The sequence below is a fragment of the Amblyraja radiata genome, chromosome 12 (assembly GCF_010909765.2).
Source record: "Amblyraja radiata isolate CabotCenter1 chromosome 12, sAmbRad1.1.pri, whole genome shotgun sequence".
Classification (NCBI taxonomy): Eukaryota; Metazoa; Chordata; class Chondrichthyes; order Rajiformes; family Rajidae; genus Amblyraja; species Amblyraja radiata.
In genome coordinates this window covers 10,670,546-10,800,232 of record NC_045967.1, presented here as the reverse complement: position 1 = coordinate 10,800,232, position 129,687 = coordinate 10,670,546, and the positions used below count along the sequence as shown (strand labels likewise).

At 44.0% G+C, this 129,687-nt stretch overlaps 3 protein-coding genes across 7 annotated transcripts; 2 read left to right on the top strand and 1 right to left on the bottom strand.

The window, feature by feature from the left end:
• Positions 1-19,463: 19,463 nt before the first annotated feature.
• akap14 (A-kinase anchoring protein 14) lies at positions 19,464-31,083 on the top strand. 4 transcript variants are annotated; one of them, XM_033030219.1, is made up of 6 exons: positions 19,464-19,618; positions 20,046-20,166; positions 21,475-21,569; positions 24,519-24,701; positions 27,494-27,546; positions 30,752-31,083. In XM_033030219.1, the coding sequence occupies exons 2-6, from the start codon at positions 20,055-20,057 to the stop codon at positions 30,834-30,836; spliced, it is 528 nt and encodes a 175-aa protein (XP_032886110.1). In that variant the 5' UTR covers positions 19,464-19,618; positions 20,046-20,054; the 3' UTR covers positions 30,837-31,083. The 4 variants fall into 4 exon arrangements, with proteins under 4 accessions (XP_032886110.1, XP_032886111.1, XP_032886113.1 ...); XM_033030220.1 differs by having other exon boundaries at positions 19,481-19,618; positions 20,049-20,166; XM_033030222.1 differs by having other exon boundaries at positions 19,481-19,712; positions 20,049-20,166; positions 24,522-24,701.
• A 717-nt stretch (positions 31,084-31,800) lies between these two features.
• Positions 31,801-57,744, bottom strand: LOC116978923 (NFKB activating protein). Of its 2 annotated transcripts, none has more exons than XM_033030216.1 (10): positions 57,617-57,744; positions 54,772-55,179; positions 48,945-49,025; positions 48,129-48,199; positions 46,756-46,875; positions 44,187-44,229; positions 43,257-43,363; positions 37,595-37,673; positions 35,679-35,828; positions 31,801-32,304 (listed from the first exon to the last, which is right to left on the bottom strand). In XM_033030216.1, exons 2-10 carry the CDS (start codon positions 55,128-55,130, stop codon positions 32,130-32,132), a joined length of 1,185 nt encoding a protein of 394 aa, XP_032886107.1. In that variant the 5' UTR covers positions 55,131-55,179; positions 57,617-57,744; the 3' UTR covers positions 31,801-32,129. The 2 variants fall into 2 exon arrangements, with proteins under 2 accessions (XP_032886107.1, XP_032886108.1); XM_033030217.1 differs by having other exon boundaries at positions 31,810-32,304; positions 57,613-57,728.
• An 879-nt stretch (positions 57,745-58,623) lies between these two features.
• zbtb33 (zinc finger and BTB domain containing 33) lies at positions 58,624-127,132 on the top strand. The gene is made up of 5 exons (XM_033030215.1): positions 58,624-58,745; positions 107,742-107,783; positions 115,969-116,128; positions 116,292-116,468; positions 123,539-127,132. The coding sequence occupies exons 3-5, from the start codon at positions 116,068-116,070 to the stop codon at positions 125,392-125,394; spliced, it is 2,094 nt and encodes a 697-aa protein (XP_032886106.1). The 5' UTR covers positions 58,624-58,745; positions 107,742-107,783; positions 115,969-116,067; the 3' UTR covers positions 125,395-127,132.
• The last annotated feature ends 2,555 nt before the right edge of the window (positions 127,133-129,687 follow it).

Sequence of the window (129,687 nt, the reverse complement as noted above, 5' to 3'; positions counted from 1 at the left end):
TATTAGTGCAAGTTGACCACCATGCTCCTTTCATAACTACGTGAACTACACATCCAAGGTACGTTGTAAAGGGGTTTTAGAAGGTTCCTTTTAGAACACCTTTATTGCGCTGGTTCCCAATCTCCAGCCCTGTCCCAAAATTGGGCCGCAAAGGATTGAAACTGGAACGTGAAGGGGAACTACAAAATCTTTATTTCATATAGCAGTCTGAGAAGGGTCCTGTCCCGAAACATCACCAATCCTTTTTCTCCAGAGATGCTGCCTGACCCGCTGAGTTACTCCAGCACTTTGTGTCTATCTTTGGTATAAACCAACATCTGCAGTTCCTTTCTACAGTAAACCAACATCTGCAGTCCCACTGCGGCAATTTAATCTGCGAGTTTAGAAGAGTTTGCTGCTCGCACATCCTAAAGGTGTGGTGGCCTGTTGACTTCTGTTGACCTATTTGACCACTGGATTTCCCATGTCGCTCTTTTTTTTGGTTCCAGATTCCAGTGCCTCCAGCCTCTAGTGGTTGGAACCCCATTTGCCTGCATTAGGTCCTTGCCCAGTCAAATGCCAGTCCAAGTGTATTTTGAACATAGTGATTGCATCTGACCCTACCACCTCCTCTGCCAACCAGTTCTGGAATCAACCACGTCAGAATATACAAGGAGGAAAGACACAAAATGCTGGAGTAACTCAGTGGGTCAGGCAGCATCTCTGGAGAAAAGGAATAGGTGACTTTCCAGTCGAGACTCTTCTTCAGACTGAGAATCAGGGAGGAGGGAAACTAGAGGTATGTAAAGGTACAGAACAAATCAGAGCCGGCACGAATGGTCAAGGAGCTAATGACTTGGATACTTGTTCCTCCTTTGTATCCAGTACAGAATTTCCCCTTAAATCCCCAACAAAACCTTTCCTGCTCACCTTAAGCCGTTCAATGGTTCTTTATTGCCACAGCAATGCCTGCACAGCATAGTGAGATTCTTTTGCACAACCCACAAACGCGCAGTCACCATATTTTGGCGCCATTTACAAAGAAAAAGAAAAAAGTCCAATGTCCCTCATGTATTTGATACACCCTTTAGCCCTTGCTCTCAAATAAAGGTAACAGCCCTTAAGGTGGGGAGATCAGACAACTGCTCAGTTAGCAAAGTTGCCAAACATGTCAACTCCCATTCCAACACTGACCTTTCTGTCCTGGGCCTCCTCCATTGACAGAGTGAGGCCCAGCACAAATTGGAAGAACAGCACCTCATATTTAGCTTGGGCATCTTATACCCCAGCGGTATGAACATTGACTTCCCTAACTTCAAGTAACCCTTGCTTTCCTTCTCTCTCCATCCCTCCCTCCCCCATCCTAGTTCTCCAACCAGTCTGACTGTCCCTCTGATTAAATTTTATCTTTGTATGCTTCGTTGGCTGGCTGGCAAACAGGAAGCAAAGAGTAGGAGTAAACTGGTCCTTTTCACAATGGCAGGCAGTGACTAGTGGGGTACCGCAAGGCTCAGTGCTGGGACCCCAGCTATTTACAATATATATTAATGATCTGGATGAGGGAATTGAAGGCAATATCTCCAAGTTTGCGGATGACACTAAGCTGGGGGGCAGTGTTAGCTGTGAGGAGGATGCTAGGAGACTGCAAGGTGACTTGGATAGGCTGGGTGAGTGGGCAAATGTTTGGCAGATGCAGTATAATGTGGATAAATGTGAGGTTATCCATTTTGGTGGCAAAAACAGGAAAGCAGACTATTATCTAAATGGTGGCCGACTAGGAAAAGGGGAGATGCAGCGAGACCTGGGTGTCATGGTACACCAGTCATTGAAAGTGGGCATGCAGGTGCAGCAGGCAGGTGAAGAAAGCGAATGGTATGTTAGCTTTCATAGCAAAAGGATTTGAGTATAGGAGCAGGGAGGTTCTACTGCAGTTGTACAGGGTCTTGATGAGACCACACCTGGAGTATTGCGTACAATTTTGGTCTCCAAATCTGAGGAAGGACATTATTGCCATAGAGGGAGTGCAGAGAAGGTTCACCAGACTGATTCCTGGGATGTCAGGACTGTCTTATGAAGAAAGACTGGATAGACTTGGTTTATACTCTCTAGAATTTAGGAGATTGAGAGGGGATCTTATAGAGACTTACCAAATTCTTAAGGGGTTGGACAGGCTAGATGCAGGAAGATTGCTCCCGATGTTGGGGAAGTCCAGGACAAGGGGTCACAGCTTAAGGATAAGGGGGAAATCCTTTAAAACCGAGATGAGAAGAACTTTTTTCACACAGAGAGTGGTGAATCTCTGGAACTCCCTGCCACAGAGGGTAGTCGAGGCCAGTTCATTGGCTATATTTAAGAGGAAGTTAGATGTGGTCCTTGTGGCTAAGGGGATGAGAGGGTATGGAGAGAAGGCAGGTACGGGATACTGAGTTGGATGATCAGCCATGATCATATTGAATGGCGGTGCAGGCTCGAAGGGCCGAATGGCCTACTCCTGCACCTAATTTCTATGTTTCTATGTTGTTAGCTTCCCCAAGCTAACAATGAACTATTTTACATTATCCTTGAAACATATCCCCTTTGATGTCTCGTTTTCACACCTTACCCTTACTTATCTCTGTGTCTCCCTCTCCCCTGACTCTCAGTCTGAAGAAAGGTCTTGACCCGAAACATCACCCATTCCTTAAACGCGTGGAGTTCCGCTCCACAGCTTCACTCCACAATGAAGCCAGTTACGATCTCTCAGTAGGTCCAAGGCTTCGGCATTCCTTGCAATGTCGCCGTTTAGCGGCTAAATCTAGACATTTTCCCGCAAGTTCCAGACCATTTTGTGGGGCAATAGCGGTCTATGGGATATAATGGTGCATAGATTGTGGTTTGTAGATGGGAGCTGCTAAATGCGTTAATCTCAAAAGACATACTTTGGTCCGATGTAGCTGGCAGAGTTATGGAGCCGTACAGTAACGGGCCCTTCGGCCCACCACATCGTGTCAAGCCGAGTTCATTGCGCGATACAGATACAGGGCGGCACGATGGCGCAGTGGTAGAGCTGCTGCCTTACAGGCCCGGGTTCGATACTGACAACGGGTGCTGTCTGTACGGAGTTTGTATGTTCTCCCCGTGACCTGTGTGGGTTTTCTCCGGGATCTTCAATTTTGAACATCTGCCTTACAGCCATTCATAACATGGTGCCTTCCACATAATGCTCGGATCTGCATGAATGAAGGAATATAGAGAGAGCAAAAGAAAAGAAAAGAAAAGAAAAGTAAATTAGTTTTCTGTGGTCTCCAATAATAATTAAACACTGAAGAAAAATAATTCATAATTGTAAAAGTTAATTCAGAGAGAGAGATGGAATTTAACTGTAACAGGACAAAAATACTTAAATTCTAACCTTTGTCGATGAAGTTAATTCATATCTATGATATTGATATAGAAATGTATTTTAATGCTGAAATAATCCTAATAATACAGCTTCTGGAGGAGCAGAGCATATTGAATAAGAACGTCCTGATTTTTGTACACAACCGATTGATGAGAGGTTTCTTCATCACATAGAAAACAAGAAAACACTGAATGGACTGAAAGGCCGAGGATAATTCCAAGATTCATTCATTCATTCATCATCGTTGAAAACATAGGCGACGCAGTGGTGCTGGTTTCAACGGGAACAGTGACGGACGCACCACACATCTCTGTCCTCCAGTTCCTGCGGACTTCTGCCGATGGAAGTATAGGATTTTGGTGTGTGTGTGTGCTTTATCATCATTCCTTACAATGCTATGTACGACAGTGATCGCAACTTCTACTGAAGTGTGGATGGCTGTTGGCTCGCTAGGAGTTCATCCGCCCTTTGGCAGGTCTTGCTTTTGGTCCTGCTGGGGGTCCACAGCCCCCTCCTCACCTGGCAAACCAGGTGGGGGAGGCTGTTTAGTCGCCGACTATCCGACCATGGAGCAGGTAGCACGGGATTACCAGGTACCCGTGGCGGGGGGAACTCCCCCCGACCTGACCAAGATCAAACAAGTTTACCCAACAAGAGATTTTAAAGGATCTTTCTGGGTGGATAAATTCAGACAGGATAAATAACTTTCTCACCCCCTGATTACTTTAGACTAATTTGGGCCTCTCTACAGGGTCAACAAACTGAGCTGATGGGCCGAGTTTCATAGCATCGAGTGCAATTCCCCGCATGTTCAACCCAGACATTATAAACATCAGGGATGTTACCACAGTTATCAAATCATTCTTCCATCTCTCCCTTTGGAAATTGAAAGGGAAAAACATTGAAGCAAAACCTTTTTATTTCTACAGCACCCTTCACAGCCTGAGGGGAACTTTGCAGTGAGTGAAGTACATTTGAAGTGTCGTCGCATTTGAAATGCCAAAAATGCAGCAATCGGTTTGTAGCCAGCACGCTGCCCCACAAGAGTATTGTGATAATTGCTAAGCCATCTGTGATGTTGTCAGAGAGATAAAAATTGCCCGGGCAAAATTCCTCTGTGTTCCTTTGAATTATTGCCTGCGAGGGATATATCTATCTCCACTTGAGAGGTCAGCTCAAGGTCTTGTTTGAAGGGCAGCATCTTCAACAGTGCTGTATTCCCTCAGGACCACGGTGAAGTGTCAGATCAGATCTTTGTGCTCGACGGAGGTCAGACATTCGACCCGAAGACAAGAAAGCTACCATCTGAGCTACGCTACATACCGTTAATCAGATGGGTGGGTGATCCTACCAGAGTATAAAATATAACTCTGATTCCTGTCGACAGTTACACAACTGAGAGATATCCATCATGGTCGAACTTGGAACAACACAGCACAGGAACAGGCCCTTCAGCCAACAACGCGACATTTCAGTGAGAATCATTGTTAAAGAACATCACACAAACCAAAAATAGATGCAAAAAGCTGGAGTTAAAGGGCCTGCCCCACGAGCATGCGACTCCATGTGGCAAGCGCGACCTAACGTGGTCGCTTGAGCCGTACGGCCTCGCGGGGCTGGTCCCACTTCGATCGCCGGAGCCGTATGGAGTTGTGCGGAACTGGTCCCGACATCGCGCGGGGCTCCGAAAAACTGACCGTTCAAAAATTCTGTGCAGCAACGGCCTGCCGGCCCGCAGCCGCCTCGACGCTTTACGCACCGCCTCGACGCCGTACATCACGCGCGAACTTCCCGCGGACTTCGCTCGAACTTCATGTCACTCACTCGACCTCCGCGCGGCCCCCGCTTCTGGTTTGGTCGCACTTGTCGAATGCTCGTGGGACAGGCCCTTAATTCAGCCTGACAGGCAGCATCTCTAGTTAGAAGGAATGGGTGACGTTTTGGGTCGAGACCCTTCTTCAGAAAAAACACAAACCAACCTCCCTTCCATTGACTCCATCTACACTTTACACTGCCTCGATAAGACCACCAGCATAATCAAGGACCCGTCTCACCCCAGTCACTCCCTCTTCTCCTCTATCTCATCAGGCAAGGAATACAGAAGTGTGAAAACGCACACCCCCCAGATTCAGGGACAATTTCTTCCCAGCTCTGTCGAGCAACTGAAGCATCCTATCAATAACTAGAAAGCGGTCCTGAGCTACTATCTACCTCATTGGAGACCCTCGGACTATAATTAAACAGTATATGAGTATCATTGTACAGGCACCTGCCCATGAGCAAGGAGGGAACTTGAGAAGAATTCACCCCATGCTATTTGTTTACAGAGACGGATTTTGGAAGACAATCACAAAATAAAATATCCCCAGCTCTTGAAGGGAATGGAGATTATGGATAGGGTTAGTGTGGTACAGATTCCATACCTAAACTCAGAGAGAATTACAGGGAGAAATACAGCACAGTAACAAGCCCTTCGGCCCATTGAGTCTACAACTAACATCCATCACCCACTTACACTAATCTTACTTTAAGTCTCCCTACTCCCTAGTCATCAACTCCTCTCCAATTCTCCCACTCCCCTACACACTAGAGACAATTTACAGTGGCCAGGTGACCTAACATTCACACTTCATTTGGGAAGTGGGAGGAAACTGGAGCACCTCAAGGAACCCACAGAGAGCTGCTGCCTCACAGTGCCAGAGACCTGGGTTTGATCCTGAAGAAGGGTTTCTATCCAAAATGTCACTCATTCCTTTCCTCCAGAGATTCTGCATGTCCAGCTGAGTTACTCCAACATTTTGTGTCCATCATCAGCTGAAGTGTATGATTTTATAGAATATGACTTTTTTCGGTCAGTTGGTTTTGATGACAATCAAACAATGCAAGACTGTTAGATCTTCAATCTCGGGGCAGTAACTACAGAAGCATCAGACAATGTTCTGCCCTGTAGACTAAAGTGCCTTTCATTTAAAATGGAGATGTATTAATTCTTTGCCTTGGACATTCCTTCCACGTTTAGCTGGTAGATGCGCAGAGATTTCCCTATGCTGCGGGTGTTTTGGCCCTGGTAAAGGCTGTATGGGTTACGAGTCACTAGCGGCATGGTCAAATGGGTGTCTACCCTTGATCTACAACTTGAGGCTGTGCACGCCATACACAAGAAGAAGAAGATTTAAAATGGATATTCCCATGCAATGGACTCACAAAAATATTGCAGATTGAGCATTTACAATTAAAATAACTTCTCATTTTTGACAGGTGGACATTCTGAATTATTTATATTATGGTTCATGTTGACAGTTTGGATAAATCTACAGATAAGATAGACTATTCAATTTTAAGTTATTTATCCAAAATGATGCCCATTAATTTCTCTTTACAGCATACAATTGTGAATAAGAGCGTCAAAAATTTGTTATTGTCATATGTTCCAGACAGAACAATGACATTCTGTTTGTTTTTATTTCTGCAGAGATCTGATCTATCACTTAGACATTGTGTAAAAAAGTACATTAATCCAAAATTCTCTTTATTACTTTGAAAATGTGTTCTTTCACGTGACTCTTGCAATTTAGGTTAAAATCTTTCCTCTTTATTTATCCTTTGACTGTCATGTGCCCTCTGCCCATCTAAAACTCACCATCTCTGAGTCAATCTTAAAGCTAAAAAGATAAGTAATCCAGTGAAATGTCTTTCATTCAGTCTTTGTGGCAGATTTCAATCTTTCTGAACAATCCCATTGCTTGACTACCAATATTTCAGTGAACAGTGAATAAGTAGTGATGAAGTCTATGTGATCAGAACAGTCTGCACTTTGCGTATGGTATCATCTGATTTGTATTCTGCCTTCCTGCTCACATCATTTAGCATTGTTAATGAGTTTATTTGGACATGCCTTAATTTATTTTGTAACTTCACGACTCTCGATGGAGTAGGTTTAGGTTTATTATTGCCACATGTACCGGGTAGAGTGAAAAGCTTTTCTTTTAGAGACATATTAGATTTTAGGCTCACCGAGTCTGCACCAACCAGCGATCCCCTCACACTAACACTACCCTACACACACTAGGGACAATCTTTTACATTTACACCAGGGCAATTAATTTACCAACCTGTACGTCTTTGGAGTGTGGGAGAAACCAAAGATATCGGAGAAAACCCACGCGGGTCACAGGGAGAACATACAAACTCCGTACAGACATAGTCAGGATCAAACCCGGGTCACTGGCGCTGTAAGGCAGTGGCACACCTTGCCGCCCCTAATCTGTTTGAATAACATGCAAAACAAAGCTTTTCACTGTACCTCAGCACGTGACAATAACCTTCTTCTTGCGTATGGCGTGCACAGCCTAAAGTTGTAGGTCAACTTGTTCTATTTGATCTATTTGTTTATGCACGTCGGGTTGATTGCATTAGTCGAAACAGGGTGGACCATGTGAAGGTTGCAATCTCCCACCCCCAATAATGTAACTAAATTTAAACCTACAACAGGTATCAAAGATATCAAAGGTATTTTATTGGTCACATTCACATACACCTAGGTGTAGTGAAGTGAAATGCTTCTTGCCATTTTGCAGTACATAAAAAAGGAATACAGACATAACATTAATAAGAGTTTTAAACATAAAGAACATCCCCCCACAATGGTTCCCATTATGAGGGAAGGCACAAAGTCCAGTCCCCAACCCCAGTTCACCCATAGTCGGGCTTATTGAGGCCTCCACAGTTGCCTCTACGGAGGCCCGATGTTCCAGGCCGTTCTCACCGGGTGATGTTGCTCCGGCGTCGGGAGAGTCCTCTCAGCGGCTTGGGAACCCTGGAACGGCCGCTTCCGTACTGGAGGCCGCGGCTTCCGAAGCCAACAAGGCCGCGCCGGTTGGAGCTCCACAACTGGCGATCTCATCTAGAGATACCAGGCTCCCGGTGTAAAGTTCAGCGCCGCCGCCCGCAGCTGGTTGCTCCACAGTCCCGCAGCTCTGCGATGTTTTCCTCAGCGAACTTCAGCTCACTGGAGCTCCAGCGCGGCGACCCGGGCAAGGCATCGCCCACTCCGCGATAGCGCTCCAGCGCTGTGCCGCCGCCGAAGCCGAGGTTCTGGGCGGTCCCCGACAGGAAACGCCGCTCCAGGCCCGCTGGTAGGCCGCGAGGACGGGTCGAAGCTGCAGCCCGGAGAAAAGCTGCCTCTCCGACCAGGTAGGGACCCTGAAAGGTAGTTTCCCCCTCCCCCCCCCCCCCCCCCACCCCCCACATAAAAAAGTCTAGACCTCCAAACAAAACACTTTAACTAACTAAAATAAAAATAAAAAGATGAAAAGACAGACAGCTGCTGGCTGGGCAGCCATGCACAGGACAGCGCCCCCTAGGTAGAGTGAAGAGAAGAATACAAGAGGGCAGATATAGTTTCTCAGCATTGTAGTGTAAATGTCCGAGAAAAAAAATCCATTGTCTGCAATGAGGTCATTTGGAAAATCGGTCTGCATCTACCTTGCGGAAGGACCATCTAACGGTCCGATAACAGAGGGGTAAGAATCTGTTCCTGAGTCTGTCATGCACTTTCAATCGTTTGTATCTTCTGCCTGACCAGTCTAGGCTGGAAAAGGTAATTGATTATGTTGTCTGGTTTCCCGAGGCAGCGTGAAGTGTAGATGGAGTCAACGGCGGGGAGTCTGTGTGTAGCTTCTCCTTCTTCCTATGTGCTGTGCAGTACATTTATCCTGCATTTTATTTCTTCCATTAAATTACATTTTTTGTGCTTCCTGAGTTGCCTACACAATATCAACTGGCCACACAGTCTTATTCCCCAATTGGTAAAGTATACAAATATAACCAATGTCCATTGAGAGTTGGAATCTGACCCATTGATGTAAAGGAGCAGCTTTTTTAGTTTCGAGATACATCATGGAAACAGGTTCTTTGGCCCACCAAGTTCGCACGGACTAACAATACAACCAGTACACTGGTTCTACCCTACACACTAGTCTAGCATTTTGCGTCAATCTTCAGAAATGATCACATCCGAATCGAACTTTACAACCAAAATTCAAGCTGAGATAAACTATTTGCTTTAATATTTTAATAAATCCTGAACATGTCGTTGAAGCCAAAGGGAAAAATCAAAGGAAGCATATTCCGCAGTTGCCACGGAGATTTAAACAAGCTACCTGAGCATCTAAGCTTTAGTTTCAATGCTCTCAGTGTAGAAAACAAAATCCATTTGCAGTTCTTTCAGGTACGACACAGCTACATCCAGAATAATCAAATGGATTCTTGTTCAATGGCGGTATTGTTCTTTCATCCTTTGAAGTTACTTAATTAATCGTGGGTTAATTACTAATAGAATTATTCTCCAGTTTCATTAAAACCAATTCAGCATTTGGTGTCACACTTATGCAACTTTCAGAAACATTTTCTATTAATCTGGAATTTTAAATAGTCTCTCCTTGGACTGGACCACGTACTCAATGGACAATCGTCCTCCTGTTATGTCAAGCATGATGAAGTAGACAATAGAAATTCAGGAAGATATTTAATGGAGATATTAAATTGGTCTGAATTGTCTCGGCCCCATATTTCACACTCTCTTCTGAATCACCAAGACACAGATGCTCTCTTCTGATTTGCATGGACTTGGTTCCTCTGTGCCCTTTCATTCAATGGGACCCTGGGCCTCATGATCCATATCACTCACTGGGTCCCAAGCTCCTGTCCCATTCCCCTGGGCTCTGGGTGAGATTTTCCTTTGCAGCTTGCTTGCACCTCAGTTCCACGCTCTGCATAAGCTGACTAGTGTCCTGTTTCCCTTAGTTTACTGGGAAAAATGTATTAAAATTCTGTTTAACTTTGAGAAAAAGTGGATTAAAGAGTAGATACAAGGAACTGCAGATGCTGGTTACACGAAAAGACACCAAATTCTGGAGTAACTCAGCAGGTCAGACAACATCTCTGGAGTACAGGTGACATTTAGGGTTGGGACTGAAACGTCACCTTTCCATGTTCGGGACCCCTCTTTAAGGGACAAAAGTTTAGGGGTAACATGAGGGGGAACTTCTTTACTCAGAGAGTGGTAGCTCTCTGAGTGGAAGTGGTGGAGGCAGGTTCGATTTTATCATTTAAAAATAAATTGGATGGGAAAGGAATGGAGAGTTATGGTCTGAGTGCAGGTAGATGGGACTAGGTGAGAGTAAGTGTTCGGCATAGAAGGGCCGAGATGGCCTGTTTCCGTGCTGTAATTGATATATGGTTATCTGGTTTATCACTCTGAAAAAAGGGCCCGACCCAAAATATCACCTATCCAAGTTCTTCAGGGATGCTGCCTGACCCGCTGAGTTACTCCAACATAGTGTTGGGGTATTAATATTAAATAACATTCAATACTCTAGAAAATCTGTGAGTCTATGATCACCAAAAATCCAGAGCATTCCTTATGACGGGGTTGCAATAACAGTGAACGTTAACAAGTGTACGGTTCTTGTTAAGTTTGAATGTTCATGGTTGGTGTTGAGAAATATATAAGATAAGCTATGTTCATGATTATGTTCAGTTATAGAAACACTTCAGTACAGTATGTGATATCCAGTGGAGAAGAAATGAATTGGGTTTATCTGCTTCATGTCTCCATATTAAGGTTATATTTTGCATCATGGTTGAGAGATTTGAAAATAAATTGATTTATTAAATTTGTAGTTATTGATTATGTAAACATGCATCTTCCAATAGAACATAGAACAGTACAGACAGGAACTGGCCCTTCGGCCCACATTGTTGGTTCCAAACATGATGCTAGGTTAAACTGATATCATCTGCCTGTACATGATCGATGTCCCTCTATTCCCAGCACTTCCATGTGCCTATGTAAAAGCCTCTTCAACACCACTATCATAGCTGCTGCCACCACCACCCCTGGCAAAGCGTTCCAGGCCCCCACCCCTCTTGGTGTAAAATAACTTGTCCTGCGTATCTCCATTAATTCTTTCCCCTCTCACCTTATAACTATGCCCTCTAGTGTTGGGCAATTTCACCCTGGGAACAATAATATTATTAGTGTTATTTTTTGTTTAAATACATTAGCTTATTAAATGAGTCATTTAATACATGGAAATAATTATTCCAATGATTTTACAACTTTCTTTATAAAGGAAAACCTGCTGTTTGTTAGGTGCTTTGCACAATCTGTCTTGGCCGATGTGATCTTCCAATTGCCACTTTAACTCCCCCCCCCCCCCCCCCCCCCCCCCCATTCCCACACTGACCTTTCTGTCCTGGGCCTCCTCCATTGTCAGAGAGAGGCCCAATGCAAATTGGAGGAACAGCACCTCATATTCTGCTTTTCACCCAGAGAGTTGTGAATCTGTGGAATTCTCTGCCACAGAAAGGCAGTGGAGGCCAATTCACTGGATGTTTTCAAGAGAGAGTTAGATTTAGCTCTAAAGGAATCAAGGGATATGGGGATAAAGCAGGAACGGGGTACTAATTTTAGATGATCAGCCATGATCATATTGTCTGGCGGTGCAGGCTCGGAGGGCCAAATGGCGTACTCCTGTACCTATTTTTTCTATGATTGGGCAGTTTACAACGCAGCGGTATGAATATTGATTTCTTCAAGTAACGCTTGCTTTCCCTCTCTCCCCATCCCTCCCCCACACTAGTTCTAGTTTTCCTGTCCTCCTGATTAATGTTCCTGTTTGTATGGTGCATTGTCATCTTCCGCACAGCCAACAATGAACCATTCTACATTGAGCATTGTCTGCTATGATCTGTGCTTTTCACACCTTACATGCTCTATGTACCCTTCCATATCTCTCGCTTCCCTCTCCCCTGACTCATTCTGAAGAAGGGTCTCGACCGAAAATGTCGCCCACTCCTCCTCTCCAGAGATGCTGCCTGTCCCACTGAGTTACTCTAGCATTTTGTGTCAATCTTTGTTTGTTAGGTTAAGTTGGGTTTATCTTTAGGAATTGTGTCTCCCGTGGCATGACATCTAATACATGGATGTGTCGGCCACCACAACACAATTGGCTGTGTTGTTCCCCATCGATAAACAATGTGTGTCAAAGCTACACCCGTTGTATATATTAGACCTCCTATCCATGCAGCAGAAAGACAAAACATGATTACATTCGATCCATTTAGAATGTATAGATAGATACATGATAAGGGAATAACATTTGGTACAAGGTAAAGCCAGCCAAGTTCGAACAAGGAGAGTCCGAGGGTCACCAAAGAGGTAGATAGTAGTTCAGCACTGCTCTCTGGTTGCGGTGGGATGATTAAGCTGCCTGATAACAGCTGGATAGAAACTGTCCCTGAATCTGGAGGTGTGAGTTTTCCCGATGGGAGAGGGGTGCAGAGGGAGTAGCCGGGTGCGACTCATCCTTGATTATGTTACTGGCCTTGCCGAGGCAGCTTGAGGTATAAATGGAGTCAATAGAAGGAAGGTTAGTTTGTGTGATGGTCTGGGCCAAAGATCATAGAGGAGCAAGATAGACCACTCCTCGAAAAACGCGTAGTATCACGTGTGTGATTGTCGACGCAATTTTATTGAGCATTTTTTTGGGCTTCCCCCACACTGTCATGGCGTCCTCATGTAAATCTTCATCTCACTGCTCCGCTATCAATTGTTCTAATCGTAAATCTAAACGACCAGACCTGTCATTCTTTAGGTTCCCCGATAAAAAAGAAAGGTAAGAAAATATTATTATTATTTTTTGTCGATATTCTGTGGTGAAAATGTTATTTTCTGTTCTCCCATCAATGGCCATTGGGAAACTAGGTTTGTCGGTACATTAGAAAGTTAGTAGACTTATTTTTAATAGATCTTTACTTACCACTATAATAAAGACAATTTTAACACTTCTGTACGTTTTTGGTTTTGTTCTTGTAAGGGATTGGTCTCCAAAATATGGCCCGCGGGACACATTAGGCCCAGTGACCAGGAGATTTTTCGAGCTCAGATTCAAGTCCGAGAACGCGGCGGCTGTTACCCGTTATATTCCTCGAATTGTCAAGACATCACAAGCAAAGATCACAAGCCCACCATGAAGAAGGGTGCAATCAAAGATTATACAACTCTGCTCTAGCATCTTTGGGTGCAATGGTGGGCCGGGGCGTTCGGCGGTGGCGGCCGCAATCAAAGGTACGATGAGGAGCTCTGCCTATAATCTTTGGTCGAATGGGACGGCTGCTGCACGTTATAATGTGCTATCGTTCAACTCCCTCTCCCCATATTCCTCATAGAAAACCCCTTCAAGGCTCACACCCGCCAAACCCGTGGACACTTTCCCACTTAGCACCCACCGGGCTCCCTTCCCCCCTTCTACATCTACCCCCTTGTCCCTTTCCCGCAACAGAGCGATCACCATTCCCCCCTTTTCCCCTCTCCGCTCCCCCCCTCCCTCTCCCCCCTTCTCTCTCTTCTCGATCTCTCCTCCCCCTCTTCTCTCGATCTCTCTCTCTCCTCTCCCTCTCTTCTCTCGATTCTCTATCTCTCGCCCTCTCTTTCTCGATTCTCCCTCCCTTCCTCCTCTCACCTGCCCTTCCCTCTCTCCCTCCCTTACCTCTTCGTGAGAGTTGGCAGCTCTGCTATGCCTTGGGTCCAAAAGAGGATAGAAAGAAAATACTTAATGGTCTTTGTAAGAAGATTTTAATAAGCTCTTCTACATTTAAGGTAAATTGACATAATAGAGGCAAAAAGCATCTTCAATATTATGGTCTCTCCACACAACTGAAAACAATTGCATTTAAGTGATATATCATCCATTGTTCAGGCATGTAGTTATGATCATCTTTTTTCTTATTAGTTAATCCTAAATGATATCTCCTGTAATTTCAGATGTCAACAGTGGGTCCAGAATACTCGTCGACAAGATCTCCTGCACCGAACTGCAGAGTATTTGTCAAATAACTGCCGTCTTATGTACATTGTGTGAAATTGTGATTTGTTAACTGCACAAAACTAATGCAAATGGCGATATATTTATTATTGTATCTACGTTGGACATTTTGCTCTTTGGTGTCAGAACGCGGGGTGGGAGATTGCAACCTTCACGTGGTCCGCCCTGTTTCGACAAATGCAATCAACCCGGTGTGCACAGTCAAATAAGATCAAATAGAACAAGTTGTCCTACAACTTTAGGCTGTGCACGCCATACGCAAGAAGAAGAAGAAGAAGAAGAAGTGTCAGAACGCAGTCTGAAGAAGGCTTCCGACCTGCAACGTCACCTATTCCTTTTCTCCAGAGATGCTGCCTGACCCACTGAGTTACTCCAGCATTTTGTGTCTATCTCTGTTTAGATTGGACTCGTGGGTGGAGATTGTGGCTGGTCTGGTGATCTAGAACGAGGGCCAAAGTCTCAGAATATGGGTAATGATATTTAGTAATGAGACAAGGAGCAGTTTCTTCACTCAAGGGCTGGGAATCTTGGAATTCTTGATCGCGTGAGATGGTGGAAGTCGAGTCCTTGAAAGGAGAGATATTTTTTTCAAATACGAAAAGGATGAAGGATAATGGAGAGAATGTGGGAATAAGGTGTTGAGGTGCAGGATCAACAATTATCTTACTGATGGTGGTGTGAACTTAGATGGCTTATCCTTGCTTTTATTTCTTACAGAGATACAGCGCGGATCCCCACACACTAACACCATCCTACACACACTAGGGACAATTTACACTTATACCAAGCCTACAAACCAGTATGTCTTTGGAGTGTGGGAGGAAACCGAAGATCTCGGAGAACACCCATTCAGTCATGGAGAGAACCTACGAACTCCGTACAGATAGCACCCACTGTAAGGCAGCAACTTTACCGCAGCACCACCATGCCGCCCTTAATCCACTAGGGCACTAGGTTACAATAAACTTCCTACATATTCCAGGAATGCATCTCATAAAAATGGGAGAGGTTTAAATGCATTGTAAAATCTGCTGTCAGTTTCCTAGATCGGTATTGCTCTAATGGCCTCTTTGTATCATTTTCTTTGATTTAAACCATCCATTGTTCTGCATTTAGATTTTATTTTTTCCCCTGTGGATCACAAGGCACTGTTTGTTTCAGGGGTGACTCTAATCTCCAGCGTAATTTGACAAGACAGCCAAGAGGGCAAACACAGGCAGTTCAGATCTGCTGCCTGTATCGCATGAGAGAACAAGAATGAGACCAACTTGTTTTTTGCAGATCATCAACCCGACTGATGTTATCAATGCCGATGGTGACTCAAGGAGACTCAACCAGGTGGTGGTTTACAAAGGTCCATGCCCATTGTTCCTCATGGCATACCACCAGCCTCAACAGATCACCTAGTCATAGAGTCTCACAGCTTAGAAGCAGGCCCTTCAGCTCAACTTGCCCACGCTGGCCAACATGTCCCATCTACACTAGTCCCACATGCCTGCATTTGGCCCATACCCCTCTAAACCTGTCCTAACCATCAAATAACCTAACAGAACTGTCATATGAGGAAAGATTTAAAAGACTAGGCTTGTATTCACTGGAGTTTAGAAGGATGAGGGGGATCTTATCATATTGTCTACAGTGTACTATGTTTACAGATTCTGTTGTGCTGCTGAAAGTAAGAATTTAATTGTTCTATCTGGGACAAGCTAGATGCAGGAAATTGTTCTACATGACAATAAAACACTCTTGTTAGATGCAAGGGGAACTTATAGAAACATATAAATGAATAAAAGGACTGAACAAGCTAGATACAGGAAAAATGTTCCCAATGTTGGGCGAGTCCAGAACCAGGGGCCACAGTCTTAGAACAAAGGGGAGGCCATTTAAGACTGAGGTGAGAGAAAAACTTTTTCACCCAGAGAGTTGTGAATTTGTGGAATTCCCTGCCACAGAGAGCAGTGGAGGCCAAATCACTGGGTGGATTTAAGAGTTAGATAGATCTCTAGGGGCTAGTGGAATCAAGGGATATGGGGAGAAGGCAGGCACGGGTTATCGATTGGGGCTGATCAGCCATGATCACAATGAATGGCGGTGCTGGCTCGAAGGGCCAAATGGCCTCCTCCTGCACCTATTTTCTATGTTTCTAGAACACTCATCCAGCAATCCTCGAGCCCACCAGCTCATCCCGTAGTCAATTCATCAGCTTTTCCATAAGAACTTCCATCAGTTTTTCCAAAAGAATGACAATCAGACAATCTCGATAACCCTCAGCCCATCAAGCAGCCCCTTAATTCACCCAGAAGTCTGAACTATTGAATGCTCACTGCATCTCTTTCCATGTCGGCAAGTTAATATCCAGCTGCATGAACCATGTGAAAAGGGAATAAATAGATGCATGTGGTGCAGTGATTTGTGCAGCACTATAGGCCTGGAGACCAAGAGGAGTTCACCATTGAACGGAGTTTGAACGGGGGGCTTGAGGCCCCCGACCGAGGAAGAACAAAAGGAAGGGACTTGAACTTTATTTCGCCTTCCATCACAGTGAGGAATGTGTAGGAGTCACTGTGGTGAATGTCCGTATTAAAATGTGTTTTTGAGTGCTGTTGCTTTTAATTGTATGACTGACCTGGCCAATGAAATTCCTCGTATGTTGCAAAACATGGCAAATAAAATCTGATTATGATTCTGAAAAGCCTTTCCCTTCCATACTCTTTCCTCTCTGATCTTTTTGCAGTTGACTGCCTTTCTGTACTTGTTGCAAGAGATTGTCGTGGCATCCAGCATCCTCGGAGAATGTAGAATTAAAGGCAGAGGCAATGCCAGTTTTAAAGATGGTTATTTGCCTCAAGATTGGATTATTGTATCTCCAGAACCTCCCCAGAGGCTCTGGGAGACACAAGGTTCAAGAGGGAACACAAAAAGCCTAATTAGGAAGAATATTAAGAGTAAGATTTTCAATTAAAATACTGTAATTGATGGAACCTTGCCTTTAAATTGGTTTTTGGATGAAACCCTGATGGTTCTCACATTGTCTTTAAATTTACTCTCTTTTCACACTTGCATTAAAACACACAGCCACCGCCATTCACAGTGATACTGCCCGGCAGTCTCATAATTACAGTCAACACAGCCACCTTGACAGCCACACAAAATGATGTAAATAAAAATTGTTTTCCTTGTTTAAGAAGTTCAATTTACAATTATTTGAAATTGTGGGGGTTCGTACAAAATACTGCTGACCCACAAATGTGTTGCTATGTGTTTCACATTTAAAAAATCCATGTCTCAAAAAAAGCAAGAAGGTGCCCATGTTATTTGACCAACTTATCAGATGAATTTAAATATGTAGGTATGTATGCATTAGTTTTGCTCCTAATTCCCTTTCCAAATCATTAATATATATGGTAAACAGTTGCGGCCCCAACACCAAGCCTTGCGGCAAAAAAATCCAGAAGATTAGTCAAACATGATTTCCCTTTCATAAATCCATGTTGACTTGGACTAATTCTTTTACTGCTATCCAAATGCCCCATTATTACATCTTTAATAATTGACTCCAGCATCTTTCACACCACCAAAGTCGGGCTAACTGGTCTGTAATTCCCCGTTTTCTCTCACGCTCCTTTCTTGAAAAGTGGGATAGCATTAGCTATCCTCCAATCCACAGGAACTGATCGTAAATCTATTGATCGTTGGAAAATGATCATGTGTATAAATATATATGTATGTGTATATATGCATGTATGTGTATAGATGCATGTATATGTATATGTGTGTATATATGTATGTATATATATGTTTATATATGTGTGTATGTATGCATATAAATGTATCCATATGTATGTGTGCATTTGTATGTGTATACGTGTGTGTGTATGTATGTATGTGTGTATATATATGTATGTGTATAAATATATATATATGCATATATTTATTATTACTATATAATTATATATATAATTGCCTTTATGGTTTATGCACATCATCTTACAAGACAAATGAATTAATAGTGATTATTTAAATCAAAGTTGCTTCTGATCCATGAGAATAAACTTAATATCTCTAACTTGCCTCTCACACACAGACACATTCATATAAATATATAAAATATATATACGTTAAATTTAATTTTGTGCAGTGTGTGTTAAAGGGAAACTGTACAATACAATGCAAGGGAAACTACGCAAAGGAGGGGGCTGTTCCCGCTACAAGATACTCGAGGATCTTTGCTTTGGATCAAAGATTATAGAGGAGCTCTATAATCTTTGCTTTGGATCACAGCGGGTGGCATACCGGAAGTCGCGTGTCGCTTAAAGAAATGGCGGCCGTGACGTTCCGTCACGTACTACACGTCAGTCCATTGGATTTCGGAGGAGTGGTCTATCTTGCTCCTCTATGATCTTTGGTCTGGGCTGCGTCCACAATTCGCTGCAATTTCTTGTGGTCTTGGATGGAGCTGGTGCCAAACCAAGCTGTGATGCATCCTGATAAAATGTTTTCTATGATGCATCTGTAGAAGTTGGTGAGAGTTGTTGGGGAAACGCTGAACTTCCTAAGCTGAGGCTCCCTCCCATTCCACTCCTCTTCTCTCCTTGTCTGACACCCTTTTGTCTCCTTTTCATGTTTAGCCTCTGTATTACCCATCTGCCATTCCACCCATCACTTGCCAGGCTACAATCCCAGTTGTGGATACAAGAAAATGCAGATGCAGGTTGACAAACAAAAGACAAAGTGCAAGAGTAAATCAGCTACAATTCCAGCTTTCTCCCCCAGTCTACATTCAGTCTGAAGAAGGGTCCCAACCCGAAACGTTGCCTGTCCATTCCCTCCACAGATGCTGCCTGACCCTCTGAGTTACTCCAGCACTTTGTGTTTTGCTCAAAATGCCAGCATCTGCAGTTCCTTGTGTCTCTAGACTCATCGACCTACAGTCATACAGTTTACATTATATTTAAGAAAGAACTGCAGATGCTGGAAAAAGCGAAGGAAAAGACCCTGTGTCTCGACCCGAAACGTCGCCTATTCCTTCGCTCCATTGATGCTGCCTCACCCGCTGAGTTTCTCCAGCTTTTTTAAAACATCTAGTCTACATTACACTTAAAAAAAAAAAGATAGTTCGAATTGATTGTTTAAACTTGCTAACTCCCCATTGCCTAATCTTATCCGAACACTCACTGGTTGGTCAATGCCATTGGTTCCGATTCAACATTGTTACATTGGAGACGTGTAGACTGGCGTCGCCCTGGTGACTCTTGTGACTCTGTGTAACCTGGAGACGCCGGGTCGCTGCAGTAGCCGGCCGGGGAATGGAGCGCTAACCGCGGCAGCGCCAACAAGCTAGCAATCGGCCGGGTAGCTCCGTGAAGCGGTAAACCAAAAAACATTCATCATATGCTTCCAAATTAGCGTTTGCATTTAGTTTTTAATTTAACTTGAATATATGCAACGCGTTGAAGTTTCTGGTTCGAAGATCTGTCATTATAACTGCAGGATCTGATTTAGTATAGACAATCGATCTTGACTAATAATAATAAATAATAAATAATAACAAAATAATAATAATAATCGGCTATTAATCTCATCACAGCGTAAATGTTTTATCATTCTGATGCCAAGTATTAGCAGCATGTTGAGCATTTGTCCAACATTTTTTATATATACTTTATAATTTTATAGTGGATTTAAAATGTAACTAAAGAGGTGGGATCTCTCGAGCATTTTTAGCAGCAAAAACAAACCAACCATCATGAACTCTCGTTTGGTTAAATGTAATCAAGTAAAGGGTTTTCTTTTAGCAGGGCACCATGGACGACGATGAATATTACAACCTAATGTTGAAAAAGCAGGCTAAAGCTATAATAAAACAGGTATTGGAGAATGCCAAGAGATACGTTGAACAACTGTTGATAAAAGAGGGTAAGGAAAAGGCTCTTGCAAGTTCGAATCATTCAGCGGTTGCATTTCTATAGGTCCTTGTCGTATCTTGATAAATTGGCCCTAAATTGACAGACCCGCGCATTTACTGACCTCTAGAAATGCTCACTAACGTTTTGAGGAGTACCAGGGAGGTTTGACGACTGAGTGCGTTAATCTTTTGCAAAGGCCTGGGGAAGGTTGCACTTCGCAGTGCACGAGTTTGCAAAGTGGAGCAATGCAGAGACAAGCATACACTCTCCTTCCCCTTTGACTTCTTCCTCACCCACTCTCCCTTTTCCCACCCCCCCCCCTTCGCCGTCTCCCCTTCTCTTCTCCCCCTTCCTCCCTCCTCGGTTCAAGTTCTACTTCACCCAACACTCCTCCCCCTTTTCCTCCTCACCCCCTACCCAAACCCTCCCCCCTTCGCCCCGTGTCCCCACCTAATAACCTGGTGACAATACGTACAGGACTGCCTGGTAACATTCTGTGGAAGTGGCAGGACTGGTAGATCAGGGGATTAAAGCAGCATATTTCTATCATTGTCTGTTATATGTCTGTCATATATATATCTGTTATGTCTGTCAAAGCTGCCACAGCCAGACATAAGAACAGCTTTTTTTCCACGAGTAGTAGCTCTACTCAATAACCAAAAATCTGTAGCCTCCTTTTGCTCTGGTATTTTATATAATTCACGTTTAATCAATAACGTTTTATGTATCATTCTTAACTGTCATCTTGTCACTTGTGGGCGGAGCACCAAGGCAAATTCCTTGTATGTGAATACTTGGCCAATAAACTTATTCATTCATTCATTCATTCATTCATTCATTCATTCATTATATGTAATACCAGCGCACAGCTGGAATACTCTCACAATTCAGATCACCACAATACAGGAAGTCTGCAGTAGCATTAGAGAGGTTGTAAGGGAGATTTAAAGGGGTATTTCTGAGGCTGTAGCATTTCAGTGTTGTGGCGCCCCCTAGCCTGTTGTTGCAGAATAGTTCTTATGTTTGGCATATACTTATTCCAATTTTAACCAAAATGTATAAAAATAGCCTTTATTAAAATCTGACAATGTGCATTTTAACCACATGTGATATTTTCAATTACAAATCGCAAATTGTGGAGTACAGAGGCAAATAAATAAATTATGTGTCCCATACATTATAGAGGGCACTATATCTGTAAAATGGATCAATGTGATAAGCTTTGTATTTAAATGCAACCATTTAAATTTTAATAAATGAGCATTCTGTGTCACTCTTGTCTTCAGGCAATATTATATTATTTTTATCTTTTTAACAGGGAAAGGCGAATATAAGATCCCTAACATCGAGTGGGTTACATGCAAGGACTTCACTGTTACCATTGGGGCAAAGCAAATAGAAGAATATGTCTCAGTAAGTTTATTCTATGTAGAGTATGAGTTTCTGGTTTCCTTTGTGCTGTGATTTTCTTTTGGCTTTCATCATCCAATCACTTTTTATCAGTGGTCCCTTGTCCCAAAAATACTTTGACGGCATTAAGATTTCAATGACTTGCATTGCTTTGTCATTCTGTGGTCAGTCTCTCAAAAGTACGCCACCATCGTATCTGCCTCAACCACTGCCCTCAGCAGCACGTTCTAGGCACTCGCCATCTTGGTGCAAAATACACATCTCCTTTCAATTTTGCCCCTCTCACCGTAAAGCTACATCCTCTAGTAATTGGTGTCTTTCTATCCTGGGAAAAAGGTTCTGAGTCTCTACCGTATCTAGGCCTCTCATAATTTTATATACTTTAAGCAGGTCTCCCTGCAACCTCTGACATGTCAGGGAAAATAATCTTAAGTGTCCAGCTTCTCCTCTTGGCTAATAACCCTAATCCACGCATCATTACAGGTTACAGGTTACAGGTTTCCTTTATTGTCATTCAGACCGAAGTCTGAACGAAATTTCGTGCCTGCAGTCATACATACAATACAATTAAAAAAATCAGCAATAAACACATATTAACATCCACCACAGCGAGTCCACCTAGCACCTCCTCACTGTGATGGAGGCAAAAGTCTTAGGGCTGCAGTCTCTTCCCTCCTCTTCTCCCTCTGCGCTGAGGCGATACCCCACCGGGCGATGTTAAAAACAGTCCCGCGGCTCAATCACCGCGGCCCGGGGTGGTCGAAGCTGCCGTCCACCAGTCCCGCCGACGCAGCCGCTGGCCCGCGGTCGAACCCCGGACTCAGGCCACCGCCACCAGAACTGCCGTCCCAGCCACCGGAGCATCGTTCCAGCCCCGAGCCGGATCGCCCTCACGTGAGTGCCGTTACCGTCTCAGCCTCGCGCCAGGCCGCCCCGACTGGGCGCCGCTCCTCCCTCGGGCTGGGCCGCCCCGACTGGGCACCGCTCCTCCCTCGGGCTGGGCCGCCCCGACTGGGCACCGCTTCTCCCTCGGGCTGGGCCGCCCCGACTGGGCACCGCTCCTCCCTCGGGCTGGGCCGCCCCGACTGGGCACCGCTTCTCCCTCGGGCTGGGCCGCCCCGACTGGGCGCCGCTCCTCCCTCGGGCTAGGAGCACCGTTCCTTCCACGGGCCGGCCGTCCTCACGGGAGCGTCACAGCCCCTCACGGAAGCCCTGTTCCAGCCCCGAGCCGGACCGTCGTCACGTCAGCGAGCTCAGGGCGAGTCCTGGCGGGCTCTGTCGCCAGCTCCGCCATTAGGCCTCAGCGCAGACGGAGGCAGAGAAGGGGAATACGACAAAAAGGTCGCATTCCCCCGCAGGGATAGACAGCAAGCCCCGTTTCAACCCCCCCCCCCCCAAACACAAACTAAAAAAACAAAAAACTAGGCTAACCAAAACGAAAAAAACAACACAAAAAGCAAAAACAGACGGACTGCAGGTGAGCCGCTGCTGCCAGGGCAGCGCCGCCACTTCCGGTAATTCTGGTAAAGCTTGCTTTTAAATACTGAGGGGTAGCAGTAGGCAGGTATTAATCTCTGCTCTATTGTACATATGACTGAAGTCCAACATAAATAGAAACATAGCAAAATAAGGTGCAGGCGTAGGTCATTTGGCCCTTTGAGCCAGCACCGCCATTCAATATGATCATGGCTGATCATCTAAAATCAGTACTCCGTTCCTGCTTTTTTCCTATATCCCTTGATTCCTTTAGGCCCAAGAGCTAAATCTAACTAATCGTATGTAAACTGAGATAACTTGCTCCACTTATCCCCCCCATCTACTCGAGATAGTACTGTACAGGGAGAGGGCAGCCTGGAGGAATGTGGACAGAATATGTCTGAAGGAACTGCAATGCTATTACACTGAAGATAGACACATAGAGCTGGAGTAACTCAGCCGGACAGGCAGCATCTCTTTAGGGAAAGGATGGGTGACATTTTAGGTCGAGACCCTTCTTCAGACTGAGAGTCAGGGGAGAGGGAGACATGGAGATATGGAAGGGTAAGGTGTGAAAATGAGAGCTCAAAAGGGATCCAGTCCAAGGAAAATGTAGAATGGATCATTGTTAGCTGAGGAGAAGGTGACAACGAGGCACACAATCAGTGAAATTTAACCAGGAGGACAGTGAAACCAGTCGGAGAACTAGGGTGGGGGAGGTGTGGATTTGTGTGTAAGTGCTGCCTAACCCTAACTGATGCGCAAGTTAATAGAATAGGAGGCACAAGGAATTTCAAATGCTGGAAACTTGTGCAAAACGCAAAATGGGGTCAGGCATCATCTGTGGAAGGAATGGACTTCTTATATTGCCAGAGTGAGGCCACGTAAACTGAAGGAACAGCAGCTCATATTCCACTTGGGTAGCTTACAACCTCACGGGATGAACATTGAATTCTCCAATTTTAAATAACACCCCACCTTCCATTTCCCTCTTTCCTATGCATATACTCTGATAAAAAATGTTATTATTTTTGCAATTTCAGTTTCTTTAGTGAATGATACTGAAGCTCCTGAAGCTTTGGGATTATTTCAGGAACAGGGACATAGGGTTTATTCTGTGCCAATGAAAGAATAAATGAAGAATTCTGAGTGCCCCTCAGCTCGACTGGAAACTGCTCATTGGTGGATAACATGAGGCACATCTAGGCTTGAATGTAATGCTTGATTGCTTTTGGAAACTCCTGCCGGTGGCATAGTGGGTCTGCGATGGGGTGAGTTTGGAGGGGCAACATGCTTGCTAATAAGATCAGAAGGAGCAGAATTAGGCCATTCGGCCCATCAAGTTTACTCTGCCATTCAATCATGGTTGCTCTGTCTCTCCATCCTAACCCCATTCTCCTGCCTTCTCCCCATAACCTCTGACACTTAATCCTGGCAATAATTATATCCTAATGTTAACAATTGCCCCATATTCAGCAGACCTGGGAGTTTAAGGATTGCTGGCTTCACTGTCTGGATTACCTGAGTAAGGAAGAACTGGAATACCAAATCCATCACCATTATCGAGTTCGCTGGAGTATCCCAACACGAAGGAAGCCCATACCACGAGCAACAGCCTCGAGTTATTTTATTATTGAAATCTCTAAAGTGAAACCACCTGTGAGTACAAGCACCTGTGAGAACATCCGCAACCTTGTTGAGCTGAGTTAACAGTTAGTTGTTCAGGGTTTGCGTTTAGCAACCTGGAATTGTCGTGGAAGGTTGCCTGTGGGACTGTGGGGGTGAACGGGCTTCAATTTAGTTTGCTGTCCCTTAAAGCAATGGACTCAACAGAACTAGAGTTTGTCAGGAAGGGACAGGAGAGGACATGTGCACCCCCCTTCTAGTAACTCCATTCATACATCACGCTGCCTCGGCAAATCCAGCAGCATAATCAAAGACGAGTCGCACCCTGGCCACTCAATCAATATCAATCAATCAATCAATCAATATTTATTACATGTCATTTGAACCTCAGTGAGGCTCAAACAAAACTCCGTTTCCACAGCCATACAAACAAAGACAATTTCCTACAGACATACACACAATTCAATTTACAGAAGTCTTTTCTCTCCCCTGTTCTCCATTTTTCTCCCAATGTTGAAGCCCCAGGCGGGCGATGGTGAGTCCCACGACCATTTTAGGCCGCGCCGGGCGATGTACGGCCCCGCTCCCGGTCTAAAATTCACGAAGTTGGAGCCCCCGGCGGGCGCTGGAATGTCCCGCGGCCATTAAGCTGCGCCAGGCGATGTACGGCCCCGCTCCGGGTCGTTCCAACCCCGCGACACGGGCGGGAGAAGTCGCGTTGCGGGAGCTCCGGAAAGCGGTCTCCACCCGGACCCGCGAGCTCCCGATGTCCCGACAGTCCACCGGACCTGCGGCTGCAGCTGGAGCCTCCGAGCTACGTGGTCGGGCCGCAGCAGCGAGCCACCACCGCTCCCCACGCTCCGAGGCCGGCCAGCCCCACGATGGTAAGTCCGCAGCTCCGCAGGCTCCGTGACTGGAGCCCCCAGGTCGTTCCAGCTGGAGGCCGCTCCACGGTGCTAGGCCCCAACGACAACGGAGACCCGACAGGGAAAAGGCCGGGTCTCCAGTGCAGGGAAGAGATTTTTAAAAAGTTTCCCCCTTCCCCCCCCCCCCCCCCCCCCCCACCCCCCACCCCCCACATATACACAGTTAAAAACACTATTAAAAAACACGAACAACTACATTTAACTAGACAAAAAATAAAAAAAGACAGACAGGCTGTAGGGGCCGCTGCAACAGGTGAGTCACACCGCCACTCCCTCCCCTCCCCTCTCCCATCAGGCAAAAGGTATAGAAGTGTGGAATCTCACACCTCCAGATTCAGAAACAGTTTCTTCCCAGCTATTATCAGGCAACTGAATCATCCTACCACAACCAGAGATAAGTGCTGAACTATTATCTAACTCTTTGATGACACTCGGACTCTCCTTGATAAAGTCTTTGCTGGCTTTACCTTGCACTAAACGTTATTCCCTTATCATTTATCCATACACTGTAAATGGATTGATAGTAATCATGTATAGTCTTTCTGCTGACTGGTTAGCACGCAACAAAAGCTTTTCACTGTAGCTCGGTGCACTTGACAATAAACTAAGCGAATACTGAAACTGGAAACTGTTGATCTGTGATAGATACAGCACCAAGTACAAAGCTACTGCGGATTAACCAGAGACTTAGGAACAGTGCCTTGAGTCACAAAACTAACAGATACACATTATAGACCTGGGATCAGTGCATAAACCATTGAGGATTCAATAGAGAGCTGGAATCAGTGGCAAAACCTTTGGGAATCCAGTACAAGTACGGGAGCAGAGTCTCAACTTTTGTACAGAGATACAGGCAAAATGCCTAGGAATCAGCATAGACCTGGGATCAGTGCTTTAACTGTTGAACTGTTTTAATAATAATAATAATAATAATAAACTTTGTTACGGACTCGAGGTCCAGACAAGGGGCAACATTACATTTTTTTAAAATGCATTGCATATTAAAAAAAATATCATAAAGTACATATAAAATCTTAGTATATCACTTATAAAAGCATCATAAATTATATTTTAAAAAAAATGTTTTAATTCTTGCCAAGTACCTTTCCAATGAAGGTAATGTCAGACGTTGAAAGTCTATGTTTGCTGCCTGTGAGATGAAAATGATGTGTCCCTAGATGACTATTCCCATGATGGGTAAGATGTCTTCATGTTTTCTGTCAGTGGACCACTGGATGCTGTCTATTGAACATGATTAGGATTGGAAGGAGAGGGGGAGGTGTGGTTACAATTCAGCTGTTCACAAAGATATGACCTTTCAATGCTTAACACTGCAGCTGTTAGAGCCGCAGCCTCAGTGTCAGAGACCTGGGTTCGATCCTGATGGGTGGTTTGTGAGGAGTTAGCACATTTTCCCTGTAACCACGGGTTTCATCCGGGTGCTCTGGTTTCCTCCAACCTCAGAAAGGTTTGTAGGTTAATTGGCCTCTGTATTACTCCCCCAGTGTGTAGGGAGTGGGTGGAAAATTGGGATAACATAGAAATAATGTAAAAATAAGGGATTGAATGCTGGTGGGCCTGTTTCCATGATTGAATGACTTGGTGGGCCGGAGGGCCTGTTTCCATGCTGTATCTTTCAATTAAAAAATAAATCATAACACTCCCGTCAATGCATGATTGACTGTGCAGTGAGGCCTGCAAGTGGCAATACTCTGAATTACCTGAAAGTCTACATCTCGGCATTAATTTGTGAAGTATAAATATTACCACTGACCTGAGATTACTCTAGAGTAGTAACAAGTACACAAAAAATGTGAACCACTTAAAAAGTGGTCCTTGTGTATTTAAAAGTGATACATCAGTCATTGCACTAACATGGATGTCTGAATATTTTTTTAGATGTTTCCAGTTGAAGTTTACTTCTTTTTTGAATCAAACAGACTTCTGCACAGGTAGATAATTTACTTACAATGTTTCATTAATTTCATTTCCAGAATGTGATTGTTGGTGGTAAGCCCAGTATTTATCCTTTGGTGGTGGGCTACCTTTTGCTTGAAGAGGTTTATCCAATTTCCTGGTCCATTTGTGGGCTATTTGGTGAACACATGGGGATTGGATGCAGTACCTGACCAGGCAACAATTGCAGGTCAGATTCCATAAAGAACATAGAGTCAGATAGCTCGAAAACAGGCCCCTTGGCCCAACTTGTGCAATGCTAACCGAGACACGCCATCCAAGCTAGTCCCACTTGTCCACATTTGGCCTTTTCCCTCCAAACCGTTCCTATCCATGTACCCATCCAAGAATCTATTAAAGGGTGTTATTGTACCTGCCTCAATCACCCCCTCTGGCAGCTCGTTCCATACACCCAACAACATTCAGTTGCATTTTAATTACAATCAAACAATCTTCATACTGAAGAGTTATTTTAAAACGGATTTTGTGTTCTCAAATTGCTGAGACCGAATTGAATGCACAAGTGTCTGAATTCTTGGACTCGTGGTGCAGCTCGCACAGAGGAACCTTTGTTTCAGGTGGTTCCTATGTTGCTGGGGACAGTGGTAAGTTAGTCATGGGTATGGGTCATGAAGCAATTTGTCTGTTTTGAGGGGATGAGGTGAAGCTTAGAGCAGCTGCAATCTTTGGGATCTGTCACTGTGATGCTCCTGCCATAATTCTATTTATTTCTTCTGTGAGTTTTTATTTATTTATTGCTGAATATCAAATCAGAGTACCAAACCTTTTTTTTAGCATCAGCAATAGTAAACCAATGATGGTGAATTAAACTGTAGATGGAAGATAGACACAAAGTGCTGGGAGATTGACTCAAAGTAACTCAACGGGTCAGGCAGCATCCCCAGAGGAAAGGAATGGGTGATGTTTCGCATGCTATGCAAACAGATCAAATATATCATACACCAACACAATCAAGTCAAACTCGAGTACAATAGATAAAGCAAAGTGCAAGATACAGAGTGCAGTCAGTTGAGGGAAATTTGTTTATATTTTATGCAATGGCTAATGAAGGCAGGTATCCCATTCGCTGTGATGGCATTTCAGTCTCAGTCACAGAGACCGATGTCAGGAAATCCTTCAGAGGGGTGAACCCCCGAAAAGCACCTGGACCTGATGGTATACCCGGCCGTGTTCTAAAAACCTGTGCGGACCAACTGGCGGGAGTTTTTACGGACATTTTCAACCTCTCACTTCTGAGGTCTGAGGTCCCCACCTGCTTTAAAAGAAGAGTAAGGTGACGTGCCTCAATGACTATCGACCAGTAGCACTAACGCCGGTGGTGATGAAGTGCTTTGAGAGGTTGATCATGGAGCAAATCAACTCCTACATCGACAAAAACCTGGACCCACTGCAGTTCGCATACCGCCACAACAGATCAACGGTGGATGCGATCTCGCTGGCCCTCCACTCCGCACTGGACCACTTGGACAACAAAAACTCATATGTCAGGCTGTTATTCATTGATTACAGCTCGGCATTTAACACAATCATCCCCTCCAAACTGGTTACCAAACTCGCAGAACTGGGTCTCTGCGCATCCCTCTGCAACTGGATCCTCGACTTCCTCGTCCACAGACCACAGTCTGTTCGTATTGGTGGAAATGTGTCAGCCTCAATAACAATCAGCACGGGAGCACCTCAAGGCTGCGTGCTCAGCCCCCTGCTGTACTCACTCTATACCCATGACTGCGTAGCGAACCACAGTGCGAACTCCATCATCAAGTTCGCTGACGACACCACTATTGTGGGGCGTATCACTGATGGGGATGAGTCAGAGTACAGAAGAGAGATCGAGCAACTGTCCATATGGTGCCAGCGCAATAACCTGGCCCTCAACACCAGCAAAACCAAGGAACTGATTGTGGACTTTGGAAGGAGTAGGAGGGGGACCCACAGCCCCATTTATATCAACGGGTCGATGGTTGAAAGGGTCAAGAACTTCAAATTCCTGGGGGTGCACATCTCTGAAGATCTTTCCTGGTCCGAGAACACTAACGCAATTATCAAAAAAGCTCATCAGCGCCTCTACTTCCTGAGAAGATTACGGAGAGTCGGATTGTCCAGGAAGACTCTCTCTAACTTCTACAGGTGCACAGTCGAGAGCATGCTGACCGGTTGCATCGTGGCTTGGTTCGGAAATTTGAGCGCCCTGGAGAGGAAAAGACTACAAAAAGTCGTAAACACTGCCCAGTCCATCATCGGCTCTGACCTTCCTTCCATCGAGGGGATTTATCGCAGTCGCTGCCTCAAAAAGGCTGGCAGTATCATCAAAGACCCTCACCATCCTGGCCACACACTCATCTCCCTGCTACCTTCAGGTAGAAGGTACAGGAGCCTGAAGACTGCAACAACCAGGTTCAGGAATAGCTACTTCCCCTCAGCTGTCAGGCTATTAAACCTGGCTCGGACAAAACTCTGATTATTAGCAACCACTTTCTGTTATTTGCACTACCAGTTTATTTATTCATGTGTGTATATATTTATATCATGGTATATGGACACATTTATCTGTTTTGTAGTAAATGCCTACTATTTTCTGTGTGCTTAAGCAAAGCAAGAATTTCATTGTCCTATACAGGGACACATGACAATAAACTCACTTGAACTTGAACTTGAACTTGTGTTCCTCATGTTAAATACCTGCGCTGACACCTTTAGGGATCTTTGGCCGTGTACCCGGTTCCTCAATATAGACACAAAATGCTGGAGTAACTCAAGACAGGCAGCATCTCTGGAGAGAAGGAATGGGTGACATTTTGGGTCGAGACCCTTCTTCAGACATCCCTGTTCCTCAATATTCTCTTGGGATGTAACATTTGTGGACTTTATGTGCTTCTAATCTGCTGTAAACTCAAAAATAACCAGATGTCTTGGAATATTTGAAGTTAAAATCCAGTGGTAATATTGTAACACTTGAAACCAATGGAGAAGATTGCTTTGATTATGGTTTAAAAAAATTAATGTCTATTAGTACAAAGGTTTCTTCACATCTGCCGATGCACAATATTAAAGGCGGATGAAATTGATTAATTTTTTTCCAGAGATATTTTGATCGGTTGGGTATTTCACCCGGGGATGATGCTGAAACAGCTAGATTTTAAAAGCAAATAACTAATCAGTGCATTATTTATTTTTTTAAAGACCTGGCCAATCAAGATTCAAAGAGAAGTGGCTAAAGGACATCATTGAAAGCAAAATTCTATTGATGGAGGAAGTGAATTTTTAGGTTTAAGTGTATATATATTTGGCAGTAGCCAAACTATCCCTAATTGATTTATATTGGGTATCGATTTCAAACCCAGGGTTGGAAAATCTGGTTTTGTACAGTTAAGTAATAACCTGATAGTTTCTCTGATTGAGCCATCACGGACAAGTTTTTATAAAAATATACTGCATGATTTGCAACATTAATGTTGAATAAAATAATTTACGTTTCCATATCTTTGTGTTTAAATAAACCAGTTTCATATGAATACAGACTTCAGTACTGTTGTTTTAATCCACGATAGTCATAGAACACAGAAACAAGCCCTTCGTCCCAACTTGCCTATGTCAACCAAGATGGCCCATCTATGCTAGTCCCACCTGCCTGCGTTTGGCCTTTATACTTTTCCATCCACGTACCTGTCCAAATATCTTCTAAATTTTATAGTACCTGTGTCAACTGTCTCCTCTGACAGCTTGTTCCATATCCCACCACCCTTTGTGTGGGAAAAAAAGGTGCCCTTCAGGTCCCTAGTAAATATTTCCCCTCTCACCTTAACCCTATGTCCTCTGGTTCTTGATTCCTCTACTCTGGATAAAACACTCTGTGCACTCATCCTATCCATGATGTGACTGATGAAACTAATATCCACAGGAACAAATTAATTTCTAAATGAGCCTTTACTCAGGAAGTACTTTTGCTTTGGTTCAATCAGGTAGCATTAAATAATTCACTTATATGTCCTAAACCTTGAATACCAGCCGTTTCTATACAGTCCTATGAAGAGATGGCAAAACTAATCTTCCTCATTCAAAATGTACCTAGTTCTGAGCAGGCTTCCTTTTAATCAAAGGTGAACGTGAAGATTGTTTCGAAGTTGCCTAGGCATTTGATCCAGTAGAATCAAGCATTTGAAAATGACTTTTTTCTTTGCTTGACTAATGAATTTGATTGGAATACTAATGAAAAGTAACCCATCACACAGTAAACTATATTGGTAATTTTAATAACACAATTTTACATCAAATTATCACTGAATAGTTTTATATAAAACTAGAAAGATAGGAAATTGAGTTACGCATTCAATATTAACATCCTATTTGACCAACTATAGTGAAAACAATCTTAGAACATCTAGATTATATTACGAATTTAAACAAAGAACATTTTAAATGCTGAAAATTAAGATTTAAAAGTCTGAGAATGGCCAGCATTATAATTGCCCAGCTGAAAAACAAACTTTTATTTTAGATGATCGACCTCCTGTACATTTCCAGGTCTAGGAAAGAAGCTATTTAAAATAAAATCAGATCTCTATTTTTCCTCTTTGCCCTTGGTCTTCCTTTGCACCATCTCCCTGAAGCCAGACAGAATCTTGTTCTCCCTCTTCAGCCGTTCCTCTCTGTTAAACGAAGCCAGCGCTCGCTTCTCATCTGCACTGTATATCTGGTTCTCCTTACGCAGACGCACGGCCTCCATGCGTCGGTGTCTGAACAAACACAAAACAGGACTCAAGTCAGAGGCTGGACGGGAACAGTCACAATTATTCACACATCAAAAAATGGAATAATTTATTTAAGAAACAACTGCAGATGCTGGAAAAATCGAAGGCAGACAAAAAATGCAGGAGAAACTCAGCGGGTGAGGCAGCATCTATGGAGCGAAGGAGTAGCTGACATTTTGGGTCGAGACCCTTCTTCATACTGAAACGTCACCTACTCCTTCGCTCCATAGATGATGCCTCAAAAAAAGAATAACGTTATTACAGTCAATGGCAATCACAGCTGGATGTACATTAGAAACAAACTGGTCATTTGAGGGAAAAAAAGTGCTGAGTAACTCAGCGAGCCAGACTGCATCTCTGCAGAACATGGTCCCAACCCAAAACGTTACCTCACCCTTTTGATTTTGTAAACCAGCATCTGCAGTTTTTTCATTACGTATCCGAGAAGTTATTTTTATTTAAATTTTCACATTTCTACTCTTGTCTAATATTTATTTTTATGCTCAGCTGGTATTTTATGACTAAGTTGTTAAACAGACTTATGACAAGTTAATTCAGTGACATTTTTTACAACATTGCACTCCACATATTTGTTCACCATTTTAGAAAATACAAATAATAGACAAAGTTTCAAAAAAGACTACACAGCAGTATTTCTTTGTCCAAATTTATTGTCTAGGCTTCAAGAATACAGATGTGTATTTGCAAAGTCCGTCACTTTCATAATGTTTTCTCTTAAAATAATGTTTTCTCTTTCTCTTAATACCACGCGCGCGGAAGTGATCCTTCAGCCCACCAAATGCACACAATCATCAACCACCCATTTATGCTAATCCTACACTAATATAATGCAGTTTAACCCTCCCATATTCTCCTTACCCGCACCCCCTTCCAGGTTTTCCTACACGCTAGGGGGCAATTAAAGGCCAATTAACGTACAAACCCACTTATGTTTGGGATGTGGGAAGAAACCAGAGCACCCGGAAGAAACCCACGCGGCCACAGGGAGAACGTGCAAACTCCACACAATTAGTACACAAGGTTACGATTGAATCCAGGTGTCTGATGCTGAGGTAGCAGATATACTAGCTGCATCACTGTGACACCACATGCAGTTTGCATGCATATTTGCAATGCAAGTAGTTGAGTAGTTCTGATTTTATTTAACGAAGGGCATTTAAACTTGCAGCTTAATTTAATCAAAGATTACAATGACTCGAATAAATACAAGGTTGTATTTATCTGCGTATTTGGCAGGTGGGGTAGTGATGGAAATAAGTCTATAAGTTATAGGAGCAGAAGTAGGCCATTCAACCCATCGTCTACTCTGCCATTTAATCATGGCGGATCTATCTTTCCCACAACCCCATTCTCCTGCTTTCTCCCCGTAAACCTTGACACAATCTCTGCCTTAAAAATACCCAATGACTTGGCCTCCAAAGCCATCCGGGGTAGTAATGAATTCCACAGATTCACCACCCACTGACTAAAGAAATTCCTCCTACCCTTTCCATAGGTACATCCTTTTATTCTGAGGCTTGGCCCTCTGCTCCTAGCCTCTCCCACCTGTGGAAACATCCTTTCCGCATCCACTCTATTCAGGCCTTTCAATATTCAGTAAATGTCAATGAGAAATCCATAAACAAATTTAAATACATTCAACGGAAAGCTCTTGGCAAAGGAGTTAATCCCCGATGAGATTTACACAAAACCTACAGAAAAGATAATATTGCATTCTGCCATTCTCTCCTGCACTGCGGTACAATTCCCTGGGTACACAGCTGTTCCTGTCTCCTCCAACTGAGCATCAGAGCAGCAGCTGCAGCAGCAAGTCCCAACTGAGGGATGCCACAACCAACCCAATCCCCATCGCCCCCTACAGTTACCAATGCAACTCTCTCGGTGAATTACAATCAAGAACCCTGGAACAAATTTGCTTTCTGATTGAGGAGACCATTAGGCATAGGAGCAGAATGCGGCCATTCAGCCCATCGAGTCTGCTCCACCATTCAATCATGGCTGATCTATCTTTCCCTCTCAACCCCATTCTCCTGCCTTCTCCCCATAGCCTTTTTCGCCCCTCCTAATCAAGAACCTATGAATCTCCGCCTTTAAAATACCCAATGCCTTGATCTCCACTGCTGGCTGTGGCAATAAATTCCACAGATTCACTACCCTCTGGCTAAAGAAATTGCTCCTCATCTCCATTTTGAAGGCACATCTTTTTATTCTGAGGCTGTGCCCTCTAGTTCTACTTTCTCCTATTACTGGAAGTATTCTTCTACTCTATCCAGGGCTTTCTACTCTATCCAGGGCTTTCATTATCTGGTAGGTTTGAATGAGTTCCCCTCTCAGCGAGTTGCAGCCCAGAGCCTTCAAACACTGCAAAGGCAACCATAGTCCCTCTCCTATCACCATCATGGCCGAGATCTCCACTCGGGACTAGAGATCCAACACAGGACTTGGCCACGCCAGATGGGGAAGAAAGTCTTTTCCACAACTGGCTGTGTCATTGGCTTTCATTTACCAACTTAGTTACTCCACCGTTGTTACAAAGCACTCTAAACTGATGCCTTAGTTATAGAACAACTTACACACCAAAGTAGATCTTAAAATATATATTTTTTTGCTGTGATTTCATCAAAATATTAAAGCTGAGCAATTGACCCTCACCTGGAATACCATCAAGAAGAGCTTTATTCCTATTTTTTTAATGAAAATACGAAGGGCTTATTGACATCCTTGCATTAGACACCATAAGACATGGGAATAGAATTAGGCTACTTGGCCCATCGAGTCTGCTCCGCCATTTGATCATGACTGATCTATCTTTCCCTCTCAACCCCATTCTCCTATATTTGCCCCGCTCCTCCTCATGTTCATTCTAAAGGTACGTATTTTTATTCTGAGGCTGTGTCCTCTGTCTTTTTAATTTAGAGATAACAGGCCCTTTGGCCCATAGAGTCCAGGCCGGCCAACTATCACCTGTTCACACTAGTTCTATCCTACACACTAGGAACAATTTACAGAAGCCAATTAACCGACAAACCTGCACGTCTTTGGATTGTGTGTGGATACTAGAGCACCCGGAAATAACCCACGCAATCATAGGGAGAACGTACAAACTCTGTAGACAGCATCTGTAGTCAGGATTAAACCTGGGTGTCTGGCGTTGTGAGGCAGCAAGTCTACCGCTGGGCCTCTGCATCCCTAGACTCTCCCACTGCTGTCAATGTCCTTTCTAAGTCCACTCTAGACCTTTCATTATTCGACACATTTCCTTTTCCTTCCTTTCACCAAGTTTAGAAACATATGACATAGTTAAAACTCAAGCCACCGTGCGAGTGTAAGGTTCCTACCTGCTTCCACTCATTACGTAACCAGACTGTTCAAAGGAAGCGATCTGGTCGCTGGTCAGACCAATTTCACCTCTCCGTGGAATCCGCTTCCCGGCTTTCACATACTCAGCCATGGCAGCCCCTTCACCAGGAAGCAGAGCGTGACCGTAACTAGAAGACAAACATGGTCAAGTACATGGACAATTACCTTTATTTATTCACTTTGAGATCTGGGCAGCAGCATTGACAAGTCCAGCATTTATCACCCACCCATAACCACTCTTGAAAAAGACACAAAAAGCTGGAGTTAAAGCAGCATCTGCAGTTCCTCCATACACACCACTCTTGAGAAGGTGGACAACAAGGGCCATACCGTGGCACAGCGGTGGAATTGCCACCTTACATCGCCAGAGACGCAGGTTCTAGTGTGCGGGGATTGTTGATCGGTAGGCTGAAGGCCCTGTTTCTGCACTGTATCTCAAAACTAAATCTATACATATGGATTGGCTGGGACCTATTTTTATTGATAAGATGCATTAGGGAAACAGGCCCATGGGCCCACCGAATCTACACTGACCATCACAGTATTGAGTATTTCAGGTATTGGGTGCCTGTTACCAGTGGTGTTCCTCAGGGATTGCTGCTGGGACACTTAAGATATATATTTGTGCGCTAGTATTTTTTCCAGTTTTAGAGATACAGCATGGAACTAGGCTCTTTTGCCCACCGGGTTCACGCTGACCATCGATCACCCATTCACACGAGTTCTATACTACCCCACTTTTGCATTAGTTCCTTGCACACTCAGGGCAATTTAAAGGCCAATTAACGGCAAACCTGCATGTCTTTGGATCGTGGGAGGAAATCAGAGCACCCGGAGAAAACCCACGTGATCACAGGGAGAACATGCAAACTCTCCAAACAGCAACCGAGGACAGTGCCAGAACCTGGGTCTCTGGCGCTGTGAGGCAGTGGCTTCACCAGTTGTGTCACAGTGCCGACTCAAATCTTCCACTGAAACCGCACAGATCTGGCAATTGGTAAACCAGCGACTAGGCTGTTCCACTCGGCAAACTCCAGGATATCTGGTGGATTCCCAATATGAACGTGCAGATTTTCCAGCTCCCGTGTGGGGAAATCTGCCCAGATTCATTAATATAAATTGAAGAAGTTGGTTACAGGGAAAAGTAAAAGAAGCTCCTGAGCCTCAGGCTGTGCTTGTGCTTTGAAGGCTGGTGAGTCTGGGATGTAGAAACATAGACAATAGGTGCAAGAGTAGGCCATTTGGCCCTTCAAGCCATTCTATATGATCATGGCTGATCATCCAGAATCTGTACCCTATTCCTGCTTTCTCCCCATATCCCTTGATTCCGTTACCCCTAAGAGCTAAATCTCACTTGAATACACCCAGTGAATTGGCCTCCACTGCCTTCTGTGGCAGAGAATTCCAGAGATTCACAACTCTCTGGCTGAAAAAGTTTTTCCTCATCTCAGTCCTAAATGGCCTACTCCTTATTCTTAAACTGTGACCCCTGGTTCTGAACTCCCCCAACACCAGGAACATTTTTTCTGCATCTAGCCCATCCAATCCCTTAAGAATATGATATATTTCTATATATGTTTCTATGAGATCCAATACATCACACTGCCTGTCAAAGGTGTTCTGGGCCACAGGAATAAGCTGGGAGGTAGAATCTCAGAGAAAGACTGCATCTGAATCATGCTGGAAGGTGCAAGGTGACCAGCAATGCAGGAATTGGGAGATGATATGGCTTATTAAATACGAAGTGAGGATAACATGGACCCAGGGAAACTATCAGTATTATATATATCACATTGGGAAAAGGATCTATTCCAATACTAGGTACAATTTGAAAAACAGATCACGTGCTGAGATTTTATTTCAACTTTATTCCAAAGGCAATATGATCACTTACTTCAAAGGCTTGTCATCATCTTGAGCAGACTGCTCCATTGGAGCTTCCGGTCCATATGTGGTGTCATCCTCGCGTGCACCTTTAAAAGGGAAACGTTTACCAGTTCCTCAGGGAAGGTTTAATTAAACTGCACGTTTAACAACGGCATAAAGTTATTGAAACGATCGCATTAATTCTTCATTCAACTCCCACTGTCCTCAAAGTCCTGCACTATTCCAATGAACCCAAGCCCCTGGAATCACAGATGGGGACGAGTCAGAGTATAGAAGTGAGATCGACCGACTGACCAAATGGTGCCAGCACAACAACCTGGCTCTCAACATCAGTAAGACCAAGGAACTGATTGTGGACTTTGGTAGGGGAAGGATGAGGACCCACAATCCTGTTCACATCAATGGGACGATGGTGGAGAGGGTTAATAACTTCAAATGCCTGGGCGTGCATATTTCCGAAGATCTTTCCTGGACCCAGCACACCAATGCAATTATAAAGAAGGCACATCAGCGACTCTACTTCCTGACAAGATTACAGAGATTCGGCACGTCAAAGAGGATTCTCCTAAATTTCTAGAGGTACTCGGTAGTGAGCATTCTGACTGGTTGCATCGTGGCCTGGTTCAGCAACTTGAACGTCCAGGAGCGAAAAAGACTACAAAAAGTTGTGACCAATGCCCAGTCCATCACCGTCGAATGGATCTATCGTACTCGCTGCCCCAAAATGGCAGCCAAAATCATCAAAGACCCACACCATCCTGGCCACACACTCATCTCACCATTGCCATCAGGAAGAAAGTACAGGAGCCTGAAAGCTGTAACATCCAGGTTCAGGAACAGCTTCTTCCCTACAGCCATCAGGCTATTAAACACAACAACAAATAACCTCTGAGCTCTGAACTGCAAAAGACTATTATCATTGCACCATATTTGTTATTTATTGAACTTTATCTTTTTTTTTCTCTTCTCCCGTTATGTACAGTGTTTATATATTCACATATTTTGTTGTGCTACTGCAAGTAAGAATTTAATTGTCCCATCCGGCTCGTATGACAATAAAACACTCTTGACTTGACTCTTATCTTTCTGAATTCAACAATCTTAGGTAAGCGATTCTGTTATTCCCATTTGTAGCTCCTCTAGACTTTATCAAGGAAATGCAGATGCTGGAATCTTGAGCAAAACACAAAATCACTTTACTGAACTGTATCTAAATAAAGAATTTCATGGTACATTTGCACTTGTGCCAATAAAGCACCATTGAAGCGCTGGAGGAACTCAGCAGACGGGCAGCATCTGTGGAGAGACGGATAGGCAACATTTTGGGTCAGTATCCCACACAAAATGTGGTCTATCCATTCCCTCCACATATGCTGCACGACCTGCTGAGCTATTCCAGCGCTTTGGCTGGCTGATTGTCATTCCATTCTTCCTTCGACCATCTTTCTATCTCCCACCCCGTCCGAGACTTCCCATTTGTATCCCACTCCTTTTCTCCACACCTCAATTTATTTTGTTCCTTTTTTTCAATATACGATGAAACGTCATCAATCCACAACATTTTATGTAAGCAAGCCCCTTTGAAATATCACTCAGCACCGTGAAGACGCGAGGAGAAACATTGATGGTATTTGATTGTAATTATTTTACGCAACCCCTGCATTTTGGGCCATGACTCTTTCCCTAGAAAAGAGAAGGTTTTGCAATTTTCCGTAACAGAGCTGTGTCATTGCCACATGCGTCAAGAAATGAGTGTTACAAAAAAAACAAAACCTTTCTTCGCATAGATTTTGTAAGAGCGAATGTTAATTGTATCTCAGATTTTTTGGAAATAATTTGTGAATTCTGGAAGGGTGAAGTTCCTGAAATATATAAAGAGTGTTTAAAGAGACTGATACCAACAAAGCGTATGAAACATTCCTGATAATATTTAAATCATATGATGAACACTGTCCTTTGAAACAACACAACAAGAAGCAAAAATATATAGATAGGCCATGGATGACAAAAGGACTACAAAATGCATGCAAAAAAAAGAATATCTTGTATAAAGAATTCATAAAATTCAGAACTATAGAAGCAGAAAGTAAATACAAAAGATACAAAAACAAATTGACTAGTATTATGAGGATATGTAAGAAAGATTATTATAATAAAATATTAAACGATAATAAAAATAATATCAAGGGCATATGGAATGTGTTAAATAATATTATCAGGAATGGATCAATGAATATAAACTACCCTCAGTATTTTAAAGGCAATGATACAACTGTAAGCGATATGAATGATGTGGTTAATGGGTTTAACAAATTTTTTGTAAGTGTGGGACCAAAACTGGCAGAAGAAATCGATAATTCACAGTCAGAAGGAGAGGGGAAGGTTGTGGATTTGTTAGACAGCAACCCAAACTCAATGTTTTTGAAAGCAGCTGATGAAAAGGAGATTATTGACATTGTTAGTAATTGTAAGAATAAAAGTTCTACAGACTAGAATGACATTGATATGGCTTTAATCAAGTTAGTCATTGGTGAAATTGTAAAAACCTTAACTTATATTTGCAATTTATCTTTCAAAACTGGTGTATTTCCATGTAAAATGAAAACTGCCAAAGTCATCCCACTATACAAAGCTGGAGACAGAAATCAATTTACAAATTACAGGCCGGTGTCGTTACTCTCTCAGTTCTCAAAAATATTAGAAAAACTGTATGTAAGTAGATTAGATAACTTTATCAAGAAGCACGAATTGCTAGTTGATAGTCAATATGGATTCAGGTCAAACAGATCGACATCCATGGCATTAATGGAGTTAATTGAAGACATTACCAGTTCTATAGATAACAAGAAATATGCAGTGGGTGTATTTATAGATTTGAAAAAAGCATTCGATACAATTGATCATCATTTGCTAATCAAAAAACTGGAAAAGTATGGAATCAGAGGGGTTGTACTAGAGTGGATGAGAAGCTACATAAGTAAAAGACATCAGTTTGTGCAAATAGGGGACTGCAAATCAACATGCTTAGAAATAACTTGTGGAGTCCCACAGGGGTCGGTTTTGGGCCCCAAATTATTTATTTTGTATATTAATGATATATGTAGGGTGTCAAACCTCTTGAAATTTGTGTTATTTGCGGATGACACTAATATTTTCTGTGATGGGGACAATTTGCAGCAGCTTTTGGAGGTGGTCACAGCAGAAATGAGTAAACTAAAAACATGGTTTGATTTGAATAAATTATCATTAAATTTAAACAAAACCAAACTTATGCTGTTTGGAAACGCAAAATAAATACACAAGTAAAAGTAATGATAAATAATGTTGAAATAGAAAGAGTGTATGAAAATAAATTTCTGGGTGTGATTCTTGATCACAAAATCTGCTGGAAACCCCATATAAAACATGTGAGAGCAAAAGTAGCATGAAGTATTGGAATGATGGGGAAAGCAAGGCATGTTTTGAATGAGAGAGCACTGTATATTCTGTACAGCTCACTTATGTTACCGTATTTAGATTACTGTGTGGAAGTATGGGGCAACACCTACAAAACCACCTTACAATCACTAAGCACACTACAAAAAAGAGCTATTCGCATAGTAAACAATGTAGGATATCATGAACACACCAATATACTGTATTTAAAATTACACACCTTAAAGATTAAGGATCTGGTAGAATTTAAGACTGCACAAATAATTTATAGAGCAAAAACCAAACTGCTACCTGTAAACATACAAAAACTGTTCAAAAGACAGAGAGGGGGGTTATAACTTTAGAGGGAAACTAAACTTGAAACAGCATTATGCTCGGACCAATTTAAAAAGTATGTGTATTTCCATTTGTGGGGTGGTTTTGTGGAATGGTCTTGATGAAACGATTAAACAAAGTATGAATATAATGCAATTTAAAAAAATGTACAAAAGATATATCTTTGAAAAGTACAGTAATGAGGAAGGAGAATGTAAATCTCACAGATGTTAATGGTGCTTGTTCTTTTAGTTCTTTTCTTTTTTTGTTCTTTTTTTCTTAATGGCTTGATTGGAGTAGTTTTATTTGAATTGTCTGTTTAGTTTATTTTATTGAATTTTGCATTTGTTAATGGTGAAGAATGGGGGTAGGATTTGACAAGCATAGGCTTCTTCCTATCCCTTTTCGAACGAGTCTAATGTGTATTATGTTGAAATTGGCTTTTGATTTTTTAATTTATGTATGTACATATATGTTATGTATATGTGTATGTGTGTATATGTGTATATGTATGTATGTATATATGTACATGTATATGTATGTATGTGTGTGTATTTATGTATATATATAATTTTCCTTTTATTTATTCATTTTAATCTTTTCTTTTCTTCTTTTTTTTTTTTAAATCGTTCGAAATAAAGATATCATTCATTAACTGCTGTAACGCAAGGATCGCCTGTACAGACTAAAGACTGTCAAGACTAAAGACTTATCTATACTCCCAAGCCTTTCCTGACGTCCTCTGAGTGAGGGCTACATGTATATACATGTATATATCAGGAGGAGGAGCCATCTTGGTGAACGGCTGCTAGCAGCAGCCGTCCGTCTTAAATTCGTTTTTTTTCTAGTTTTTAGTGAGTCCTGTTTTTTTGTTTGTAGGGGATATGGTCTTTTAATGTGGGGGGGTAGGTGTTACTTTATTTATAGGTCCCTACCTGGTCGGTGTGGCAGCCTTTTTTCCGGGCTGCCCGTCGACCCGTCGTCGTAGCCTACCAGCGGGCTTGGAGCGCCGTTTCTTGGCGGGAACCACCCAGCACCTCGGCCTGCGTGGCGGCACAGCATTGGAGCGCTGGAGCGGAGCGGAGCGGGCGATGCCTTGCCTGGGTCGCCGCGCTGGAGCTCTGGCGAGCTGGACCGCCGTGAGCAACATCTCCGGGCTGCGGGTTTGCGGAGCGGAGAGGCGGCGTGCGTAGAGGCGGCAAGGCGGCAGTGAGGAGAGCGGTCGCCGACTTTTTCATCTGGAGCCTAGGAGCGCCAAACCGGCGCGGCCTTGTCGGCTTCGGCAGCCGCGGGCTCCAACCAAGAAGCGGCCGTTCCAAGTGGCCCAGCCGCCGAAAGGACTCTCCCGACGCCGGGGCAAGACCACCCGGTGAGAACGGCCAGGGACATCGGGCCTCCGTAGAGGCAATTGCGGTGGCCCCAATAGGCCTGACTTTGGGGTGAACATGGGGTGGGGACTGGACATTGTGCCTTCCTCCACAGTGCTATCCACTGTGGGGGGATGATTTTTTTTTGTCTAACTGTAGTCTTGTAGGTCTGTGTCCAAGATGGCTGCCGTGAAGAGAGAGTGGACGCTGGCACGAATTGGTTGCCGCTGCTCTCTCTTCACACTGTGTTTTTGATTTTCTGTTTTTGGATTGAATTCTGTTTTTAATTTGTGTCATTGTGATGTCTTTAATTACTTGTTTTACTCCGATTATATGTTTTTATTCCGATTACTATGTAAGGTGTCCTTGAGATTTTGTATGAAAGGCGCCCATTAAATATAAAATTTATTATTATTATTATTATTATATATGTATGTAGTTTGTTTTGTTGTGCTATTCTTATAACAAATGTAACGCACTTTGGCCAACGAGAGTTGTTTTTTAAATGTGCTGTATAAATAAATGTGACTTGACTTGACTTGACATGCTTACCTGTTTTTTCTACCCAGACAGCTTCATGTGCATTTTCCTCCTCAGACTCTTCACTACTAGATTCAGTCACATTCTTCTTGTTCTTTTTCATTTTCTTTGCCTTCTTCCTGTTGAATGAGTCCAGAAAAAAGGTTATTCTATAGCATTTAATTACTAATTACAACTTCCATCTTACGTCAACGCTAAAGCTGTCAAGAAAACAAGATAGCCTTATCAAGCAATTTATTTAGTACACTTTTGCCAATTATTTTATTACCTTGTAATTCATACATATATAATCCATAGGTCTGTTAAAAAATTCAAATTGTCGACCTGTCCAAAAATGTGCTGTTAGTTCAGTTTATTGACATGTGTACCGAGGTACAGTGAAAAGCTTTTTTATTGCGTACGATCTAGTCAGCAGAAAGACTATTCATGATTACAATCAAGCCGTCCACAGTGTACAGATAGTCCGAGGGTCTCCAATGTGGTAGATGATAGTGCAGGACTGTTCTCTAGTTGTTGATAAGATGATTCAGTTGCCTGACAACTGCTGGGAAGAAACTAAATCCATTCCAAACTGATAAGAAACTTATTCTACCCGTTATTTTCAACCGTTTTTAATGACAGCTTTAACGTTCCTCCATGATCGTGCTCCTCCCTGACTGTTACTTCAATCTGTCCAATAACAGAAGTAAAGCACAGTGGGAAATATGAACAAACAGTAAAAATAAGTGGAGATTCAAGAGATGACAGATGCGGGATTCTTGAACAAAATACAAATTGCTGGAGAAACAGAAGGCCAAGCAGCATCTGTGGAGGGAAATAAACAGATGCTGTTCGGGTTGGGATCCTTCGCCAGAGTTCTTCAGTAAAAATAAGTGCCCAAAAAAATTAATTTGCATTAGATGAAGCAGATTAAGATACTCAGATACAACATGAATGTCTTACTTTTTATGGGATTTCTTTTTCTTCTTTTTCTTTTTATCCTGATCTATGAACATGAAATAAATAAATTCAGTATACAATTAATGTACTGTAAAACTCAAAAATTGGCAAGCTTGTGACTCTGGTTGTGGTAAAATAACAGGATTTCAGACTCCTATTAATACGCAAACATACATTATGAAAAACATGTTGCTTAGTAGCTAACTCAAGGAATTTTCCACTGGACCCGGCTGAGTTTAAAGGGATTAGGATCTATACAAGCACTCTGAATGACTCTCGTAAACTGACCAAGGCCGAGACCAGACCCCTGGTGTTTTAGACCCCAACCTAGACTATGGATATTCACTCAGTGTACACTCCTGATCTCCTGCTCCTACCACACTCCCCACTTTTACCCGGAACGCTAGTCCTGCATTCTAGAATGATGATCGAATCAGGTGTCAAACCATCAGAATTGTATTTTGGACACAATGAACTGCAGCTGCAGGTTTATAAATAAAAAAAGACAAATTACCAGAGTAACTCAGCATCTCTGGTGGCCATGAAGTCTTAAGGGTCACGACCCAAAACATCGCCCATCTATGTTCTCCTAACGCACTGAGTTACTCCAGCACTTTATGTCTATTAAAAAGATTTTATTTTACTGTGTTACAGAATTTTGTGTAATTTGTTGTGTATTCATCTGAGTTGTTGAGCCTGTGATGCTGCTACAAACAAGATATTCATTGTATCTGCATACAACAATAATCTCGACTTGATTAGATTTCTGAATCTAACATAAAATGACCAGTTTTAAGTAACTACTTGCAAAAATAATGTTTAAGCAGCAGTCTTGCAATGATAACACTTCCCTCACTACAAACAGAATAAGTATGATTAAGTATTAAGTCCTCACCTTTCACCCCACCAGCCGTCACATACAACAAGTAATCCTCCGTCAGTTTCGCCACCTCCAACGTGACCCCACCACTCGCCACATCTTCCCATCTCCCATGTCTGCCTTCCGCAAAGACTGCTCCCTCCATAACTCCCTTGTCAATTCTTCCCTTCCCTCCCGTAATACCCCCTCCCCGGGCACTTTTCCTTGCAACCGCAAGAGATGCTACACTTGTCGCTTTACCTCCCCTCTCGACTCCATTCAAGGACCCATGCAGTCGTTCCAGATGCGACAGAGGTTCACCTGCATCTCCTCATCTATTGCATCCGCTGCTCTAGATGTCAGCTGATCTACATCGGTGAGACCAAGGCTTGGCGATCGTTTCGCCGAACACCTCCGCTCGGTCCGCATTAACCAACCTGACCTCCCGGTGGCTCAGCACTTCAACTCCCCCTCCCATTCCGTATCCGACCTCTCTGTCCTGGGTCTCCTCCAGGGCCAGAGTGAGCAACACCGGAAATTGGAGGAACAGCACCTCATATTCCGCTTGGGGAGTCTGCATCCTGGGGGCATGAACATTGAATTCTCCCAATTTTGTTAGCCCTTGCTGTCTCCTCCCCTTCCTATCTCTCCCTCAGCCCTCGGGCTCCTCCTCCTCCTTTTTCCTTTCTTCTCCCCACCCCCCATTAGTCTGAAGAAGGGTTTTGGCCCGAAACGTTGCCTATTTCCTTCGCTCCATAGACGCTGCTGCACCCGCTGAGTTTCTCCGGCATTTTTGTGTACCTAAGTATTTATCCCACTTTGGAGTGCCAGAATTCAAATCCATCACCTATTTTGAAGATAGACACAAAACGCTGGATTAACTCAGCGCGTCAGGGGAAAATCTATGGAGAAAAGGAATAGGTGACACTTTGGGTCTGCAACTTCTGAAGAAGGGTTCAGTCCTAAAACATCCATATTCCTTTTCTCTAGAGCCTGACCCACTGAGTTACACTGACCATATTTTGTGTCCATTTTCGGTATAAACCAGCATCTGCAGTTGCTTCCCACCCATTTCTAACACAGTTATACCACCTGACCGTACATCAGCCTCAGCTCTTCCCTTGCTGAAATCACAAGTACATTCAAATTCCCTTTAGCGTCGACTGCTCCATCTCATTTCAGGCCAACCTCCCTGCTTCTACTTTCTGAAAATTTGAGAGCTTTCCAAATGCTAAGGCCTGTATTATAACTCGTATCAAATCCCAGTCACCCAGAAGGGACCCGACCCAAAATGCCGTCTGTCCATTCCCTCCACAGATGCTGCCCAACCCACTGAGTTCCTCCAGCACTTTGTATTTTACTCAAGATTCCAGTATCTGCAGTCCCGTGTGTCCGGAGTCTCCCATTAAACTGTATTGGTTGACAAACATTAGCTCCCAGCAAACTATGCAATTTAAAAAATATATACTTTTTGTTTCCAATTTTCTCCATGGTCTCCTCTCTCTAATTCTTGCCATGAGCACTTCTCTGAATTTAATTGCTTGATCATCCGTGGCTGTGTGCACTGCTCTTAATGTACATTCCCTCCCTCTCTCCCAGACCACTGTCACACCCTCTCTGCAGCTGGTTTCTTTCCTTTCCAATCTGTGTGGCCCAAACACAGAGCACGAGTGAGTGGGTGAATGCATGTACATAGGAGGGACTGATTCTTACCGGTTAAGTCACTTTCACTGCCAGAGTCAGATTCACTTTCTTCTGAATGTTTATGCTTTTTCTTTTTTGATTTTTTCTTTTTATTCTTTTTCTTTTTTTTCTTTTTCTTCTTTTTCTCCTCTGTAGGAGAGATCAACAGTAACATTTTGTCAGATAATGAGGGATATAGGTTCAAGCACAGGCTAATGGGACTGGTTTAAATGGACATCTTGGTTGGCTTGGATGAGTTGTGCCTCAGGGCCTTTTTCTGTGATGTACGAGCTTTCGAGATGTTGTAGACCATGCAATATTACAGGGTGCATACTATATGTACACATGCTGAATAAATCTTTGCTTCATACAAAAAGGTTAAGTAAGTATATTGGCCAAGTATTCACATACAAGGTGCAGCTCCGCCCACAAGTAACAACATGACATACGGTGACAGTTACGAATGACTCAGAAAACACTACACATTAATAATAATAAAACATTAATGATAAAACACCATTGATCAAGCATGTGAACCAACACATACCAGATCAAAGGGATGGTACAGATTTTTGGCTGTTGAGTAGAGCAACTACTCATGGTTGAAAACTGTTTTGAACTCCTTCTAAAGATGGTATGCACTGATTGATAATGGTTATGGGTTTACTCTGATCTCCTGAATTTTACTTCAGTGAGTAGATGTACCAAACTGGCCAAACTGGTCTATTGTCGATTTCAGAGATGCACGTGGTAGCAGCAACACTACTGGTAATTCAGGAGGTCAGATAACAATGTGCATCCACTCCAGATAGCTGTTCTACTGAATGTATAGATTATAGGAGGGCAAAATCAGGCTCATGCAAGATATGATCACACAGATCACACTTTTACCATCAAAACTCGTAAGCAATGTTGAATTAAACTAAATATTAAAGAACTGTATCCTAGCAAGCAGTTAACACTTCTTGGCTGAGACAATTGCAAGAGGAGCAAGGCTGTGACAAAATCAATTTTAGATATGGTTGAAACACTGTAAAAACAAAAATTGCATATAAAATAAAATTTGAATATCAAATAATGTTGAAACAATCTATTTAATTAAGGAAAGTCTGAGTTTCCGTGACATTTGGATGAATCCAATTTCTCTCCTTGCTACCGCAGAATTAGAACGGATGCACCCAAACATGTTGATGTATATCTACAGAAACTGAAAATAAACACTAAGAAAGGGCCTTAGTAAGCTTGCATTGTGATCTTGGATTTTTGGCACTATTAGTGGCACTAGTTTGCCAACAGCCATGGGTGAATCTATACAAAAAAGCTTCTGACTGACAATTTCCATTATCCACCACCAGGGCTCCGCTGTAAATTCTTTTTTGAAATATAATTTTATAAATAGTTACCGTCTCCACTGGAATCAGCACTGCTGCTCTTTCCCCCATGCTCACCCTCCACTGGAGTATGCTCGTCCGAGCTGACAAACAGAAGAAAAGTTTCATGCTAAAATTTCCATTAACATAAGAATGTTAAAACAAGACTTTTAGAATTTAAAATATTAAATCCAGAAATGATGTCCTAATGGTAGGTACACAAAAAAGCTGGAGAAACTCAGCGGGTGCAGCAGCATCTATGGAGCGAAGGAAATAGGCAGCGTTTTGGGCCGAAACCCTTCTTCAGACTGATCGGGGGTGGGGGGGGCGGGGACAAGAAAGGAAAAAGGAGGAGCAGCCCGAAGGCTGGGGGATGGGAGGAGACAGCAGGGGGACTGAGGAAGGGGAGGAGACAGCAAGGACTAACAAAATTGGGAGAATTCGATGTTCATGCCCCCAGGATGCAGACTCCCCAAGCGGAATATGAGGTGCTGTTCCTCCAATTTCCGGTGTTGCTCGCTGTGGCCATGGAGGAGACCCAGGACAGAGAGGTCGGAGACGGAGTGGGAGGGGGAGTTGAAGTGCTGAGCCACCGGGAGGTCAGCTTGGTTATTGCGGACCGAGCGGAGGTGTTCGGCGAAACGATCGCCCAACCTCCGCTTGGTCTCACCGATATAGATCTGCTGACATCTAGAGCAGCGGATGCAATAGATGAGGTTGGAGGAGGTGCAGATTTCAATAAAAAGCTATACAAGAAAGATTATATCAAAAGGTGATATATAAATGAAAAGTTATTCTGCAAACTCTAAGCACAACTTTAAACTAGTTATATTGATAAAAATAACTTACTCTAGTTCTGGAAATTTTGGAGACAGTCCCCAAATTTCAGGTGCTCCCAGTTCCCCAATTCTTTCTCGCTCCTTTAAACGCCTGGAAGAAACGTGCATTAATCAATCACTTGTTAAGTTTTGTTGAGTAGATTGCTTCAAGCAAATATTGAGAATTTGAACTCCTTTAGATCCTGTTATCTATTAGTCATTGCCAACATCTTGAATGTGGCAAACTATGATTTCAGGCACAACACCTCATCAGAATGAATGAGTGTGGAATGTTAACTTACCACAGGTGCTGTTCATAAACAGCGCAGCAAGATTTCCCTGCAGGTCTTGGATATTGTTTTAAAGTAGAACATATTTTTGCGCTGATAATTTAGGTAATTAGAGAAAGTCATGCAAAATTGTACAGGGGTGTTGTTTGCACAGTAAAACATTGATAGTCCAGCATACTTGGCACTATGGATGTGTCAAACTGCCTAATCTCCAGGCTGTAGACCCAAAGTGCTGGAATAGGTCTGCGGGTCAGGCAGCATCTCTGGAGAAAAAGGATGGGTGGTGTCCTTCTTCAGACCCAAAAGGTCACCCATCCGTTTTCTCCAGAGATGCTCTCTGACCCACAGAGGTACTCCTGTATTTTGTGTCTATCTTCAGTATATCATCTGCAGTTCTGTTCTATACTAATTTTCCCAAATATTAAATAATATCCAATTAAAACACCAATACACTTTTCAGACACGTTTTCGATGTTATACAGTGCCCCAATACTTTCCAGATGTTTCAGTGGATGTGGGAGTTGGCACTCTGGTGTGTTAAAGGGACTGGCGAGTCTCCGCGCACGTCCGGTGCACAAGAGGGAGCACGCGAGTCAGAAGTGGAATCATTGGTATTTCTGAACAATCAGATGGTAGATAATTGAAGGGTTGATGCACAATATTTCAAGTTGCACTGCAATGTCTCAAGTAAGCTGTTTTATTTTACCCATCTACGCCACTCTATCAAACCTGACAATGCGGGAGATATCGGAGTCAATCCAGAGGATGAGAGGACCCTCACTGCATCGCTTTGTAAATTGTATCACTTTGTAAACTTGGAATGCTTGTCATCAATATAAAATAGAAAAAGACAAAAACAGAAAAATCTTCAAAGTTAGAGTAAAAAGAGCAACAATTCTCAGAACAATATAACTGAAGGGTCCTGCCCGACCTGTATGTATTCCCCCTACAGACGAGTTATTCCAGAACTTTGTCTTTTGAATTAAACAAAAAATGAACAAATAAGATGTGGACAATTGAGAACAATCATATGGAAGGCACACGTTTTTCTTTCTTTTTCATAGAACAGTACAGCATAGGAAAAGGCTTTCGGCTTACGATGTCTGTGCAGACCAAGACATCCATCTCTGACAGCTCAGGAAGTTCAGAGTAAGGTCTCATCTCATGCTCCGCTTCTATACAGCCATCATCGAAAGCATCCTCACTTCATCCATCACAGTCTGGTTCGGCAGTCTCGACTCACTCTCCCGGAAGAAATTACAGCGCATCATCAACAGAGCATCCAAAATTATTGGCTTACCCCTACCATCCCTTGAATCACTTTACCACAAACGGACACTACACAGAGCCCGCAAGATCATCTCTGATCCCACTCACCCTGCACACTATGCCTTTCAGCTACTGCCCTCTGGGAGGCGTTACAGGACAATTGCCTCCAAAACAAACCGCTTCAAAAACAGTTTCATTCCCACTGCAATTAACATTTTAAACTCTGTACGGTGAGGAATAAGAATAAGCATGGCCCTTATGTATTATGTAATGTGTCTTTCTGTATGTATATCTATGTTATATGTTTAATGTTTGATGAAATGTTGGAACCTGTACCGAGCTGTACTGATAACAAATTCCACCAGCCTGGCTGTGTGGTCATTAAAATACAATACAATACAATTTAAACTAATCCCCTCTGCCTGCACATGGTCCATGTCCCGCTTTTCCCTGCCTGTTCACATGCCTGTTGAAATACCTCTTAAATGCTGCTATCATTTCCTTTCATTTTTCCCATTGGAGTTCACTTGTCACAGTTTGATTTTCATGATGTTTTAGGAAAGAGATATTAGCTCTCAAACTGAACTATTTATGCAGTGCTTTATTTTAGAGAAGATATTCTGGACAGATCCTCACTCGACTATAATTCTGGCTGATAAAATTGAAAGACAAATAAACCCAAGTCTGTGGGCACACAAAAATGCTGGAGAAACTCAGCGGGTGCGGCAGCATCTATGGAGCGAAGGAAATAGGTAACGTTTCGGGCCGAAACGTCTGAAGAAGGGTGAACATACAAACTCCAAACAGACAGCATCTATAGTCAAGATCGAACCCGGGTCTTCGGCGCTATAAGGCAGCAACTCTACCACTGCACCATCACACAAAAAAAACCCACTGGCTATGAACAATGATATAGATTGGGATATGTCAAACACAGCAACTCCTGGGAAGATTTTCAAAAGTATCAGAATCTGCAGAAAGATTGATTCAAAAATCTATCCAAACTGTAACTTTCAAGGCAAACTAACTAGATATGACAGGTCCAGAAAAAGTTAACTTTGTTTCTGATTTTGTTTACACAGAAATAACAATGTGACAACTCAAGCACATGGTTTAGCCCGGACGTTGTTTGATTCTAATTTGTGCAATCTTCTGGTTTATGACTGGAGCCATATTTATAATAAATCACTGTTTATCCTTGACAGAGAATAGGTTTAACGCAAAAGCTTCCACTTTGAATTTATATCAAGAGCTGGATGTAATGATAGTCTTTTACTGATTTGGATCACCACATTCACAGTCAGAGAAGAGTCGGTTAGCTAGTGGAGCCCAGCGACTCTTGCTGTTGGGGTGAAAGATATACGCTTTCTTCCCTCAATTTACGAATGGAATACCATGCCTAATGCCACAGATTGGCAAATGAACCTCAAGAAAATGTCAAAACAAGGGACTGGAGATGCTGGTTTACATTAAAAAAAAGACAAAACGTGCTGGAGTGGCTCAGTTGATCTGGCAGCATCTCTGGAGAACATTCTCCATAAATGCTTAAGAAGGAACTGCAGATGCTGAAGGTACACAAAAATGCTGGAGAAACTCAGTGGGTGCAGCAGCATCTATGGAGCGAAGGAAATAGGCAACGTTTTGGGCCGAAACGTCTGAAGAAGAGTTTCGGCCCGAAACGTTGCCTATTTCCTTCGCTCCATAGATGCTGCTGCACCCGCTGAGTTTCTCCAGGATTTTTGTGTACATCCAGAGATGCTGTCTGCCGGGTGGGATACTCCAGCACTGTGTCTTTTTTTTCTCAAGCAAATGACTTCAGACCATTCAAGTGATTTATTCTACCCAACAAATATTTAGCACTAAACTTTATAATTTAGGTTAGTTTAGAGGTACAGCGCAGAAACATACCCTTCGGCCCAGAGTCCGCGACGACCAGCGATCCCTGTACACTAGCACTATCCTACCCACGAGGGACAATTTACAAATTTTACCAAAGCCAAATTAACCTACGTCTTTGGAATGTGGGCGAAAACCAGAGCACCCGGAGAAAACCCACGCGGTCACGGGAGGAATGTACAAAGGTCGTGAAGACAGCACCCCTAGTCAGGATTGAACCTGGGTGTCTGGTGCTGTAAGGCAGCAACTATACCCCTGTGCCACCCCTGCTGTTGTGCCTCCAAAGAGAATCTGAATAAGGAGTAACTTTGGAAACCACATTACAACTACACAAATGCAACTTTTTTTTTATCCCATTCTCTGATGAACGTATATGCACCAGCCATTACATTCCAAATCATATTCACTCAGAGGTTTTCCCTGTGGCAATTCAAGTCCTTTCATTGATACATAGACAATAGGTGCAGGAGTAGGCCATTCGGCCCTTCGAGCCAGCACCGCCATTTAATGTGATCATGGCTGATCATCCACAATCAGTACCCCGTTCCTTCCTTCTCCCCATACCCCTTGATTCCGCTAGCTCTAAGAGCTCTATCTAACTCTCCTTTGAATACATCCAGTGAATCGGCATCCAGTGCCTTCTGAGGCAGAGAATTCCACAAATTCACAACTCTCTGTGTGAAAAAGTTTTTCCTCTTCTCAGTTCTAAATGGCCTACCCCTTATTCTTAAACTGTGGCCCCTTGGTTCTGGACTTCCCCAACATCGGGAACATGTTTCCTGCATCTAGCGTGTCCAATCCCTTAATAATTATATATGTTTTTATAAGACCCCCTCTCATCGTTCTAAATTCCAGTGAATACAAGCCCAGTCGCTCCATTCTTTCATCATACGACAGTCCCGCCATCCTGGGAATGAACCTTATGAACCTATGCTGCACTCTCTCAATAGCAAGTACGCCCTTCCTCAAATTAGGAGACGAACACTGCACACAATACTCCAGGTGTGGTCTCACCAGGGTCCTGTACATCTGTAGAAGGACCTCTTTGCTCCCATGCTCAACTCCTCTCGTTATGAAGGCCAACATGCCATTAGCTTTCTTCACTGCCTGTTGTACCCGCATGCTTACTTTCGGTGACTGATGTACTAGGACACCCAGGTCTCATTGTACTTCCCCTTTTCCTAACCTGACACCATTCAGATAATTATCTGCCTTCCCGTTCTTGCCTCCAAAGTGGATAACCTCACATTTATCCACATTTTACTGCATCTGCCATGCATCTGCCCACTCATCCAACCTGTCCCAGTCACCTTGCATCCTCTTCACAGTTCACACTGCCACCCAGCTTTGTGTCATCTGAAAATTTGCTAATGTTACTTTTAATTCCTTCATCTAAAACATTAATGTATATTGTAAATAGCTGCGACCCCAGCACTGAGCCTTGCGGCACCCCACTAGTCATTGCTTGCCATTCTGAAAGGGACCAGTTATTCCCCACTCTTTGTTTCCTGTCTGCCAACAAATTTTCTATCCATGTCAATACCCTATACTCAATACCATGTGCTCTAATTTTGCCCACTAATCTCCTGTGTGAGACATTATCAAAGGCTTTCTGAAAGTCCAGGTACACTACATCTACTGGTTCTCCCTTTCCCATTTTACTTGTTACATCCTCAAAAAAGATTTGTCAAGCATGATTTCCCCTTCTTTAAATCCATGCTGACTTGGACCGATCCTGTTAGTGCTATCCAAATGCGCCGCTATTACATCTTTGATAATCTACTCCAGCAACTTCCCCACCACGGATGTCAGGCTAACTGGTCTATAATTCCCTGCTCGGATAGGCTTGGATAGAGTGGACGTGGCTAGGATGTTTCCATTAGTGGGAGAGTCTAGGACTAGAGGTCATAGCCTCAGAATTAAATAACATTCTTTTAGGAAGGAGATGGAGGTATTTCTTTAGTCAGAGGGTGGTGAATCTGTGGAATTCTTTGCCACAGAACACTGTGGAGGCAAAGTCAGTGGATATATTTAAGGCAGAGATAGATAGATTCTTGATTAGTACATGTGTCAGAGGTTATGGGGAGAAGGCAGGAGAATGGGGTTAGGAGGGAGAGATAGATCAGCCATGATTTAATGGCAGAGTAGACTTGATGGACCGAAAGGCCTAATTCTACTCCTATCACATATGATATGATAATTCCCACCAATAATCCCCAGATGCTGCCTGATCCACTGACTTCCTCCAGCAGTTTGTGTTTTGCATAAAGAAACATCTTGGGAGGGGCGATTTAGAATGTTTTGTGATGTTTAGAGAAACATTGTGCTTGGGAATAAAGAACGATATACATTTTGTGGACAGATCTACACATTGTCATCTTAAATATTTAGAACTTGCCTGACCTGGCAATAAAGGCATCATGTCTCTGTTGGAGTAAATCTTCTTGTTCTTTTCCATAGTTGGCCATATAAGGTTTGTTGTAGTGCCCATGATAGGAACGGGATGTCTGTTCTCTTGATCTTGACCTTGAATGATGCACACCATTTTCATGCTTGTGTGTGCTGGATCGCTCTCTCGACCTAGATCGGGATTTTTGAAGCTTTTTGTCAGCCATAGGTGATTTCATGAGCCCCAAGTGATGACTGGGACTTTTTATCGGAGGACTTCGTGACCTGCTGCCATCACTGTTGCTGTGCCGCTTCCTCTTAGGGCTGAAAGACGAGTCTGGACTGCCACTCCTTGACCGACGCACAGGAGGCATTGCTTATCATCAGGCTTAAACAATGCTGCTCATTTATGTTCTATATTATCTGTAAAGCAAAACAATGCAAGCATTGTGTAAAATAATAACTAATTTGATCCTTTTTTGTTCTGATAACAGATTGTCATTTTCTTGGTATTGTATTTACTTGGATTATTCAGGAAAAAACAATTCTCAATTATTTGTGCAGCAGAAAATACAAGGAACCGCAGATGCTGGTTTACAAAAATGGCAAAGTGCTGGAGTAATTCAGAGGGTCAGGCATCATCTCTGGAGAATATGGAGAGATGACATTTCACGTCGGGACCCTTCTTAGTTTTCTTCATAATAATTCAAGCACATTAATCGATATTAATGGAAATATGGAGCAAAAAATAATTTATAGGACTTGTTAATGAATTCTTTGCATGACTGACATCTCTTGAGGAAACCAACTCAAACACATTTCAAAAGAGGGTTGAATTGCATGTGATTATTCCTGTGGAACTGATTGTTTGCCTCACTCCATGTCTGAAATAAGTACCATTAACCAATGTATCTGCACCATATTGCTTGATTTGTTTATTAAGTTCCGTGAATAATGTGGTTAATTATGAAAAATCACTTACGTTAAAATTGTAGTTATTTAAATATATCTGCTTTGTTTATTTAAATATAAAATAATCAAAATTCATATTGGGAACAAGAATCATGGTTATTACTTTCTATGGCAACACCAGAGGTGTATTAGCTGAGGCTCACATTCTCACTATCCATGCAGATGATATAGGCAGATATTCACTGAAGTTACTAAATCATAAGGCCATCCTTCAAGAACTAGAAAGTAAGACAAGCCTAAATGCATCCATTTTGACCAGCACCTGCACAATGTGCCGTAATTATGCTTTAAGAGTAATTTGCCATGCATGGTTTGAGTCTTCCAAGCAAAGCCAAAAGGTTTGAGAAAATAAAGTTTCAGAGTACATACCCATCATTTTCTTTCTTTCCACACAAACATCCAAACTGAGAACAACCAAATCCAGACAATCAGTCTGAAGAAGGGTCCTGACCCAAAACATTACCTATCCATGATCTCCAGGGATGCTACCAGACCTGCTGAGATACTCCAACACGTCGCGTCCTTCTTTGTAAACCAGCATCTGCAGTTCCTAGTTTTTACACTGAGAACAACCCTACTGATGCAGGATCTCGTCCCGAACTGTTGACAATTCTTCCATACCACTTCCCCAGAACGGATACTGCTTGATCGGCTGAGTTTCTCCAGCATATTTTTTTCTTTCCTGGACCCAGCACACTGATGTAATCATAAAGAAGGCACATCAGCGCCTCTACTTCCCAAGAAGATTACAGAGTCGGTATGTCAAGGAGGATTCTCTTGAACTTCTACAGGTGCACAGTAGAGAGCATACTGACTGGTTGCATCATGGTCTGGTTTGGCAACTTGAATGTCCAGGAGCAGAAAAGACTTCAAAAAGCTGTGACCACTGCCCAGTCCATCACCGGTTCTGACCTCCCCACCATCGAAGGGATCTGTCGCAGTCGCTGCCTCAAAAAGGCGGCCAACATCATCAAAGACCACACACTCATTTCACCGTTGCCATCGGGAAGAAGGTACAGGAGCCTTCTGGAACTGTAACGACTAGGTTCAAGAACAACTTCTTCCCTTCAGCCATCAGGCTATTAAACACAACTGCAAATAAGCTCTGAACTATAACCGATTATTATTATTATTGCACTATATTTGTTTATTTATTGAGTATGTGTGAATGTGTATATATACAGTGAACTTTTTTTTCTCCCGTTATGTACTATGTTTACATATTCTGATGTGCTGCAGCAAGTAAGAATTTCATTGTCCTATCTGGGACATATGACAATAAAACACTCATGACTCTTCTTTAGGGGTACTAACCCCAAATGTCATCTGTTCATCCCCTCCACAGATGCTGCCTGACCTGTTGAGCTCATCCAGCACTCTTGGTTTTGGCACAAGATTCCGGCATGTGCAATTCCTTGTAGCTCAGTTCCATTGAGCATTGTGGATGTTGTGCATGTGTATCCTATTGAACAATGCATTTAGTTGCAACACAAAAGAAACGTGTAGCAATCAAACACTTTATTTTTGAAAATCCTACAGGGGAATTAGCATTTATTTACTTCCAGTCTGAAACTCTTGAATCCATAACCGCCATTGGCGTGTTTGTGTTTTTAACGCGGTTTCCTTGAAACGCAAATACCATTTAGCAGCGGAACCGCCGATGCTGGGAGAGAGGGGGCATCAGTAGACTGGGGGTGTGCAGTGAGTTGTCTGTAAGCGATGTCCCGGGCTGCCCCCACCCGCTCGCCGCCCCCTCTGCCCCGGGCTTCACCCCCCCCTCGGCGCCCCAGGCCTCAAGACCCCCCTTTACACCCCCTCCCCTCCCCTCCCCGGGCCTCAGCTCCGTTGCGTCCCAAGATTGGTCCGTGTGGGTTGTCCCCTCACCTACCTGTCTGTCTGCCGGCCCGGCCTTGCCTCCCCGCTCGGACGTCGTCGCCTCAGCAACTACCACCAAAGTTCCGCCATCGCCGCGGCGGCTGCGGTCAAACGTCACGGCGCAGCCACCCGGATGTCGCTCCTGATTGGCCTCCGTGCGCGGCGGCCGGACGCATGCGCAGTGGGCAGACTGAGCATCCTACCAAAGATCCTATAGCGAGCAAGGTAGACGCAGTACGGTCATGGGCAGATTCATGGCCCCATTTCCGTAACCGGCTTCACCAAAGATCCCATAGGATAATGGTGCGGAGACGGAAACCGGTTACGGAAACATCCTCGTAAAAATAAAAGTTATTTAGTAAAAATCTTCTCCTCATTTTCAGAATTATAATTTATTAACACAAACTATTCCCCCGCAACGTTGATTACACTGCGAGTCGGGTCGGGTTACGGAAATGGATGAAAAAAAGGCCCACGTTCCGTTCCGTACTACACGTCAGCCCATTGCATTTAGCAGGAGTGGTCTATCTCAAAGATCCTATAGCGGAGCTCCGCTATAGGATCTTTGGTCTATCTTGCTCCGCTATAGGATCTTTGGTCTATCTTACTCCGCTATAGGATCTTTGAAAAATACTAGAGGAGCTCGAGTATCTTTACTTATGCCCCAGGAAGGAAGTGCTTCCATTGCGCCCTCTGCAGGCTCGGAGTGTGGTTTCAGAGCCCTCTGCTGGCTGGGAGGACGGCGGCAGCGCCCCCTACAGGCAGGGAGGACGGCGGCAGCAAAGATCATAAAGCGGAGCTCCGCGCTATGATCTTTGGGCAGCAGCGCCCCCTGCAGGCTGGGAGGACGGCGCGTTCGCCCCCTGCAGGCTGGTAGGACGGCAGCAGCGCCCCCTGCAGCCTGGGAGGACGGCGGCAGCGCCCCCTGCAGGCTGGGAGGACGGCGGCAGCGCCCCCTACAGGCTGGGAGGACGGCAGCAGCGCCCCCTGCAGGCTGGGAGGACGGCGGCAGCGCCCCCTACAGGCTGGTAGGACGGCGGCAGCGCCCCCTACAGGCTGGGAGGGCGGCGCGGCCGACGAGCACGGGGGCCCTTTCTTCTTTTCCTTTCTTCTGCTCGCTTGTTAAAGGCCCGCGAGGAACCGTAAGTAGAGCCAGAGAGAGGGGAGAGCGAAACAAAATACCCGCGACTCCCCGCTGCTTCTGTGTCAGATGCGAGCGAGTGCAGGGAGAGCCGAGGCGGGCGGCGGGTAATGGAGGGAAGAGGGATGGAGGGAGGATGGGAGGGGAGAGGGAGGGGAGGCGGACGGTCGGCGCGGCGCTGCCCCCTGCTCTGAACCAGGAAGAGGGAAGCCTGTCACCCCCGCCATCACCGGCCCCTTGGCGTTTAATATAAACATTTACTTGAGGTACTTGGTTCCAGGAACTCTCAGGGCCGGAACTGCATCTTCAGTGGCCGTGGCCATGCCCCCTCCTCCCTCCCTCCCTCCCTTGTGTAGGTTTGGGGACCAGGTGTCGATGATCCAGGTACCAGATCTTGGTGATCCTGGCGCCAGATGTCGGTGATCCAGGTGCCAGATCTTGGTGATCCTGGTGTTGCTGATCCTGGCACCAGGTGTCGGTGATCCAGGCATCAGAGGTCAGTGATCCCAGCGCCAGAGGTTTATGATCCCAACACCAGGTCCAGCCTGATGTTGGTGATTCCAGACCAGGTCTTGGTGATCCAGCCGCCAGGTGATGGTGATCCAGCTGCCAAGATGTTGGTGATCCAGCCACCTAATGTTGGTTGGTGTCCAGATACCTGAAGAAAGTTCAGCCAGAAGATGATCCAACCACCAGTGCTGGTGTTCCAGCCCTCAGATGTTGCTGATCCAGGCATCAGATGCTGGTGATCCAGCTAGAGGTCTGCAATGTGCAGCCACAGTTTCCTCTCTGTGCATCATGCACATCAGGGGAGTGTTTTGGAGCTTCCTGGGCTTTGCACTGTCCTCTGGAGGGTTTAAATCTCTGGTCCTCTAATGATTCAGTGATACTTTATTGTCACATGTACCTAGGTACAGTGAAATGCTTTGATTTGCATACTACTCGGTTATAAACGTGTAGCAGACCTCACCTCCGCAGTACACAAGTGTTGCCACGTTTTGGCACATATGAAGTCACAAAGTTAAAACTGGCTGTTTAAGAAAGAACTGCAGATGCTGTAAAAATTGAAGGTAGACAAAAATGCTGGAGAAATTCAGCGGGTGAGGCAGCATCTATGGAGAGAAGGAATAGGCGACTTTTTGGGTCGCCTATTTCTTCTCTCCATAGATGCTGCCTCACCCGCTGAGTTTCTCCAGCATTTTTGTCTACCCAAGTTAAAGGGCGGTGGAGGCAGGTTCTCTGGATGCTTTCAAGAGAGAGCTAGATAGGGCTCTTAAAAATAGCAGTCAGGGGATATGGGGAGAAGGCAGGAATGGGGTACTGATTGGGGATGATCAGCCATGATCACATTGAATGGTGGTGCTGGCTCGAAGGGCCAAATGGCCTACTCCTGCACCTATTGTCTATTGTCTAAAACTGGCAATCACTTTTGTGTTCTTCTCTTGATTGTACAGTTTTCAGTGTTTTCCTTTGCAAGTTGGTTTCTTTTAATATATATTTTCAGTGCACTTTACACATCATCCTTTCATAGTTAGTGAAATGTCATCTTCAGTTGCAGATTTGAATCCCATCTCGAGTTTGTCTAACATGTCCTCAATGGCCCAGCAAAGTCCCAATTCTGTTTGGGGAAACACTGGAGGAACTCAGTGGGTCAGGCAGCATTAGGCGAGAGAAAAGGCAGTGACATTTTGGGTCAGGGCCCTTCTACAGCAATTTTTAGGAATGATCGGCTGCTGAATTTGTATGATTTTTGTAAATGCAACCTTTGAGGAAAGTGTTCTAACAGGGACATTTAAAATATGTAATTTTTATCTTGGTCATTTAAACTGGAACACTTTTTGTTTTAAACTGTATAACTACCAGTGGGATACCACAACAAAAATGTGTGGCGGTGGATAAACAAATGGGGCCATGCTTTTGCAAGAATTTTCCAGTCTCATTTTAACAGCACTGTTATTCTCACACAAAGCATACGTCCCAGTTGTAATTTTAAAGCTGGCCACCTCTTCTTGCGGATAGCGTGCACAGCCTACAGTTGTAGGACAACTTGTTTTATTTGATCTTATTTGATTGTGCACGCCAGGTTGATTGTTTTGTCGAAACAGGGCGGACCATGTGAAGGTCGCAATCTCCCACCCCGCTGGCCATCTCAATCCCTCTGCACTCACCTCCATCCCAAAGGCAGTCTATTTTAAGTAATGTAATTCTCTGGAGCATGTACTGTTCTTGCAGTAGGGAGCCAGAGATTTTTAGTTTGCTTGTATACATCTAACCTAAATTAAGAGGAGTGATTGATGTGTTAGTATAAAAATTCTATTTATCAATGTTGGTAAATAGGTTAAAGGTGCAGGAATCTGCTAGTTCAGCCCCGACAAAGGAAAGATCTTTGATGGTAGGGCTGAGTATCTTAGTAATTATTTTAGTGTGCAAAAGTAAAATGGACTCTAAATAGAGCATTGTAAATATTGTCTTCTTAAGTCATGCAATATGGATGAGTCCAATTGCAGAAACGACCTTCTACCAGATTCAGCAAACACCGTCTCACTTAAGTCTGACAACGTTTGTCCTACTAGTGCTTTTTCAAAGCCTGCCTCATGTGATTTTATTGCTTAGATCTTGTTCCTGATTATCAGAATAATGGAAACATTTGTGTTGGAAGGAACTGCAGACTCCTTAGCCTGAAGAAAGATCTTGATCCAAAATATCACCCAATGCTTCTCTCCAGAGATCCCTGTCCCGCTGAGTTACTCCAGCATTTTGTGTCGTTATCTTTTATGGAAATAATTGGTCATTATTATGCATATTAACTGGAGACACAAGGAATTGCAAATGCTGGAATCTTGTGGAAAATGCAAAGGCTGGAGTAACTCAGCGGGTCAGGCAGCTCTCTGGAGGCAATAGATATGAGACATATTTGGTTGGGACCCATCTTCAAACTCAAAGATGGATCTTCTGAAGAAGGGCCCTGACCCAAAACATCACCTGTCCATTCCCTTCAGGGATGCTGCATGACTTACTGAGTTACTTTGTGTTCTGATGCATACTGTATTTACCGGCGTCGAAGACACTATTTCTTACCCTAAAATAAGGCCCGAAAAATTACCTGCGTCTTGGAGGCTGAAGGTTGTTAGGTTGTTCATAGGCCTAGAGGAAGCGTTTCGATACTATCTGGCGAATGGGTTTTAAAATTGTGGAACCGCGTTAAGACTGAAATTATCGTCAAAGCATTTAAAAAATGTGGCATCAGCAACGCGTAAAAGGCCTGTCCCACTTTCACGACCTAATTCATGACCTCTGCCGAGTTTGCCCTTGACTCATACTCGCAGCATGGTCGTTACAAGGTCGTAGCTGGCCGTGATGCTAGTCGTAGGTACTCGTGGCATCAAGTAGGTCGGGGCGTTTTTTCTAGCATGATGAAAAATGTCCGCGAGTAAAAAAGGTCATGAATTAGGTCGTGGAAGTGGGACAGGCCATTTAGATGGCTCAGAAGATGACATTCAATTTGATGATAGTGATATTTCGAACAGCAGTGATAACCCTGATGAATTATCATGTTTTCAAGATTCGGATGATAGTGGTGAATTTGTCGGATTTGAAGATCAGGATGTTTTATCGTTTTTGTAACCTTTGTTTCGTGCGCAATAAAATGTTATTTTATTCCGAACGCTGTATTTTTTTTATTACCAGTAAATACATTATCTTTGTTTTTTATGAAAACAATATGCAATGCAAAACAATACGCAATGCAAATGGCTGCCACCACGGGGAATGTTTTTTTCCCCCAAAATTACCAACTCAAAATAGGGGTGCGTCTTCGTCGCCGGGAAATACGGTATTAGCTGCCTTGGTATTTAGCATCATTAACCTGTGATAGATTTCTGCAGCTTCCCATACCTCCCACTCCTTTTTACATTTTGTACTTTTACAAAATACTGCAGAAGCTGGAATTTCTGAAAGAAATCAGAAAATACTAGAAAATGCCAGTCAGGCAGCATCTCAATCAGTGACATTTCTAGTGATGAAGGGTCCCGAACTGAAACTTCATCGATCCATGATCTCTTGAGATGTTGCCAGACCTGCTGAGTTACCACAACATTTTATGTCTTCTATTGTAAACCAGCCTCTGCAGTTCCTTGCAATTACATTTTAACATTTCACGTTGGAGATCTTTCCAATGTTTAAAAGAGGGAGAAAGGAAGGAAAGAACAATAGGGAAAGTCTGCGATAAGGTGAAAGACATAAATATTAAATGACAAGAAGGACAATAATACAGGGTGAAAGAAAATTGTGCCAAGAATGGAGGAATTGCATTTGCAAAATATTTCTGTGAAATTGCTCGAAATCTGATTGCTGATCATCAGAAAATTGTTGAACGACATTGAGTCCTAAAGTCAGTTATCTGCCCGGATGAAATGCAGACATTGAGGTTTGTTGGAACAGTGGAGGAAGTCAAGGTTAGAAAGGTGGGAGTGATGCTGAGACGGAGAATTGACGTGACGTGGAGCTGAAAGCTCAGGGTCAGTTGTACGGATGAAGCAGAGATGCTTTGTGAAGCTGTCACCCGTTTGTATTTATCTTGAGAAAATATCGGGAACAGTAAGTAGAGGACAATAAATGCTGATCTTCCAGCCCCGATACCATAAAAGGAATAAAGAAAGACATAAAAATACACTTACTAAAATGAAAGAAGCACAAGTAAATTACCTCTTGGAAAGAGTGCTTGATGCCCTGGATGGTGGGGAGGAGATGAAAGGGCAGGGGAGGTGCCTACGGCAGAGGCTTGGGAAGGGATCGGTGGAGACGGGCGACTAATCCAGCGTGTTCTGGAGGCCAGGAGCCCTGTAGAATGATAAAGGCAGAGGGAGAATGCGAGTTGGAGCCAAGTCGGAGGCATCGGAAGTTTGAGCTGTGGGGGGTAATGTGGAGATGTGGAATCCTGTCTTGGATCTGGGAAAATGCAGGAGACATGAGAGGAGAAGTGCCGGGAAAGGAATGGATAATGTCTTGGCCCTCTCAATCATGCTAGAGGGGAATTCACAAATGCAGAAAAACACTTTGGAAACATGTAGTTTGAAGAAGGGTCTCAACCAGATACATCATCTGTTCCTTTTCTTATGAGATGCTGCCTGACCTGCTGAGTTACACCAGCGTTTTGTGTCTTTATCTTCAGTGTAAACCAGTATCTGCAGTTTCTTCCCACATACATAGTTTGTGTTCAACCTCAGTGTATTCTACTGTTCTTGCACTACAATTGTTGCACCCTTTTCTTGGGTACCATTGTGCGTATGCATTGTAAGATTTTGCTGAATCTTATGCAAACAACGAATTTCAGTGCATCTAGATACACATGACAATGAAGTACCATTGAACCAGTGCATGGAAGCTGCATTGTTCAGAACAGATGCAAGGAGTTGTGCAAACTGAGACTAGTTTTTTTAAAGGTAGACAAAAATGCTGGTGAAACTCAGCGGGTGATGCAGCATATATGGAGCGAAGGAATAGATGACGTTTCGGGTCGAGACCCTTCTTCAGACTGATTGTCTTAAAGATAGACACAAATTGTTGGAGTAACTCAGCGGGTCGGTCAGCATTCCTGGAGAAAATGTATAGGCGACGTTTTGTGTCGGAACATTTCTTCACACTAGTTTTCTTAGTCTGATGGTTGAGTTTCAATATATGCCAAATTAATAATTGGAAATCCATTAATCCTTTGAAAAGTTGCAAAAGTTAAGCCTGATTGAGTCTTTTTTTTTCTACAGTGGATCTACTGGTATAGTTCTTGCTCTACATCGCTGTACAGGGATGCAGTCAGGAAAGTATTGATGTACAGTGATCATGGGGGAATGGGTAAAGGACAAAAGAGACATTGCTGAATGGTGTAAGGGAGGCAGCTCTGCTTACATTTTTGCAATCTTGTTGGGCAAGGTTTATCAGTACAACAAGGAAATATCAGAGTACAACCAAGGCCTGGAAATGTTTTTTTTCTGTAGCTAAGAATTTCCATTTATTTGCCGTTTTGTTGTTTGTCGTACAGTTGACATTCCCGCGACTGAATCCTGATGTTCAATCTTCCATTTCAATGGCAATGTAGCTTAAAGATTTTGACCTTTTCCTTTTGCAAGATGGAGGCATAGTATTTTAAAACCCACGATCGTGTTGTGTTTACTGTTACGAGCAGCTGGCGGTTTTATTAATCACATGTGACCATTGTTCTGGCGTTGCTGTCGTGTTAACACCTGGGAAAAACGGACGGTTAAGAATAGATCTGTACCTCCTGTGTATTTGCGCCGTTTACTCGCACTTTAAAAGTTGATCCTTTGTCTTTCTGGAATGAGCAATTCGTTCCTGAGGCTTGACTCCTGCAGCAGTGAACAATTGGAATTAAAATCTGCACTGTGGTATGCCAGGCTTGCTTCTGAACTAGGCCCCCATTTGGCTGCTACTTGGATCAACTGACAGCAGAAATGTGTTGCACCATGGTGATCAAAGCAACCCATGCCTTTGCATCAATTCCCACACAATTTCTGATTGCAATGTTTAAAAAGCTTTTCACTGTAACTCGGTATACGTGACAATAAACTAAACTAAAGTAAAACTAAACTAAACTAAATATGAAGGGAGGAACTGCAGATGCAGGTTTAAACCGAAGACAGACACAAAAGGCTGGGGAAACTCAGCGGGGCAGGCTGTATCTCTGCAGAAAAGGAATAGGTGACGTTTTGAGTCCTTTTCTCCAGAGATGCAGCCTGACCCACTGAGTTAAACTAAATATGGTCTGCATGTTTGCCTCATGTTCTGGCAGTGTGGTGCTTCGAGGAGTATTATTTGGATTCAGACCAGTTCTGATATTAGGTTTAGGTTTATTATTGTCATGTGTACTGAGGAACATTGAAAAGCTTTGCTTAAGTACAATTGCGTCAAATTCAAGTACAATAGGTAGGTAGAGCAAAGGGGAAGATACAGAGGGCAGAACATATTCCTCGCATCAGTTCCATCGACAAAGTCCAATGTCTGCAATGGGGTAGAGGTGAATCGCACTACTCCAGCTTATGGAAGGACCATTCAGAAGTCTGATCACGGAGGGGAAGAAGGTGTTCCTGTTCCTTAATGTTCCACGTACATTCACTGATATAACAGTGCCCCTGCACGAGATGTTTATGAACGATTTTTGCTCATTAAACTGGTGTCGTACTGCTCATTGACGCCTTTTACAGTCGGCGGATATCAACCACCTCAACCTTTCCACTCCCCTTACTTACTCTCAGCTCTCCCGTCCCCCCCTGAACGTACAGCCCTCCGGTCACTCTGCAGCAACCCCGACTTGATAATCAAACCCGCCGACAAGAATGAATGAATGAATGATATCTTTATTTCGAACGATTAAAAAAAAAAAGAAGAAAAGAAAAGATGAAAATGAATAAATAAAAGGAAAATTATATATATACATAAATACATACACATATACATGTACATACATACATATACACATATACACACATACACATATACATAACATATGTACATACATAAATTAAAAAATCAAAAGCCAATTTCAACATAATACACATTAGACTCGTTCGAAAAGGGATAGGAAGAAGCCTATGCTTGTCAAGTCCTACCCCCATTCTTCACCATTAACAAACGCAAAATTCAATAAAATAAACTAAACAAACAATTCAAATAAAACTACTCTAATCAAGCCATTAAGAAAAAAAGAACAAAAAAAGAAAAGAACTAAAAGAACAAGCACCATTAACATCTGTGAGATTTACATTCTCCTTCCTCATTACTGTACTTTTCAAAGATATATCTTTTGTACATTTTTTTAAATTGCATTATATTCATACTTTGTTTAATCGTTTCATCAAGACCATTCCACAAAACCACCCCACAAATAGAAATACACATACTTTTTAAATTAGTCCGAGCATAATGCTGTTTCAAGTTTAGTTTCCCTCTAAAGTTATAACCCCCCTCTCTGTCTTTTGAACAGTTTTTGTATGTTTACAGGTAGCAGTTTGTTTTTTACTTTATAAATTATTTGTGCAGTCTTAAATTCTACCAGATCCTTAATCTTTAAGGTGTGTAATTTTAAATACCAATTTTAAATTGGTGTGTTCATGATATCCTACATTGTTTACTATACGAATAGCTCTTTTTTGTAGTGGGCTTAGTGATTGTAAGGTGGTTTTGTAGGTGTTGCCCCATACTTCCACACAGTAATCTAAATACGGTAACATAAGTGAGCTGTACAGAATATACAGTGCTCTCTCATTCAAAACATGCCTTGCTTTCCCCATCACTCCAATACTTCGTGCTACTTTTGCTCTCACATGTTTTATATGGGGTTTCCAGCAGATTTTGTGATCAAGAATCACACCCAGAAATTTATTTTCATACACTCTTTCTATTTCAACATTATTTATCATTACTTTTACTTGTGTATTTATTTTGCGTTTTCCAAACAGCATAAGTTTGGTTTTGTTTAAATTTAATGATAATTTATTCAAATCAAACCATGTTTTTAGTTTACTCATTTCTGCTGTGACCACCTCCAAAAGCTGCTGCAAATTGTCCCCATCACAGAAAATATTAGTGTCATCTGCAAATAACACAAATTTCAAGAGGTTTGACACCCTACATATATCATTAATATACAAAATAAATAATTTGGGGCCCAAAACCGACCCCTGTGGGACTCCACAAGTTATTTCTAAGCATGTTGATTTGCAGTCCCCTATTTGCACAAACTGATGTCTTTTACTTATGTAGCTTCTCATCCACTCTAGTACAACCCCTCTGATTCCATACTTTTCCAGTTTTTTGATTAGCAAATGATGATCAATTGTATCGAATGCTTTTTTCAAATCTATAAATACACCCACTGCATATTTCTTGTTATCTATAGAACTGGTAATGTCTTCAATTAACTCCATTAATGTCATGGATGTCGATCTGTTTGACCTGAATCCATATTGACTATCAACTAGCAATTCGTGCTTCTCGATAAAGTTATCTAATCTACTTACATACAGTTTTTCTAATATTTTTGAGAACTGAGAGAGTAACGACACCGGCCTGTAATTTGTAAATTGATTTCTGTCTCCAGCTTTGTATAGTGGGATGACTTTGGCAGTTTTCATTTTACATGGAAATACACCAGTTTTGAAAGATAAATTGCAAAGGGTGCTGCCATGGTAGTCTGGCGCACCGATTTCTACCGGGCTGAGGCCAGGCGACAACTCTCCTACTTATCCTTGAACCATGATCCCACAGACGAGAACCAGACCTTAATATCACACACCATTTCTGATGTCATTACTTCTGGCTCTCTGCCCTCCAAAGCCTCCAACCTTATCATTCCCCAGCCCCGCATGGGCCGATTTTATCTTCTCCCCAAAATCCACAAAAAGAACTGCCCTGGCAGACCCATTGTTTCTGCTTGTTCGTGTCCCACTGAATTAATTTCCACATACCTCGACTCCATCCTATCCCCCCCGGTCCAATCCCTCCCTACCTATGTCCAAGCCACCTCACACGCTCTTCGTCTCATCAATGACTTCCGTTTTCCAGGCCTTCACTCCCTCATCTTTACTAAGGATGTCCAGTCACTCTACACCTCCATCCCCCATCAGGAAGATCTGAACGCCCTCTGTTTCTTCCTCAACCGCAGAACCAGCCAATTTCCCTCTACTAACATTCTCATCCTTCTATCTCTGTACTGTCCACTCCCCTGACATCAATCTGAAGATGGGTCTCGACCGAAAATGTCACCCATACCTTCTATCCAGAGATGCTGCCTGTCCCGCTGAGTTACTCCAGCAGTTTTTGTCTATCCTTTTACAGTCAATGCATCAAGATCAATCTTTGCCCAATGCATAGTTGAATCTGTGATTTTACTGATTAGTGACATTATTGGGAATTTATATTAATACTGTAAAGTCATCATAGCAATTAACATGCAAAATAAATCTATATAATTAAAAGTCTCATCTTGACCACTTCCTGGCTGCGCTGTATATTGATTTTTGAAACAACGCTACCCTGTATCGCTGTGATTTTTGGCCATCTTACTCATAGTCCTCCTCCGCTGAGCTAGCCCTGAGGATTTTTCCCATCGATGAAAAATAAAAAAGTTATGAGTGTTTAAAAAAACCTTGAGATGAGCTGATTGGTCCTCTCGCCTGTCAATCACCTTCCGGGGTGGGGGTGGGTGGGGCAGGTCTATAAAACCCCAGATGCCTGGACGTGAGTCAGTCACTCTGCAAGATCGCAAGAGAGAGACCACGACTCATTCTAAGCTGTGAATCAACTGAACTGCGAGTCTGCAATGTACTTGCAATAAATGATTTGTTAGCCCTTAATGACAATGCCATGAGTTGTTTGGCCTGCTGCCCTGCCTGTGCTTGAAAGTGCAATGATTAATTGGAAATGAAAAGAAATGACAATGCCATGTGTTGTTTGGCCTGCTGCTCTGCCTGTGCTTGAAACTGCAATGCTTTATTAGGTCCGACTGTGTTTGGAAGGAATAAATGCTTTATTAGGTCCGACTGTGTTTGGAAGGAATAAATGCTTTATTTGGTCCGACTGTGTTTAGTCCAAAAGTCCCGCTCATTTCGTGACTTCCGCTTAGTGAACAGGTCGCGCTGATTGCGTAATTTCCGGTGATTGCAGGGGTCGCGCTGATTGCGTAATTTCCGGTAAGTGCAGAGGTCACGCTGATTGTGGAAGTATCGCTGACTGCGGAAGCCCCACAGTGGAGAGGCCGCGCTCAGCCATGTGAGTAGATTCAAGAAAGTTTACTGTCATATATATGGTGTGTGAATCAGTGTGTGAGTGTGTTCGTGTATATGTGAGTGTGTGTGTGTGAGTGTATGTGTGTGTGAGTGTATGTGTGGTGTGTGCGTGTGAGAGTGGGTGTGTGTGTGAGAGTGTATGTGAGTGTGTGTAAGAGTGGGTGTGTGTGAGTATATATGTGTGTGAGAGTGTGTGTGTGTGTGTATGTGTGAGTGTGTATGTGTGAGTGTATGTGTATGTGTGTATCTGTGTGAGTGTGTGTGTGATAGTGAGTGTGTGTGCGTGCGCGCGTGTGTGTGTGTGCGTGTGAAGCTGGGACCCAACGGGTCCCACTTAGTCTAGTATAAATTTATAATTCAAACAGTGAGAATGGCTGAAGGTCGGAAGACCAGCTGTTAGCTGCATTACTCGGGGAATAGGGAAATGGTGAGAGTCAAGACTTGAGGTAATTTGATGTGAAGTCTGCAGACCGCCAAGTTACAGTGGGATGGATCCAAATTTGTGCTGGTGTAAAGCCAACGGCAGCAATGAATTTTGTTTACAGCACTGCCAATTTGGAATACAGTGACTTGCATTAGCAATGCGCTGCACATTATGCCCGAAAAGGTTTGGCACATCTCATGAGGAGGCAAGCTGATGCAGCCAGCGGGGAAAAGGATGAGAGTTAGAGATGTGGGGGGGGGGGGGGGGGGGGGATGAGTGAGGAGATCATAGGCATAGCTGCGGAGGTAGGATTTGAGTGAGATTTTGGAAGGTGAGGGGAGCGTGTAGGATAGGCCTTGTCTTTGGAGAAAGCAGGTGGAACATGGTTGGTGGAAGGATTTGAAGTGAAAGACAACGATGCAGTACAAGGAACCAGTGGGTGTTGCCAAGCACACAGTCTGGGGGTTTGGATGGATGGGATACGGGGTTGGAAGTTAGAACCTATGATTAGAAATGCTGGATTTTAACAGGAATGGCACAGACATTCATTTTATTTTGAAGTCTCGTCACGAGACTACGTGAAGAACCCGCCAGCCCGCATGCGCATCAATATGTCGTTGCATGGCGCGAGATACGGATGCATTTGGAAATGCTCCGTCAGAGCTTTAGCGGTGAAGGTAAGATTTTTTCGCAGGAACGGTGCTGCTTGTTTCAACGCTGGTTTGATTTCCAAAAATGGACGAACCAAGAAACAAGAAGCAATGTGCCGCTGAAACTTCAGCGGGGAATGACGGCAACGAGCGAGATCGGTGGCCGTTGCTATCGAGCTCGGAGATGCTGACAGGCGCGGCCTGCACAGCAACCTCCGCGAAAGCTCCGAAAAGGAGCAGCTGGATGACCTCGGGCTCGCCCTCCACAAAAATTCTTAAAGGGAACAGCTTGTCGACCCCAGGCTCGGGGAAGACCTAGTCGAAGGGTCCGTGTCAAAGGTGAAGAAAATCATTTCTGATCCCTCCCACCCAGCTCACCACATCTTCCACCTGCTGCCGTCAGGAAGGCGCTACAGCTCACTGCCCGCCAAAACATCACGATTTAAAAACAGTTTCTACCCACATGCAATTCGAACTCTGAACACTCTATGACAACATCACATAGCCACCTCGTGCATGTACTGTATACTGTATGTTGTTGTGTTTTATGTTATGTTTGACGGGAATCAGCCTATTGTGTAACATCCTGTACTGAACATGAATTCCACCAGCTTGACTGTGTGGTCATTAAATAATCTGAATCTGAATCTGAAACTGGCTGTCCAAAAGGGCAATACTGTCCAGTGAGGCACTGCCTCAACATCTAAGATTGATGTTATCAGTCGACTCACAAGACTGGGGATAACTGAGTGAGAGGCTGGTGATGGGGATGTGCACTGCACTCGTGCGACTGAGACAGGCAGTTCAATTCAGATGTCTGAGGATATCTCCTGCTCAGAGGCTGGGAGATTTGAGGCTTCCCTCAACAAGTGATTAATACCTTTCAGCTCACGACTAAAAAAGACCTGCCGGCACACGGGAACAAAATTTGCCATCCCCTCGGGGATAGGTGAACCAGTAGAGGCAGAACTGGCAAGTAGCATTATATACTTGACTTCACACCAGCTGAATGAGGAGAACATGCAGGACAATGCTGGAAAGTATGTTAGTCCTGATACTGCCAGACTTGTGAGGTACCAAAGGTTAATGTCACCATCTGGGACATTCTGAATGGCTACACAAAGTCAAAAGATCTAAAACTCCAGCGAGTTCAGAGAGCTCTCACAAGCGGGATTTTGGTGTTGCGAGTTCGGTGGATGGAACACAACTGTCTGAATTGCAGCCAGACGCCTTAGCACTGCTCTGTAAGGATATCATCCCTACCAAGTTAGTGGCTGAAACGACTATACTGAGGCTGGTTGGAGCACCAGGCCAACACAACTAAGACAGAGCCAGAGGCCTTTCTTAGGCGCAGGTTCACAGCGCTTACCATGGAGGCAGCGCGTGCCATTCACTCAGTCTCAACACCAGCAGGCCTCAATGTCAGAACGAGAGTGAAGGGACAGCACAAAAATTAGTGTCAGCAGATGCTATCGAGCGACCACCTAATCCCGTTGAGGTAGGTGAGTATTATTCCTACAGCTGCATGAAATGTACGGAGGATATTCAAGTCAGAGGTATATTGAGGCTGTTCAAAAGTAAGTGGGAAAAGATAACCACTGGCCCTTTCATTTTACAATCCATAAATGGCTATAAGTCTGATGTTCTGTCTGACCGGTTTCGTCCACGACAAGAAAAACCCAATTTCCCATGCAAATAGTCTAAAGAAGAATATCCGAGTAGAGGAAGTGAAATTACACAAAAGGGTATGATTGAGGATATTGTCCATGGACAAGATGAATATATTTCCAATATCTTCTCAAGGTCTAAGGAAGATGGGGTATACCGAATCATTCTTGATTTGGCTAGTCTGAACATGGGCTTGGAATATAACCGTTTTAGAATGGATATTTTCATTCAACAAAACTGCTGATTATTGAGGATTGCTTTATGGCCTCAATCGATCTCGAAGATGCATTCTTTCCGGTACCAATACATGAGAGTCACAGGAAATAGTTGACACGCTCATTGTAGGAAAGACGATACATGACAGAGGTAGCTGTTTTAGCAACCTAGACACTCCTAGAAGATCTAGGATTTGTTATTCATCCTAGAAAGTCCAGGCTTGAGCCGACAAAAACGATTGCATATCTAGGCTTTGTCATAAACTCTTCAGATATGTCTGTGACCCTACCTACAGATAAGAAACAGAATATTGTAGATGCATGCACAGGCTTACTTAAGAATGAGAAGTCAACTATCCGACAGGTTGCGAGGGTGATCGGCAAGCTGGTAGCTGCCTTCCCAGCTACACAATATGGGGCCATGCATTATAGAAGCCTGGATCGTGAGAAGGTTCTTGCCCTACAATTGAATAAGGGACATGGTGATAGATGTATGAGGCTGATGACAGTCGATATCCAAATTCCAGTGGGGGATTGAGCACACACGAGGATACAGGTTTCATTGTACCTAGTAAGCCCACAATAGCACTTCAAAGTGAGGGCTGGGGTGTAACTGACACCTATACTAGTTGTGATGGTAGGTGGAATGAGGATGAGTTGAGACATGGCCATAAATATGGCATCAACTATTTGGAAATGCTAGCAGCATTCCATGCATTGCGAGCATATTGTGGGAATGACCATGTAATGCAAATCAGACATTTGGACACACAACAGCAGTAACCGTATGGGTAGCTGTGAGTCTCAAACATGTGATGCACTAGCAAAGTCCATTTAAGAGGAGAATATGGGTGTCAGCTGCACACCTGCCACGTAGGTACAAAATTGAAGCAGACACCAGGTCAAGAAATTGCCTCATTCTGCCTTATCGGAAGATGCCTCCAAAAGATAATTCAAGACAAGGCAACAGGAATTATAGTACAGGTGCACAACCTTTTATCCGAAGATCCAAATAACGAAAACCTCCGAATAGCGGCCATTTTTTCGGTCCTTGAAGAAAGGTCCTTGAAAACGTTCACCGAGGGCGGCCCGCAGAGGTGACAGCGGAACCTCCGGTCGGTCCTCGAAGAAAGGGGAACTAAATCCCCATTCATAAAAGAGAAGATGAGGGTATATTGCGCGGGAGGGTTAATAATTGACAATCTGCTGCTGCCTGCCCGCTGAATTAAAAAGTTCCCACGGTAGACTCACGATACACAGTGTTTCGTGAGTCTTGCGTGGGAACTTTTTAACTCAGCGGGCAGGCAGCAGCAGATTGTCGCTCCCTTCAGTTTCACCCCACCTACACCCCTCTGCTTCCCGGCCATGTGTGTGACCCCTTCCCTCCCCTCTCCAGCTCCCCGCCCATTGCACCGGCGTGGGGGCTTTGCACTGTCTTCACGTCGGCGATTGCAGCAGGACCGTGTCAGGACCAATTGGACACCGACCACCAGGCTCACCGCAAGCACGGAGATCCCAGAGACCCACAGCCAACAGCAGCCCAGCCCAGCCCCACTCCAACTACAGAGGAACCTGGGTTGCGGATGACGGGGCGCAGCTCGGGGCGTCGTAGGGGCCCATCGGGGAGCGGCCACTCAAAGCCACGCCGGGAGATGTAGGGCCCTGCCCCGGTCTTGATGTTGGAGCCCCCGGCGGGCGCTAGCAAGTCCGCGGCAATTTACAGCCGCGCCGGGCGTTGTAAGGCCCCCCTCCAGGTCACTCTCAACCTCTATGATGTTTGCTCTCAACCCCGTAATTCGGGCGGGAGAAGTCGCCGCTGCCGGTGCCCCGCAAAGCGGTCTCCCACCGGAGACCCGCGAGCTCCCGGTGTCACCATCCACCGGAGTCGGGTCGCAGCAGCTCGCCCCCGCAGCTCTCCACGCTCCGAAGCTGGCTAGCTCCACGGAGGTAGGTCCGTAGGTCCACAGCTCCCACCGCCGCCCACCGACCCCCAGGCCCACTGCAAGCACGGAGATCCCAGAGACCCACAGCCAGCAGCAACTCCAGCCCAGCCCCGCTCCAACTCCAGAGGAACACGTAGGGGCAGAAGCTGATGGTGTGCAAGGTACGTCTTGTTCTTGCGGTGGCGGATGAGGGGGCGCAGCTCGGGCTGTGGGCGAACTGCCACTTGTCGCCGTAGCGGCCAAAGATCATAGAGGAGCTCCTCTATGATCTTTGGTAGCGGCCCATCGGGGAGCGGATTCCTCTGGAGTTGGAGGGGGAGGGGGGTATTGTGCTGTTTGATCGCCCCCTGCTATCCCAGGGACAGGGAGACACAGCGGCTTTTTAGACTGGTGGGCAATCACTTCCAAAGTTCTGCCCACACAGTCAGTACACTTCTCCTACACTGCATTTCATACAAACATTTATTCTGCAAGAAAAAACGACATTGAAGACTCAAACTCGCGATCGAGTAACTGCCAGGATCAAGGCGCAAACTCGCGACCTTGCGGATATGAGCCGAGCACTCTACCACTGAGCCAGCCATTAAAATCTACGCTAAAAAATTTCCATTCCGAAGACCGACAAATTCTGAATTACGAAAAGTGTCTGGTCCCAAGGCTTTCGGATAAAAGGTTGTGCACCTGTAGTGCCAAATGGGCCTACTCAACCATGGTTTCCATTGTTAAAAGGACTGCTGAAAGAAGCTCCTATATTTGCTCACAGACACGAACCGTTGTTAGTTCAACCTATCACTCGTGCACCGCATCCACTGCGTGATCGTATTGATTTATTAATTTGCAGGATTTAAAGAGACCCCTCGAGCTTATAGGGCTATCCAGCAGGACAGTTGAAGTGATCACTGCAGCTTGGTGAGATGGCATAAGAAAGCAGTATGCGACCGACATAAAAACAGGGGAAAAGTTTTGTGAGGATACACATGTGATCTACTTTAAAGCGGAAGTAGCAGATGTTTGGGGGTTTCTTTCAGTCTGGTTTCAGTTTGGTTTTATGAGAAGCGACTAAGTTACTGCGCAATTAACACTGCTCACAGTGCCTTATCATTGTATCGAGTGCTTGGAGTGGGACATCAAACGATTGGCTCTCACCCACTGGTGACAAAGTTTATGAAAGGTGTCTTTAATATGAACCCTCTAAAGCCTAGGTACAAAGAAGTGTGGAATGTCAAATCAGTATTTTATTTTTCTACACAAATTGACACCAGCTGCATCTCTAACGTTGGAGCAGCTCACTCATAAGTTAGTTATGCTTATGGCACTTACTTCAGCCCGAAGAGCTCAGTCTTTATGCAAACTCCGTCTGGATAACTCGGTCCTATCTGACAAGAGGCCATTACGAAGCTTTTCAAAAATGGGGGTGGCATGACAGTATTACCCCAATTTTTTGTGAAATAATGTGCCGCTTAAGGGCCCTGGAAGCTCAGGGGTTTTAGATGCTCTCTGGTGCATTCTGAACCTTATTTTGGAGAATTTTAGCACCAAATGTATAACCAATATTTCAGAAATTAACAGGAATCTGAGAGGTAGCTATTTCACACAAAGGGTGGTGGTTGTATGGAACGAGCTGCCAGAGGAGGTAGTTAAGGCTGGGACTATCCTAATGTTTAAGAGACATTTGGACACGTACATGGATAGGACAGGTTTAGATGGATATGGGCCAAACGCGTGTGAGTGGGACTAGTGTAGATGGGACATGTTGGTCGGTGTAGGCAAGTTGGGCTGAAGGGCCTGTTTCCACACTGCATCACTCTATGACTCTAAAAAGTTAAGAAGAAAAATGCATGTAGATAAGTAGAATAGATTTGAAAGAGGAGTGAAATGTTAAGGCAGAGAGAGGTTTATGGGTGGAAAGGAACATAGGAAGGGAGGGAGGCAGGAGGGTGGGCTTGGGCAGATGGGTGAAGGGAAAATACACACAAAGTGCTCGAGTAACTCAGTGGGTCAGGCAGCATCTCTGGAGAATATAGATAGGTGACGTTTCACAGAGTGCTGGAGTAACTGGGTCAGGCAGCATCTCTGGAGAATATGGATAGGTGACGTTTCACAGACTGCTGGAGTAACTCAGTGGGTCAGGCAGCATCTCTGGAGAAAAGTTCAGTAATATTCATGACGTGACATGTATAGACATTCCTGAATGTTACCCAAACCATCGTGAGCTACTTTGTGACGGTGCTTGCCCTCTCTTATAAAGTCTCTGCTGCGATCGATGATGCAGGACAGGACACGAGCTTTGGGTCACGGTGTGAAGCTGTTGCAGTCTGTCCCAGCCTGGTAAAAGCCAGGATGGAGTGGATGTGGAGAGGATGTTTCCACTAGTCTAGGACCAGTGGCCACAGCCTCAGAATTAAAAGACGTTCCTTTAGGAAGGAGATGAGCAGGAATTTCTTAACTCATAGGGTGGTGAACTGTGGAATTCATTGCCACAAACAGCTTTGGAGGCAAAGCCAATGGACATTTTTCAGGAGGAGATTGATAGATTCTTGATTGATACGGGTGTCAGAGGTAATGAGGAGAAGGCAGGAGAATGGGTTTGAGAGGGAAAGATAGATAGAGTCAGAGAGTGATACAGTGTGGAAACAGACCCTTCGGCCCAGCATGTCCCATCTACACTAGTCCCACCTGCCCACGTTTGATCCATATCCCTCCAAACCCGTCCTATCCATGTACCTGTCCAACTGTTTCTTAAACATTGCGATAGTCCCTGCCTCAACTACCTCCTCTGGCAGCTTGTTCCATACACCTACCACCCTTTATGTGAAAAAGATACCCCCCAGAGTAGGGGAATCGAGGACTATAGAACATAGGTTCAAGGTGACGGGGAAAAGATTTAATAGGAATCCGAGGGGTAACTTTTGGATTTGCAGGCACGGTTGGGTACAAGTTGGAGCTGGCAGCATACCCACCAGATCGGAGATTGTGGGTTGTTAATTATGTGAAAAAGTACATTGAGGTTACCAAAAACCTACGAGTTGAAAGAAAAGCTTTATTCATAGTTATAGAACGTCTCCCAAGAGAGTGTCGGTGCAGACTATTTCAAGATGGATAGAGTATGCTGTTGAAAGCAGGAGTGAATACAGATATTTTCAAATCACTCTACCAGGGCTGCAGCCACGTTGGCAGCCAATAGAATGGATGTTCCTCTTGATCACATCCTTGCAACAGCAGGATGGTCTGATCAATGCGCCTTTCAGAGTTTTATAATAAACCGCTTAACAGGTCTGGACGATTGCAGATAGAATTCTGGACAGTGCTACATGAGCTGTTTGTCTGTAACTCCAAGGTAAATGGGATTGCGGTCCTGTTAAGGGCGATGTACATGTATGTAAAGTTAGCATCATGTGTTAATGGCCTATGCCTTTTCTACCATTTAGTGTGTTCACATACAGATTGGTTTACTGCATTAAACCACAGAGCTCAAAGGCTTCACGTAGTATCGTGACGAGACTTTGAAATAAAATAGAAAGATTAAACGAGAACTTACCGTTGGAAGTTTGAACTTTATTTTATGAGAAGTTGCAGTGAGAGACTACGTGCCCTCCACTCCCAACCCCGAATCTCATACATTTCATTTGGTAAGTCAAGGGTTATTAATCTTTCTATAGCTTGAATCTGGTTCAAGTGGACTGTGGTTTCAATACAGTGGCTCTGAAGATTGATCCGCATGTGGACTGGCGGGTTCTTCATGTAGTCACGTAGTCTCTCACTCCAACTTCTCATAAAATAAAGATCAAACTTCAAACGGTAAGTTCTCGTTTAATCTTTCTATTTTTAGCATAACTGTAATTTTGAAGAGAAGCAAATGAAGAAACATAGAAACATAGAAAATAGGTGCAGGAGTAGGCCATTCGGCCCTTCGAGCCTGCACCGCCATTCAATATGATCATGGCTGATCATCCGACTCGGTATCCTGTACCTGCCTTCGCTCCATACCCCCTGATCCCTTTCGCCACAAGGGCCACATCTAACTCCCTCTTAAATATAGCCAATGAACTGGCCTCAACTGGCAGAGAATTCCACAGATTCATCACTCTCTGTGTAAAAAATGATTTTCTCATCTCGGTCCTAAAAGACCTCCCCCTTATCCTTAAACTGTGACCCCTTGTTCTGGACTTCCCCAACATCAGGAATAATCTTCCTGCATCTAGCCTGTCCAACCCCTTAAGAATTTTGTAAGTTTCTATAAGATCCCCCCTCAATCTTCGAAATTCTAGCGAGTACAAGCTGAGTCTATCCAGTCTTTCTTCATATGAAAGTCCTGCCATCCCAGGAATCAGTCTGGTGAACCTTCTCTGTACTCCCTCTATGGCAAGAATATCTTTCCTCAGATTAGGAGACCAAAACTGTACGCAATATTCCAGGTGTGGTCTCACCAAGACCCTGTACAACTGCAGTAGAACCTCCCTGCTCTTATACTCAAATCCTTTTGCTATGTTGCATGTTGGAGCATGGGAGCCTTAATGATGGAGTATGTTGGAGCATGGGAGCCTTAATGAAAATACAAAGCAGTGGGAAGAGAACTATGAGAATGTTTAACATGCAGTATGGGGACAATATGAATGAGGGGAAAGTGGGCTGAAGAGAATAAATCCATTGTGCAGAATGCCAAAAATGTGTAGCATAATTTAGTAAGAGAGATACAGAATTAATGTTTCGGGCCTTTATTGGTGCTAGGATAGTTAGATCTTAAATATGCATGAACAAGCAGGGGAAAAAAGGGGAAAAAAGGGGGAAAGGCAAGAAAGAACAAAAGCGAAAGTCTGATAATGTGAAGGATGAAAACGTTAAATGATAAGAGGGATTGTAAGGGGAGGTGTGAAAGAAAATGGTACTAGGAATAAGTCTGGAGACAGATGTACGGATAGGAAACGTTTAGAGGTACATGGGCCAAACTCTGGCACGGGGAACTTTTGTAGATTGGGCGTCATGGTTGGCATGAGCAAGTTGGGCCTAAAGGCCTATTTCGGTGTATGACTCAATGAATCTAAGTGAACATGCAAAATAATTCTGTGAAATTACAGGAAGAACGTGAAATGAATGCTGAAAATCTGAAGTAAAAAAACTGATCGTTTGAAATTGTTGAACAATATAGTCTTAGATGGGAACATTGGTGCAGGCAGGTTTTGGTTTGGTTAACACTGAGTTGAAAATGAATTGTCACATCTACAATTTGATGTGAAGGTCACAGTCAAAAGCTTTGTCTGCAGCTCTGGAGATGAGGGTAAATGCCATTTCTGGAAGCGAATTGTCACTACAGGACAACCTCTAGGTGAAGTCAATAACAGACATTTAAATTAGTCTAAATGTGCTGCATTTGAAGGTTCAGAGGCTGGTAGAGTTCATGCACTAATAGGAAAGATTTGAATTTTGTGGGAGAAATATTGTACCTGGTAGTACTTGCAATTATTAACTAAAAATCAAACTGCAGTTAAACATGGAGGCCAGTAACCTGCTGTATCTTCAGAAACGTCACCATGAGAGCATCTTGCTCAGAGACATGCCAGGTGTAAAGTTTCTGTACTTGCCCATCAGGTAGTTTTTAAACCAGCCAATAAAATTATCCAAAAAACAAGCTGCTGGGGGAACTCCATAGGTCAGGCAGCATCTGTGGATGGGAATGGACAGTCAACGTTTTGGACAATTGCTGCTCTAATTACATTTTTGATTTGCAAATAAGTATTAATTTACTGCCAAACAGCCTCTCATGCCCTGAAAACGAACATAGACTTTGACTGATCAGTTTTTACTCAGTTAATCAATAACCATCTCATTATTTTGCACCCGATATCTGATTTGACATTATTTTAAATATTTTTAATTTAGTTTGTGAGCTGCTCCAGAGACATACAGTACAGAAACAGGCTCTTCAACTCGACACACCCATGCTGATCAGTATGGCTATCCATGCTTGTCCCATTTGCCTGCATTTGACCATATCCCTTTATACCTTTCTTATCCGTGTACCTGCCATTTGTCTTTTAAATGTTGTTATTGTACCTGTCTCAACCACCTCCCCTGGTAGCTTCTTCCATATAGGCACTACCCTCTGGGTGAAACATTGTCCCTTAGGTTCCTATAAATCTTTCCCTTCCCACCATAAAACAATGTCCTCTGATTCTTCATTCCACAATCCTGGAGAAAGAAAATCACCATAGCTATGGCTCATATGATTTTAAACACCTATGTAAGATCTTGCCTCAGTAAGCAGCAAAGTTGTAGCCTACCAATCCTTTCCCTATAACTCAGTCCTTTGAATCCTGGCCACTTCCTTGTAAATCTTTTCCCCACTCTTTTCAGCTTAATGGCATCTTTCGTACAGCAGGGCGACCAAACGTCAACTCAGTACAGGTGCACAACCTTTTATCCGGAGTTCCGGAAACCGAAAAACTCCGAAAACCGGCCATTTTTTCCAGGATGTCGTCTGCACACCAAAGCTCGCGTTTGGCGCCAAACCTGACCCAAAACGACCCATGGTCAACCCAGGTCTGTACTACTGTAGCGGCTGCCTCCACCCCGGAGACCGGGGATACACTTAAACATCTGTAAATCATTGCTTAAATGTTAGTCAGTTAGTTTGGAGGGCTTTTATGTGAAGGGGGAAACTTTAATTCTTAGTCCCCTACCTGGTCGGAGGGGCGGGGAGCGGTCAATGCCTTACCGGGTCGCCGTGCAGTAAGCTCCGGAGCGCTGTGGCCGTCGACTCCCAGCTGGGGCTGCGGGCGTCCGGCCGCGGGCGGCGCCGGTTGTAGCTCCAACCCCTGCAACTCTACCTCTGGCTGCGCGGCGCTCCAAATCCAGCGCGGCACGCGGCCGGACGCCCGCAGCCCCAGCACCGCTGTGGCCGCCGACATGTTGTGTGTCGGCGGCCACAGCGCTCCGGAGCTTACCGCACGGCAACCCGGTAAGGCATTGCCCGATCCCCGCTGGTATCCCAGCGCTGCGATGCCGCCGACTCCCAACATCGCGACGCTGGGGCTGCGGGCGTCCGGCCGCGGGCCGCGCTGGATTTGGAGCGCCGCGCAGCCAGGGTTAGAGTTGCCGGGGTCGGAGCTCCAACCGCGGCCGGACGCCCGCAGCCCCCAGCTCCGCGATGTTGGGAGTCGGCGGCCACAGCACTCCGGAGCTTACTGCACGGCGACCCGGTAAGGCATTGCCCGCTCCCCGCCTCTCCGACCAGGTAGGGGACTAAGAATTAAAGTTTCCCCCTTCACCCCCCCCACCACATAAAATCCCTCCAAACTAACTGACTAACATTTATGCAATGATTCCCCGGTCTCCGGGGAGGAGGCAGCCGCTCCAGACTTTTCAAGCCGCCCGCGCTACCTACCTAATCTACGCTAAAAATCTTCCATTCGGAAATCCGAAAAATTCCGAAATCCGACAAGTGTCTGGTCCCAAAGCTTTCGGATAAAAGGTTGTGCACCTGTACTCCAATTGCAGCCTCACCGGCATCTTGTGTAACTATAACTTAACGTCTCAAATTCTACATTAAGTGCCCCAAACAAGCCAAAAGTCTTCTTCACCACCCTGTCCACCTGTGATGTAACTTTCAGGGATTATGTACTTGTACTCCTAGGTCCTTAGTCCTGCAACTCCAGAGCCCTCCTTTCAGTGTGAAGTACTACCCTGGTTTAACTTACCAAAATTCAAACCTTTCACTTCTATGACTTAAACTTCATTTGCTATTCCTCAGCTCACTTGCCCAGCTGATCAAAGTCTTGCTGTTACTCTTGATAACTAGAACCAGAATTTTGCCATAAATGCCATGTGCCTTTTTATGTCTTTTTTGATGATCTTACCAGGATAATGCCTTTTTCACGATCGAGTGCCTAAATCAGCCTTTTTTTGCCCTTTTGCTAAAAGGTTGTGCTATTTTCTCTAATTGTACCGTGATTACAATGGCCTTTTCTATGTTAACACGTTAATATTAATGTTATTATTAACGTGTTAACATAGTATAACTTACAAGAAAACTTCCACCACCGGGGTAAAACCGGGGGCGCCAACGTCAGTCGTTCATTCGTTCGTGCCATTGTCCGCTGGTTCAGTTTTCTCCAAGATCTATTTAAGAAAGAACTGCAGAGGCTGGAAAAATCGAAGGTAGACAAAAAATGCTGGAGAAACAGCGGGTGAGGCAGCATCTATGGAGAGAAGAAATAGGCGACGTTTCAGGTCAAGACCCTTCTTCAGACTGATGGGGGACGGGAAAAAGAAAGGAAGAGGCGGAGACAGTAGGACTAGAAGGAGAGCTGGGAAGGGGAGGGGGAGGAAGACAAGGGCTATCTAAAATTAGAGAAGTCAATGTTGATACTGCTGGGGTGTAGACTAGCCAAGCGAAATACCCAAGCTTGTCTCTTCACTACATTTACTGCTGGCTCCAGTCGCAAATCTGAGTTTGAGTGATTTGTGCAAGGCATTAATTAATGCTGGAATTCCACTGTGGAAATTGGAAAACAAATCTCTCAGAGGTTTTTTAGAGAATTACACAGAGGAACATAGACCAAGCATGTCATCATTATGGAAAAATTATGTAGACAGCAACTTCAACATTGTTGTGCAGAAAATTAGAGATGAAGTTGCATGCAACAAAATATGATCCCAATAGGCGAGACAGCCGATGCTGTGGGGAGATAGAAACATAGAAACATAGAAATTAGGTGCAGGAGTAGGCCATTCAGCCCTTCGAGCCTGCACCGCCATTCAATATGATCATGGCTGATCATCCAACTCAGTATCCCGTACCTGCCTTCTCTCCATACCCTCTGATCCCCTTAGCCACAAGGGCCACATCTAACTCCCTCTTAAATATAGCCAATGAACTGGCCTCGACTACCCTCTGTGGCAGGGAGTTCCAGAGATTCACCACTCTCTGTGTGAAAAAAGTTCTTCTCATCTCGGTTTTAAAGGATTTCCCCCTTATCCTTAAACTGTGACCCCTTGTCCTGGACTTCCCCAACATCGGGAGCAATCTTCCTGCATCTAGCCTGTCCAACCCCTTAAGAATTTTGTAAGTTTCTATAAGATCTATATGTTCCTAATGTGGTCATCTGTACACTGGAGACAGGTCAACCATCAAAGGAGTATTTGTTGACATCGGCAGTATTGGGCCAGAAGGTATAAAACACGAGAATGTACTTCTGTTTGTGACTTAGTCTTATTCCCCAAAATGTTGCATTTCCCAAGTTTTATTCCCCAAAATGTTGCATTTGACATGCTTAGCTCAAGGACTTCATAGAATTGACAAGCACAGACGTAGCTTGTTTCCAAATGTCAATTGCCGAGGCAATGTCAAGAAAATGTTCCTCAAAGCACCGTCACGTGTGCAGTTGTTCAAGGAAATGGCAACCGAGATTCCGCTACCTCCTCAGGCGTTTTGACTAGGTGGGGTACATGGCTCTCTGGTGTACTCTACTATGCTGCAAATTTTGAAAAGATAAAATAAATTGTCAACTGTTTTGAAGAAGAAGAATCTGCTGCAGTCAGGATCGTCAGTGAAATCATGCAGAAAAAGTCCCTCCACCACGATCTTGTTTCCAATTTTGCAAACTTCCCACAAGCTACCACATCCCTTGAGAAACGTGGCGAAACATTTGTGAATAACTTGCAGGTTTTCAACAAAGCAACTGACGATATTCGTAAAGTTCCTGGCGATGTAGGTAAAGACATAGAAGGAAAATGTGAGAGTGATTTTTAGCTAACAAAGATCTTGAAGAAATAGAAAACATAGCTAAAGTTCTCAAAGGTAGTTGTAATGCACAAGATATCGATATGAATATAGAGTCTGTAGCTTGTTTTGGGTATGCACCAGTGACATTAGCTGGGGTAGAAATACATTTTTCACAACTGAAGCATATTCTGTCTGACAGACGGCATAGTTTAACACCAGATAATTCGAAAAAAATGCTAGTAATTATGTGCAACCAGGCAACTTTGGTTATTTAATGTAGTATACCTTTATATTATTATTTTTAACCATATTTTGATGGTGGAAATAAATGCCTTTTTGTTTTCAATAAATGCCTTCTTTGTGCCTTTTCAATAATTTTATTTTGCCTTTTTGCCTGCGTATTTCAGAGTTTTTGGTGCCTAAACATCGTGGCTCTATTGATAACCATCTTCACTGTCTATGTTACCACCTATTTTTGTGTGATCTGCAGACTTATTAACCATGCCTTGAACGTTCTCATCCAAATTGTTGATGTAGATGAAAAACAACAATGGGACCAGCCCCAGCACCCACACCCGAGGCACAGCACTAGTCACGGGCTTCCAGATCTGAAAGGCAACCTTCCACCACCACTCTCTGCTTCCTACCATCAACCAACTATGTTTCCAATTAGCTAGCTCTCCCTGGATCCCATACAATTTAACCTTCCAGAGCATGCAGAATCTTATCAAAGGCCATGTTCAAATCCATATAAACCGTGTCTGTGGTCTTGCCCACATCAACCTCTTGAAAAAATAATTAATGAGACACAGAATCCCCACCAGTAAACTTACCAACCACAAATGTTAGGCTAACTGGTGTATTGTTCCCAGGTTTTTCTTTGCAGTTCTTCTAAAATAAAGGTATAACATTAGCCACCCTCCAGTCTTCCTGTACCTTACCCGTGGATAATGATGATGCAGATATCTCAGCCAAGGCTCCTTCTCTTGCTTCCTATAGTATTCAGGGAAGGGAATGTGTGCACATCGGTGTGGGGGGGGGGGGGGGGGGGGGGGGGGTAGTAAGGGATAGAGAGGGGATGGTTGGGGAGTAGTACTTGAAACTGGAGAATTCAGTGTTCATAACATTGGGTTGTAAGCTACGCCAAGCAGAATATGAGATGCATTCCCCACTGGCAATGGAGGAGGCCAGGGATGGAAAGATCGGTATGGGAATTGGAAGGCGAATTAAAATGTTTAGCAGCCAGGAGATCCAGCATGCGCCGGCATTCAGAGTGCAACTGTTAGACGAAATAGTCACCTAGCTTACACTTGGTCTTGCTGCTGTAAAGGAGGCCACATCAGGTGCGGAGAATGCATGTTACATCTCCTGCAGTTGTAGCAGAAAGTGCCATGGGAAGGGACAGGTTGGGTTGGATGGTAAGAGATGAGTGTACTATAGAGTTGCAGAGAGCATGATCACTGGAAAATGGAAAGCACAGGAAGATGTGACTGATGTAGGGATCATGTTGAAGGTGGTGGGAATGTCAGAGAATGATATGTTGGATACGGAGACAAGTGGGGTGAAAGGTGAGAACCAGAGGAACTCTATTCCTGTTCCCTCTGGTAGTACTAGGAGTGAGAGCAGAACTGTGGAACACAGAGGAGGGTGCGGCCTCCATCTACAGCAGCAGGGAGGAGCCACATTGCTCCTGCTGTTGCTGTCTCCTGAATTGTCATCTTCCACAATAGTATCCAAAATGGTATACTTTTTATCAAGGAGGACAGCAGTGACAGTGGTGCAGTAGTAGAGTTGCTGCCTTACAGTGCCAGAGACCCGGGTTCGATCCTGACTATGGGTGCTGTACGGAGTTTGTATGTTCTCCCTGTGACCATGTGGGTTTTCTCCGCCTGCTCTGGTTTCCTCCTACACTCCAAACACGTACAGGTTTTTAGTAAAATTAGTAAAATAGTCAATTGTCCCTAGTGTGTAGATAGTGGACATGAAGATCGCTGATCGGCGAGGACTCGGTTTCTGTGCTGTATCTCTAAAATCTGTATCCAGATTTCTGCCTGCTCCTTGGGTGTGAGCACCTTGTTAAAACTACTATATTTGATGCTCTCAACATCCCAGATAATCTTGAGTGCGTCCAGCTCCCGTTCCTTTATGAGGTCAGTCTGAAGCTGCAGCCAGACATACTTCCCTCAGGTGTAGTCACTGGAAGATTCCTTATTCTCGCGCATCCTACAACAGGTGCATCCTGCCCTGACTACCATCCTGACTACAGTAACACAAAGGAGGAAAGTTAAAAAGACCTCACCGAATCTTACCTTCACCCTCTGCTCAGCCTCCTCTCTGAAGCCTCTTGAGTCCAAACCACTGCGCTTACCCTCAATCATAGCCATTCCCAAAAATGGCTGCTTCAAATGGACTGCTCTGCAAGTGCCTGCCTTTCTTTTATCCACTGCCAATATCTATCATTCCTGGACACTAATGGTTATTTTTCACATCTCCTGCACTCTTCCTCTCAGCTCCTCAGTCTCCGTTAAAACTGTTTATGCTGTTTAAAAAAATTCTTAAGTGTGATTGGCTGAAGAAACATATGACGGCTTGTCCTGTTCGCACAAACCCTGGATCATTTGCAGAGAACTCTACACTGAAGTAGATTTATAATTTCTGCTTTAAATTTCTTAAATATCCTGTAGCAATGAAAGTCTGAGGCTATTTGTTTGTTCCTGACCACAACATCCAGGCAGTGATCTCTAGATTAAGTTAGGATTGAAGGGCAGGTTTTATGCCTTTTAAAATCTAAAATCTACTGGTTTTACATTTTATATATGGAGACTGTTTATTAAAGAACAAAGGACTTGAGTCCCGATTGCCATGTTTTGTTTTGGGATACTTTATGACCGCATTATTATTTTGTCATTTAAAATAAAATCAATGATTAGGATTTATTAATACAAGTAGACTCTGGCATAAAGGAGAAATGATGAAAGGACAATCTAAAGATGGATCGAAATCTAAGGCAATGCCAACTGTCGAAGAGTCATTCTGGAAGACTTCTCCTGTGGCATGTTAAGAATGCCTATTTATTACAGATCTTTTTAAGAATCGAGCAGGAGCTCTATTGCTTAAGTTATTGTCATTTAAATGAGGGATTCAATTGAACCTGTTTAGTCACTTGCTAGAGAACCCAGAAAGCTGGGAGAGATTTGGAATTTCTCCCAGAGTCTCGATCAGTGTTCCTGGAGCACTAGTGTTAAAAACATTGTCTGAGAGTGTTTGTACAAAATGTCTGTTCCGCTTGCTTGCTTCCGTAGACGGTTGCAGTTCATGCAATGTGAAATGTTTTGATAGGGTTCTGTGGAAAATGAAATGGTATTGCATTGATGCAAATCTTCTTTTGAGTTTTTATACATTTACATCCACAATATCTGCTCAAATGTTAATCATTTGGTGCGAGAAAGTAATGTTATATTTTGGAAGTCAAATTTATTCAAACTAGTGATGCTTAGTGAAGCAGCATTTACTTGGATGAGTGTCCTTAAAGAGACAAATTATGTCAAATCAGATTTAACTGATTGGAGTCTTTATGGATTGAGAGGTTTAGAACACATTATACAAGTACTATTTGGGGATGCCAAATGTTCTTCATATGAAAGTCCTGACATCCCAGGAATCAGTCTGGTGAACCTTATCTGTACTCCCTCTATGGCAAGAATGTCCTTCCTCAGATTAGGAGACCAAAACTGTACGCAATACTCCAGGTGTGGTCTCACCAAGACCCTGTACAACTGCAGTAGAACGTCCCTGCTCCTATACTCAAATCCTTTTGCTATGAATGCTAACATACCATTCGCCTTCTTCACTGCCTGCTGCACCTGCATGCCTACTTTTAATGACTGGTGTACCATGACACCCAGATTTCGTTGCATCTCCCCCTTTCCTAATCGGCCACCATTCAGATAATAGTCTACTTTCCTGTTTTTGCCACCAAAGTGGATAACCTCACATTTATCCACATTATACTGCATCTGCCATGCATTTGCCCACTCACCCAGCCTATCCAAGTCACCTTGCAGCCTCCTAGCATCCTCCACACAGCTAACCATGTACAGTAAAACGGAATGGTCCAGCACATTGTAGAATATAGGAACCACAGATGGTGGTTTATAAAAAAGGACTGGAGTAACTCAGCGGGTCAGGCAGCAACTCCAAAGACCAAGGACAGGAGATGTTTTGGGTCGGGACCCTTCTTCACTCCCCAGTCGTACACTGTGCTTCCAGTTAACCACAATTGCGTACATTAGTAAGCTCATGATTGAGCGTGATTCTGTATGTTAGTGATTGGCATAGGACCAGATTTCCAATTTTTTGTCCAGGCCAACTTAGTTTAGTTTAGAGATACAGCGTGGAAATAGGCCCTTCGGCCCACCGAGTTTGCACCGACCCGCAATCACCCATATCCTCTCTCCTCCACACTAGGGACAATTTACAGAAGCCATTTAACCAACAAACCTGCACGGCTTTGGAATGTGGAAGGAAACAGGAGCAAATGGAGATAACTCATGTAGCAATGTTACAAAATTTTGAGATTTTAAAAATCAAGTCTGTAATTTATCCCATCAGATAAAGCATAAAAATAAGTTTAATTTGACACCTAATTCACTTTCATATCTCAAGTATTTAAAAAGTTATGGCCATTTTCATACTCAGAAATGAGCATCTTGTTCCCTATTGATTTTCTATGGACATAACAAAAAAGTTGTGATCGTGAACAGTCAAAAGCCCATAACTTTCTTAAAAATTAAGAGAACTGAATGAAATTTTCAGTTATCATAGATTGAAGCATTCTGAAACAAATATAAAATAATCTTACTTGGATGACCTGAAATTAAAGCATATAATTAGTTAGTTACCTAATTGTAGCTAATTTCAGACTTCAATTACTAGATCTAAACATCTATCCATTTCTTAATAAATTATTAACATTTTTAAATATCCTAAATGTCCAAATAATATTCACAAATAATTCACAATAAAACATGATTTTTAAATCTCATTTACATTAATTTATAGACCAAATGGAAGGAATTCAGTGTTCAATTGCTGTAAATAAATGCCCATTTAAATCAGCTTTCCAGTGGGATCCTGTGGAACGCGCTGGTTTAGAACGTTCACATTGCGGTAGATTTGTGCCTCAAATGCCGAGAAAAATACTGCGCGATATAATGGGCCCAAATTGAGCTACTCGCAATATTAAATTTTGTATAAAAGGATCTTTAGAAGCCCTTTTGAATGTAAAAATATACAACCTAACTTCTGCTATTTTCTTTATGAGGCCCTGCGGTTGCTGGCGGTCGCGGGTTTAAAGATTGATTTTTAAACTACTATAACTATTATTCAAGGCCTTTAAACCTAATAATAGCTTTTGCGACGAGGTCTTCCAGCGATTTTTCGTTAATAATTAACTAGGCTGAACATTTTCGATTGGAACAGCTTAGAGAAAATCGCGTTTTAAACCCGCCCCCTCTAAACGGCGCCAAAATCGCGCACACCCTCAGCGGCAGATCTTCAAAGACGCTTCAGGTACGCTTTGCAACATACCTAACTCATGCGGTCACAGGGAGAATGTACAAACTCTCTACAGACAGCACCTGTAGTCAGGATCGAACCTGGGTCTCTGGCGCTGCAAGGCAGCAACTCTACCGCTATGCCTCTGTGCTGTACCTTTTAAAGAACAACCACCCATATGCCTTGCAACCACACTCAGCAAGGAACCATTATCTTCAAAATACAAAGAAATGGGGAGTGATTAAAATTGATGGAATAGTCATCTATTCAGAGTTTAAAACATTATTGTTCATATTATTTTTTTAATTGCTCACCCACTTTTTATTTTCCTGTTTATATGTTTTTATATTATCCTGACATGATTGAGAATGCTTTCATGAATTTCATCGTGGTTTAACCCAATATCCCAAGCAGATTTAACACAAATTCACATAATCAGAGAGTACTTTATGGCACAAAAAAAATAGCTCAGCCTATTATGTCCATGCTGAAATAGTGCTACCTAACTTGATTAATAGCCTTGCAGGTTAGCTTTTCAAATATACAAGTGTTGAGTATGCCTGCATTTCAGGCAGTGAATTCTAGGCGCCTACCACTCTCTGGGTGAGAGAGATTTCCCTCTCATACTCTCTAATCCTTCTATCAATTAACTGTGCATTTTGACTGCTTGACTAAGTGAAAAAGCTCCTTCCTGTTTATCTCGGCTCCACATAATTGTATGTACATCCATTAAGTCTCCATCAGCATTCCCTGTTACAAAGAAAACACTCACACCTAACCTAAAAATAATATTAAAATAAAAAATTCCAGTCCTCATAAATATCCCGTATAATCTGTCCAGGGCATTCACATCTATCCTGCAATATGATGACCAGAACTGTAGTCAATACTCAAACTGGTTTAGCAAATATTACTGATGATTATAGCATAATTCCTCTGTGCCTGTATGCCTTAACTAAGACAGAAAAGCACACCAAGGTACTTTTAACCACCTTATCTACCTTGCCTGCTATGTTCAATGCTCTATTGTGTATTCGACACTGTTGATCACTCAATACTTTTGGACAGGTTGGAAAAATGGGTGGGGCTCTCAGGCACAGTCTTAAGTTGGTTCAGGTCATATTTACAAGATAGGAACTATTTTGTTTCCATTGGAGACTTTGTATCAGAACCAACCAACGTGACGTGTGGAGTACCGCAAGGTTCGATCTTAGGGCCCTCTTTATTCAACATCTACATGCTCCCACTAGGGCAAATCATGCGATATAATAATATTGACCACCACTGCTATGCCGATGACACTCAAATCTATGTAGCGCTATCACCAAATGATTATCGCCCCATAGATCTGTTGTGCCAGTGCATTGAGCAAGTCAAAGACTGGATGTGCCAAAATTTTCTCCAACTAAATAAGGACAAAACGGAGATAATTGTTTTTGGTGCTAAAAAAGAAAGGCTTAAAGTAACCCAACACCTTCACTCTCTGTCCCTGAAAACTTCAAACAAAGCCAGAAATCTTGGGGTCATTATGGATTCAGATTTAAATTTCGACAGTCACATCAAATCAGTAACAAAATCGGCCTACTATCACCTCAAAAACATAGCAAGATTAAGAGGACTCATGTCAGCTCAAGATTTAGAAAAACTTGTACATGCCTTTATTAATAGTAGGCTAGATTATTGCAACGGTCTCCTTGCAGGTCTTCCAAAAAAAACTGTCAGGCAGCTACAGCTTGTTCAGAACGCTGTTGCTAGAGTTCTAACAAAGACCAAAAAATTTGAGCATATTACACCAATTCTTAAATCCTTACATTGGCACCCTGTATGTCAGAGAATTGATTTTAAAATCCTGCTGCTCACCTATAAATCACTACATGGTTTAGGGCCAAAGTATATCACTGACATGCTTCCACTATGCTTCCAGCCTTCTAGACCGCTAAGATCTTCTGAAACCAATCTGCTAGTGATTCCCAGAGTAAATACAAAACATGGGAAAGCAGGATTTAGTTACTATGCAACAAATAGCTGGAATAAACTTCCTGAAGATTTAAGACTTGCCTCAACTTTGACCACTTTTAAAACAAGACTGAAAACTTTTATGTTTACTTTAGCTTTCAGCTAAATCTTAACTACATTGCACTTTTAACTTTTGCACTTTTTATAATGCATTTTTAATTTTGTTTTTCTTTTCTTTTAGTTCTTCTATTTTATTTCATTTTATTATTTCATTTATTGTATGACATGTTTTTATGTGAAGCACTTTGAGTCTGCCTCGTGTATGAAATGTGCTATATAAATAAAGTTGCCTTGCCTTGCCTTGCCTTGCCTATTGCCCTGTACTCTCTCTCTTCATCCACACTTCTTAAAATCTTTCCAATTATTACATAGTTCCTGGGCTTATTACTCCTTCTTAAATATAATTCCTCGCACTTCTCTGTTTAAACTTTTCCAACTTCTGAAGTTGAATGCCTCCTCCGTCTGACTCAGTCTTTGTATCATTAGCAAATTTATTTATCATGCCCATGTGGTTGGCTAAGTCATTGATATAAACAATGAAAAAGCAAAGGGTGGAATAATGCACCATTAACATCTTTCCAGTCATCAAACCTTCTGGCAAATATTACTTTCTGCATTGGACCAGTTTGGAGTCCATTTTGACACATGAGCTGTTACTTTTTTGACTGGTCTGCCAAGGTTAATCTTGTCAAATGCCTTGCTGAAATCCATAGAGAATATATCAGATTACATATAGATTACAATCCCACACTGACCTTTCTGTCCTGGGCCTCCTCCATTGTCAGAGTGAGGCCCAGCGCAAATTGAAGGAGCAGTACCTCATATTTTGCTTGGGCAACTTACACCCCAGTGGTATGAACATTGACTTCTCTAACTTCAAGTAACCCCTGCATTTCCTCTCTCCATCTCTCCCTACATTTTATCTGTTTGCCTTTTTGTAACCTTCTCCCAGCTAACTATGATCTATTCTACATTTTCCTTGATCTCCATTCTTTGCCCTGTTTCACACCTTCACAATTCCTTATCCATCTCCCTCCCCCCTGACGTCAGTCTGAGGAAGTATCTCAACCCGAAACCTCACCCATTCCTTCTATCCAGAGATGCTGCCTGACCCGCTGAGTTACTCCAGCTTTTTGTGTCTATTTGCTTCCATCAACTCCTTGATACCTCTTTAGAAAATTCAATCAAGCTTGTCAGACAAAACTTCCCGGAATAAAGCCACACTCAGTGTTCATGATGAATCTGCATTTCTAAAACAACGTTTATACTCTTCCATCAATTTGTTTCCAGTTATTTTCCCACCGCTGAAGTTAAACAAATTAACCTGTAATTACTTGATTTATCAATCCTCCCTTTTTAAACAATGATATGTTACCTGTCCTCCAATCTTCTGAGGCCACTCCTTTAGCTAAAGAGGGTTTAAAATATAGATCAGGGCATCTTCAATTTTCACCTTGTTTCTTTTAACATCCTGGAATATATTACATCCTTGCATGATGATTTATCTACTTTTAAGATGTTAAAAAAGTTCTCCGGATTGCAATTTATGAATTCTGTGGCTTCTGTACAGTACCTTATGTACTGACTGTTAATATTTTGGTAATGAAAATCCACACCATTATTACCCAAGTGATTTTGTACTTGCCACAAATGTGCTTGCAAATTTATTCTTCCATCTTCCTTGGCGTATTTGCACTTCACTCCTAAGAGGACTATATCAGTAGACGGCCCTTTTCCATTCTTTAGTTTAACCCACATATCACCACTTGATAAGCATTTTTACAAATCGCCCCTTCTCACCATTGTGATTGTTTCTAGAACCACCCCTCCATTTTAATCCCTCTCTCAATCTTGCCTGAAAACCCAGTAACCAGGGAAGTTGCCACTCGCCTCCATTTAAGCCATATTTTTTATATCCATGTGTTCATCATTCTTAATGTGTGCTCATCAGCGTGCTCTTCAAGCAGTCATTGCATGCAAAGGATATACAACAAAATACTAAACATGACCACTTTCATTTACATGACATTGCTGTATCCCAAACATTATGGTGCCCTGACCTGTGGTGACTGCCTCCTGAGATGTACTATCCACACAACAATGAGCCTTGTGAATGGTTTGTACTGATGTCAGCTGTGCTCAAGCTGCATAAACTGGAGGTTGTGCTGCTCTAGCCGATGATTTTTCCTGCACTTGTGGTTGTTCACATTTTGAATGTGCATCCACTGAGTCTGAGGTGTCCTACCATGCTTTCATTTATGAAACCGATAGATAAGCAAAGGACTTTGTATAATGCTACTATTAAATCACTTACTGATTTAATTACCCTGCTCAAACCTCTTTAATTTTCAATTTCTTTGTTCTAAATAAATGCCTGTTTACAATTACAGAGCCCTCCATAATGTTTGGGACAAAGACCCATCATTTATTTGCCTCTGTACTCCATAATTTGAGATTTGTAATAGAAAAAACCCCACATGTGGTTAAAGTGCACATTGTCAGATTTTAATAAAGGCCATTTTTATACATTTTGGTTTCACCATGTAGAAATTACAGCAGCGTTTATACATTGTCCCCCGATTTCAAGACACCACAATGTCATGTAAATGAAAGTAGTCATGTTTAGTATTTTGTTGCATATCCTTTGCACGCAATGACTGTTTGAAGTCTGCGATTCATGGACATTACCAGCTGCTGGGTGTCTTCTTTGATGATGCTCTGCCAGGCCTGTATTGCAGCCATCTTTAGCTTATGCTTGTTTTGGGGGCTAGTCACCTTCAGTTTTCTCATCAGTTTTCTCTTTTTTTTCTATAAAAGGCATGCTCAGATCGGGTGATTCACTTGGCCACTCAAGAATTGACCATTTTTAGACTTTGAAAAACTCCTTTGTTGCTTTAGCAGTGTGTTTGGGATCATTGTCTTGCTGTAGAATGAACTACGGGCCAATGAGTTTTGAGGCATTTTATTTGAACTTGAGCAGATAAGATGTGTCTATACACTTCAGAATTCATTGTGCTACTACCATCAGCAGTTGTATCATCAATGAAGATAAGTGAGCCAGTATCTTCAGCAGCCATACATGCCCAGGCCATAACACCCCTACCACCATGTTTCACAGATGAGGTGCTATGCTTTGGATCTTGGGCAGTTCCTTCTCTCCTCCATACTTTGCTCTTACCATCACTCTGATATAAGTTAATCTTCATCTCATCTGTCCACAAAGCCTTTTTCCAGAACTGTGGTTGCTCTTTTAAGTACAGGTACTTCTTGGCAAACTGTAACCTGGTCATCCTATTTTTGCAGCTAACCAGTGGATACAAGTTACAACCAATGGATACAACCACTTATACAAGAATCAATCAATCAATCAATCAATCAATCAATCAATCAATCAATCAATCAATCAGTTTTATTCATCACATTGCACATAAAGTGCAAGTGAAATGAATTTTAATAAAATCTGACAATGTGCACTTTAACCACATGTGTTTTTTTCTATTACAAATCTCAACTTCCTTGGCCTGCCAGTCCCTTTGCGATTAGTAAGCTCACCAGTGCTCTCTTTCTTCTTAATGATGTTTCAAACAGTTAATTTTGGTAAGCCTAAGGTTTGGCTGATACCTCTAACAGTTGTATTCTCGTTTCTCAGTCTCATAATGGCTTCTTTGACTATCATTGGCACAACTTTGGCCCTCATGTTGATAAACAGCAATAAAAGTTTCCAAAGGTGATGGAAAGATCAGGTGCTGAGAGTTCTCTTATACCAGCATTAAGGAGGCATTTAAACACACCTGAGCAATTACAAACACCTGTGAAGCCATGTTTCCCAAACATTATGGTGCCCTGAAATGGGGGGAACTACGTATAAACACAGTTGTAATTTCTACATGGTAAAACCAAAATGTATTAAAAAAAACTTTAATAAAACCTGACAATGTGCGCTTTAACCATGTGTGAATTTTTCTATTACAAATCTCAAATTGTGGAGTACAGAGGCAAATAAATAAATGATGGGTCTTTGTCCCAAACATTATGGAGGGCACTGTATGAGAGCTGTCACCTCCTACTTTTAAAATCCTATAATAATCCTATATCCCACACTTCTTTATACTTACCAAATCGTATTCCTCCATTTCTTTAAAACTCCGGAGTCTCTATTTGCTGCCTTCCTTTTAAACTCTGAACCAAAGCTTTCAGTAATTTGAGTGAAAAATAGTCCTCTCCAGATTTTTCTCCAGTTGTCCTGCATTACGGAACATTTTAGTTTGTGTATTTCTTATAATGTTAGGTTTTTAAAATTATTCCTTCTCCTGACTCTCTTGCGTAATCCCTTTTGAGCAAAATAAACTAAATTCTAATCAGATTTGTGAACCATGAACAGTTTTGTTCAGTTAGAAAACTGGCTGTACCAAACGTGCCCAAGGGCTACCTTGAGGAGGAGTGGAAATTGAGCCTATTATTTCATGGCTGATTAATAGATCTAACAAAAAAAACCTTACTATAATGTTTAACTGGATCTAAAGTAAAGTTTGATATTTTAGGTTCAGGTTTATTATTGTCATGTGTACTGAGGTACAGTGAAAAGCTTTGCTTTGCATGCTATCCGATCAAATAAGATAATACTATACTTAAATACAATCAAGCTAAACTCAAGTACAATAGGTAGAGTGAAGGTTAAGATACAGAGTGCAAAACATATTACTCAGCATTATGGTGCAACAGTTACAGAGATAAAGTCAAATGTCTGCATTAAGGTAGAGGAGAATCGGAATGTCCTCTAGCTTATGCAAGGACCGTTCAGAAACATGATAACAGAGGAGAAGAAGCTGTTTCTGAGTCTGATGGTGCATGCGTTCAAACTTCTGCACCTTCTGTCCGATGGGAGCGGGTGTAGAAGGAACGACCTGGGTGGGAAACATCTTTCATTACGTTAGCTGCTTTCCCATTGCAGTGTGAAGTGCAGATGGAATCAGTGGTGGGGTATCTGATCATTGCGATGGACTGAATTACAACTCTGCAGTTTTTTTGCGCTCTTGGGCAAAATGCTTCCCAAAACAAGCTGAAATACAAGCTGACAGTATGTTTTCTATGGTGCACATGTTTGTAAGAGTCATTGGAGACATGCTGAATTTCCTCAGTCTCCTGAGGAACCAGAGTTGTTGGTGTGCCTTCTTGGCTGGGGACTTGGGATATTTACACCAAGGATCCTGGAGCTCTCAACCATTTCTATTTCGGCACCATTGATGCTAATTGGGGCATGTATTCCACGTTTTCTGAAGTCGATAAATAGCTCTTTCATCTTGCTGACATTGAGGGAGAGGTTACTGTCCTGAACCATGTTACTAAGTTCTCCATCTCCTTCTTGTACTCCATCTTGTCATTTATTCGTGATCCGGCCGGCCATAATGGTGTTATCTGCAAGCTTGTACATGGTTAGAACCGGATTTGGCCACACAGTCAAGAGTGTATAGGGAGTATAGTAGAGGACTGAGAACTCATCCTTGCAGGGGTCCGGTGTTGAATGTTATTATGGTAATGTGTTGTCACCTAGTCTCACTGACTGTGGTCCATGGGTCAGAAAATCGAGGATCCAGTGGCAGAGGGGGTTGCTGACTCCCGGAGTTTGGAGAGGAGTTTTAATGGCATTATAGTGTTGAATCAAAGCTATAGAAGTCCTAACGTAGATGTCCTTGTTGTCTAGGTGTTCCAGAGATGAGTTTAGGGCCAGGGACATGGCGCCTGCTATGGGCCTGCTGCGACGGTAGGAAACTTACAGTCGCTGTTTGGGAGGCTGGAGTTAATGTACGCCATCTCCTATCTCTTATAGTATTTCATGATGGTGGATGTCAGAACCACTGGACATTGGTCATAAAGGCACGCTACCTTACGTATGACTGAAACTATTGATTTCAGAGGTTCAGCAAAGTAGCGTGTTATGTTTTTTCATTACCTGCTCCAATTGTGGTGTTGCTGAGCTCTGGAAGTGGGGGCCTTGCTGAAATGTGAAATACCTTCCCATAAAGAACGAAAAAGGGAAGTCAGAGGTTTAATTCATGTGTTGGAAGGAACTACAGATGCTGGTTTATACTGAACATAGATACAAAATGCTGGAGTAACTCAGTGGGTCAGGCAGCATCGCAGTAGAAAAATAAATGGGTGACGTTTTGGGTTGGAACCTTTCTTCAGACTGATTTTTCTCTTGAGATGCTGCCTGAACCGCTGATATACTCCAGCATTTGTGTCTATCTTCGGTTTAATTCATGTGTTGTACTGTACTTTTCATGACATTCACATTCAAAATTATTATGTTCCATCGAGCCCTGCAAAGACTATCTTGAAACATTGTTGCAAAAGCTTGGGGGAATTGGAAGAAGAATAAATAAAGTCATTCTTACGTGTTAGAAATCTGTCTTTCGGATTCCAGTGGGCAGTTTTCACTAGTTCTCATTTAGACAGAGAGGCGAAAGGGGAGAGGCACATGTGCCAGTGCCTGAAGGGTGACAAAGGTGAAACCGTGGATTAAATTGCTTCTTCTTCTTCTTGCACAGCCTAAAGTTGTAAGTCAACTTGTTCTATTTGATCTATTTGTCTGAGCACGTCAGGTTGATTGCATTAGTCGAAACAGGGTGGACCACGTGAAGGTTGCAATCTCCCACCCCATTAAATGACTGAGAAGTATCTTTTAACCTCAGTGTGACTGGCCTTCAAAATGTATTGTGTGGACAATAATACAGTAGTTGGAAAGTAAATAATTTAATGGCCTAGTGAGGTAATGTATTGTAATACAACAAGTCATGCCACAGAGCAGTAGTCAGTAATTGCTCATTTTTGTTGCCAAGACATAGCTCCAAGTAAAATCTGAAACAGTGACCAGGCTAACCCAAGATATTTGCAGATTCTTTAACCAGCATGTACTTTTACGATTGAATAATGCACCTTAATTTTTCAGTGAAGTATTGATTTTAATGTTCTGTAACATTACAGTATTAACTTGCCCCATCCCACTTAAGTTGTGCATAATCTTTCAAAACAATGCCTCATCACAAATTATGGTTCTGTTAAGCAATACATCAAGCTTGCATCCAACTTCCAGTCAGAATGACCTACTTCTCCATTGTTGGCAGTCGTGGCTACAATTGCTTGACTATTTCATTCCTGGGGATTCAAATTATTAACATGTAGCCTGTGATTCAGAACTACAAAAACAATGTCGTTCAGCCAATCCCCTCAGTAGTCACAGCCTCAAGTACAAATCTCCAGGCAGCAAGTAGCGGAGGGGTCAGTTGGAAAGAGGAAAAACATTTGTTCCAGATCTCATTCTGATGCGTTGAAGTGACTTACGATGGTTGATATTTACCACAGTGTATGTTTTCCTATCAAAGGTATTGTTCAAAGCTTCTTTCCAAATGTATTAAACAATACTTTGTTGGAGTTGTCAGCTATGATTGGATTTTGAGGCCCAAATCCACGAGTATTTGGCAGCGAATTCACTATGTGTGAATCCACCAGGTGTGAAATAACCCCGGCCATAGCGGAGGGACAGGCCTTAACACTGAGCACTCAGGAGGTACAGTGCGCTCTGCGTAGGATCAATCCACGCAAGGCTGCAGGCCCGGATGGTGTACAGGGAAGAGTATTAAAGGACTGTGCTGGACAGCTGGCGGAGGTATTCACGAGAATCTTCAATCTCTCTCTATCTCTGGCAACGGTCCCCAAGTGCCTGAAAACAGCCACCATAGTGCCGGTGCCGAAAAAGTCCAAAATCACCAACCTCAACGACTACCGGCCGGTTGCCCTGACTCCAATCCCCATGAAGTGCTTCGAAAGGCTGGTCCTCTCCCATATTAAATCCAGCATCCCTGCCTCACTGGACTCCCATCAATTTGCATACAGGGCAAATAGATCGACAGAGGATGCCATCTCTCTGGCCCTTCACACTGTCCTGACTCACCTGGACAGACAGGGCACGTATGTGAGGATGCTCTTCATTGACTATAGCTCTGCATTCAATACGGTCATCCCCACCAAGCTCACCACCAAACTCCACCAGCTAGGCCTCAGCTCACCGATATGCGCTTGGATCCTGAACTTTCTCACGGAGCGACCGCAGGCAGTGAGACTGGGCCCGCACCTGTCCTCCACCATCACCCTGAGCACCGGCACACCACAGGGTTGTGTACTAAGCCCCATGCTCTACTCCCTCTTCACTCACGACTGTGTCCCTGCATTCGACACCAACACCATCGTGAAGTTTGCAGACGACACAACAGTGATTGGGCTGATCACCAACGGTGATGAAACAAAATACAGAGCGGAGGTGCAGAACCTGGCGGACTGGTGCGCCAATAACAACTTGGCACTAAACACCTCCAAGACCAAGGAGCTGATCATTGACTTCAGGAGGTCCCATTCTGGAGAATACGACCCAATCTCCATTTATGGGGAAAGTGTGGAGAGAGTGTCCAGCTTTAAGTTTCTGGGCACTCACATTTCAGAAGACCTCACATGGTCCACAAACACCGCCGCGCTGGTCAAGAAGGCACAGCAACGACTGTTCTTCCTGAGGACATTAAAAAAGACTGGTCTGCCCCAACAGCTGCTGACAACGTTCTACCGCTGCACCACAGAGAGCATACTAACGTATGGCATCTCTGTGTGGTATCTCAGCTGCACGGAGGCGGAGAGGAGAGCTCTTCAGCGCGTCGTCAACAGAGCGCAGAGGATCATCAGGACAGAGCTACCAGCCTTGGAGGGCATCTACCACACGCGGTGCCTCAGGAAGGCCCTCAGCATCCATAAGGACTCATCACACCCCTGCCACGGTCTGTTTCAACTACTTCCCTCCGGCAGACGTTACAAGGCCTTCTACGCCCGAACCTCCAGACTCAGGAACAGTTTCATCCCAAGAGCTATAGCGGCTCTGAACCGGCCCTAATGAGTGCCCCCCCACCCACCCCCTTTGGACAGTCTCCCTCAGATGGTCACGTCAATCAATTCAGCTTGTTTATTTATGTATTGTATTTATTTACCTTTCCTGGACATCAGTGGAGCTGCACACTAAATCTCGTTGCACTGACGTGCAATGACAATAAAAGATATATTATTATTATTATTATTATTATATGCAGTTCTTTCTTTTAGGGGGGAAATATGGATTTGTGCTATAAGCAGTCTGGATAATGCTCCTGGATAATTCTCCTGGATAATTCCGCTAAATTTAAACTGGTGCTGGAATAAGAAGCTAGGTGGCTTTTTCAAATGATCAATTCTTGTGTGTGAGTCCAACGTTGCTGTCGAACCTAAACAAATTCCAAGCTGCTGAACTTGGCAATTAGGCCAAGTGGTAATGATATGAAGTGAGAAGACTGGCTGATATCATTCAGTTCCTCAAACTAGATCTGCTGGGTCTGCCTGGTATTCCCTCACTTCACTTTGTTAAAACACAAAGTACCTGTGCTTTTACACCAGGATAAGCACTCAACCAAGAAAACCAAGCCCAATGCCAAAGTAGGATCTAAAGTAATACCTATACACACTTATGCTATCGGATAATAACTAACTTAATATTCAGTAATATATATCAGAATATACAAGTGTAAAATACTGTTGATCATGAAAATATAAAAAATGAATGAAACAATTAGAAATGCGCAGCAGGTCGGACAGCATCTTTAAAGCGGAAAACATTTAATCTTTGAAGATCAACGATCATTCCTCTACTATATTACTAAATCTTTACTAAAACTCTCATCTTGTTTGTTTCTATGCATGTGAATGTGATCCCTAAACTACGCCAAAATAGTACACGTTAGCGCAAAAAAATTTGCACCACCTTACAATTGTCCTGTGGTGGTTTGTGTTAAGTTTCGTACAGATTGATGTTATATTTTATGTTATTAACATTTTCAAATTTACAAAACCGCAATTTGAGAAAATGTTCTTCCCTGTGCTTACAGCTATGATGTCAGAATGGGATTGTAGCCCTGCTCGCAACAATGTTGGTATCCCAGTACACTGAGTTCTGCTAGCTAGCACGTGCAATTGCATTTTTTAAAGCCACATTACACTGAGTTCTGCTAGCTAGCAAGTGCAATTGCATTTTATTAAAGTTTAAAATGAAGGAGGGTGAATAAGTGGAAATGAGCTGGCCTGTACAGTTCAGGGCTATGGGTGAATGGTGCAATATTGCGTTGGGGGAACGGGTTGCGTTGGGGGAACGGGTGAGTGGTGGAATATTACATTGGGGAATGGGTTGCTTTGGGGGACCAGGCCTCCGTGTAACAGGGACCCAATGGGTCCCAATTGGTCTAGTATATTACTAAAACTCTCATCATGTTTCTATATTTGTTTGTTTCTTTATTTCTATATTTGTTTGTAACCTATATTTTCCAAAACCTGTTTTCCACTAGGGAAGAGTTTTCATTTCAAACAAAATATCGCGATTCTCATTGTGAGTGGGGTGGGATGGAGGGGAGGGGAGGTGAGGAGTGGGAGAGCCGGGGGATAGAGGGAGAGGAGGAGGATAGGGAGGGAGAGGGAGGGGAAACTGGGGGAGGTAGGGAGTGTGGGATGGAGACGAGGGCAGTGGGGGAGGTGAGGGAGAGTGGGGGGTGGGATAGGGGGAGTTGGAGTGGGGAAGTAGGGATAGAGTGAGAGGAGGGGGTAGGGAGGGGAGAGGGGTTATGGAGGGAGGGAGGGGAGTGACTGAAGTTAGGGGAGAAGGAGGGAGAGGTGAGGGAGGGAGTGGGGGAGGGGTGGACGAGAGGAGAAAGAAGAGGGAGGGTGAAGAGGAAGGGAGGGAGTGCTGGGGATGAGGGGGAATGGAGCAGGATAAGAGTAGGAAGAGGAATGTTGGGGAGGGTTGCTGTTTCTTGCGTCACAACGGGAATCTCTGGCGTCACAACGGGAACCCGACAGCTGCGCCTGCACAGTTGGGTCTATGGGTGAGTAGTGGAATATTGCGTTGGGGGAACGGGCCCAACAGGTCCGCACTTGGTCTAGTATATTACCAAAACTTTCATCTTGTTTGTACCTATATTTCTTTGTTTCTTTATTTGTTTGTGCATTGTACCTATATTTGCACAAAAAACGGTTCATGATAGCACTACAATTTTTGGCCCACCTTACCATTGTCCTGTGATGTAAATGAAACAAGTTTTGGTCAGATTGATGGTATATTTTACATGTTACTGGCATTTAAAACTTAAAATAACTTAAAACAACGCCCCCACTTATCCGCGCGTGTGCAGTTGGGGCCTTTCCACATTTTCAGATCGACATTTTTATTTTTGCCTCTACTTGCCTGGCCTCATACGGGTAAGTTTCCTTACAAAAGTTTCCTTACTTTACAAAAAAAAGTTTGCACTTGCCCTTCCCGTCAGCAGCTTTCCATCTCCCATTGGCATCACGATGAGATCCCGAATTTCATTTACATTAAAAATAAAACTGTTTTAAAAAAAATTTAAAATCGCGATTTTCATTGTGGGGGCTTGGGATTGGGGGGAGGTTTCATAGAAACATAGAAACATAGAAAATAGGTGCAGGAGGAGGCCATTCGGCCCTTCGAGCCAGCACCGCCATTCATTGTGATCATGGCTGATCGTCCCCTATCAATAACCCGTGCCTGCCTTCTCCCCATGTCCCTTGACTCCACTAGCTCCTAGAGCTCTATCTAACTCTCTCTTAAATCCACCAGTGACTTGGCCTCCACTGCCCTCTGTGGCAGGGAATTCCATAAATTCACAACTCTGGGTGAAAATGTTTTTTCTCACCTCAGTCTTAAATGACCTCCCCTTTATTCTAAGACTGTGGCCCCTGGTTCATTTTGTAAAACATCGCGATTTTTATTGTGGTGGGGTGGGGTGGGATGGGGGGAGGTTTCCATTTACATAAAACATTGTGAAAAATCGATTTTCATTGGGGGTGGCAAGATAGTGGGTGATTGGGGGTGATTCATTAAAAATAAACAAACATTGCAATTTTCATTGTTGGGGGGTGGGATAGGGGGAGGTTTCATTAAAAAAAATCATGTTTTCATTGCGGGGGATAGGGGGAGGTGAGTAGTGGGGGAGCAGGGGGATAGAGGGAGAGGAGGGGGTAGGGAGGGCGAGGGATGAGAAAGTGGGGGAGGAGAGGGAGAGAGGGGAGGAGGGGGGATAGAGGGAGAGGAGGGGGGAGTGGTGGAGGTAGGGAGAGGGATGGAGGGCAGTGGGGGAGGTGAGGAGGGAGAGTGGGGGGGGTGGGATAGGGGGAGGTGATGAGTAGCAGTGCAGGGGATAGAGAGAGAGGAGGGGAGAGGGGTTATGGAGGGAGGGAGTGACAGAGGGTAGAGGGAGGGAGAGGTGAGGGAAGGTGTGGGGAGGGGAGGAGGGGAAAGAAGAGGGAGGGTGAACAGTAGGGGGAGGGAGTGCTTGGGGACGAGGGGGAATGGAGGAGGATAGGGGTAGCAAGAGGGATGGCGAGGTAATGGAGGAGGGGTGGGGGAAGAGGGAGGGATGAGTGAGGGGAGGAAGCAGAGTAGGGTTGCTGGAGGGTGGGGAGATGGAGGATAATGCAGGAGGAGAATAGGGGACAAGAGGGAGAGTGAGGCGTTCATATTCACTTTATTCTTAACGTTATTGCCACGTCAGCCGAGCCTGCGCAGTTGGGGACTATCGGTGAGTGGTGGAAGATTGCGTTGGTGAACGGGGCCCAATGGGTCCCACTTGGTCTAGTATATATTGCTAAAACTCTCATCTTGCTCTTCCGTTTTCATTAACAGCTAACATCGGGAGGTGAGGAGTGGGGGAGCAGGGGGATAGAGGGGGAGGAGGGGGATAGGGAGGGGAAAGTGGGGGAGGTGAGGAGGAGAGTGGAGATAGGAGAGAAGGGGGGGAGTGGGGGGGGGGGGGGTTAGTGATTGTGGAATAAAGGGAGAGGAGTGGGTTGTTGAGGGAGAGTGGGGAGGGGTGGGATATGGGGAGGTGAGGAGTGGGGGAGCAGGGCGATAGAGGGAGAGGAGGGGGTTAGGGAGGGGAGAGGGGTTTTGGAGGGAGGGAGGGAGTGACTGAGGGTAGGGGAAAGGAGAGGTGAGGGAGGGTGGGGAGAGGAGGAGGAGAGGGGAAAGAAGATGGAGGGTGAAGAGGAGGAGGAGGCTGGGAATGAGGGGAAATGGAGGAGGATAGGGGTAGAAAGAGGGATGGCGAGGTAATGTAGGAGGGCAGGGGGAAAAGGGGAGGATGGGGGTGAGGGGAGGAAGCAGAGGAGGGTTGGTGGAGGGTGGGGAGAGGGAGGAGTTTGGAGGAGGGGAATAGGGTACTGAAGAGGGAGAGTTAGATGCGTTCACATTGATCTTATATTTTACAAGTTATTGCCATTTTGAACTTTAAAAATGTCGCACCCGCGCTCCCACATGCCATGTTTTTTTTAGCCTGTACTTGCCTCACAATGGGGACCCAACTGCTCCACAAGTAAGTTTCCTTCTTCTTTACAAACGCCCACACTGGTCCTCTATTCACTTTATTAACTTTAACTTAATTTCAGCCGACAATGGAACAACTTTGAACGCGGATCCGCGCATGCGCAGTTTGGTGGAATATTGCATTGGGGAAGCGGGCCCAACGGTTCCGCACTTGGTCTAGTATATTAGTAAAACTCATCTTGTTTGTACCTATATTTGTTTGTACCTTTATTTGTTTGTGCATTGTACCTATATTTGCGCAGACAGTACACGATAGCGCTACAATATTTGGCCCACCTTACTCACCATTGTCTTGTGATGTAAATGAAACAAGTTTCGTTCAGATTGATGGTATATTTTACAAGTTATTGACATTTAAAACTTAAAATAACTTAAAACAGCGCCCCCACTTATCCGCGCGTGTGCAGTTGGGGCTTTTCCACGTTTTCAGATCGCCATATTTTTTTTGCCTCTACTTGCCTGGCCTCATACGGGTAAGTTTCCTTCTATTTTATCCTTTCAACCTAATTTCTACTCTCCGGGTCAAAAACAAAAGTAAAGCCACAAAAATTCGGTCAAGCATCCCAGCAAGCAATGCAATAGCAATTAGCTCTTTCATTACAGAAAGGGTTAAATATGGCAGCAAATGATATAATAACGATTAACTCTTTCACTGGAGACCCTGTGGGGACTACCGCCGTCTCAACAACGTCACAGTGGCCGACCAGTACCCTGTTCCTCACATCCAGGGCTTCATGGCCAATTTGGACGGCGCCAAGATTTTTTACAAATTCGACCTTGTACGTAGCTACCATCAGTTTCCCAAACCCTCTACGATGAAGGGACTCCAAGAGTTTGTCGGCATGGTGAACTTCTATCACCGTTTCATGCCAGCAGCCGCCTGGATCATGCAACCGCTGTTTAAAGCCTTGGTCAACAAGCCGAGATAGCTCGTTTGGGACGACGCAGCCACGACCGTTTTCAACAATGCCGAAGAATTGCTGGCAAAGGCAACGATGCTGGTACATCCATGGGCCAACGTGCCAACAGCTCTCATGGTTGACTCACTTGGCCTACATCTCCGTATACACGACTTGCGTCCAGCACATCGCAAGCAAGAACAACCGGGTCGCAGATGCGTTGTCCCGCACCGCCATCAATGCCATCCACGCTTTGGCCGCAGTTGTCGACTACATGACCGTGGTGGCCGCCAAGCGAGAGGATGAGGAGATGCAGGTCTACCGCAGGCCTGTTGTTGGAGGATGTGCGATTCGGGCCCGCTGACACCACGCTCCTTTACAACACCGGGCAGCCAAGACCCATCATCTCTGCAGCCTGGCGCCACCGGATTTTCGACATGGTTCATGGTTTCGACATGGCTCACACTCCCATCCGGGCAACAACGGCACTGGTGGCAGGAACCGTCCACGACCATGCTGACGCACCTCCGGGAGAAGATGGGCATGCTCTCTCCAGTCCCAACGTTCCGCCACGGACTCACCACCACGTACGTCCCACCCGCCCTCCAGGACTGCCAGTATGTCTTCCTTTGCCGCGATTCCCACCATTCGCCACTTCAAGGGCCTTACGAGGGACCTTTCCAGGTACTGCAACATGGCACCACGACTTTTGTCATCAACACGGGCGGCAGGCACGAGACTGTCTCCGTGGACCGTCTTAAGCCGGCACACTTGGACTTTGACAAACCAGTGCAGGTGGCACAGCCTCACCATCACAACCGCACCCGCCCTCAACTCTCCCAGCCGTGGCCCCGAACACAGGAGGCACGTACACGAGATCAGGCCGCCTCAGTCGTGAGCCTAACCGCCTCCATTACTCCGGTTCTGGGGGGGGGTCAAGTGGCGGGCTGAGCCTGATCTCCGATCTGGGCCGACCAATCACGCGGTCAGAGGGGCAGGCCGATAGGTGGTTGGAATTTAAATGATTGGCGGATGGAATTCAAAGGATTGACAGTTGGAATTCAAGGGATTGGCGGTTGGAATTCAAGGGATTGGCGGTTGGAATTCAAGGGATTGGCGGTTGGAATTCAAGGGATTGGCGGTTGGAATTCAAGGGATTGGCGGTTGGAATTCAAGGGATTGGCGGTTGGAATTCAAGGGATTGGCGGTTGGAATTCAAGGGATGGCAGTTGGAATTCAAGGGATGGCAGTTGGAATTCAAAGGATGGCAGTTGGAATTCAAGGGATTGGCAGTTGAAAATCAAGGGATTGGCAGTTGGAATTCAAAGGATTGGCGGTTGGTGTTTAACTCGGGTGTGCTCACGAGCGACGGCACAGTAGTCGTTAAATATTAACTTGATGCGCGTGTGAGGCTGTGAGCGATGGGGCTGTTAAACCGAGTGTTTACACAACGTGTGGACTTCTACAGTACTTTATTTTACCATAGTTTCAGAATTAGCTGAAAGGTGAATGAATTTAATTGTTGCATTGATCTGTGTCATTCATTTTGTAATGAAAGCATATTGTTTGTTTTAGAAGAATGATTTCTCTCAGTATGTTGTTTTATAGAAGCTTCCATTATAATCTAAAATCCATTTGTTCCTTTTACAGATCATTTTAAAGAAAACTTGACCTAAGAAAATAATTTACAAGGTAAATATAAAACCCAAGAATTGTTTGCTTAAATAATACTTATCCATTCATTTATTTGGATAGAATCATTTCAATGTACATTATTATAGATATTTTTCTGCATAATGAGTTGGCATTCAATTACCTACACAACTAGATCACATTCATGGCAACTGATCTCATTCGAGGTTGTTAGACATATCACTCCTTATGCTGTTGGTCCAAAAATTTGAAAGCGGTGAAATATGGACCTTTTGAATTGGTAGATCAATTGAAGAATGGGGCTGAAATCAAAAGCACGTAGATTCTCATGCAGACTGTGAACAAGGTACAGTCATAATTGAGCAATTCTATTAATTATCTTCCTCTCAAATCAACCTGTCCAGAATTGGCAAGTGGCACTTTCACTCCTTATGGCTTTGCTTTGAGAATGTGTTTCTGGCTTATCAGTTCTGTCTTCTTTCCACCCCCAGCCCCTTATTGATTCTTAACGTCCAATTCTTATGATAATCCAGTCGTATTTACAATACAGATAACAGATATATTTGGGAGGGCAAATTACAAGTCCTGATTTTAGTTGTCGTTTCTGCGAACCACTTCAATTGTTTCTCCAACTTTTTACTTTACCCTACTCCCTCCTCATTGTCTATTTGATCCTCAGCTGTTGATGCGTTCTAACAATTTTTACTTTGCAATGTGCTCATTTGAGCACTCATTTAGCCCAATTTCTTGCTGGAAGACGGAGATTCTTCCAGATATGTCCGTTTATCCATACATCTCAAGCAAATCCAAGGTGTTCTTGGAGAAAATGCTAACCAGGCTCAGCACCTACCACCTTGCCTCAAAAACACCCCGGCTACTGAAACCTGAGGAGAAAATGAGAGATGAAGGAGAATAAAACTAATAGAAGTTGAAGGAGGACCAAAAAAGACTGAAGTTGTGCAAAGGGGCTGGGGGTGGAAAGAAGACAGAACTGGAGGAAAGATGCATGAACGCGAAGAAGGAAGTGAAAGAGACAACAGACATCTGAACAGACAGAACTAGGGACACTGAGAGCTTCCTTGGGCAGGATTAGCTCCAAAATGTTTGGATAACCACTGTGATAGAAATATTTATTGTCCTAGGTGGACATAGCAATGGGTAATTTAAGAACAAATGTGAATTAAAAAATTAAAAACAGAATTATTTTCCAGACCTGCATGATCTTCTATAAAAACACACTGTGTTATTTCCTCAAGATGCAGTTGCCACTCTTTAAGTCACACATGCCCCCATCTAAAAATAATTTTACCACCACATCATCTTTGTGTTCCTAGGGGATGGTTTGTTTCTTGTCCACACACTTAACCTGAGTGCCTCTATTTTTCCAGTGACATATGATTGTTTCTTGGGTTTACTTCTTCTCAGAATGAACCTTTTGCATAGGACTGAGGGGGCGGAGCACTGCAGCAGCCTCTACCTACAGCCAGTCTGTATTTCAATCTTTTTTTTAATTTTTAGTTAGTCTAAAGTTTTGTGCTGGGGAAACTTTAACTTTTCTATGTGGGGGAGGGGGGCAGGGAAAGGGGGAAACCGTTTCCCAGTCTCTTCCTGGCGGGGACGCGACTATTTCTCCGAGTCGCGTCCTCGCCCCCCACCTTGCGGCCTACCAGCTGGATCGGAGCGGCCTTTCCTGCCGGGGACCGGGGACCGGGGACCGGGGACCGGGAACCGGACCAGGGCTGCTACAGCGGCGGCGCAGCGCTGGAGTCACCGCGGAGCAGGCGATGCCTACCTGGGTCGCCGTTTGGAGCTCCGGAGCGTTGGACCGCTGCTCCAACATCGTGGAGCTCTGGTGCGGAGAGCTTCCAACGCGGGCGGCGCTGAACAACATCGTGGAGTCCTGGGGCGCCTTGCAGAGGGTCTGCAGCGGCGGTCTCCACCCGGCGCGGCCTGCGGACTTTGGAAGCCGCCGACTCTGGTAGGAGGGGGCCGACTCTGGTGTCCACGCCGCTGAGGACGTCCCGCAGCCCCGACGTCGGACTTGTATCACCCCGGCGAGCGGTCCTGGACATCGGGCCGCCCGTAGCTGCAACTGCGGAGGGCTTGGGGAGGCCCTGACCACGAGGAACAGTGGAGGAAGAGACTGACTTTGGTGCCTTCCCACACAGTGGGAAACTTTGATTCTGCTGTGTGGGGATGTTTTATGTTAAATTCTATAGTGTGTGTTCTTTATACCCTTTCTGGCTTAATCCCTCCCTTCACCACCTCCAGTTTAAATTCCAGTTGGAATATTTTGGAGGACCCAAGAACCAAGAACCAAGAACAAGACTGAGTCTAAAATCCTGGATGGTTTCAAATTAAGTTTCCTCTGCCCCATGGTTTTGTGTTTAGAATTTACATATTCTAGCTGCCTGACAAATTTCACACGTCCAAACAGTATTTCATTTTCCTAGCCCACAGTTACCTCAATTTACTCTCTCAATGTCAAAGTCCCAGCACAACGCTCACGCTTTCCTTAGTAGAACATATTACAACACAGCAGCAGGCCATTCAGCCCTTCGGATCCATGCCAGCACCCAGCAGAGCAAATTTCATTGACCCTATTCATGCTCTCTGCTTTCTGTAGTCAGACAATTTATTCTCTCTCACATTCCCATCAACTCCTCTTGTGATTCTCTTTGCCACCTACCTACTTGCAGTAGCCAGGTAATGTACCAATTCTTCGTCTTTCTATTCCTGCAGAGCCTTGCCATCCTTCGAGTTAGGTGGAGAAACAAGGAACTGCAGATGCTGGTTTACAATAAAAGACACAAAGTGCTGGAGTAACTCAATGGGTTAGGTAGCATCTCTGGAGAACATGGATAGGTGACATTTAGTGTCAGTACTGAAATGTCACCGATCCATTTTCTCCACTGAGCCGCTGTTACTCCAGCACTTTGTGTCTTTCTTCCAGTCAGCTAGTTCATATTGTCACAGATTGCAAATTGTCAAATGTTGTTAGACTTCAGCAGAATCTCCAGACCTTCAACCAGATTCTATTCCCTGCCCTCATACATTCATCACTTCTTCCACCACTACCCACCCAGTCTCCATAGCTCTTTGACGACTTTCTCTGTATGTTCTGTATCCCAGTCACAGCAATGCCCTTGCCCCACTTTCTTGGTCATCCACCTGTGTTATGGTACCTAGCTGATCATCTCCAGCAGCCTGCACATCCAAACCCTGTAGGTAGGATCAAAATTCTGGAGTTATTCAGCATCTCTGGAGAGAAGGAATGGGTGATGTTTCGGGTCGAGACCCTTCTTCAGTCAGGGGAGAGGGAAACTAGAGATATGGAAAGGTACAAAGAGAATGTAAGATGTGAAAATGACAGACCAAAGCAGACGATGATCAAGGAAATGTAGGCGTTGCTTTTCAACGTCCTGCAAAAGGAAAGAATGAGGCAAGCTTTGAGACTGACGCAGAGAGTGGTGATGTGCAGGATAAAGTTGAGACTTGGAGGAAGTTAAACATGGAAAAGCAGAGGTTCAGAAGCAAGAAATGACTGATATCAGTGGTGCGGGGAATAAAATGGCTAATAAAAAGAGAAAAATAAAAACTAGAGCCTAAACAGAATAATTAACAGTTATGAGTAGGAAGGAACTGCAAATGCTGGTTTGCATCGAACATCAAAGGTCAATGGATTCAGTCAATGGTCAATGGTTTCTTTATTGTCATGTGTACCTGGTACAGTGAAATGCATTTTTTGCATACAGCTCAGCAAGGTTATCCCCAAACATAAACACAATCACCCCAGTTAGTGTAGTATGCACAGAGCAGCCCACCGAGTCCATATGCAAGTGGCACCATTTTAGACATAAAATGCTGGAGTAACCCAGCGGGATAGGTGGCATCTCTGGAGAGAAGGACTGGGTGACGTTTTGGGTCAAGACTCTTCATCCGACTTAATCTGTCTGAGACCCTTCTTCAGACAAAGTTAGATAGTTACAAGGAGATAATGGTGGAATATTTCTCCACTGCAGTTGTTAATTACTTGTGATTACTACAGTAGGTTCCTTGACTAGCCATAAGCAGAACTACATGTGTTTTGTAACATGTTTTTTTTAATATCTAACAAATGTTGAAATAGTTGTCTGGCATGATCTGAGTAAAAGGCAGGGCATTCATGGGATAACATTTCTATGGGCCCTCTCCTGATGTTCTGCCTTCACTGACAGAAGCTTTGTAGGAACAGTGTGTGCAGCTGTTTCTGCTGATGGCATGAGGGGAAATTGAGGGCCCCCTGAAGGAACTTATTTCTCCATGTTTTAAATCGCAGATGTGCAGTCTTTAGGTTTTAATTTAAATAACACAGGTTAATCCAAGATGGCGCCTGCCTGCGGCGACTTTTGCGGAGCTCCGGATCCTAAAAGGCTTAGATACAACTTCAATCAACTCACCTGGATCAGGAAAACGGCAGAAAACGGTGCCGTTTCAGACAAGCTGCTTGAGCACCTCAAGGCTCTCGCAATTTCGCCTGGACTTAAAATTTTCCCACGCTGGCTGGAAATCACCCGACCCGACTGTGGATCACAGGTACTGTACCTTGAAACCCCGGGATGACCCCCAGAGCCGACGGGCTGGATCTTCCAGGATAAATGAAGCTGGAGCTGCAGCTGCCGACTTTGAAGGAGCTGGAGCTGCCGTCTGTGAGGGAATCCCCGTTCCAGCGCAGGTCCGCAGAACCAGCAGGTACAGTGAGTACAGTACCTGGAAACAAAGGGAAAGACTCCATTGTGTCCGGAAACGTGGCCGGCGGGCAGGACATCAGGTCAGAATGAAGCGCAGGGGACTTCGGCCCCCTCTCCCTACTATCCTACTGGCCAATGTACAGTCCCTTGAAAACAAAGTGGAGGACTTAAGGGCAAGGCTGCTTTATCAAAGGGAGCTGAGGGAATGCTCTGTGTTCTGTTTCACAGACATGTCTCACCCCCAGCTCCCCAGACTCAGCGGTCCAGCCTGAAGGGTTCTCCATTCACCGTATGGACTGGACCCTGGCATCTGGGAAAGGGAGAGGAGGGGGTGTCTGCCTCATGGTCAACTCTGCGTGGTGCTCAGATGTGGCAGTCCTGTCCAACTCCTGCTCTCTACACCTCGAACATCTGGCGGTGAAGTGCCGTCCCTTCTACCTTCCAAGGGAATTCACCTCCATCATCCTGACCACGGTCTACATCCCACCCCAGGCAGACGTCCGTCTGGCACTGGAGGAGCTGTACGCCGTGGTCAACAAACACCAGACGTCTTACCCCGAGGCATTTACCACCATTGCTGGGGACTTCAATAAGGCAAACCTAAAGAAATCACTCCCCAACTTCCACCAACATGTCTCCTGCTGCACCAGAGGACCAAACACCCTCGACCACTGCTACACCACCATCAAGAATGCCTATCGCTCTATCCCTCGCCCTCATTTCGGTAAATCAGACCATACCGCGGTGCTGCTTCTTCCTGCCTACAGGCAGCAATTGAAGAGCGCACCCCCAGAGGCGAGGACAGTACAGAGCTGGTCTGCATCCCCATCAAAACCTTCCGAGTGTTTCCCAATCAGAAACCTTGGATGAACTTTGAGATCCGCACTCTTCTCAAGACCAGACACCGGGCATTCATGTCAGATGATACAGTGGTCTACAAGAAGTCCAGATACGACCTTGGTAAGGCGGTCAAAAAGGCTAAAAGGGACCTGCTCCAAGCTGGAGGATGAGACAGATGTTCGACAGCTGTGGCGGGGCCTGAATGCAATCACCTCCTACAAGGCGAAACCAGGAGGCGGCTTGAATGTCGGCGAAACATCACTCCCTGACGAGCTCAATGCGTTTTACGCACGCTTTGATAGGGAGAATACTGATGTGCCTTCCCGAGCCCCCATTCGCTGTGATGGTATCTCAGTCTCAGTCACAGAGGCCGACGTCAGGAAATCCTTCAGAGGGGTGAACCCCTGAAAAGCACCTGGACCTGATGGTATACCCGGTCGTGTTCTAAAAACCTGTGCGGACCAACTGGCTGGAGTTTTTACGGACATTTTCAACCTCTCACTACTGAGGTCTGAGGTTCCCACCTGCTTCAAAAGGGCATCAATTATCCCAGTGCCCAAGAAGAGTAAGGTGACGTGCCTCAATGACTATCGACCAGTGGCACTAACGCCGGTGGTGATGAAGTGCTTCGAGAGGTTGATCATAGCGAAAATCAACTCCTACCTCGACAGAAACCTGGACCCACTGCAGTTTGCTTACCGCCACAACAGATCAACGGTGGATGCGATCTCGCTGGCCCTCCACTCCGCTCTGGATCACTTGGACAACAAAACCTCATATGTCAGGCTGTTATTCATTGATTACAGCTCGGCATTTAATACTATCATCCCCTCCAAGCTAGTTACCAAACTCGCAGAACTGGGTCTCTGCGCATCCCTCTGCAATTGGATCCTCGACTTCCTCATCCACAGACCACAGTCTGTTCGTATTGGTGGAAATGTGTCAGACTCGATAACAATCAGCACGGGAGCACCTCAAGGCTGCGTGCTCAGCCCCCTGCTGTACTCCCTCTATACTCATGACTGCGTAGTCGGTCATAGTGCGAACTCCATCATCAAGTTCGCTGACGACACCACTGTCGTGGGACGTATCACTGATGGGGATGAGTCCGATTATAAAAGAGAGATTGAGCAACTGTCCATATGGTGCCAGCACAATTACCTGGCCCTCAACACCAGCAAAACCAAGGAACTGATTGTGGACTTTGGAAGGAGTAGGATGGGGACCCACAGTCCCGTTTATATCAACGGGTCAATGGTTGAAAGGGTCAGGAGCTTCAAATTCTTGGGCGTGCACATCTCTGAAGATCTTTCCTGGTCCGAGAACACTGATGCAATTATCAAGAAAGCACATCAGCGCCTCTACTTCCTGAGAAGATTACGGAGAGTCGGTTTGTCAAGGAGGACTCTCTCTAACTTCTACAGGTGCACAGTAGAGAGCATGTTGACCGGTTGCATCGTGGCTTGGTTCGGCAACTTGAGTGCCCTGGAGAGGAAGAGACTACAAAAAGTAGTAAACACTGCCCAGTCCATCATCGGCTCTGACCTTCCTTCCATCGAGGGGATTTATCGAAGTCGCTGCCTCAAAAAGGCTGGCAGTATCATCAAGGACCCACACCATCCTGGCCACACACTCATCTCCCTGCTACCTTCAGGTAGAAGGTACAGGAGCCTGAAGACTGCAACGACCAGGTTCAGGAATAGCTACTTCCCCACAGCCATCAGGCTATTAAACCTGGCTCGGACAAAACTCTGAACATTAATAGCCCATTATCTGTCATTTTGCACTTTATCAGTTTATTTATTCATGTAGTCAATGCCTATTATGTTCTGTGTGCTGAAGCAAAGCAAGAGTTTCATTGTCCTATCAGGGACACATGACAATCAACTTGAACTTGAACTTAATATATGTTTCTGTTTGGTTATTTCCTCAAAAGCAGATGGGTCAGAAATTGTGTTGTCCCTGGAAACATGCCAGAATGGTGCAGCGCGACAGACTGTCACCAGGTTGTCCTGGTGCCAATGCGCATGGTTGTCGTGCACACGCTTCATGCATGACCACGTGTGCTTAGGATGAGCCAATTGCATTGCTTATCCCTTTAGCATGAGTTAAGCATGAGATAACTTCGTGAACCCTGCGCACTTTGCTCAAACTGATGTCATGCCTGCACGTCTTCAAGGGGAGGTGACCACTGAATCCAACCACTGCTGGAAGTCACTGTGCCACCTCGGGAGCCACGGCACAGAAGAATGGCAGCCCTGGCACGGGAGCGGGCGCCCCGCTTCACGGATGCAGACCTCGACGTCTTAGTGGAAGAGGTGGAAAATCGGAGGAAGATCCTATACGCTAGGGGACCCAGGAAGCCCTTCCGGACAGAGATGAAGTACCAGTGGGGGGAAGTGGCCAGAAAAGTCATTGCTCAGAGCCATGCCCCAAGCACCTGGTCCCAATGCCGCAAATAGTTTAATGACCTCACACGTGTGGTCAAGGTGAGTGCAGACAGCCATCAAATGCACTGCTACTGCCACATACTCACCATTACCCAACATCCACACACCTCGCATCTCACACTCACCTAACCATTCAACTGTGGCAGCCATTTCATGCAAGCGCATTGAAACCCAGTCATTAATGCTCTTCCCTCTCTCTTGCAGGAGAAGATTGCTCGCAACTGCCAGCAGCAGCAGCAGTCTGGAGGGGCCCCTGGCCGTGCCCAGAGGCTCAGTCAATTGGAAGAGAGAGTGCTGGTGATTATGCGCTCAGATGCCCCACAAGCAATGGCCACCGGTGGACTGGAGATCGTTAATAATGATGGTATGCTCACATCCGATTCTTCCTCCCGCGTCTCAACTCCCTCTCCACCCTCACCACAAGCATGACGTTTGCTATCCCATCTCACACAAATGGTTTGGATGTGCTCCCCTTGCCTGTCCCCTTCCCTCACCATGACCGTGCTCTTGTCCCTTTCTCATTTCAGACACACAGGACATGCCGCCTGCCTTCGCCCAAGCTGAGGAGCTGCAGGAGTCAGAGGAGGAAGAGGAGGATGCACCGTCGCTGCAGTTGTCACTCCCATCCACCAGCTCAGATCCTGGCACCTCGCGGACTCTGGAGGACAGTTTAGCGGCGAGATCTACACGTCGTGAATCACCAGGCACGTGTGGCGGGGTGGGAGGGTAGCCCAGGTGCCAGCTCCTCGGAGGGTGAGGTCGTACGCCAGCTCCGCCCCGGAGGACTCTGATGATGATTTTGATGGGGCGGCCTACAGGCGAAGGCTGATGAGGATGCATGTGGACATGCTCGGGGCATTGTCCGACCTGCCCGAGAGCCTGCGTGAAATGTCGAGAAGCATAGGTCCAGCCTTGCATAGGTCTTTGCACAGAGTCTGGAGCCCATCCTTTCCACTATGAAAGTGGTGGCCAGCTCTATGTCGACACTGACGGACCCGACCACGATGCAGTGTCTGATGACAGAAGTCTCAGTTTCCATTGCAGTTCAGGCCACGGCCACCCAGAGGCTGAGTGCTGCAGTGGAAGCTCAGACTGCTGCCAGCCAAGCTAAGAAACCACTGCCATCATGGCTCTGCAGTTCTTCTGCAGTTGTATAGGGCTCTGGTGAGACCACATCTAGAGTATTGTGTACAGTATTGGTCTCCTAATTTGAGGAAGGACATCCTTGTGATTAAGGCAGTGCAGCGTAGGTTCACGAGATTGATCCCTGGGATGGCGGGACTGTCATATGAGGAAAGATTGAAAAGACTAGGCTTGTATTCACTGGAGTTTAGAAGGATGAGGGGAAATCTTATAGAAACATATAAAATTATAAAAGGACTGGACAAGCTAGATGCAGGAAAAATGTTCACACTGTTGGGCGAGTCCAGAACCAGGGGCCACAGTCTTAGAATAAAGGGGAGGCCATTTAAGACTGAGGTGAGAAAAAACTTTTTCACCCAGAGAGTTGTGAATTTATGGAATTCCCTGCCACAGAGGGCAGTGGAGGCCAAGTCACTGGATGGATTTAAGAGAGGGTTAGATAGAGCTCTAGGGGCTAGTGGAGTCAAGGGATATGGGGAGAAGGCAGGCACGGGTTATTGATAGGGGACGATCAGCCATGATCACAATGAATGGCGGTGCTGGCTCGAAGGGCCGAATGACCTGCTCCTGCACCTATTTTCTATGTTTCTATGGCTCTGGACTCCACTGTGAGCAGGGGCTTTGAGGCTGTGAAGGCTCTCTTGCGATCAGCCGATCGCTAGGCTAGCCGACACCATGGGCCCCAGGGTAGTGTCAGTGTGCCCATGGAGTACGAATAGGCTGTCCTCTCTCAGAACGACTTCATTCACGCTCCCACCACTCTCACTATGACAGTGCCCTCACAGTCTCCTGTCAACCAGCCAGCCGAGACTGTGGACGCTCACGGAGACACGGTGCAGTGTGAAGCCAAGCCCACCGAGGCCCAGAGCTGTTCGCAGTCGCCCTCCATGGACATACGCAACCTCCTCCACTCTAAAGGGGCAATAGTTCACCAGCCTGGCTGATGTCACAGTGAGGTAGGTACCCTGCATAGAAGCAGTAGGCCAGGCAAAGACACTTGGAGAGTGGCGCTAAAAGACTGCGTAAGGGCGATAGGTAAAAGATTGTATGGTCTGGGTATTGACTGGATGTATAAAAATCCTGGACATTTTATCGCTTAATTCTGACTTTTGTGATTTATACAGAAAGGGACACTTAAATGGCCACTGTCAGAAGAATGGGAATATGAGAATGGGTCATTATGGGGATTTGTGTTTCTCTTCATTCTTGCACTTGCAAATGTTGGGAGTGAAGGGGAGGTCAACATATATTGATCATGTCTATGTTTCTTTGAGCTTGGTGAAGAACCTGCTTTAGAACTAACTATCTGCACTGCTTGTGGTGCTGTTATAAGGCCTGAACTAATACACTGCGTGAAGCTCGATCAGGAAGAGTTTCTTGGTTGTTGTTGCAGTCCAGTTATAAAATGGCACTGAGTAGAGTCATTGTGTCTTTGTTAGTCTGCAGTGATGGTTCAGGGTGGTTTGTATGCTTGCCACTACAGTGGCCAATGAGGGGAGCTTTCTTCAGTGCCTTTGGTGATTTAAATCACCCCTCATAACCGTTCTTAAAAACAGCACCAGGATTTTGTTTGATAGAATTTCAAGCTCTCACCTCCGATTTTGCAGCCCTGATAATTAAGCAACTTATTGAAGTTATTTTAAGATCTGTGGTGATCCTTAGGATCTTTCTCTTGAGAGAATGTGTAGTGGGAATGTGTAGTGGGAGTTAGGGTTGGGTCGGGTACTTTTCGGCGCTGCAAAGGAAACGATCTGCTTTAAGTTTTCAACTTATTTCCTTCCCTGTGGCACATTAGAACAGTCTTATGTCAGTGTTAATGCTAAATGCATATGACAAAATAAATTCAAGAGCATGCTGTAGTGTGAATAGAAAACAAATTAAATGAAATGCAGGTCAGTAAATTTTGATGAACTTTCTAAAACGCTAAAAACCCCCATCGGCCATCCCTCACGAAAAGCAGTCCTGAATGCTAACCCTAACCCTAACCCTAACCCTAACCCTAACCCTCCAAAACGGAGGCGCCGAAACAGTGGCGCTGAATGATACCATTCCGCATTGAGATGCCCACCAGATGCGTTTGGCTTTTGCCAGGCACCTGTGTAATGCAATGTTAATATACCATTTAATATTTCATTGGTGGCAAGGTCTTGCAGCTCATGGCCACAGATAGATTCACTCCTGTGGGTGCACATTGGAGAGAATGCTGTCCTCACAAGAATACCAAGGCTATAAACTGCGTGCCATGAAAGCTCTCTTCGCTGTTGTCTGCCATCATCTTCATACTCATCCTCTTTACTTCCCTTCTCCATGTAAGGGCTCTACTCCCATGATTATCTAAGAGGCAACCTGACAGAGGGAGACATAATTCTGAGGGTCCTAAATCGGGTATATAGTAGGAAAGCTCTCCATTGTAGAGACATCTAAAACCAGAAGGTGTAGATTTATAGCCCTGTCCCACGGTGCGAGTTCATTCTAAGAGCTTTCTCGATTAAAAAAAAAATCAAACTCGTGGTAAGCACGGAGAATGAACGTAACGGGTACGTCGGAGCTCAGGGACGTCTCTTAGCGCTAACGGCAGGTACTCGGGAAGACTCGCTAACGGCAGGTAAGCACGGGAGGACTCGTGAAGATTTTTCAACATGATGAAAAATGTCCACGAGAGCCCCGAGTACCGACGAGTGGCCATTACCGTAAATCTCCGAGTTCGAATCAGGGCAAACTCGGGAGAGCTCTTGGAATGAACACGTACCTTGGGACAGGGGTTTAAGGCAATAAGAGGGGATGTGAAGATGACTTTATTACCCAGAGGATGGTTGGAATCTGGAACACACTCCCTGAGTAGTTAGTGGAGCCAGGTACTCTCACATGGTTGGAGAAGTATCTAGACCAGGACTTGGAAGGGTTTAGACCAAATGCAGGTAAATTCGCATGAGTATGGAAAGGTACGTGATGCTCGGCACAGGCATGGTGGGCCCAAGGGCCTGTTTTGGTGTGTGTGACAATACTACGAATCTAGCCAAGAAAACAAAGCTTGAGGCCTCTTTGGAGAATTTAGGCAGATTGTCCCTGAGTGATCAGAACATGGGCTCTCATGTTGGAGACCTTAATGCACACTTCTCTAACCTCCTGGTGCCACCATATAGTTGCATTCTCCAGATCTACTGCACTGATGTGACAAGCCAAGGATAGAGGGGATAATCCTTGACCCCCAAGAACCATGATTCCTATGAAATCTGGCTGGGTCTTATGGTAGGGGCAGCACGGTGGCGCAGAGGTAGAGTTGCTGCCTTACAGCAGCAGAGACCTGGGTTCGATCTTGACTGTGGCAGCTGTCTGTACAGAGTTGTGACCACGTGGGTTTTTATCCAGGTGCTCTGGTTTCCTCCCACACTTCAAAGACGTAAAGGTTTGTAGGTTAATTGGCTTTGGTAAGAATTTGTAAATCGTCCTTAGTGTGTAGGATGGTGAAAGTATATGGGTATCGCTGGTCGGTGTGGACTCGGTGGGCCGATGGGCCTGCTTCCGCAGCATATTTCTAAACTAAACTAAAAGATGGAATGTATGAGGATGGGATTTCCTGATAAATGGCATTGACTATCAGTATTTTCTTTTGATGGTAATATACCAGCTGGACATTCAGACTGTGATAACCTTGCAATTCATGATGAACTCCAGGTACTTGCATAGGATCCTAGCGCCATGTAAGAACTGTTTATCATTCACTGAATCTTGAGGCAGCTCATAATTCTGACAAATCCAGATTCCGGAGATGCCTGCTAGTTTCTGACCAAGGGGAAGATCATGAAGTCTGTCCGCATTGAGTAGAATGCATCAGCAACATCTCTAATGCTGACAGCGTGGAACAGAACTTGCCATTACCTGCAGTGAACTGAGGCCTAGGTTGACTGTGGTTTTGACCCTTCCAGGTAGGGTGGTCGGGACATGACACTGGAAATAGGAATGTGGCATTCAGAAGATTGTTGGTGAAGTGGCCTGACTGATCAGAGCCTGACTGCCTCCTTCATTAGCTTCCTTTGTCAAGTTGTCCTTGCACTTGACCTCTCCTCTCGTTCATGGCCATGCTGCTGTCCCAGCACTGTCCCAGTGAAAAAACCCACAGTGCTCACCTGGACTCTGTGCCACCTCTACCTGAAGTCTTTAGGCCTTTGGAAAAAAAACCCTACAATTCGATGCTGCAAGTGATGGATGATTTGTGTAAAGAGCACAGATGCAGGATGTATCCCTACTGCTAGAGAGTTTCATCCATGTGTGTGGTACACACTAAATACTACTGACCTTCCCTCAGGAGACAATTGGGCACCACATGTGGATTGATATAACTAACACGTGCATGCTCAGGGTGCTCCATCTGTACCATGCACTTGGAAGTTTGCAATTAAAGTGCCCAATAAATGCTAGTGATTACTTTTCCTGCACAGAATCACACTGCTTTAAGGAGTATGTGAGAAATTGGTAGCTCAATGTTGTGAGTCTCCTTTCCAATGTTTAGGGACTGCCAGGTTTAAGTGCAGTGGCAGTGATTAACAGTCGGGGAAATAGGAGATAAAGCTAATTGCTGTGTATCACTGAATTGCTTTAAATCCCATTATTTCCAGGGCTGGCCTTACTGCCCCCCCCCCTTTATTCTTAAACTGTGACCCCTGGTTCTGAACTCCCCCAACATCGGGAACATTTTTCCTGCAGTTACAGTAAGTGAAAATCTAGCAGGCAAGCAGGATGCTTTCTCCAACCACCCCCATTTGAAGGCCACTATCTTCCACCGTTTCTACCCAGTGCTTGGTATTTACTTCCAGCAGACACTGGTTGTCCTCCAGAATGCACCGAGCCGCAGCCTGATCCATGCCGGTCACCAGGGCGAATTCAGCACAGAGACTCTCACGGCAGCGGCGTAATGCTTCCGACACCTCCGACGGCCCGGGACTCTTGCAGTGAGGCTGCTCCATGGCCAGAGCTGCAGCAAACAACTCACCAGCCCGGCAAACACTCGCCAGCCCCGGCTCCCCGTCCGCATCTGTCCCCGCCGCTGCTTCTGCTTCTGTCCCCCCCTCAGCCTCGGCTCTCCAACACCCACGGCACCCTGTTGATATGAGTTTTGACATTTTCGTTGATCACAGAATTTCTCACGACAGAGAGTGAGAAAGTTGTGATCAGCGTGAGAGCGTGAGAATTTGGCGAAATTCAATGTGTGAAAGTTGGCAGCCCTGTTATTTTCCATGGCCTTGCAGGGCCTCACTGAACCTACAACCATCCACAATTTTCGTGCACTCCGTCCACTTGCTCCAAACCCCTTTCAAATATCTGTTGGCTCAGTTGTACTTTCTCCCTCCCCTCAGTTCTGCCAGAATCCGGCAATTGCAGTAAATATAATTTATCAAATGCTGCCCAACCTCAGCATATCTACTCTTTACCAAATGATGTCATTATCCCTTCTCCCTATTACACCATGGCTTACTTATACTGTATGTCCCTCAGTCTGTTTCTTCTCAGGCTAAGAACTCACCCAGATACTGCATCTGCAGAATAGCCCTCACTGCCCCTTAGCTTCACTTCATCACACTGTAACAAAACTCAAACAAATGGACAGCTCTGAGAGAAGACAGAAACACTGGAAACATGCTGGCAAGAGAGTGTTTAGAAAAAACAAAATGGGGAAAAAGTAGTAAGAACGATACCAGGTCATAACAATAGTGTTTTGTGGGAGTTGAAGCCAAAAGGAAAGATGGAGCTGTATTTAAATAAATTGGTAGCCAAAGGCAGAATGAAACAACTGTTCAAATTGGAAAGCAGCAGTTGGTAGTTACAGAAAGATGGATAACTATTTAAGTGCCAAAGAAGATGAAATGTATATTACAATTAATTTTGCATCGCATTATTTCATTTATAGCTTCTCTCACTTACCATCAGTGCCACAGGATAATCGGTTATGAATGATCTAACAAGCATTCTTTAACTGTTTTCTTTGGCACGATCTGCATATATTGCACCACAGTTCACTGGGGTAAAACTTCCATGGTATATTTCTGATCTCTGGTCAAAAATTTGGCTGAAGATATGAGAGAAGCCATGTATGGGTGATGTTAGGAGATACTGCAGAAATGTAATGCTACCATTTTTTTAAATAAATTGAAAATGAATTCTGATTTTAAATGGTAGAGATTTGACCTTGAAATTTGTCCTCGACTGTACTAAATATGCATGTACGTAATGGCCCCAGGTTATACTTCCTTTTGACATTCAGCTCAATTTTGCATTCAGCGTGGATGGTTGAGGACAAATATTTACCCCAAGGAGTTTATCAGAAATCCCCATCTTGGCTGTTTCCTCAAAAGTCGGTATTCTCAATCCTTTGGAGACTCTGTGGAGTTTCCCTACCTGCTTCCACTACCTGCAACCTCCGGCAACCACCTGCAACCTCCGGGAACCACATGGAAACCTTAGGTGGGGCGCAAAGTCTCCAGAGGTTTCCATTCAGGTTTCCTAAGTGGGACAGGGGCATAATTACTGTTACAATTGTACAATGTTTGACGTAAACTTGTCCATTTAACAGGATTTGAATAGTCTGTCAGCCGACTCATTTTCATTGGAAATATTATCTTTGTTTTTGATATAGTTATGGAGAGCAAAAAACTGATTAGTGCAACCGACATCCATCACTCGGGAACATTGTTGAAGTCTCTTAATGAGCAGCGGGCCCAAGGACTGTTCTGTGATATTACAATAATTGTGGAGGATCGCAAATTTCGAGCACATAAGAATGTCTTGTCATCTGCCAGTAGCTACTTCCATCACCTTTTCAGTCTCGATGCCACCAGCAATGTCAACGGACAAGTCCTTGAACTGAACTTCGTGAGAGCAGAGGTATTTGCCGAGATCCTGAATTTTATCTACACCTCCAAGTTGGTTCATGTGAATGCTGAACTTGTAAGTGAGTTGATTCATTCTGGGCAGGCCTTGGGGCTAAGATTCCTCGCTGACATAGGGGAATCGCTTTCAAAGTTAAAAGGATTGGCACCAAATGTCAACAGTGCTGCCTCTGTGATAAACTCCAGGGGTGAGGCCACGCAGAATATTGATGCTGAGTTAACAGTGCAACCTGAACGTTTGATTGTACACGTTGAAGAAGGAGGTCTGGGACCACGAATAACTGATGCCTTCTCCCTGTCTAGTGCAGAGTTTAGGGTTGCAAAAGGTAATGGTAAGGACTCAGCCAGCGGTGAAGACTCAGATGATAGTGATGATGTTATTTTCTGCAGTGTAATTTCACCACCTAAACAACCTTCCAGTGTAGCGAGCATGGGTTCAATGAAAACAAGAATTATTGTTCCTAATGTACCAGTGAGTTCTGACAATTTAGGAGTTCAAACAATACAAAGTACCCTGGCACCAGAGACATCCTTGAATGTTGGGGGTTTTCAAGTCAATATCCCCAATGGAAGCACGGAAAGTGGGCAAAATACTGCAAGCAACCAGCAAAGCACAAACGGCGTAAATGTGAAGTTTCTTCAAGATGGCAAACAACTTGTGACTATAGATAAAATGGCGGGCATTGACACGTTGTCTAAAGGTTGCAGAGTCTATGCAAATATCGACACAAATCCTAACACGTATCACATTGTGGTGCCGAACAAAGATGACCTTGCCAACCGTGAACCCAAGCAGAACAAGCAGCCAGGGTTTGCTGACCAGAACTTGCTTCTGATCGGAGTCAAGGTGTCCGAAGATGGAGGCCACTCGAGCATTCCAACGATGCCTGAAAATTCTGGTGCTCATGTGAACGATTCAAGACCTATATACATCAATGAAGAGTTCTTTCCCGATGCAAAGCGAATGAAAAAGGAACAAGATCATTATGAGTTAATTGTAGATGGACGAGTATTTTATGTGTGCATTGTTTGTAAGCGGTCTTATGCATGCCTGACTAGCTTGAGAAGGCACTTCAATGTTCACTCCTGGGAGAAGAAATATCCTTGCCATTACTGTGAGAAAGTGTTTCCACTGGCAGAGTATCGTACGAAGCACGAAATTCTCCACACTGGCGAACGGCGGTACCAGTGCTTGACCTGTGGCGAGACCTTCATCAATTACCAGGTGATGTCGTCACACATCAGGTCGGCCCACAGCAAGAAGATTGGAAAGAGCACGGCTGAAGACGAGACTGTTCCCGACTCAAAGCTTTACCGCTTGCTGCCGTGCAAAAGCTTACAGATCAGACAGTATGGGTTCCTAACTGCAAGCGCATCAAGCGCAGTGGCTAAGATTAATGAAGACGGAATATTGTATCATGTAGGAAATGACAGTGAAGGAACTCCGCAGCTTGCCACCCCAGAGACCATTGGGGGTGGTAAGCCATCCACCTGGGATGATATTTTCCCTCAGGAAGGAACCCCAGTTTACAGGTACAATTCCTTAGATGGCAATTCCGAATTAGAATTTGTTATACCAGAATCCTTCAGAGAAATGGCTTGAAGTCATTCAAGCTATGCCGGAACTGATCGTAACAAACACATGGACTGTGATACCTGGTGAACTGCTGACAGCCAACCTTTGGTCATAGTATTGTACTAACTGACTAGTTAAGCATTTGTGTTTCAGGCAAACAAATTATTCAGTGGCTGGACCATTGTGTGGGTAACTCAGTCTTTTTTTTTTGAAGAAATAGCATTTCTGTCAAACGTATTGATGTCACTGTAGAATGCATCAAGAACTGTGAAGCGGAATGTAGCTGTGGCTTTGAACAAAAATGCAGATTCTATGCTGACATTTCGTCAGAAGTAGCCCGGAATCAATGGACATTCTTATGCAATATACATTATTTTGAAAGAATTTTCAATTAGTTTCATCCTTACTGGTCCAGCAGCCGTTACCCAGATGTTTATATTTACATATTTCTGATCAGGAACTGAATTTGTGGAAATGTTATGTGCTAGCACTTTTAATTTTACATTGTACAGCTGAGATAATGGGCTACTGTTGTATCTTTTCTAGTAAATCATCTTCCTAAGCATTATGGATTACTATTTTAGTGTTGTACACAATTAACTAATCACTAGGTCCTACTTCCTAAAGTGACTTCCTGGCATTTTTAAACACAATGTGTAGAAGATCATCAGAGTGTACAGTGCTGCAGCACTTTCATTAAACAAAGAAGGAGCAAAACTCATTCCAGCTTTTGTTGCTGGTGATGAATAGGTGAAAAGAAATAACCCAAATTGGTGTAAGTGCAGGATGTGGCAGCTCTTCTGCGACCAGCACGAAGGAAAGGCAAGTGGTGATGATAATAGGTCAACATCCTCATCAGACAAATACAGCTTAACTCAGAAAGCCTGTCTTCCATTCATTCCATGATCATTGTCTTTGCAACATCACTCACTCTTTCACAGTTTGACATGTATCATTTGAATTAAGAATGTGCCGGATTAAACTAGATTAATAAATATGGAATGAATAATGGAAAAGGATGGGTGAGGAAACATTGATGTAACCCCTAAGGTGTTGCGTAGTCCAGCATGTAACATAGATTATTTTGGACAACATGATCCGATAGCAGATTTCTTACCGGCCATTATTTAGATTTATGTTCTGTTGATTATGTTTTATTAAACTAGATGCTCATGCAGTACTTTGGGATGAAAGCTTATAAATCTAATAGTTAAAAAGATGAACAATTATCTGCAATATTTGAAATATCTAAAATATGCATGAAAGTGCTATTTTGTTTGCCAGATTCCAATTTTACAAGTATTCTTCTCTGTTTTTATTCTACTGTGAAGTTGGCAGTGTTTGTACTTAACAGAATCTAGCTTCTATTTGCATAGTGTAATAATACCATTTTCATGTATGGCTTTGGGCATAATTTATCATTTTGTAGCTCTTATCATTGTTTTGCTGATGTTTTAGATATGCTTTGAAGAAGAATTAGGATTGCAATGTTTTATTAACAGTGATTGATGGATGCTGGATTTTTCTGATGCAATTTCACCCAAACTACTTTTAAAAGTTAAAAAGAAAATCCTAAATTAGCAATTTAGAATATTTTAATGGTCAAAATATCACTGTAGCAATGTATGTCATTTGCCCAAGTCTCTCAATACTTACAGTGCCCTCCATAATGTTTGGGACAAAGACCCATCATTTATTTATTTGCCTCTGTACTCCACAATTTGAAATTTGTAATAGAAAAAAATACGTGGTTAAAGCGCATAGTCAGATTTTAAATATTTTTATACATTTTGGTTTCACCATGTAGAAATTACAGCAGTGGTTATACATAGTCCCCCCCATTTCAGGGCACCATAATGCTTGTGACACAGCAATGTCATGTGCATTGAAAGTAGTTATGTTTAGTATTTTGTTGCATATCCTTAGTATTCGATGACTACTTGAAATGCGATTCATGTCTTCTCTGGTGATGCTCTGCCAGGTCTGTATTGCATCCATCTTTAGCTTATGTTTGTTTTGGGGGCTAGTCCCCTTCAGTTTTCTCAACATATAAAAGGCAAGCTCAATTGGGTTCAGATCAGGTGATTGACTTGGCCACTCAAGAATGGACCATTTTTTACCTTTGAAAAACTCCTTTGTTGCTTTAGCAGAATGTTTCGGATCCTTGTCTTGCTGTAGAATGCACCGCAGGCCAATGAGTTTTGAGGCATTTGTTTGAACTTGAGCAGATAGGATGTGTCTATACACTACAGAATTCATTATGTTACTACCATCAGCAGTTGTATCACCAATGAAGATATGTGAGCCAGTACCTTCAGCAGCCATACGTGCCCAGGCCATAACACCCTCACCACCGTGTTTCACATATGAGGTGGTATGCTTTGGATCTTGGGCAGTTCCTTCTCTCCTCCATACGTTGCTCTTGCCATCACTCTGATATAAGTTAATCTTCATCTCATCTGTCCACAAGACCATTTTCCTGAACTGTGTTTGCTCTTTTAAGTACTTCTTGGCAAACTGTAACCTGGCTATCCTATTTTTGCGGCTAACCAGTGGTTTGCATCTTGCAGTGTAGCCTCTGTATTTCTGTTCATGACGTCTTCTGCTGACTGTGGTCATTTACAAATCCACACCGGACTCCTGAAGAGTGTTTCTGATCTGTCGGACAGGTGTTTGGGGATTTTTCTTTATTATAGAGAGAATTCTTCTGTCATCAGCTATGGGGTCATGCTATAAAAGTTTCCAATGGTGATGGAAAGACTAGGTGCTGCGAGCTCTCTTATGCCTGCATTAAGGAGGCAATTAAACACACCTGGACAATTACAAACACCGTGAAGCCATGTGTCCCAAACATTAGGTGCCCTGAAATGGGGGGACTGTGTATAAACACAGCTGTAATTTCTACATGGTGAAAACAAAATGTATAAAAAATACCTTTTAATAAAATCTGACAGTGCACTTTAACCACATGTTAAACTGTAGTTGTTTAAAGTGCTTTATAAATAAAGTTATTATTATTATTATGTGATTTTTTCTATTACAAATCTCAAATTGTGGAGTGCAGAGGCAAATAAATAAATGATGGGTCTTTGTCCCAAACATTATGAAGGGCACTGTAGTTTTGAACTGTTAGAAGCAAAAATATGTTGCTTTCTTGAAGCTCTCTCATTAAATTTTGTTGTTTTGCCGTATTGAACATGTATTTTGAGGCAAACAGCTATTCAGTATCCATTTAGCAAAAAAAGCTATCAGCAAAATTATTTCCCTTTTTGAAAATCCTGCACTGTATGGGTCAATATGGTACATAAATTGCTTCACTTTCTAAAATGCAAATAAACCATGGTCCCATAAATTTTCAGAAATGTAGAAAAGTAATAAACCTTGTAAAATGAATAGCCTATCATTTTGTTTGTAACAGTTTTGCATGCATAGACTAGAACAAAACTGCAGAATAGAAAATCTTACATTTGCGTTAAAGTAATTCTTTTGAATTACCTCAGATGTTGGTCTAAATAATACTGTTCTGTCCTATTGTGCAAGCAAGGTTAATGCTTTTATACCAGTGAAAATAATAAAACTACTAATAATGTAAATATAGTTGTAACAAAGCTTCTTCCTTAGTATAGGTTATTGTTGTCACTTTTCTATTTTCTTTCATTTGAAGCCGTAGAATGTAACTTTATTTATTGTGTTTGCTTTTTTGATGAGAAAAATAAAAATTTCAGAACTGTTTGACTTGTACCTGCATTTTGTTTGGTTTGTTAAACCAAATGAATAACCTTACAGAATGTCTTTAATCTTTCAATGCGACTAATGTTATGAAGGTGAATGCACAAATTTTGTGCTTGGACAGAACTGTTGGAATACAAACTCACGGGTATTGGCTAACCCCCTGCATCTCTTTGCTAAACAGTATTTCTTAGTGTGTAAGTATAGCTGACAACATACTTCCAAACCCTATTTAGGCCTTGTCAAGAGGAGAAGGTGCAATCGAGATTCACAAGGATGGTACCCGAACTCAAGGTGATATGTACCGATAGATGCTGAATAGGCTAGAACCTTTTCTTCAGAAAGAATAATGCTGATGGGTGATCCATAGAGGTCTTCAAGATTAAAAAACATATCTGATGTGGTGAAAATGTACCCTTCGGCTTAGGAAGTTCGGCATGTCCCCAACTCTCACCAACTTCTATAATTGCACCGTAGACAGAGTTTTATTGGGATGCATCACCTTCATACAACTAGCTCCACCCAAGACCGCGAGAAATTGCAGAGAATTGTGGACGCAGCCCAGACCATCACACAAACCAACTTCATTTC

What these genes read in the sequence shown, in the direction of transcription:
- akap14 (XM_033030219.1), top strand. Translation starts at nt 20,055, where the DNA reads ATGGACGACGATGAATATTACAACCTAATGTTGAAAAAGCAGGCTAAA. An exon ending in ACAACTGTTGATAAAAGAGG is followed by an intron (nt 20,167 to 21,474) that starts GTAAGGAAAAGG and finishes TCTTTTTAACAG; the next exon opens with GGAAAGGCGAATATAAGATC. An exon ending in TCAAACAGACTTCTGCACAG is followed by an intron (nt 27,547 to 30,751) that starts GTAGATAATTTA and finishes ATTTTTTTAAAG; the next exon opens with ACCTGGCCAATCAAGATTCA.
- LOC116978923 (XM_033030216.1), bottom strand. Translation starts at nt 55,130, where the DNA reads ATGCCTCCTGTGCGTCGGTCAAGGAGTGGCAGTCCAGACTCGTCTTTC. An exon ending in CATGATGCCTTTATTGCCAG is followed by an intron (nt 49,026 to 54,771) that starts GTCAGGCAAGTT and finishes CGTTTCTTCCAG; the next exon opens with GCGTTTAAAGGAGCGAGAAA. An exon ending in GATGATGACAAGCCTTTGAA is followed by an intron (nt 35,829 to 37,594) that starts GTAAGTGATCAT and finishes TTTGTCTTCTAG; the next exon opens with TTACGGTCACGCTCTGCTTC.
- zbtb33 (XM_033030215.1), top strand. Translation starts at nt 116,068, where the DNA reads ATGCGCTCAGATGCCCCACAAGCAATGGCCACCGGTGGACTGGAGATC. An exon ending in GGAGATCGTTAATAATGATG is followed by an intron (nt 116,129 to 116,291) that starts GTATGCTCACAT and finishes TTCTCATTTCAG; the next exon opens with ACACACAGGACATGCCGCCT. An exon ending in TACACGTCGTGAATCACCAG is followed by an intron (nt 116,469 to 123,538) that starts GCACGTGTGGCG and finishes TTTTTGATATAG; the next exon opens with TTATGGAGAGCAAAAAACTG.